We start from the raw sequence: 138771 nt of genomic DNA, 5'->3' as shown, positions 1-138771 counted from the left end.
TGTGAAGCTTTCAGCAAGCTCCATGTGTTGGTGGTTGGGAGCTGAGCCGGGTTCTCTCTCCACAGACACTTGTGACAGTGCAAGGAAGTCCCTGCTGCAACATTCAAGCTGCTTTACAAAGTCATTGTCCCTACCTGTTTATGCAAACGTGGTTCCTGCTCCAGGGATGGGCTTCCAAGGACTTCAGTTCTGAGCCGCTTTGATCTGGAGGAGGGATCTGTAGGGAAGTTAGTATTCCCTAAAACAGGTTGGTTTGATGTAGAGGCTTCTGTAGGACAGAACAGTAGACTTTGGACAAGGGATGGAGGGACAGGGCACAGGGAATGGCTTCCCACTGCCAGAGGGCAGGGGTGGATGGGATATTGGGCAGGAATTGTTCCCTGGGAGAGTGGGAAGGCCCTGGCACAGGGTGCCCAGAGCAGCTGTGGCTGCCCCTGGATCCCTGGGAGTGTCCAAGGCCAGGCTGGACAGGGCTTGGAGCAGCCTGGGACAGTGGAAGGTGTCCCTGCCACGGCAGGGGGTGGAATGGGATGGTCTCTAAGGCCCCTTCTGACCCAATCATTCCATGATTTAAGTAAGGAATGGATGAAACCAGAATAAATAAGTCTTTGTAGGCTCAAACAGATGGATGCAGTCTATTGCAAGTCTCTCTGTACTTATTTTCTTAGGAGGATTCAGATCTGAGCCCCCATGGTCTGTGATTGTCACAGTTCAGAGCAGACATTTACCCCTGTTTACTTCCAAGTTATTTTAACTAAACCATGAAACATCAGTAGTGGAGAGAAAGAAATGTGTTTGTTGCCAATATTTAATATATCAAACTGGTGATTTTAGTAGCTTTTTGAATCAAGAATTAAAGAAAAGCCTGCATTGCAGCTATTAGAAAAAAAAAAAAAAAAAAGAGTAAGCAGGTGTTGGCTTAGTTTCTAAGCGCCCACATTGCTCCTGTTGGTTTATCTGATTGCAAACCAAGTGCACTGTAGCATGATGAATATGTAGCAGTGGATGTATGGGAAAGATGCTGGAAAGGTTGCACCCTGATGTTCTTAATCAGTAATTAGAAACTAAAAATAGTATTTTAAGGAAAGATAATAAACCTGTAGCCTTTAATCCTCACGTGCCAATGTGTAAGCTGATATCATTATTACATGAGAGGTAAGGAGAACATAAGTGAGTAAGCAAGAGCACGTTGCTGTTACAGTCACAGTATAAATTCCACCCAGCCTGAGCTGTCCAGGTGATGTTTGGCTCTGTCTGTTCTATGCAAAGTCTACAGCCATAAAGCAGGTTAATTTGCAAGCAGTGAACGCATACTTTAGTTGTTTATTTCCATTCCTTAACTGCCCTTACTTCCTGAAGCAGTCTGGAATGAGTGGGGTTCCCAGTCTCTCTGCACTTGTCAGCTCAGGGAACCAGTGTGGATTTGGAGAAAAAAGGACAGAAATGGGGGAAATGCTTTCCCATGACTGTGGTTCTGATGCAGCAATGGGCTGAATCAACAGCTCTTGTGCTGTGCAGACACACATCTGCTGTGCTGATGACAGAGAAAGCATCCCCACTTAAGCAGAGCCTTTCATCTCAGCATTTAAATAGTCTGCAAATTCTAAGTTATTGTTGCACAGGTACCATCCCAGCTAATCCTGCTTATGCTGGTGGAATCAGGCTGCCAGCCTTGCACTTCCAACAGGGAAACCTCAAACATCAGGGGGTGAATCACACCAGCAGAGCTGTGATTTCACTGACCAGCCCTCCTCTCATTCACAGTGTCCTATCCCTGGGACAACTGCAGTGATTCTTTACCTGGAAAAGCAGTGCAAAGTATTTTAAAAAGGGTAAACTCATAGTGCAATTCAGTCTCCAGACAAAGGGACTGAGGCACAGTGACCTGCTGGTCACCACTGCTCTGCCCAGGGGCCCTTAATGTCATGCACAAGTGAGATCTGTTGTAAGCTAAAGATGGTGGCATAAAAATTTTAAAGAATGTCTATTTGCCAAGCATTTTTGAATTAAAAAAAGGCTTTATTCCAGCAATTTATAACTAATTTGTCTCGCAGAAATGGCTGAAAGCAAGAGCCAGATAAAATTACTGGAAGTTGCCAGGAAACGTACTGTCATGGCTTAGTGTGAGTGCAGCACAGAGATGATTAAAAAAGGCACCAAATGGTGAATCCCACTGGAAAAAGAACCAGAAATCTGCAATGGCTCTTTGGGTTCTGTGATACTGAGAGCAGTGGCAGTGGTAGATGGTATCCTCATCCCAAGCTCTGTCCAGCTCTGCAGCAATTCCTCCTTCCAGAGAGGAGGAGGAGGGACACGGGCACGGCCGGGGCAGCAGCTCCAATCTCAGCCTGGGCTGCCAGCACTGGGGACAGTGAGACAGAATCCCAGAATGGTTTGGGTTGGAAGGGGCCCTTGGGGACCATCTCATCCCACCATGGCAGGGACACCTTCCACTGTCCCAGGCTGCTCCAAGCCCCATCCCAGCCTGGCCTTGGGCATTGCCAGGGATCCAGGGGCAGCCACAGCTGCTCTGGGCACCCTGTGCCAGGGCCTGCCCATCGTCCCAGTAAAAACCTTTTCCCTCATCTCTTACCTAACCCTACTCTCCTTCCATCTGAACCCACAGTGAGGTGAGGCTGCTAAACTCCTTCTTTTTACTCGCTGAAAGACACCGGGGCCATGGCAGCTCCACGGGCAGCGCCAGCAGCGCTCACCTGGACGGGCGGGCGGGTGGACAGAAGGACGGACGGACAGACGGATGGGTGGATGGATGGGTGGATGGATGGATGGATGGATATATGGATAGATAGATAAATAGATTAGATAGATAGATTAAATGGATGGATGGTGGCTGGCTGGCTAGATAGATAGATGGATAGATAGATAGATAGATAGATAGATAGATAGATAGATAGATAGATAGATAGATAGATGGATAGATAGATGGATAGACAGATGGATGGATGACGATGGGTGGCTGGCTGCCGCCGCCGCCGCCGCTCCTCCCCCGGCCCGTCCCGTCCCGTGCCCGCGCTCCAGCGCCGCCTCTTGCGGCCGCCCCGCCGGGCTCGCAGCTGACGGGGGCAGCCCCTTGTTTACTGGCCGGGGCGCCGCCGCCAGCCCGGCCTGCGCTGGAAGGGGCCGCCGGGCCGGGGCCGACACCGCGGGCAGGGAGGGGCCCGGCGCTATAAAGGGGCTCCGCGGGGGCTCCGCCGGCGATGCTCGGCCGGGCCCGGCCCCCGCGCCCGCCCCGCGGGCTCTGATTCGCGCCGGGCGGCGGCGGCCGCGGCAGCGGCGCGGGATGGGACCGAGAGCGGCGGCGGCGGCGGCGGCGCTGGCCGTGGCCGTGGTGCTGGGAGCCTGGTGCGGCCGCGGCCGCGGCGAGAGTGAGTCGGGGCCCGGCCGGGAGGGTCGGGGCGGCGGCGGCGGCGCGGGCCGGGCCCGCCGTGCCCTTTGTACCTGCGCGGGGCCCGCGGGCCCGGAGCGCGGCCGGGTCACCTTCACCCCCGGCCCGGGGCCCGCGGGGACGGCCCGGCGCGGCCGAGATTGGAGCGGGCACGGCGGGAGAGCAGCGGCCGGCCCGGGCCGCGGGGCCCCGCCGGGGAGGGAGGAGGGAGGGAGGGGAGGGCCCCGGGCCGGGGTCAGCGGGGCCGCGCCGGGCAGGGGAAGGGTCGGGCCCCCTCGGCCGCCGCTGCCGGGCCCTGCCCTGGGGGCTCCCCAGGCCCTTCCCACGGCCCTGCCCCGGTTCCTCACGGGGTCCCTCGCCCGCTCCCCTCCCCGGGCCCTGTCAGCGTCTGTCTGTTCCCCCGTCCCCTCCCCGGCCCCTTCCCCGGGTCCCCTCCCTCCATCCACTCCCGGTGCCTTTCCCGGGTCCCCTCCCTCGATCCATTCCCGTGTCCCTTTCCCGGTTCCATTCCCGTGTCCCTTTCCCAGGTCCCTCTCCCGGTCCCTCCCCAGCCCGGTGCCCCCGCCGCTCCTCGGCGGCCTCAGAACGGGCTCCGGTTTCAGGAGGGTTTAGTGTGGCCAGACGCGGAGGTTTTGTCTTTAACCACTTTTAGGTAGTGTGCCAAATCCACAGGTATTACGATGGGAGAGCTCCGGGGGGAGGCTCTGTGTGTACACAGGGGCTTGTAAAATACAAGACAGGGATATAAAAGATGTTGTGTTGGAGGTCACAAGCTTGTTAAACCCACGGCTGGCTCGAGGTTGAGCCTTACGAGCTGTTTTGATGGGTTACGTTAAATAAACTTGCTCAGGAAATCCTTTTAATGAGAGGTTCTTTAATTTTGGGTGATTCTGACAATTTTTTTTTTTTGACAAAAGGAAAATATTTGTTTAAAGACAGCTAACTGGATCCGTGGGTCGTGTCTCTCGTAGACAATCTGCCTGTTGGCCTTTTCCCATCAGAAAAGGCAAGAGCAAGAGAATCAGTTTAAGTACAGACAACACAGTGATGGACATTATTGGGATATGTATGGGATTCAGGGAATAAAGCAGGATGTTCCTGTAAGACAGCCTCTCTTCCCAGCAATAGGACAAGTCACATATTTCAAATATAACCCAGTTTCTTCCCTCTTACATATTTTCACGTTTGAAACCTTCCAAGAGGCCGGTGACACAGTGTTACCTTGGGAGGGTCAGTCCCAGCTGCTGTGGGCAAACCTGCCCGCCTCCAGCAGAGATGGAAAAGGCAGTTGACATATAGCACTAATAATAAATAAATACGTGTGCAACTGGAGTCCAGCAGTTCCTAATTTGAAAACACTATTATTATTACTGCCACAGCACAGCCTGTGATTTGGTTATTTATTTAAATCATGTTTGCTTTTTGGGGTTCAAGCGTGTTTATGTTCTAAACTCCCTAATCTTTGCTGTGTTACAGCGTGGTAGGAAAATGTGTCTTGAGTTCCTGGATGGAGGAACAGGGGCACAGGACAGCAAAGCAAAGCCTGGGCTGGAACATTTCCGTGTCATTTTTACGCTGCAAATACTTTATGAAGCATTCTACAGACATTTGGGACCACTGGGGCCCTGATTTGAGAGGTTTTCAGCTGCTGTGGTGTTTGATTGTGTTTTCTGGGTGCTTGGCTCTGTTTTCTGGGAATGGTGAAGTCACAAACAACGCGGGGCCGGCACCGGCCTGGCTGGGGGGGAAATGCACCGACAGAGTTGCATAAGCAAACAAGTTGTTCCCTGAGCAACGGCTCTGATGGAGGCAGCTTTCTTGGAGATGTGTGCCCTGTGTTCCCACAGACAGCCCCCGGGATAGCTCTGCTCTCTGCTGACAACATCCCCCCTATCCCTGGTTTTCCTTGTGCCCCCTGGATTTCTCTCCCCTTCAGTGCCTTTGGGGAAGAGCTGGGGACAAGCAACAGGTAGATGGAGATGGCTCAGGAGACAAAAGGGGTGGATGGTGAAGTTCACATTTACATCCAGTTTTTCCTCCTCAATCCATCCCATTTTCCTAAATATTTTAGGAATACTTCATGTGAGAGCACTCTTCCTCTCTGACATGTGGCTAAAGGTGGTTGCTCAATTCAGGAATTACTGACAGGAGTAGAAGAAAGAGTTAAGGAAAGAAGGCTTCACCTGTGCATTAAATGAAGATCCCTATATCTTGTTTTGGGAAGAAAGACAGGCTTGTGTATTTTTTTTTTTTTTGGTCACTGTGTAAACATAATGCAACTTCTTGAAATAAATCTCGCACATGACTCATGCCTGTCAGTTCATTAGCTCTGGTATTTGGGGTGGGATTTACCTCACCTAGTTTTAGGCATCTGCTAATGGAGCAGCTTCCTTTGGGCTCCTTTTCTGGTTAATAGAAAACTGATCAATGCAGTCGTGGGAGTTTAGAGTGCTCTTCCTCCCCTTCTAAACTCTCCCCCTAAATCTGGGAGCTGCTCATGGTGCTCCAGTACCTGCTGCTGGGGTGGGAGTTGGGAATGCAGTTGGGAGATCTCTACCAAAGTCATCCTGTGGGACAAATTTCACTGTGTATTGCTGTAGTAACACACTTAGAAAATAGGTTGCTCCTTAGTTAGTATCATATCTGGCTGATACAGATATTTTTGTGCTCGTAAACTCATTAAGAAACTGTTCCCTTGTTCAACCTCGAGCCTGTGTTAATTTTTTATGCTGAGAGACTTGGTCTAGAATGAAATTTTGCTCCTGGGAGAATAAAGTAGGAGAAGTGAGTGCAAAAGGGCAGGGCTGTACCAAACCCAGGCCCCAGCGTGTCCTTCCCTTTTTTTGGGGACAGGCAGCACAATGACTATCTCTGAACAGTGCAACACCCCAGAGCTTTCTGGAGGTCAATTTTGGGGTGACTGCCTTGTGGAATATAAATGATGTTGATATGGGCAAGGTGTAGAACCTGTTCCTGCTGCCTTTGGAGCAGGGAGGATCCTCAGGTGTGTTGGCAGCAGCAGGGACCTGGACATTACCCTGAGTGGTCCTGGGGTGCTGCCACCCCAGAGCTGGTCATCTCTGCAGGGAAACGGGGCAGGATGAGTTGTGTCTGCTGGTTGGAGTTTGAGTCAAATGAGGGGAGCATAAGGACAGCCCAAACCAGGCTTTGAGGGATTTGCTCTTGAGCAGTGAGAGGTAAGAGGCACCTGAGGTGTTCCCTGTGGGTTTATTTGGGCTCATTTTGGAGTCCATCTCCAGCTCGCTCAGCTCGAGGTGTCTGAGGTGCAGAACTGGAGCTTAAAAATCCATATTTCACAAGGAGATGGTTTTTATGTTTAGTAAACAATAGCTGCTAGAAGCTGTTGCACAGTCCTTCCCTCTAACCTGTTATCAGGATGTTTTCCTCAGCAGTTATCCCAAAAGACACCCAAAAATCCTTTTCCCAGTTTCCTAAAGCCCCTTCCAAAAATCAGCTTTACGTAGAATTGCAGTGCTTTTGACCAACCCAAGCAAGTGTAATTTCTCTGTAATACTTTGTTTATTCAATAGGCAGCAAACACTACAAAAAAAAAAAAAAAAAGCAGAATTAACTAATAGTTACCTCAAATGGTTTGCAGTCCTTCTGTGCCAGATTACGCTGGGCTTGATTGTTGAAGGCCAGAGGTCTGAAGCAGTGAATCATTAAGGTTTGGTGTCCACAGGATTTACTATAAACAAGGTTTAAGTTCCAGCTATTCCCCTGGTTAGACTCTGTCTTGAAAACTTAACCTCTGGCATCAGATCTGGTTTCTTCATTCAGGTCCTGAAGGTTGTTACCAAACCAGTTTGTCCAAGAGCCTTTGGCATCTTGGGATTTGTTTGTTTGTTGGTTTTTTAAGAAGCCTGGCTTCAGCTTGGTTTTCTGGGGGGGCTGATGGAACATGTCTAGGATGATTTAGTAGTTTTTTGAGTGAGTGGCTTGGTAGCAGGGATGGAGGAGTGCTTCCTCTGGCAGCTCAGAGCTGTGCTGCTGTTTCTGCTGAAATTTAGGAATTTATGTGTAGTGGAGGTTTTGCCAGTGGTTTGCACAGGAGCAGCTTTGGGCCTACTACTGGAGAATCAATTTGTGATTTTTTTTATTTCCCTGAAAGCTGATTTATGTGTTTTTTGAAACCAGGTTGTCTGTGTTATAATTGATGGCTCAACTTTGCTCTCCTTCTTCTGGGATCAAACCTGCCTTGCCTTCCTACTGAATGGTTGATTAATTCTCCTGTCCCTGCAGAAGAAATACTATCGAGAGAAGCTGTGGAAAAACACTTATTACTTTGCTTAAAACTGCTTCTTGTTGTCTTGGTAACAATAAATTTATGGGGTGACTTAAGCTGCTACTGCATGAACAGGAGATATAAACTGCTGAAAATTCAAAGGCATGAAAAGATGGAGAAACCTCCAAGTAAAAAGCATATTTTGTTTCAGATGTTCTTTAATTCCTTATTATTCTCTTTGATCTTTGAGGTGTTAAAAAGAAGGAGCTTAGATACCAATTATCACTTAAAAACGTAATTGAAGTAGAACCTGAAAAATAATTAAGTGTGATTTTTCTCTAAACGTGGGGAAAAGCAGCTGATGAACCATGGCTGTTGCACTTCCAGCTCTGGTAGATTTATATTTTTAACTCTTCAAAAGCTTCACTCATCTCTTTTTAGATTCACCTTTAGCTAACCTCTGTTCCTTAACACATCTTTTCAAAATATTTGGAGTTGTTAGCCTTTGGTCACCTTCTCTGCAGCCTCCAGTGGGGAATCTGTGTCAGGATGGGGAGAGCTGTGAGTGACGGGAGGTTTGTACCCCGTGGGGGTGTTTAGATGGTTGGAAGGTCTTTGAGCAGCTTTTGGGCTCTTTGGACCAGGAGCAGCATGGCTCATGGTACTGGTGATCTCCAGAAGCTTGAAAGGTCCAGGAGCAGAGTCATTTAACTGGTTTTGAGTGTTTAAGGAAAGGGGTGAGAGCTGTGAAATCCAAGGCTGTGGTGACCAGGAGTGACCAGGACAAAGGGAATGGCTTCCACTGCCACAGGGCAGGGCTGGATGGGATATTGGGAAGGAATTGTTGGCTGTGAGGGTGGGCAGGTCCTGGCACAGGGTGCCCAGAGCAGCTGTGGCTGCCCCTGGATCCCTGGGAGTGTCTAAGGCCGGGTTGGATGGAGCTTGGAGCACCCTGGGACAGTGGAAGGTGTCCTTGCCACAGCAGGGGTGGAATGGGATGAGCTTTGAGGTCCTTTCCAACCCAAACCATTCTGGGATTCAGATCATCCTCTGTGAATCCCTGCTGGCTGTGGATCTTCCTCTGCCAGACCAGGACCATGATTTTCCTCAGTGCTGATGCAGCTGCTGCCCACCCAGGGTAGCTCCTCCAGACCAAGCTCCTTAGCTCTGTTCCTGCAGAAAAGGAAGATTTCCCCAGGCTGGAAATGCAGGCACAGCACTCAGAGGGCTTTGTCCTGACCATACCTAACTGAGATCCTTCCAGCCCTGCTCAAGGTGCCCTGTGCAGGGAGCAGGGCTTGTGTCCAGCCCCTGGTGACTCACCTCATTCTACCCAAAATGATGAAAGACAGAGGCAATTGTGCTCAGGGTATTCATGCATCTCGTGGCCTTCAGCCACAGCAATAGCCTGGAGCTCTGACTCTCAGAAGTAATTCCTGGTCTGTATTTTTTGACCTTTCCTTTTCCTTAAGGTCAGCTGTCCATTCCAACAGGCAGGAGGTTATCCTGGAGTGCAGCAGCTGGTGGTGGGAACCCCCCCCAGCATTGCCTGTGTACCCCACAATAAAGAGAACCAAGAATAAATACGAACCAAGATGTTGCATTTTGAATTTATCTGGTAATTTTAGCTGCAGTGGTGACTTGTAGGTTGAACTCAGTCTTTCATTTTCTTACGTGTCCTTGTGTTACTTCTCCTTTCACTGCCCTGACCTGCCACACACTTGCTTCTTTGGAAATTCCAATGTTATTTATTGCAAATTAATATCCAGAGCATTTAAGCTGAATCCGCTGCTCTCCCAGGTCTTTTAGCCCAGGTTGGGATGTGCAGCAGTACAGTTTGGGGCAGTTTGCTGCTGGCTGGTCATCAGGTTCCTTTTCCCACTTTTTCCAAGTACATCCTTAATCCTTGAGGCACCGTGTGCATTGGCTTTTTTCTTCCAGAAAGCAATTTATGAAATTACTTGGATATAGTGCCAAAAAATCCCATTGGGCAATAGCATTGCTTCAAATCCATATTAGTATTGCCAATTTTTTTTTTTTTCAGTCAGTGGAGCAAAATTTTGAATAATCATTAAGATATTTGCATAGAATTTGGTTTTAACCCCTCCAGCAGTGGTCTGTGTTGAACCATGAGGAGTCAGACAATCCTAACTCTGAAGTGTTTGTGTCCACACCAGTTTTGTTAGGCTGGGTGATCCCTTGGAGCTGTGATGTGGTGGTTTTATAGTTGGTGAACTTTACATATAGTGACAAAAAGAGGAAAGTGTCTTTAGTTCTTAACTGGGGAGAGAAGACACTGGCCCAGCTGTAGACAAAGAGAGAAATCCTTTGAGTGGATGCAGTCTTCAAAAAGGAAAAATTCAGGAAGAATACACCTAGATTTGAACATTAAGGCCTGACTGATGTTTCTGTGAAGTTGGTTTCAAAAGGGTTGTCACAGGGAGTTTTGTTGTCCTTGTAGAGGCGTGGGGCTGCAAATTTCCTTCTTGATTTCTTACCTGTGCTTAGAGTTGAAAAAATATTTCCCTATTCAAACTTTTTTTTTGTTTTGATGTATTCCTATTATTCATTTTTCCTCCTAATTTATGCTTCATGTATTTGTTCACTTTGCCAGTGCTTTGGTTACTGGTGCTGTCAAATAAACTGCCCAGATAGTCAAGACAGGGAGATTTGCACCCTTGAGAAAATAATAACAAAAAAAAGCCCCAACATCTCATCTGAAAAGAATGCACAGGGCAAAAATTACTAATGTAGTAAATTACTCCTGTCAGCAGAGTCTGGGCAGGAGCGTGGGCTGTGCTCCTGTGCATTTCCAGGTTTTTCTGCTCCTTTCCCAAGAACCACCATCTCTGGCCATTATTCTTTTCCTATCTTCCCCTCCCTGCAACCATTCTAAATGACTCCCTCTAATCCGCTGGCATTAATTGCACAATCTGAGATGAGGTAGGTGTGTTGCTGGCAGCTCCCTAAAGAAAACAGCTCAGACATCTCTTCCCTTTGTGAGCGCCAAGTGATGTCCCAGGACTGGTGTTACCACTGCAGTCGTGATAGAGGCAACAGGCAGGGACTCAAGATGGCAGAAAAAAATGATGAAATACTCTTGTTTTGTAACCAGGAATGTTCCCCACAGTGTATTTCTTAACACTTGAAGCCTGCCTTGCCGAGGGGGCCACGTGTCCCCAGCAGAGCTCGGTGTGGTTGGACAAAACTGAGCGTTTAGAAAACGACAACAATTAACCTTCTGTTAAATAAAGAAATTGTCCTTTGCTTCCCAGTTTGCAGGAGCATGGACATCCGCAACAACCTGACCCGGCTGCACATGCTGGAGAACTGCACCGTGATCGAGGGCCACTTGCAGATCCTGCTGATGTTCAAAACCAAGCCTGAAGATTTCCGTGAGCTCAGCTTCCCCAAGCTGACCATGATCACAGACTACCTGCTGCTGTTCCGTGTGTATGGCCTGGAGAGCTTGAAGGGCCTCTTCCCCAACCTCACTGTGATCCGAGGGACTCACCTGTTCTTCAACTACGCCCTGGTGATCTTTGAGATGGTTCACCTGAAGGAGATCGGCCTCTACAACCTGATGAACATCACCCGGGGCGCCGTGCGCATCGAGAAGAACAACGAGCTCTGCTACCTGTCCACCATCGACTGGTCCAGGATTTTGGATTCTGTAGAAGACAATTACATCGTGGCCAACAAGGATGACAAAGAAGAGTGTGGAGATGTGTGCCCAGGCACCGTGAAAGGGAAGAGCAACTGTCCCCCCACGGTGATAAATGGGATTTTCATCGAGCGGTGCTGGACGCACGATCGCTGCCAGAGAGGTGAGTGTGCAGTGAGGGGTCTCAGCTGGGGCTTTGCTGTCAAATTTTGACCTGTGAGGCAGTGGCTGCTTCTGGATCCCTGGAACATCCAAGGCCAGGGTGGACAGGGCTTGGAGCAGCCTGGGACAGTGGAAGGTGTCCCTGCCATGGCAGGGGTGGCACTGGATGGGCTTTGAGGTCCCGTCCCACCAAACCACTCTGAGATTCCTGGAGGGCTGATAAATGCCTTCTGATTGCTACCTGTAAGCACAGATTCCTAAAAGCAGGGCTGAAAATTGACATTAGAAGATGAAGAAAAAACCTTTGGGATGGGTTTGAGCAGTTCCTTCACCTGTGTTTATAGGGCATCCAGAATTCTGTGTTTGGTTCTTCTGCAGAGTCAGGAACTGCCCAGAACTCACCATTTTAATGGACTCTGAGTGTCTGGTGTAACAGTTGGTACTCTGAGTGTCTTTATTGGGGTTTGGGTAGGGAATGAAAGTCCAGACTGACTGAGAGGCTGCAGCAGGTGGAAGCACAACTGTGGGGAAAAGTCTCCATGGAATAAACCCCATTCTGGAAAGGTGCAATTCCATCTTTACCAAAACCTTCCTGCCATAAAAAGGTGTAAGATCCGTGGATGAGTGAGCAGCATTTGCACAGAGAAGAAACTGGGAACAAAGTCAGACCTGAAGGGGAAGGGAGAAGAGAGGACCTGGATGGGGTAGAGGGTGAAATAACAGGGCTTTGAGCCTGGGGCTTTGCTTCAGGGGAGAAGCTTGTTCCAAAAACTCACTGCTGTTGCCACCCCAGTCCTCAAATGTATTAGAGTTGCTTTTAATTTCATACAGATTTGTTTTTTTCCAAACTTGGAACTGGCCTTAAGCTTAGCTTTAATTATATATTGCCTTTGATTTATGTTAAATCTGACTTGACGGGGAGCAGAGTGAATTGAGGTGAGAGTGACACATTTAGGGTTGTCTGCCTTTCTGGAGGTCGTGCATCCAAACGAGCCAGTGTGTCCTGAGACGAAATTAGGAAACTTGTGGGCTGGAGAGAAATTCTTGCCAAGCTTTAAAGGGCAGCTCTGAGTGCTAAGTGCCAAATTTGAGGAGGAATTCCTACCAATATGCACAAACTAATGCAATTAATGTGGTTTCCCCTCTGCTACTCCTCACCCCAAAATCGTCCAGCTTCCTTTTAAAGAAAGTGGTTATTTTTTGTGGCCAGAATAACAGGGTATGAGCAAGAAGATGCAAGTGTGTACGTGTGTTCCTTTTTTTAAATGAAAAATAAGATTGTAAAGCATTTTATTTATAAACTGTCAGGTATGCACAGTTACATCAGCACTGAAACCTGGTTTCTTATGCATTTCATGTGCTGTGTTTTCTGCTGTTTCATTATGTTAAAGGTCTAAATGGCACGTTTTCAGTGCCTAGACCATAATGCCCCAAAATTCCTGTGAATTTTCTGGGGCTGTGTTGCAGCAGACTGGAATGGATAGTTTTTCTCTCCTTTTAAAAACTGCCTAGTTCCATTAAACCTGGAGAAATGTAATATTTTTATGATAATATTTGACTGTTGGGAGCTCAGAAATCTGAGCTCCTGAACCTCTGCTGCGAGAGTTTGTTGGTGGACACCTGTCCAGTACCTGCCTCAGCTCAGTCACCACGTCTGTTTGACCCAGAAATTGAGGTTTAAATCAGAAAATTTCTACAGGCTGTTCACAGATGCTCTGCTTTTGTGTGTCCCTTGCAGAAGGAGCAGTAGAGAAGCCGTGCTCCTGCATTTTTGGGCAGTGACTGGAATGCACTTCCCAAACCACTTAACAAGCCGAGCTTATCTTTGTTTTTGAATGTTGGGATTTGGACTTTAGTTTTTTAGGAGCCGCTGTTTTGCACAAGCCAGGCTCTGTGTGATCCCGTGCCTTGTGACACCTGCCCCTGTGCTGCTGCACTTGTTTTGACAGCCTGAGAGGTTTTTTAGACCTTTTTTTGGGTGTTTGTGAGCAGCCTTTAGACTCTGAGCACACGCCGTGGTGGAGATTAAGTGACATTTATTTAGTGAACCTGCCGGTGCAATCGCTGCCTCCTCTGTTCTCCTGCCAGCCCTAATGTATCCTTAGCATGTGTAATTGTTTTGTCAGGATTATTAAAAGCTTGTGTGAATTGTATTTTGGCTTTCCTTAGCCTGAAGAGCCTCGCAGCGGCTCCCAGTACCCAGGGTATTAATGTCATGAAATCTTTCCTTCTGCGTTTCTGCAGCTTATCTGGGAATCTTCAGCAACTGATGCAGTGCTGAAGTCTCCTGGCTCTCTGGATTTAAGTGTATTCTCTTTTATTTTTTTCTCTTTATCTTCTAAGCAAAATGAAATGTAGCAATTTCGGTATCATTTTCACAGGGAAGTTTGGTTTTGTGTGGAGTTTTTAAACCCAGGTTGTTTGTACCCCTGGTTTGTTTAATGAAACTTGGTGTAGAATCTCCTGGTACTGGTGTGTTTTTTTAAAAATTTTTTTGCATCTCTGGATGGGAAGTTTTTGCTGTCTAAACTGGGACTGGGAAAAACCCTTAAAGGATATGTAAATATTGATTGTTTTGATTTTACAGAGTGGGTGTCAATTGACAGAGACAAGCCCCAAGATGACTGGCTTTTCCAGCCTGCTAAGCTTGGAGTCTCACTGGAAAATATCAGGAGATGGGCAAGAAATTTGGGAGAGCACCTGTGGGAAGGCTGGGAGATGTCACAGAAAATGAGCTCCCTGACAGGAGGGGACAGCCAGATCTCTTATCCCACAAAGGACAGGATGAGAGGAAATGAGAGTTGCCCCAGGGGAGGTTTAGATGGGAGATTGGGGAAAACTTCTCCATGGGAAAGGTTGTGAAGTGTTGGAAGCGTTGGAGTCACCATCCCTGGAGGTGCTCAGAGGCAGAGAGGATGTGGCACTTGGGGACAGGGGTTAGGGATGGACACAGTGGTGGTGCTGATGGTTGGGCTTGATCTTAAAGGACTTTCCAGCCTTAAGGACTCTGTGATTCTCTGGGAGATCTTGTGTGTGTGGGAAGCGGCAAAGTTGGGGCTGGAGTGGAGTCCTGGTGTCCCCCATCCCTTCCACACCATTCCCTGCCCTTCCTCTGCCAGCTCTCTGTGGTTGATCCACATTATCCCTCCTTTATTTAATTATTCCTTTATTTAATCACGACAAATATCCCAGTTGACTCCAAAACTAACTTTTCAGTTATAACATGGAATTATCTCCAAGGCACATATCCAAGCCTCTGAATCATCCCTGTAGCTACAATTCCAGCCTGGAATTTTATTTTCTTTTTTTTTTCAGTTGGTGATAACGTGTTCAGGACAACAAAGTAAAGTATCTTCTTACAGACATTGGAGCAAAGGTTGGGGATGAAACCAGTGGGGAGGAACTGAAATCACTTGTAGGCAGCTGCACCCTTGGAAAAACCAGCATTGAGGACTCTGTGTCTGGGTGCAGGGATGTGTAGGTGGATGCACCATGGATTCAGATCTGTCGGGATGTGCTTCCTCAGAGTTTTCTTTTTTTTCCCCTAAATCACTCATGTTGGTGTGAAAACCAAGTCGGTTCAGTTAAGGCCAACTCATGTTATATTTTGGGTAGGCAGGGAGGGAAATGTGTAGTCTGTTTGGAATTTGAGTCTAGCCTGATGCTGTTTATGGCAGCCAAGTGCTGTTCCTGTTCTGGGGGTTTTGTACCTCTTCACTGACATTTTTAACAGGTTTTTTTTTATTCTCACATACACAGTTCTTTTATTGCCATCAAAACGTACTTTTTGGTCCTGCACTGCAGAGAAGCGTCTTTGCTGAAGAATGCAGACAACAAAAATGCTGGAAATGCCACGTCCTAGACCTTGGTCTGGATCTGCCAAACATGATTTTCATATTTCACATTTTTTCCACGTCTTTTTTTTTTTTTTTTTTTTTTTTTTTTCTTCTATACGTCTGTCACTCCTCTTGCGGAAGGAACAATTCCCTCTGAAATAGGATTTCCTGCCAATTCCCCCTGCAGTCAGGCTGCTCTGTCCATGCACAACTTGGAGCAGCCTGATGGGTTTGACAGTCTAATTACCAAGGCGGGTTCAGCCTTTTATTGCCCGGGTCGGGTCGTGTGCAGCTGGAGTAAAGGCAATAGGAAGGAAAAGTGGAATGGCCAAATAAAAGTCACCAGCAAAATGATCTGCAATATCAGGCAGTCCCTGGGTGAACACTGAAGGGCCACATTCCTGGAATGTAAGGATGGATATCTGACATAGTTTTGATAGGAAAAGGGGGAATGGTTTTAAACTAAAAGAGGAAATATTTAGGCCAGATGTTAGGGAGAAATTCTCTACTCAGAGGGTGGGCAGGCCCTGGCACAGGGTGCCCAGAGCAGCTGTGGCTGCCCCTGGATCACTGGAATTTCCAAGGTCAGGTTGGACAGGGCTTGGAGCAGCCTGGGACAGTGGGAGGTGTCCCTGCCATGGCAGGGGTGGAACTGGATGGGTTTTGATGTCCTTTCCACCCAAACCATCCTGAGATGAATTCTATAATTCTCTGAACTATAGGCTTCATTCCTTAGAAGATAAGATAGAATTCAAGTTCCCTTGTTCATCCTGAATGAAACCTTTGTAGGAATCTGTTGTCCCCTTGATCTTGGGGCTTCTTGCTACCAGGAAATTTGAGTTATTATGAGTGTGGGCCATTTCAGGTCTGTCAGTAGGCTCCTTTTTATCATCTATTACCTAGTTTTTTATGATAAAAACAAAAGTTGTTTCTCCATTAGTGCAATTTAGAATTTGTGGCAAAATATTGACTTTGTGGAAAGTAGATGAAACAATTTGTGTCCATTGAAGAGGATGTAAAGCAGCAGATGGAAAAGATGAGAGTCTGGAATAATTGACATGCAAATAGCTGCTAAAGAAAGATTCTGTGTGGAAATATTAATGTGTTTCCCAGTTTTGATGGGATTTTTGGGGTTATCCTGTGCAGAGCCAGGAGCTGGACTTGATGATCCTTGTGGATCCCTTCCAAATCAGGACATTGTGTGATTTATTTATTTTTCTCTCATGTTGGGAAACAGGTCTAGAGACAAAGGGATACAACAGGATCTCTCTTTAATTTCCCTGTGATTTATCTGGGGATAATTCTGGGACAGATAAGGGACAGGTAAGGAGCTGAGGAGTTGCTTTGTTCCCGAGTACAAGCAGCACAACAAAGCCCTGAGAAAAACACTGCTCAGCCTGAAATGTCTTTCAACTGCTGTGAACCAGCAGCGAGCTCTCAGAGACCAGTGCCAGCAGAAATTCTGCAACTCTGAACATCTTCAAGGCAGGTTTGAATAACAAAGTTCAGAGGTGTGTGTGGGAAACGCTTTGTGATGTTTACTTAGGTAGAAATATTACTTAGCAACAGCTTCCTGTAATTTTTATGTGCTGGGAATTTCTGTAACCATGAGCTTGGTTTTATTACCTTCGTATGGGAAAGGGGTCTCGAAGCGCTGAGCAGACTCAGCCAACCTCAAGGGCAAAGATATTTTTAAAGCTTCAAACACAAAGGAAATTTTTCCAGTTGCTACTACATGAAGTGGAAGTGCTCTTTTTATTCAGAGATCTGATAAGGGCTGCCTTTTTTTTCTTTTTGCCTTGCTCTGACAAATGCCAGATGGAAGCTGACACCGGATAATCTCACTGGGGTGTCTGTGCTGACCCTGCCAAGCTACAGCTTTATTGAGGGCCCATAGCTGGGGCAGTGGTGACACTTTGCCAACGCTGAGACATCCTCAACTAATTCACTTGAGCTTATTAAGAGTAGTTAAGAGATTTATGGTGATACAGGCCAGAATTGGGGGAGAAGGGGTGGAAGCAATCCCTCCATACCAATGACTGTTTAAGGATACGCTCCTTTGGAAACTCCAGACAAAACTGGGGAAGAAGCATCTGGAGCAGCTTTTCTCCACTGAGCTGGGGTGATGCAAGGCTGTAGGATTTCAGTACAAAGGGTCTCAACTTGCTGAGAAATCCCCACATGTGCAGCTGAGCTGATGTTTCATCGGGTTCTTCATTGCTGCACCTTTGCTTCAATTTGGGGTTGGGAAGTGAAGATTTTCTGCTCCTGCCCCAATTCCCAACCAGCACTTCAGAAGAACTGTCTGACCCACGTCATCTTTAGAAATGTAAATACACGGTAAATACAGAGAATTCCTCCCCATAGTTGAGAGATCTGAATTCCTGTACAAAAATCTTGTCAAGGCAAAGGTTTTTGACTAGTTAAAAAGAGAACGAGGTATTTTGCTGCTGATACGGTAAAAACTCGGAAAGTTTTCTCCTTGTTTGGTTCAAGCTGCTATTTTAATTCTTTCACCCTTAGCCTTTCCCCAAAACACCTGTAATTTGGGTCAGTGTCTGGGCCCTTGGGGAGGCTGAGAGGAGTTCAGTGCCTTACGTGCAGTGGTTCAGCACTGAGGATACTCAAGGTGTTCTTAAATCCCTGATCCTCAGTGCTGACATTGGGGGACTCCAAAGGTGCTCCAGGCAGAACTTTCCCCCTCAAGAACAGCTCCAAGTTACCTTTTCTTGCCTAAACAAGGGAACTGCACTACCCCTTGATAGATAAAAACCAGGAGACCTGGCAGACACGTTCTTTGGAAAATGCTGCTGTCTGGCTGTGCAAGGGGGAAGTCAGAGTATGTAAAAAAGAAATTAATAGTGAGTGACAGAGTTAACGTGTGTTGGTAGTGCATGAATGAGAGAGCAGGAAATGGTTCACCTGGCGTGATGTGTTTGCTCAGGGAGGAGGAGATGTGTTTCATTCAGAGCAAATCCTGCTGGATGTTCAGGGTGTTTCAGTGCTCTAAGCAAGGATGGGGAATTAGCCAGCTTGTGTATGCTGTATGTTTTCTTCCCTTTACACCACCTTCATGAAGGCAAATTCTGCATTTTAAATATTTTAATTAATTGTAAAAATATTCTAAACTGAGTGCAGCTCTGATGCCCCTTCCTGGATTTAGGCAAAATGAGCAGAATAAATGTAAGCTGTGTGATGGGACAACAGTCTCTGATTTTACAGGGAAGGGACTGGAAATCTTTGTTGTCAAGGCTGTGAAGGGATTGTGAACTGTTGGGTCTGTACAAAGAAGTGCATTCAGAGTGTGTGAGCAGAGCAGTGAAATATGTCACTTGGCAAAGCTCTCTGAAACATCTTTCCCTATCAGGAATTGGATTTGACAGGGATTGCCTCTGTAAATAATTGCTATGCTTAAAAAAAATCCCAACAAAACACAAAACCCCCAAAACAAAACGCAAAAAAGGTCAAAAAGCCTCCAGGTGTGACCAGCACAAAGATTTTTTTTTAACTGAAAGGTTGAGGATTTCAGGACCTTATGATTAATTACAGAGCTGGGGAATAACCAGCGTGTCCTGGAGGAAGCAACACTCACCCTCCTCTCAGCTTGTAACAATAGCTGGGTACAAGTTCAATGATTAGGCTTCCCAATTATATCCTATAATTGTCTGCAAATTCCCATTGAGGGATGTGAATGAACTTGCTGGGATGTTTATGCTGCTTAATAAAGGCTGTTGGTTAGGTGGGAAAGAAAAAAAAAAACATTGGGTCAGGGGAAGTTGTGGGGGTCCTGGCTGGGATTGCCTGCTTGGGATGAGCCTGTAGTTATTCCAGTTCCTGCTCTGACCCCAGTTTTTGTCTGGCATTGCATAAGTGTGCAGGGAGATATGGATCACAGCCATTGCCTTGTGTTTATCTCAGTTTTCTAGACGAGGGTACTGGGGGGCACGGGCTGACGTCGCTGCAGGTTGTCGGCCTGGCTTTTCCTTTGGCTTGTGACATGTAAAACAAACAGAGAATTAACTTTGGCTCCAGTGCAGTGCTTAAATGCTGGCTGAGTGCTTTAATGGGCTCGTGTGAAGAGTCTGGAGTCCTTGTGAATCTGGATTTAAACTGACAGAACAGGGCAGGACGCTCACACCTGTTCTTCTTATCCAGTAAGTTTTATAATGGGAATTGGATGCTCTGCACTAAGAAGGAGCTTCTGTACCCTCAGTAGGAATTCCTTAATTTGAGATTGTGTTTATTTCCCTGCCTGCTGGGCACATTGAGGGGTGAAGGCTCTGAGGAAGATGATGTTTTGGAGGAAATCACACCAAAGGGTTGGAAAGAAAGTCCAGTTAGAACGGCATTCAGCAGAATGTTGGGATTAATTCTCTTCAGCGTGTTTCTAAAGAACTCAGGATGTGCGTGGCTTTGGTGCACTGGAGAAAGAGAAATGTGATTTTAATCTTGTGTATCAGGTCAGAGGTACCCTTTTCCAAGAATGCCAGGAACTACCGCTCCACTGGAATTATAACTTGGGCAGTTTCAGCTTTTGCAGAGCTCAGTCCCACACTGCAGTTGCTGATGCAGTGGCAGGTGCTGGATGTGTGAACTGTCAGGCATTGTGACCCTTCTCAGGAATTATGCCTCGTTCATAGGCGTAAGAGGGTGGCAGGTATTTAGCAGGATTGGTCTGATGAAGAGTGTATAATTTTTGAGGTCTTTTTAGTCTGTTTTCAGTGCAGTTTGGAGGCTCCTGGAGCTGCACACATTGAACTCTGGTCACTTAGGACTCCCACAGGGTCAGTGCTGGTGTGTGGCCACACTGGCATTTCAGGGCCCTGGTGTGATGAGCTGAGCCTGAGCTCAGCTTACAGCACAAAACTGATGGTTTTTAAGTCAGAGTTAAGGGAACTTAGGGAGCAGGTTTGTCAGAGATCAGAGAAAACACCTGTGAGCTGAGCAGCGATGTCTGCGGTTCTGCCTTTCTGTTCCCTTGTGCTTCTCTCGGCTCACTTTGGTCTGAACCCTGGGCACAATTCTTCATTCTAGTGGTTTTTGAAATGTGAATTGTCTGGGGCAGGGAGGGAGGAGGTTGGTCCCAGTGCATTCATCAAAACAAAGCCTGTTGGACTGTAGGGTGTGAGGAAGGGAGGGTTCATGGGGCAGGTTTCGAGTTGTGTAGCCATAATTTCCAGCCCAATTTTTGATGTTTTTCTCTGGTTTTGTAGCTGTGGGAGTTGAATTATGCTGTGAGCACACAGCATTATTGAACTGCAAGGCGCTAACCCCATGAGCAGGAGTCCCAGGGCAGGAGCTTGGGCTCTCCACAGTATTCCAGAGGTGCAGGAGCCGAGAGGAAGGAGTTGGGTGCTGGGATGTGATGTTTCATATGGCACTTTGATGACACAAAATGGGGCTGTTTGCTGCCTGATTTTCCCTCATGCATGTGAAGAGCCCAAGTCTGACACTGGCTGTTCCAGGGATGGATTATTTGGGGTCTGTGGCAGAGCTGCTGAACTTGGCAATGTCGCTTCCAATAATGTGAGTGAGACGCCATCAGCTGCTGAGTTGTTTGCTCTGAAATATCTGCAGTAACTGGGAGTTCACTCAGCAACCTGCAGCAAAAAAGTGAAGTTCCAGCTGTATTGCACTGACCTGGGCACTGGGAAATCCCTCACACAGAGGCTCCAGACAAACCCAGTTGTATCAGCAGCATTTTATGGTTGATAAAGTACATAAAGGGTGTTTACACTTGAAGGTGGGCTTGATTAGAAAATCTCAGGAATTGTGCAGGAAGCCTTATCCCTCTGTGTTGGTTTCCCAGGGGTGAGGCATGTACAGTTCCACGGACATCACAGGATAACAAAGCATTTTTCTGTTTCCATTTTCAACTTCATTAAGCACATCCATGTTGCGTTATGGCACTGCAAGGATTTTAATACTTCATGAGCAATGAAAGGGTTCATTAAAATTTGAGTATCAGACAAATGTTCTTCTTGTCTTTTCTGCAAAGACAACCCAATTATATTCTCTGGGTAGTGCAAACATAGAGCAGTGATTTAATGAAATGAGCAGAACTGGTCTTTTCTGAATGTTGTCTTTCTGAAGTCAGGCTGATCACACTGATGTGTTTACACAGCTTCAGTTTGGGATGGAGGAGTCCAAGAGCTCCCTCTAAGTCCCCCTCAAAAGCTCCCAAAAGCCAGAGAGGAAATAGAGCTCTTCAGTGTGATGTCTGAGAGTCTGAAAGTCTCACCCAGTGGAGCCTTAACAGGGCTTAGAGGAATCAGGCTTTTGTTTTAAAACAGTACTTGAAGAGAAGCCTTTAAATCTCAATAAACTATTTCTCTGTTCATTCAATTCTGTGGATTTTAGGTTCTGGGAATCTGAGCACTGTTTCTGGCAAGGGGAGCATAGCACACAGGACAGTCTTACCTGGAGACTTAAGGATAAAGCAATTTATATAGAAAATAATGCTTTATCTGAAACAACTCCTCACCTCATCAGCATCTCTACAATTATTAAATTAGCAGCAGAAATACCATGTGTAGATTTTCCTTAGGCTTCTCTTCCACGCTCCAATACCCTTATCTCCAGAGCTGCTTAAATAATTTGTGCAGTGTTTGGCTGCTCTCTCAGCGCTTGGATATCGAGTTTCTAGTCCACAAAACCAGTCCATTGGAACTGGGTATCTTCATCAGGCGCCCGTTTTTTGTTCTGGGAAGTATGAAATGTTCTGCTTTGAGGCTGTACAGCGTGTGAGTTTGGTGGGTGTGATAAGAAAAACGTCGCCGTGTTTTTCGTGGCTCCGGCGGCGGAAGGAGGAGCAGCCCTGTGATGCTTCTTGCTCATCGGGACACGGGGAAGAGCCTGTTGTTTTTCCACATGCTCTAATCTGTGATAACAAAAAGAGCTTCAGATTGTGTTTTTCAAACACGCTGTGGGTCTCTCAGTGCTCAGATTAGCCCGTGACTCTCTCTGCTGTGGGAACACGTCCGTCCACCCAGAGGCTGATTTGAAGTGGCTCTGGTTCAAATCCGCGCCTTGTTTTGGTGCTGGGGGAGGCTGAGCAGGACTCGGCCATCAGCTGGAACCAAGTGTTGTGTTTTGCTTTGCTCTGGGTGTTCTGCACAGGGTCAAGTGCTGGATGTGGACTGGGGTATTGCCAGGCTTTTCCTGGCACTGACAGGTTTTGGGCCCCACTCTGTGACTCCCATAAACTTTAGCTGGTGAATACAGGAGGTACTTCTAGGCAAAATTTAACTTTAGGATGGATTTAGATAAAAACCATCAGAAATGCCTTAGGTAGAGTGTTTGAGGTGGCATGAACTGAGTGGCATCTCCAAAACTCCATGGGTTCCCTTCCACTGGCAGATTGATTCCAGTACCAGCAGCTCTGAGCTGAGACTAGAAACCTGCAGAGTTTCAAGAAGAAAAAGACTCTTAGTTCCTGAAGAAACTGATGTGGTTTCAGGTTACTTGTAGAGGAGAGTCCCGTCTCTTTTTCTTGCTAGGTAGTGCTGATTTGTGTCATTTTTTTTCCCCCAGAGGGCTCTCTCCATTGTAAGGTGGTTTCCACCCATTTCCCCAGTCACTACCCCATGAGGGATCTGCAGGTGTGTGGCTGTGGCATCAATTAGAGAGCTCTGAATAATCCTAATTGCTCTGCAGTGGACAATGCTGATGGCAGCTGGTGATTAGACCATATCTGAGGGCTGTGCTGATAAAGTGAAGGTTTTTAGCACCGTGACACACGCCTGCAGGGGTGGGGGATGTCAGCAGATCCTGTTCCTCCCCTTGGATAATGGGATTTTTGCTACTCCTGCACTTCCCCGTGACCTCAGTGACAGTCAGTTTTATTTTAAGAGCTTATCATGGTGTGAAATAAAGCAGAATTTTCACAATTCTGACCATTGACAGTTGGAGCCTTCAACTATTGTGGAAGGAGGATTGAGAATCCAAGATCTCCCCTGTGTAACTTTGGATGATTCAGTTCCCCTGTTGTTGGCCTTGTTGAGATGGCACAACTAGTTTGGCATTAAATGCCTTCAGATTACAACTTTCTCTTGCATAATTTACAAGGAGAGCTGGATTAATGGCCTCCAAGGGTGGCTTGTGCAATGTAGTTAATGGTTTTTGTCGTCGTCTCCAGTCGTTTGGTTTTCCTCAGGGTTGTATTTGTGTGACTTTTGGTCATTTTTATCATTTCTCATTTGGCATCTGGGTTAGAGCAGCAGAGGGATGTGGCACAATAACAAAAAACTCCAGGGATCAGTGTGTTTGTAAGGAGAAGCTGTTAAACCAGTGGGTATCTGGGAAGAGCCAAGCTGGATAATTTGTGCAGTGCCACATATTCATATACAGTGAATTACTTGAAAATGGGCATTGCTGGTATGCCAAGGATGACGAGGGCGAGTAGTAAATAAAAATACATTGCACATTGCTTGGCTCTGCAGGCAAACAGTATCTATTTCAGTCCTGCTAAGGAAATTCTTCTGCCTAGAAATAAACTGTGGCAAGTGTGCCTAGAGCTTTGGGCAAACAGGGGAAGGGGCAGGAGCCGAGGAGGCCACAGAGACTCCAGGAGTTGATAGAAAATTATAAGGGTGCACAGAATTGATGGATTTGATACTGCTTAACAAGGTACTGCATCTGTTTCTCCTTTCCACAATTCATACATATATATATTGCTTTGGGAAAAATTACTGTGGGCTCCAGGGAAAACTGAAGTGCCACCTGCAGAGTGTGTGAAGGCACAGCAAGGTGTGGAGCTCCTTGTGGGAAATCAGTGGAGGATGGATGTGTCAGTGCTGCTGCTCCTGGTGAGCCTGGATTTGGGCAGCTTGCTAAGTGACTGTGCACTAAGCAGTTTGTGCACCCTGGTAATTTCAGAAAAAAAGAAAAAAAAATCTGTTTGGTAGAGCCAGTTAGCTCTGCTTCCTGGGAAAATCCACCTTTCTTTGCACAACTGGCCTTCAGGTAATGCTTTGCCTTTCTCTCTCTCCTCATCTGCTCTGGAAGGTAAGGCAGAATCTGGAGCAAGAAAGGGAGATCTGGAGTGAGTCCCCTTCCTTTTCCCTCTCTGTTTGTTTTCAGTCTGGTCACCCACAAACACAAATTCGGTTTCAGTATCGATGTTTACAATTCATGACTGCCGTGAAATCTGCCCAGATTAAAATCTTAACCTCTGCCTGCCATTTCTGTGTAGATCATTAGTTATCAGCATAATCTCCTTGTGGTTAATCTTATACTTCCGCCCATTCCATTGCCTTTCTCAGTCATGGACAGCTCCATCCTTGCTGTAAACTGTGCCTCTGTTTTGGTGTAGATTTGTTGTTTTCTGTGTCTGGATTGCGTTTATATAACGTATCTAAAATTCCATCTTTCCTCATCCCCACGTGTCAGCATAGCTTTCGTTCTTTCATGCCTTGTTTACTACAACATCCTTCCCCGTGGCCTTGAGGAAAGGAATCTTGTCCCTCCCTTATCTCTGCAGAAAGCAGAGCTTGGACGTTTTGCCTCGTGCCTTGATCGTATCATCGCTCCTCGTTTTCAGGACGGGCTCTGGAGGTAAAAGTAATAACCTGTGTTCAGAAAAATCAGATGGACCTTGGTCTTAAATCATCACCATGTCATTGTGTATATCTCCATTTGTTTCTCACATACCAGCTCTTAGAATTGTAGAATTGTGGAATATCCTGAGCTGGAAGGGACCCACAAGGATCATCACTTATTTTTAGGACATGTCTGGACCACTTTCTTGTGATTTGGGGTTGCAGTGAGTGAGCAAGTTTGGCAGGAGCAGGTTAAAGTGAACAGGGATGTTTACAAGATGCTGTACATTGGAGAGTAATAAATAGTTAAATATTAACATGAAGCTTTCATGAGGCTCCCAGGTGGTATCAACCGTTGGATGATAACACCAAATCCTTAGGTTGTAATAAAGATTGAAATTTAACAAACCATAACAACAGGAAAACAACTATACTGTTGTGAGGAAAATTACCCTCAAAGCTTTACAGGGAAATGCCCCAAATTAATGTTAAAGATTCTGGTTTTGGTCTAAATTACAAGTTGTCTCTTCTGCTGTACAGAATGAAGTACAATATTTTGCCTGAAGATGTGGTGTCAGTTTTGGGGCTGGCATATTAAAAAAACCCAGCTGCCAAGCAGAGGTGGGTGGTTATTTCTGATCCCTTACACTAAGCTCCCATGTAATTTCGAACACAAAGTACAAGGAGCAGACTTGACCTGCTTGCCAGAGAATGGCACAACAGCACTGTTGTAGACACTGGGTAAAGTATTTACAGCTTCTGGTCGCTATCCTGGTGTGCACTTTGTGACACTTGTCCCACCTTTAACAGTTGCTGCTGTGTTTTCAAATCAAACTCTATTTTGGTAGTTTGGGCTCAATGGCCAACAGCTTTGCTTGATTTCTGCAAGTTGTTTGTACCTGCATGGGGAATCAGCTCAATTGAAAGGTGCCAGGAGAATGAAAACAGACCTGGTCTTGAGTTTTAATTTCTTTATTAATTCATTTTTTTCAGCGTGAGGTGCTTTGCTCAGTAAGTCCAGTTCACGAGGGATTTGCAGCCATGGTATGAACACCAGTGCTTAAAATGCACAAAAGGAAAATGTTTCTTTGGTCTTTGTTCTGTCTGGGCAATATTAGGGATACTCGAGTGGTAAACATCCAGTTCTCTGTGTGTAAATAGTTGGGGTGACAGAGGAGAGCAGGAGTGAAAACCTTCAAGGGAGACAAACAGGTCCAAAAATCCACAAAATGAGAGCCTGGCCTGAGGGTTCAGTGGAAGAAGATGAGAGCCTTCCATAGCTGAGGTTTGTAGCCCGAGAAGTCTTGTCCCCAAAAATAAGAGATGATATTGATGATACTGTCAAACTCCATCCGTGGGATCTGAATTTGCACAGGACTTTGCACACCTGGGCCCTGCCTTGTGGCTCAGCCTGGAGCTGGAGAACCTCATTTGCAAAGGTTGTCACTTCCTAAAAAGATTAAGAACAAGTCACCAAAGGCATCGTGGATCCATTGAGGTTGATGACTCCTCCAGGCTTCATCATACTGAGATGATTGACATTTATTTTATATATTATATAAGCAAAACGTGTGCGTGTACGTAAGTGTGAGCTCCTCTTACCACGTTTCCCATATTGCTTGTCGTAATTCACACAGGAGTAAATATGTATTTCCAGAGAAATGCCCCACCAGCAGGTGTAGTGCAGAAGATAATGAATTACTCCTCAGTTCAAACAGCAGAAGGTTGGCACAGAGGAGGCTGTTTCTGGAGAGATCTCCTGTTATCGGCCCCTTTCCTCGGTAAACAGCCGAGCTCAAACCTTTCCTGTATCTCCATTCAACAACTTCTTCCACAGGCCTCCACTATCACGGCAGGACAAGGTGGCACAGAGCTCCAAATTCTTTTATCTTGTCTAAACTCACATTGGCTGGTCCTCACAGGTCCAGCATCCCCGTGGGCTTCATCTGTTCCTGGCGGGAAGCGGCCAAACCCCGGCCGCGGTTTGGAATATCTGAGACATTCCGTGTAGCTCCAGTTGAGCACGTAATTTGTGGAAGGCTTAGGAGGAGAAACAGTTTTGTTTTTTTTTTTTTTCTTGTCCTTACTGATGGATGAGATAAGAGGTGTAATGTTGTCCTGAGAAATGTCAATGGGAAGAGTTTCCTTGACGTTGTAGTAAGTGTGTTGTTTTTGGAAGTCACTGTCCATGGGAAGGGAGGCACCTGCAGTTAATTTTATCTGTTCCTGTGTAAATACAGACCTCCTAACGTTCCCAGCTCACAGTTCAGAGGGGTCATGGCATTATGTACTGCAATATCTTATTTTATAAATAACACTTCATTTTAGTGCTGATTGTAAAATCTGGGATTTATTTGGCACTTGCTCCTTCCCGAGCTGGTGCTGTGAACCACAGCCCTTTGTTGTGGGTTACTGCACTTGAGTCGATGCTTTTGGAAGGGTTGTTCCTTGGTTGTCTGGGGGGAAAAGGGAGGGATGAGTGTTGTTAGAGCAGCTGAGCTCTGGGAATAAGTGACATTAAATTTCTTGAGCATCTCGTGATTATTTCCTGAATTTTGCTTGACCACGTCGGGCGTTGCCGGCAGGACTTTGGTATCACCATGTCAACTTCTTATTTTTTGTTCTCTTCTAGTTACTGCATTTATTTTGTAGTTTCAGGAAGGGCTGGAGGAGCTGCTGTTGTTTGTCACCAAGGCGATCAAAAGTCCTTGTGCTTTTTACAGTCCACTGGAGCTCTCTGGCCCTGTCCCTCCCAGGCACGTTTCTGCTGCTGGTGGGGTTTGGGGTTTAGGTTTCTGCCTCTTTGGCCTCTGTGACATGAAGAAATAATTGAAGGAATAAGCCACAGTGCAGTGGGGTTTGCAGTACATTGGCTTTCTTGCAGCAATCCTCTGTCCACCCACTCTGCTGTGGGTTTTAGATTTAGTTTTTACTTAGTCTTCACCAGACACGGTTTTGGTTAATTTAATAGCTGTTTTCAGCCTTATGATACATTAATGCACTGGGATTAGGTGTTGTCTTGATGTCTTCAGATCAAATAAATGCTCACAAGAAAGCAGATGATCAAGAGTGAAAAAATTAAAAATTAGTTCAGGGATAAAAATTAATTTATAGGACAAAAGGCACTTAACAGCTGATTGAATTAAAGGGCCTTCTTGACTGGAAGAGAATGAGTGAAAGAGCAAAAACGATCAAATAAAAAATACTATGTATGTACAACAGGATTTCATACATGATTTTATAAGGAGTAAGACCCATATGGATTTCCATAGCAGCGATGCTACTCAGCACTTGCAGCAGGAAACAAGCCCAGACTCTGTAGTACTAAATTAAGATCCCATGCTTGCAACACACTGAGGAGTTACTGCTGGGGGTGATTAGTCCTCGGGTTTCCTTTTTTTTTTTTTTCTCCTTTCCTTGTTGGTTTTGTTTTTGTTTAGAACCACAAGAACCCACTGCTGCGGAGGTCACTGCCGGGACTGTACCGTTAGGAAATGAAATTACAGTTCCCTCTGCAGCCGTAACTCAAGCAGGACTCTGTGTGTGCAGGGGATAAATTTATATGTCACATCTCGCAGCCATTTACAGTAAGAGGGGAGGGGAAAAAAGAAAGCCACGGGGACGTGCAGAGCGCTGGGATCCTGTTTCTGTGGGGCTCTGCCTTTGTGTGCCTGTCGTCTAACATGACACCAGGCCAGCCCTGGCATGGCCAAAACGAGCCATTCCCAACCCTGGCACGGCCAAAACGAGCCATTCCCAGCCCTGGCACAGCCAAAACGAGCCATTCCCAACCCTGGCACAGCCAAAACGAGCCATTCCCCAGCCCTGGCACGGCCAAAACGAGCCATTCCCATCCATGGCACAGCCAAAACAAGCCATTCCCAGCCATGGCACGGCCAAAATGGGCCATTCCCAGCCATGGCACAGCCAAAACAAGCCATTCCCAGCCATGGCACGGCCAAAACGAGCCATTCCCAGCCCTGGCAGTGCCGACTTGGTGCTGGCTTCCCTCCTGCCTTCCCCTCCTGCGCTGAAAAAACACTGCAAAACCCCCTGCAACCCTTGAGCTGCACTAAATGGCATTAAATTGCATTAGGCTGCCGGGGTTTTGGGGTGGCGGTGGGAGGCCAGGGCCGGCTGGGGAGCTGGCAGGGTTCGGGCTGTTTGCCTTGTGCAGATAGCGGGCGGTTGGGTTGGATGCCTCCCCTGCGCAGGCAGCAAATGCATTGGCTGAGGTTGAGGGCGGTTCTCCTGCCGCAGTTGTTTTGTGTCCTGGACTCCGTTGGATCTGGAGCCTCCTAATTGCCTTGTGTGTAATGAAAATAGAGTTTGTGTGAGCCAGGGGAGAGGAGCTGATGGCGCGAGGAGAGTTTGCTGCTGGACACTGCTGGCCACTGGACACCTTTGGTGGCCCAGGCTGCCTCCACTGACCCCCATCCACACACACAGGGCTTCTTATTGAACACTATAAAGATCACCTTTATTGACAACAAAACGCATGAAGTGTCTGGACAGCACATGTGCAGCATCCTGATGTTCATGTATGTGGTTTAGAATTTGTCCTTAATGAACCGTGTTGCTCTTACCCAGCCCAAACCTGTGTGAACACCCAGTTCAGCTCACCCAGGATGTTGCTATTTAAACCCAGCCACTGGCAGAGAATCCCAAAGGACCAGCAAAACTTATCCTGAGTGTTGTTCTCCCCCTCTTTTTCGAGCAATTCACCGTTTTATTAACAGAAAACAAGAAAAAAAGACTTAACCTCGAAGTTTTTATTGCTTAAGCTTAATTGACTTGCCTGTTAAATACCGATCTCTTGGTTACCTGTGCTGGCTCGGGAATGTGTTTACAGTCTCAGTGTGTTTTGTTCCACCTGGAGCATGGGGAAGTGCAGAAACACGGCAGCGATCTGGAGGTAGGAATTCCTTTGCGCTGACTCTGCGGCCGCCTGTCCCCCCCAGCTGGGCCTCAGCAGCACCGAGAAATGTCCGTTTGAATCTCTAATCAGAAAGGTTTGGAAAAGGCTTTGTTTCCTCAGTCTTGGGAGCCACACTAGCAGCGAGTTAAATATTTATTCACCCCTGGAACAGCAGGTTGGAGGCTCTCGTGTCACTGTTTCTCCCCGGGTTTGTTACTGTCAGGCTCTCTGTCAGCTTTGGGACAGGGATTTTAAGCACCTTGTTCCTGCAGATGTGCTGGGGAGGTGTTGTGGCTGTGCTGGGCAGATTTGTCCTGGTGCTGAACCCAAGGCCCTGCAGCAGCTTTGGCAGTGCAGTGTGGTGGCTTCTGCCCCTACCCAGAACAGCTGTTCCTTTGTCCCCTTGCTTGGGTTTGTGCAGTTCCCTTTGGACTTTCTGTGAAGAATGGGGAGAGTTGATTTTTTTCCTGTGCTGACTGTCCAAAGTCTCCCACAGCCTGAACCAGAGGCTGGGGGTTGTGGATGTCTTGTCTGAACCTCCCCTGAACTTCCCACATGCCAAGGATCACCTTTGGGTCATAGAATATCCTGATTTGAGAGGGACCCACAAAGATCATCGAGTACAAACACCCCAACAATCCCACCCTGAGCATCCCTGGGAGCGTTGTGCAAACACTCCTGGAGCTCTGGCAGCCTTAGGGCTGGGACCATTCCCTAGGGAGACAATTTTTTTTGTGCAAAAAGGCAAATCTCTGTGAGCCATGGCAATTATTGGGGTCTGCAGACCTCGGTGGAGAAGGGTAACAAGGTGCACAAACCTATTCATTGTTGACCTGCAGTGAAAGCACAACGTGGCAGTGAAAAAAAACCAAACAAAACTTGTATTTCTGGCCCATCTGAGTCACATAACCTGGAGTAACAGTTGTAAAAGCAGTAGTGAACGTACTCTGGAGAGGTTTTACACGACTTGAGGTGCTCTCTAGCATGCAGACTTTGATAATGTCATGACATCTGTTCAGGATCTTGGGTAATGAGGATTTGCACAAAATGGTGATTGACAATTTCTGGTCTTGAGTGCTTAATGGAAAAAGAGCTGTTGCCTTGGGTGCTTTGCTTTCTTTGAGCTGTCTTTGAGACATCAAAAGCTCGTGGAACAGGAAAAGGAGAAACGTTAAGAACGGTTTAAAAATAGTTTAATTGTATCTCCTGAAAACCTTTAGAGTGGAGACTTTAGGCGGTTTCTGCCCTGTGAATACTTGCAGCTGAATTCAAAATGTGTAAATAAGCACAGGGCTTTGAAGATTAGTTTCCATAACAAATTAAATAAAAATATTGTGTGACAGAATGTTAAGTAGGTGCCATGTGTCACCGGGTGCTTTGCATGAGGGCCGGCTTTTCCCAATTACCTGGCTGCTCCTTGGGAAACAAATGCTGTCTTTTGGATACTTTAAACTTTGTAATTCTCCAGCATGAAAGAGACGGGAAAACTCCCTTGTGGAGGTGAGGAACAGTGGGGATTGTGCTGGCAGCACTCGCCCTGCAGCTCCCACAGGCCATTCCTGCATTTGCTTCAGGGTTTTGTTTCCCAGCTGGGAGCTGACCCCACTGCAGGGAGGGACCAGCCAGTGCAGGATTCCTTGCAGGACATCACTGTCCCAGGGGAGGTGTGGGAGAAACAGCCCAGGCTTTCCCCCTGCTCATACACCTTGGTATTCCAGGCTGGAATTAGTAAATTTGATAGGTTTTTTGGACTGAATTCTGGAACTTTCTGTTGCCAATATTTCTGCAGCCAGGACACTTGTTGCTAGACTGTGCTCATCTATGGCCTGGTGAGGAATGTATAAGCATTTAAAACATCCATTAAAACAACCTGGCTTCTAAAACAAGCTTCCCGTTTTATATTTAATCTAATGCAAGGTGTTACCTGCAGGTTGCTGCTATTTGGCTGTTGCATTTCAATCAAGCACTATTTGTGACAGGTTCACAAAATAAGATCTGTCGCTAGAAAAGGGCAAAAAGTTGGTCAGCCTGAAAGCAAATTAATATGAAACATATTCCTGTACTTTTTACAATGCAGTAAAGGACTAACACAGAAGCAGTAAAATATTTGAGATTAAATTGTCCTTGTGGAAGAATTTCAGCTTTATCCATTTCATATTTCTTCAAGGGATTTATCAGGCTGGAGCAGACCAGAGGTTGCTCATCTTTACTACCTCATCTACTGCTGCTTATTCCAAGAATGGCATTAACAGCTTTAGCACACTTAATTCTGCAGCCTCCTACATGGGGTGGAGGGGGATTTTCTTCCCTGCACAGCTGGGGATTGGATCATCCAAACATGTTGTGCTGTGGATCCCACATGCTGCTCCTTTGGCAGGATAAAACCAGACCTCCTTCCACTGCTGGTCTGCTCAGGTGCCTTAACCAGAAATTAGAGATAACATTTCACCTTTGACATCACTGTCAGGATGTCCCCAGATAAAGCCCCTCCTGCCTGGACACTGAGTGTTGGACAGAAAGCTGGGGAAATGTTGAGGCAGATGGTGTTAATTCAGGATTTGTTGCTGTCTCCTTTTACCAAGGGGCCTCAGGCAAGACATCAGGAGCTGCTCAGATGTTCCCTCAGACAGAACACTCTGGTTTGGTGAGAACAGGGGGGTATCTTGATCTGCATCTTGGCAATTCACAGCTGGATCTCAAAGGCTGTGAGGGTAAATCCAGGTCCCTGTCCACCATCTAAAGCCCTTCTTCCTGCTTCTGAAGCCCTGCTTGGCATTGGTGTTGGCTCTTGGAGTGCTGATTTCAGCTCTGTTCTCTCTCCTGGACATGAAGTTCTGTGGTGTGTTCTGGATTACAGAGTTGGATTTAATGGTTTCAGCCTTGTTTGAACCTCTCAGACCGAGAGTGGAGATGCTGAGGGGCAGGACTGACCTTCCCCCTGGAGCTCCCCTGGGTTTGTTCATCCTGCCCTCCTGCTCCTCCCCGAGTTACTCACGGTGTTTGCTCTGCTTGGTTTTGAGTTCAAAGCCCAAACCGCTCGTTAAAGGTGTTGTGGGGTGCTAAGTAATGAGTAATTAAAAAGAAAACCATAAAAACCTCAAGCAATAACACTTGTGGGTGCCCTTCTTTGTGGACTTGTTGGGAGAGCCACTGAAGAGCTCGTGTTGGTGCCAGGGCTTCCTCCAGGAAACCAGGGGCAGGGTGATAGACAGATGGGAAGCAAATCCTGATAAAGCTGAAGAGCTGGGTAAAAGTGCTGTTGGACATTTGTTATTTGCAGTATCGCTGGAGGAAACTTCACTTTATTAAACTGAGAAACAGGAATCCTCTGGCTGAAACTGGCTGTGGCAGGCTGGGAAGCTCTTGCTGTGGAGTCTCATCACTCCTGAGCTTCAGAAATAACACCAAAGTAACCAAGGCTCTCCTGGAGCCTCTTTGTGCTGGACCAAGGGAACAGGAAAACTCAGTTTTCTTCTTTTGGAGATGAGCATTGATGAGTTGTGAGGATGAATGGTAAGACTCCTCAAAAATATTCTTAAAATGTGGAATTTACACTGAAAGGTGGAGGTGAGGCAGGATTTGCACTGAATGGTGGAGATGAGGTAGAATTTACCCTGAATGGTGGAGATGAGGCAGAATTTACAGTGAATGGTGGAGAATTTACACTGAAAGCTGGAGATGAGGCAGATGCCCACTCTCCACGGTTGCCCTTTCTCAAAGGAACCCCCAAGGCAGGCAGGCCCAGGTGTCCCAGCCCCAGAGCTCTCGGGGTGACCCCAGGCCGGGCTCTCCTGTGCTGACTCTCACTGTCTGTGGTGTTTTCCCTCGCAGTCTGTCCCCCTGCCTGCAAGTCCCAGGGCTGCACAGCGGACGGGCAGTGCTGCCACAGCGAGTGCCTGGGGGACTGCACGGAGCCCAACGACCCCAACAAGTGCGTGGCCTGCCGCAACTTCTACCTGGACGGGAGGTGTGTGGACACCTGTCCCCCCGGGCATTACCGCTTCGAGGGCTGGCGCTGCGTCACCTTCGCCTTCTGCCAGGAGCTGCACAACAAGTGCAAGAACGCCCGGGAGTCGGGCTGCCATGTCATCCACAACAACGAGTGCGTGCACGAGTGCCCCTCGGGGTACATCATGAACTCCAGCAAGTGAGTACCTGGGCAAAATTGAGGGATGGGCTGGGCTTTCCTTGCCCTTGGACACGGGGTTTTGTGGGAATTCATGAGAGTGAGACAGACTTAATTAGCATATCTAGTCTAGTGACTAGGATGCCCTAGTGAGGACAAACAGAACTTTGAGTTTATGAGAAGTTGGGATTAGAAACTTGCTTAAGGAAGAAGATTCAATCAACCCCCTATGATGAAGATGTTGAAAAATGCATGAGTTGTTTGTATGATCTTTTAACCTAATTATTGTAGTAGAAATTATTAACCTTACTGAAATGGTATATAAGTTTTTGGAAAACCTGAGTAAAATCGAATTCTGATCATGGTCAGTCCTCCCATCTCTCCATCAATCGCCGATAGGGTTTGAGTGCTGTGTCCAGAGCAGGAGGAGTTTCTGTCTGTGGTAATCACCTGGTCTGCTTTAATATGATTTACAAACTAATACCTTGCTCTAATTCAAGCTGTTAAAAGCTCTCTCCCTGCCATGGGCTGGTGGTTTATTCTTCCCCCTGGCTTCTCTTGTTTTCTCTCAAGTTTGGGAAAAGTGGGAAAGGGGAGATGGAGAGAGGACAAGGAAGAGCAAGCTGGAAGGGTCTCTCTGTAACTGTGTGGGACGTGGGCACTGGAGAGGGTTTATCAGCCCTGCTTCCCTCCCCTCTGGAGCAGCCTCAGGCCAGGGAGCCGGGCTGGAAAAGCACAACAAGGAGAGGTCATGGCTAATGAAGAGAGCACAGCGTCCTCGGAGTGCTCGTTCTCAGAATATCTGTCCCTCATCCCTGTAATTACTTTCATTGAGCAGGTTCAAGCTGTGCCAGACATAAACGCACAATGTAACAAACAAGTGTAGCACGAATCAAAGCAGGGAACAGCCATTCTGCCTATTCCCAGGGGGTTTTGACAAAGGAATTAAATAATTTATGTTGCTGAGCTGTTTATCACTGAAAACTTGGTTGTTTGTCCCTCAATACCACTCTATATTGTGGTGAGTCAGATTTCCTATGAATATTGGTCACTTTGTGCTCTCATGTGTTTGCTCCTGCCATAATAATTTCAGGGAATTCACTCTTAACAAGACTTTTTATGCCATTTCCTGTTTTGCTTTTCCAAAGAACGAACAAGCAGCCCCCAAAGTAGCTGTGCTGCTTGTGCAACAGCCCCGTGGCCTCTCCTGTGCTGTTCCAGGCTGCTGCCAGTGAGACCTCACAGCTCTGCTCCCTGCTTTTCCTAGAGCATTTCTTTCTCTGAAATACTTGGGAACACATTCTTGTGGTGGTGTGACCAGGGCAAGCCATCAGCTCGTGCTATTTAAGCAGTATTTCCCCAGAGCACAAAGCACATTCTTGCCTTTTTTAAAGCAACATTGTGTGCAGTCCTCAATCAGAGGATTCCCAGATGAAAGGCCAGCTCTCCACTCATCAATTACATGTTTGGTTAATGATCTTGAGATGGAGGATTGTTAGCTTGAAACCCCTGAGATGGAGAGCACTGGGGAGCGTGGGGCCAGTTTCCTCTTCACAATAATTCAGGTCACTTCTTTCTGTTATGTAGGAAGGGATGGAAAGATTCACCTTTGAAGTGTGGAAGTGACAATTTGAGACCATTTAAATTTATCAGCAGTTATTTTGAAGGCCAGGCTGGATGGGTCTTGGAGAAACCTGGTCCAGTGGAAGGTGTGGAAAGGGGTTGGAATGGGATGAGCTTTAAGATTCCTTCAAACCCAAACCACTCCATGATTCTGTGACTCTCCTTGGAGTTCCTAAGTGCTGCTCACTGCAAGTGAACCCCGTGGCATATCATCACTTCAGATCCATCACTCTGCTTCTGGGCCCTGCTGGGGCCATCCTGCCTCACCCCTGCCCCCTGCTCTGCTGTTTTGCAGCCTGCACTGCACGCCCTGTGCAGGGCCCTGCCCCAAGGTGTGTGACTTTGGCAAGGAGAAGACGATTGATTCGGTGACGTCGGCGCAGGAGCTGCGGGGCTGCACGGTGATCAACGGCAGCCTGGTCATCAACATCCGTGGGGGAAGTAAGTGGGCACGGCTGGGGAGTGGACACTGCCCTGAGCTGGGGCTCCTCCCTTGCCTGGGACCATCTCAGGTCTTAGAGGGACACAGAGAAATCAGCACGAAGCGAAGGCTTTTGTTGGATGTTTTTGGTTAATTGATTTTTGCAACTTCTCGTGAATTAACATAAAGCAGTTGTTCGTTATGTTTGTGCTCCAGTGTGGATGGTTCTCTCTGTGACACCAGAAAACTCTTCCCAATGTTTTTCTCTCCGTAGATAACATAGCAGCTGAGCTGGAAGCGAACCTTGGCTTGATAGAAGAAATCTCAGGTTACCTCAAAATTCGCCGCTCTTACGCCTTGGTTTCTCTTTCTTTTTTTCGGAAACTCCATCTGATCAGAGGAGAGACACTCGAAGCTGGGTGAGTTCTCTCAAAACATGCTTTATTTGAATGCTTTGAAGTACAAGGAGTGCCAGTGCTATCAGGGTGATTTGTATTGGGAAACAATTCCCAAGTTATTTTTAAATGTTCCTCTGCCCGTGGCTTGAGCCCTACCAGGGCAGACAATTTACATTCATTTTTCTTTGGTGTCTGGATTAGTGCAAAAAGAGTTTTTCATGTATCCCCTCCCAACCCATGTTTTCCTTCTGCTTTCAGGAATTATTCTTTTTATGCCTTGGACAACCAGAATCTTCGCCAGCTCTGGGACTGGAGCAAACACAACCTCACTATTCCACGGGGCAAAGTCTTCTTCCATTACAATCCCAAGCTGTGCTTGTCAGAAATCCACAAGATGGAAGAGATCACCGGGACTAAGGGGCGTCAGGACAGGAATGACATAGCCCTGAAGACCAACGGAGATCAGGCCTCGTGTAAGAGTCTCAGAACACAGCCTTGCCTCCCTTTCCTCTCCCTCTGCCTTGCTTTCCTCACACTCCTCTTTCTCCCAGGATGTTTTTCCATGCCCGTCCTCATCCCTTTGGTGAAGCAGCAGAGGGTGGCCCTTGCCTGTGCACCCAGTGACAGTGTCACTGTGCCACCAGTGAAAGTCCCCATGGGATCTCCCTCTGGCAGCCTTGGTCCCACAAACCCCTGGGAGGTTCTTGGGGCTGGGAGTGTATTTATTGTGACTTTTGGAAGAGTTTAGCACAACATAACCTCGGCCCAGGCTGGGACTTTGTGTTACTGCTGAATACCTGATTAATAGTCATAATCTGCTTTTCCCATGTCATGAGGCGACAGGGAATAAACACGGGAGGAACGGGATTTCCACCCATCCCTGCGGCCTCGTGAGGTCATTGCCATGACAACAGGCAGAGAAAATTTTCCAACAATTTTTGCAATGCCTCTACGAGACTTTTTACCCAACAGATTTCTTCAGGAGCAGTGATCAGACAGCACCTGTGTCAGCAAACAGCACAGGGTTGGCTTTACGCTCTGGCTGAAGCTGTGCTGCTGAAGATGGGGTTCTGCAGACACTTATTTTGGCAGGAATACTGCAATAAATGCAGTCTTTCTGCACCCCCAGTCCTGCTGTTTGTTCCCTTTCTGTGCCACCAACAATCCCCTTTCCCTGTTTGTACCAGGACCGTGTGGTGAACCAGATTGTGGAAGTAATCAGGGGTAGGAAAAGCCCAGCTTTGTTCTGAGCTGGTGGCATCTCTGCTCTGATTCATTGCCCACAGAGATTCACCTGCACACAGCAATAGGAGCATGTGCAGGTGCTCATGGGCCCCTTGCAAGGACAGATGACATGGGGACAGAGGCAGTGACCCATCCATACAGTGTTCCAGCAGTTGTGTTGTGATCCTGAGAGATGCTCAGGCAGGTATTGCCACCAAAAAGCCCAGCATTGACTGAACTGGGATATCAGATCCTGGCTCACAACCTGGAGGGCAGCTTGGGTCATCCTGTGGCTTCACTGTCCCTCTGCTTTTGGGCACAGCACTGCCAGAAGAGCTCAAGGTCCTTTCCCACCCAAAACATTCCAGGATTTTGTGATCTCCAGCCCTGTGTCTCCAGCCCCTTGTTGCCCCTTGTTGCCCCTCGTTGATGTAGTTGTTTGTGAACAGACCTAAAAAGTGAAGATCTTTCAGCTGTCTCAGTTTCCTGGTCTGGTTTCCCACATATCGGCACAGGCAGCCAAGCAAGCCCAGTGGGAGAAGGGAATGCAATGGCTGTGACCTGAGAACTGGCAGGACCAGTGAAAAACACACACGGAGCCTCTGGGGCACCACAGCTCCAGCCTGGGCAGAGGGAAGGAGCACAAGGATTCAGCTGTCTGTAAAGTTCATCTCCTCCCGTGGGACACTGAAAAAGCTCTTCCCACATTGGGGATGAACCTGGACTTGGGCAGATCCAGCTCTGCCTGTGGCTGTGAGCAGCTCCTGGGCTGGTGTTTGGTGTGAAGGCAGCTGGAGGAGACAGTTGCATTTCTTTTTGCCCAGCTTTACCCTGCTTAGCTGGTGTCTGTGCCACCCCCACCTCAAACCACAGCTTGCCAGGTTGTTTGGCTTTTTGTTTGCTTTTATATTTCGAGCCCAGCTTTCACACTGGCAGCATCCTGTTTACTAAAAAAAATAGAAAGGGAGAAAAAAAAAAAGCCCCTGTTTGTTCTGGATGTGGTGCCAGTGAAATGAATGTTCTTCCTCCTGTTGCAGCTACTGCAGGAATAGCAAATTCAGTCAGAGGCACTTGGGCTGGGGGCACAAAACACATTGTGCCATGTCCCTTGAGCCCCATCCTCCTGCAGACACCCTGCTGTTTGCAGAGGGACCTCACTGCTCCTGGGAAAGGCTGGAAATTCTTCTTCTTCATTTTTGTGGCCTCTTGCCTCCCGTGGAAACCATACTGCTGGGTTCAGCAGTGCAGATCATCATGAATTGTGATATTTAGGTTTCCCACTTTTTAGAATTTAGTTCAGCTCTTCTGCAGAGTCATTTCCATGAAATCATAGAAAAATTTAACCTTAGCAGGGCATTGATACCAGCCACTGATTTGAGGTAGGAATGGCTGCCAAGTAAGATAAGGTTTTACTGGGCAACTCTTCTCAGTGCCAACATCCTCACATTTATCTTAAACTTCTAAGATAATTAAAAACAAAGTGCTTCAATTTTCAGCATTAATAAAACTAACACCATTTCTCATTACAGGTGAAAACGAACTGCTGAAATTTTCTTCCATTAGGACTTCTCATGACAAGATCCTGCTGAAGTGGGAGCCCTACTGGCCCCCTGATTTCCGTGACCTCCTGGGGTTTATGCTGTTCTACAAGGAGGCGTAAGTGACCCCCTCAGGTCACAGACCAGTGGCCTTGCTGGGCTGCCCCTGGCATTGGGAGGTGGATGTTAAACCTGCTGGATGGTTTTGCTGTAGGCAAAGCTGTTCAGTCTCTGATTTTGTGGCTCTAAAGTTTCCAGTGATACCCTTCTGCAGAAGTGTTCATTAAGATCCCTGACTTGTGCACAGTCCCAATTCCTCATTTAAGAACAGTTCAAACTTTAGTTATTCCTGCTGTTCTAGACACACATACTTGAACCATGGAGTTCCTTATCTCCCCACTATCTTTGGGGGATGCTGAGGGTTTTATCCCCTTTGAGGTGGGAAAGATTCTTTTAGAATCAAGGTAACCAAGCTGATTTTCATAAAGCTGACAATACTCAGTTTGGATTTAGTTGTTGGGGTCAACAGATCCTGCTCTGTGATTGCTGTTGGAGGCCCAGGTAACAAAGCTCCCAATGCCTCCCTTTCAGAATACATACAATGAGATAATTTTACTTTCTCTGAAGGGTAAAGGGTGATAACTTTCAGTGTGTGTTTAGAAATGTTTTTGAGAGCCTGATTGAGGATTCTGTTAATTGGAGCCTTCTCTTTCCTCAAGTCCCTTCCAAAACGTGACGGAGTTCGATGGGCAGGACGCCTGTGGCTCCAACAGCTGGACAGTTGTGGATGTTGACCCCCCACCACGCTCAAACGAGCCCAAAGCCCAGGCCCAGCCAGGGTGGCTGCTGAGGGGGCTGAAGCCCTGGACACAATATGCAGTGTTTGTGAAAACCTTGGTCACCTTCTCCGATGAGCGGCGGACGTACGGCGCCAAGAGCGAGATCATCTACGTGCAGACCAACGCCACAGGTCAGTGCAGCTCATCCCTGGGGAAAAACCAGGCCTGAACAACTCTCCCTGGGGTTGTGCTAGTCCCATGTCCAGGAAACTTCCCACTGCCCTGGGAAGGAAGGGCAGGAAAGAATTCCTAAACCAGGGCTGTGATTCCAGATGGTGCTGATGGGCACCTCTTCTATGCAGTTTGTGTGGCTTTGTGTAAAAATCCTTAAGGCTGGAAGAGACCTCTAGGGCTGGAAGAGATCATCCAGCCCAGCCTGGAGGAGCCTGCTGGGTGCCTGAGGTGCCAGGGAATGCTTGATTCCCATAGAAATGGAAATTTGCCTGTGCTGGTCCCTGCTTTGGCAGGGCAGTGCAGTGACCTCTGTCTCTTCCCCACCCACACAGTTCCGTCGGTCCCGTTAGATCCCATTTCCGTCTCCAACTCCTCATCCCAAATCATCCTCAAGTGGAAGCCGCCCTCGGAGCCCAACGGGAACATCACACACTACCTGGTGTACTGGCAGCAGCAGGCAGAGGACAGTGAGCTCTATGAACTCGATTACTGCCTGAAAGGTGAGTGGCTGCTTCTCCCTCCAGGGCTTTCCTTCAGTCTCTCCCAGAACTGCCTGGGGTTTTTCCCTGGGTTTTTTTCCTCTGGGGGCTCAGTTCTGCTGGATTCAGGACTGTTCTTCTAGAACCAGCTCTGTCCCTCCCTGTTTTGTTACATTAGGTGCTACTGCCAAGGCATGTGCAAAAGGTCTAAAAATGTTTTTTACAAAGTAATCCCATGTTTTTTTCCTTTGGGGATTTCCCTTCTGTCCTTGCTCCTTTTAAGCTGAATTATAAGTTTAATAGCAGCAATGGAGATATTAAAGTTAAAAATTTTGGTACTGCTGGAGCCAAGTTGATTTTTGAAGGCAGCTGGTGCCTGGTTCAGAATTCTTTGAGAACATGGAATTTCACTGAGGACTTCCAAAATCTCACCACTAGCATTTTTGAATTAAAGGCCTGTCAGAAAAGAGGGAACTGCTCATCCCTGGATGTGAAATATGGGATGCCCAAATGTGACATGAATCCTGTACACTGTGTTTGGGATCTTTTTGTAGATTGTAGATCAAACATCTTCTGCTAAGACAGGCACAAGTGCCACTAAAACTGTTTTGTCCCCAGGATTAAAGCTGCCCTCAAGGACGTGGTCTCCTCCTTTTGAATCTGAAGACCCTCAGAAGTACAATCAGAGTGAAGCTGAGGATGTCAGTGGGGAATGCTGTTCCTGTCCTAAAACAGACTCCCAGATCCAGAAGGAGCTGGAGGAATCTGCTTTCCGCAAGACCTTCGAGAATTATCTCCACAATGAGGTTTTTGTGCCCAGGTGAGAACATCAAACAGGACTGTCCAGGGGTCAGGGGGAGGGAAGTGTAATTGGGGATTAAATAAAAATACCATGTTGGACTCAGCCACATTGCCAGGCTTCCATAAGCCTGTCTAGTCCAGCTGGATATGGGTGTGGGAATGGGGAGAGCTGAGCACCTACCACGGATGTTCCTGCAGATTGGGAAGATCCTGCTTTCATTTCCTGTCCCTGAATTCTCCTCAGCTCAAGAATAAAGTGAGAATCCTTAACAAACAGCCTGCAGCTTGTCTGGCATCAAATGATGCCAAAAATAGTGATTTTCTTTTCCTGACTTGAAATTTTGTGGTTAAGTTTTTCATTGAGTTGAAAAGAAAGGAAAAGGGCAGTTTACCAGGCCACAGCCTCGTCCTTCAGCGTGGTATTTGTGGTCTCCCTTCACTTAGTGTGGGAAATACCTCCAATACCATGAGGAATGTGAGTGCTGTGAGTGGTGAATGTCCTGTTTTGAGTGGCACACTTGGTGTCACATTAAGTGGTGTTGAATGTCTTCACACTTCATCTGCAGCTCAGGGAGGAAGTGTTGGGGAGCAGGGTAGAACCTGTGGTGATTTACCCTCTTCCCTGTCACGCGTTTTGTGCTCTAAATTTATTCTCTGCTTGCTGCCCTCAGCCAACAAAACCTGCATTTGCAGCTGCCTGGGTCACTGCACTGAGCATTTTCCCTGTTAAAGCATCCCTGGTGTTCCCTGCCCTGGTGCCTGCAGTCTTCACCTGGCAGCTTGGGCAGAGCTCCTCCTTTTGCTGTTCCCTGGCTGTTGGTGCCCATCAGGATGAGCTCCAGTGTGCCAGAGGATACCAGGACATGACATACTCCAAAGCAGAGGGGAACCAAGCCATGTGCAAAAGTCAAACTCCTCCTGATGTAGGCAGACAATTCTGACAGTCTGATCTCTTTTGCCTTTTTTTTTTTGCTTTCTTCCCGCCCCCCAATAATTTTATTGTGCAGCCAGCCCAGGATGTTTCTCAGGCCAGTTTCTAGGATATGTATTTTAGGAGGAAACCAGTCACCAGAATGTTCCACCTTGTCAGCCTCCTGAGGAAGAAATGCCCACATCCCATGGCCAACTAATCCTCTAAAACAAGGCAGTGGTGAAGAGCCCTCCCTGCTGCCACGTGCCTTGCTTGCCTTCCCTGGCAGGCTCCAGGCTGTCGCCACATAAATCAGAATTCTTTTTGCTGTGAATACTGTGCCATCACCTGCTCACAGAGCCTGGCAGAGAGCAGGGAGTGTGGTTTACTTCAGGTGCTTTTTTCGTGGCTCCTGAGAGTTCAGTGACCTCTCCTGAGGTGCTGTGTGGCCTCTCCTGGAGAGAAGGAACTTGTCAGTCACAGGAGGAATCTCAGGGATGAGGCCAGCAGGGAACATGAGATGCCAGGGGAGCAGAATCACAGCACTTTCTCCCTGATGTCTCCTTGTTTTCCATGTGCCGTTTCTCCCCTCCTGCCCTGTTCCCAGTGATCTGATCCCTGGGCAGGATCCAGCTTTAGTCCTGGGCTGATCTCACCCCTCTGGAAATCACAGTTCCTTCCCCCTGGGCACGTTGATTACCCACTCCAGGAGCCACTGTCACAACTCCTGGGGCTCAGTTTTCTCTGGCAGTGACAAAAAACCCAAACTAGAAGTTCAGGAATGTTCCTCTGCGCAGGCAGAGCTGGCAGTGTCTCACACCTTGGAGCTGGACAAAGTGGCCATCAGCAGCTGATGCTTTGTTTCTTCTTTCCTGTGTTCTTTGCTCTCACTTTGGAGAAGTTTCTGCACAGATTGGAGCTCAGGGCTGGTTACACCCTGGCACAGGGATGTGTGAGTCTCCATCCCTGGGGATGGTCCAGCATGGTCCTGAGCCCCCCTGCTCCAGCTGCCCCTGCTTTGGGCCAGGGGCTCAGATCAGACAGTCCCAGAGGTGCCTTCCAGCCTCACCCCTCCATGATTCTGCGGGAAGCAGGAAAAGATTACAGAAAAAGTCCTGAGAGGCAGAGGGGAGCTCTGGCTGATGTTCAGGGTGTCATTCCAGGTGTTCCCTCCATCACCACTGCAGCAAGAGCAGGAGCAGCCCCAGTTCTCTGTCTCTGTCCTCTGTCACACACATCTGTGCCATTCCCAGTATTCCTGGGGAGCAAGATCTGAGGAGTGACTCACTTTAAAAGGAATTTTTCCCTGCTTTTCCCAATTCAGTTAATTGTACAGACCAATCTAAAATGCTTTTTCCAGGCCAGCTGACCTGGTGTAGTTTCAGGGGTGTAGAAAAGCTTGGCTTAAGGTACCAAAGGCATTTTTGGAATCCCCCAGCACAGGCCATACTGTGTGTGCTGAGGTGTCACTTCCAGCCCCCTCACACCCCTGGTCACCTGTGGGGACAGGAGGAACCTGGACCTGAGGTTTTCACAGGGAACTCCCTGGAGCTGCTGAGATGGCCTCAATGCAAATTACACTGGAACAACTCTGAGAAGAGTCAGATGTTTGAAAATACAGAGAATTTGGCAAGAAAATTGCTGTAAATCCAGGATAATAAATATGGGAAGATTGGGGATTTAAAGCTTCAAAAGCTTTTATTAACTTTCTGTGACTTGAGAAGGAATTCTTGCATTTTACTCAGTGTTGCATCAGTGGTCAAATTACTGTTTTACTTGTGAAAAACAAAATTCCCTTGAACACGAGGATCAGCTGAATTCACACTTGATAAACAGAGGGTGTAGCTTTGCTTTTATGCAAGCCAGGTCCTGTTTGACCATAAGGAATCCTTCCTAAGGAGGGAGGTGGCATGACCCAGAGCTGGGTCCCTGAACTCTGCCCCATCCTGAGGGGACACACACCACACAGGCAGAGGCAACAGCAGCTCCAAAAGGAGTTAATTAGTAAGAAAGAGAAATCTTAAAACTGGAATGTGTTTGCTGAAGCTGCTGTTTGCCATCCTGCTTTGTCATCAGGTGCAGGAATATTCTGCAGGAAGGAATTTTTGGCTGTGAGGGTGGGGAGGCCCTGGCACAGGGTGCCCAGAGCAGCTGTGGCTGCCCCTGGATCCCTGGAAATGTCCAAGGCCAGGCTGGACAGGGCTTGGAGCAGCCTGGGACAGTGGAAGGTGTCCCTGCCATGGCAGGGCTGGCACTGGATGGGCTTTAAGGTCCCTTCCAATACAAACCATTCTGTGATGATGACAACTCTGTGAATATTTGTGTTGTGTTGTGTGCAGCCCAGTGTTTAGTTTGAGGACATCTCAAACTCTGCTTTCTGGCTGGTGGCTTTTACTAGAGGAGGAGAAACAGCACCAGGGAAGGCAGAGGGAAGCAGGGAAGGTGGCAGAGACCTGTCAGAGCAGTCCCTGCTGGGGCTGGGGCTGGCCATTGCCTGGTAGTCAGAGGTGGCAGTGGAAAGTTCAGTTCAGCAGCAAAGATTTGCTTCAACAGCTTGTTACATTTTTAGAGCCTGGAGATGCCTCAAGTGTGAGTTCAGATCAGGTCACGCTTTGTACCCTTTAATAGCTGCACACACATGCACACACACACAAAAAGATCATCACCCCCTTAAAATACATGGTCTGGATTTCAACTGGCATTAATTCCTTTTGTGTAACTGAATACAGTTACTGATTCACCACCTTGGTTAGTTCCCAACCTGGAATTCCCTGTGGCAAATGTGTGGCAGCACAGAAGAGTGTTGGATTGAGCACTTTTAGTTTGATACTGATCCTTTCTTCTACTTTTTTTTTTTTTTTTTTTGCCAAGAAAATGAAAATTTTGAATGCTTCTTAATTCTGTAGAATTTATTCTGTTTATTTGCTGACAAAACCTGATATTAAAGCTGGCTGGTGGTATTCAGGTGCAGACAGGGAAGGTGACATGGTCACACTGCAGGTGCTGGTTTTACAAGTGAAACAATCAGATTTTCAGACTGAAATGCAATAACTTGAGCAGCATTTGGTTAACAAAACCACCCAATGAATATATAATCAGAATCATGAGTTCTAAATGCATGCCTTGAAAAGGACTTAATAGATTTGATCTCTTGGGAAAAGGTTAAAATGCTTTTTGCATCCATCAAGGCTCAGCCTTAGGGGTGAGAGCAGCAAATGTATTCCAGAGAGCTGGGAGAGTGGCCTTTTGCTTTATAAATGCAAGTTAGTGACACTTGGGATATGTGGCACATCTGAGGTCCCCGAGTCGGGGCCGTGGCGTGACCTCGTGTGCTCGGAGCTGCAGCGGGTGGGAGCTGAACTCCAAAGCATTGCAACCCTGCCCCAGGCATCCGTGAGGCAACCTGGTAAACTTAGACCCAGCTGAGAGATCCAAGGGAACTTGAATTCTCAAGCAAATACTTGAAGCTTGGATTGGTTTATTTTTATTTTATCTCCCTGCGTGCAGTTGTGTGGGGAGAAGAGTCTGGGGGATACAGAATTCTGTAAAGACGCACGTCTTGGTTAAAAAAAAATAAATCCTGAATTTCTTTGTTGCATTGCAAATACCAGGGTTCAGCTGGAGCTTTCAGTGGCACTCTGAGTTCTTCCATTTAAACTCTTCCTTTTCAGCTGGATGTGTTGACATTGATTGTAACAACTGACGTGGTGACCCGTGTTGTTTAACAGGCCATCGAGAAAACGAAGAGACCTCGGCTCCATGGCAAACGCCACCGTGGTGTTACCCACCATCCCATCCTCTCCCAACAATTCAGCTGAGGGTGCAGAGGAGCAGAAACCTTTTGAGAAGGTGCTGTCCAAGGAGTCACTGGTGATCTCGGGGCTGCGACACTTCACCGGGTACCGCATCGAGCTGCACGCCTGCAACCACGATGCCCAGGAGTCCCGCTGCAGTGTGGCAGCTTATGTCAGTGCCAGGACCATGCCAGAAGGTGATTCTCTCCCTGAGCCCTGCTGGGGCTTGGTGCCTGGTCCCAAAATGCTGCTTTTCCCATGGGAGGCAGCTGCAATATGTAAGACTGGAGCTGTCCTTATGTCCTGGTGGGAAAGGAGGATGGATGAGGTATTGGCAGGTGTGAATTTTGCTCAAAGACATGAAACTAAACCTGATCTTGAACTTGGTTCTAGCTAAGGCTGATGACATCGTTGGCCCAGTTTCCCATGAGCTGGTGGAGAAGAACACTGTGCATCTCAAGTGGCAGGAGCCAAAGGAGCCCAACGGCCTCATCGTGCTCTACGAGGTGAACTACGGGCGGCTTGGGGAGACTGAGGTGAGAGGTTCTGCCTTCACAGCACTTTTGGAGAGGTGGCTCTACCTGGGAGCCCAGGGCTCTTTAGGATTTGACAGTCCTTGTGCATACAGTACCCTGTCTAGTTGGGTTTCTTGGTGCAGAACTAAGGGAATACAAACCTTCACTGGTGAATTTGTTTCCTCTGGAAGCCTGGGATGGCATCAGGAAATAATCCGTCTCTGTGGTGCCCGTTTGCTCAGCAAGTTTAGCCGATTTGCCAACTTGCTGCATGGAGCTTTTGTAGAAATGTTATTTCACAGAGGACAGAAACCCCACATTGCTGTGTCTCAGACAAAAGTTGCACCAGGGAGGCTCAGATTAGATACCAGAAAAAAATTTTTCCCTGCAGGAGTGCTCAGGCAGTGGAATAAATTGACCAAGGAGATGGTGGAGTCACCATCTCTGGAAGTGTTCAAGAGGTGTCTGAATGTAGCACTTGGCGACACATTTTAAGGCTAATGATGGTGGTGCTGGGTTGTTGTTGGGACTTGATGACCTTGAAGGTCTCTTTGAACCTTGATGTTTCTGTGATTCTGTGAAATTTAAGTTGCTTAGAGGAGTTAGGACGGCGTTGAGCAGCCCATGAGCTCTTGGGGACAGGGCTGGTGTCAGTGCCACGGGGACAGAGCTGGTGTCATTGCCACGGGGACAGGGCTGGTGTCAGTGCCAGGGGGACAGTGGCACTCACCAGTGCAGGCCCAGTGTCAGTGCTAAGAACCAGGGCAGCACATGGCACTTGCTCTCTTTAACCTGATCTGCTGCCCTGCAAAACACAAATCCAGCATAAAACACTAACCTGGAGCAGACTGAGAGCCCTTGGGTGTGTGTTTGCCAGCCAGGGAGGTGCTGCAGGAGCCCCGGGGAGCCCTCAGGAGCTCTGGGTGCTGCAGGAGTCCTGGGGAGCTGCAGGAGCCCCCAGGAGCTGTCAGGGAGCTCTGAGTTCTGCAGGAACTCTAGGAAACTCTCAGGGAGCTCTGGGTGTTGCTGGAGTTCCCAGGAAACTCTCAGGGAGCTCTGGGTGCTGCAGGATCCCCAGGTGCTCTCAGGGAGCCCTGAGTGCTGCAGGAGCTCCAGGAAACTCTCAGGGAGCTCTGGCTGCTGCAGGAGTCCTGGGGGGCTGTCAGGGAGCTCTGAGTGCTGCAGGAGCCCCCAGGAGCTGTCAGGGAGCTCTGGGTGCTTCAGGAGCTCCAGGAAAATCTCAGGGAGCCCTGGGTGCTGCAGGATGGCCCTGGCACAGCCCCTGTCCCCACAGGAGGCCCATTTCTGCGTGTCCCGCAAGCATTTTGCCACCGAGAACGGCTGCAAGCTCCGGGGGCTCCAGCCCGGCAACTACAGCGTGAGGATCCGCGCCACCTCCCTGGCCGGGAACGGCTCCTGGACAGAGCCCACCTACTTCTACGTGGCTGATTATTGTGAGTTCATCTTCTTTTTGATGTTTAATCCCTGTCAGAAAGTAGATTTGTTTCTGGAGGATGGGGTGTAGCAAGCAGTGCACAGAGAGCCACATGGAGTCATTAAATGTTTACCAAATACATCAGTTGTCAAGAACCTGAAATTACTTGGAAACACATGGCTTTTGTTTATTAGTCCTCATTCTGAGCAGCCCCACATTTTGATCTGAAATAGCCTCTAGTTTTGTATTTGTTCAAATTTATTGGAGAGGGAGATTTTATTAAGGAAAAAATTTGTATTTTCGACTTGTATAATACCTCCAACTCTCTCTTTCTCTTCTAGTGAATGCTCAGCCGAATATTGCTGTTATCATTGTTCCAATTATTTTTGCCATAATAATTGCTGGAATTATTGGAGCTGCTTATGTGCTTGTGAAAAAGAGGTGAGTGCAGTTTCCTCTTGTTTGCAACAGAAACACCAAAACTTACATCCAAAAGTTTTGCTGCTTGGTTGGGAGTCAGTTTTTGTTTAGTTTCTAATTTCCATAGTGATTGCAGCATTAATTTAAGTGCAGGAAATAGGAAATATGGGGATAGTTTATTTATTTGCTGCATGGTTTGAGGATTAATCAAACTGCCCTCACTTTGAGGGTGTCAAAGTGCTGAGGAATTTGTGTCTCTTCCAGACAAACCGAAGGACCAACAGGACCCCTGTACGCATCCTCCAACCCTGAGTACATCAGTGCCAGTGATGGTGAGAGCAACCAGGGCTTATTTCTCGTGTAATGGTGCAGTCAGTGCTGCAGGATGGGGCTGGAGTTGTCTCTGTGGAGTTTTGTAGTCCTTTAGAATTCAGCCCCTGTAATGTGGCAGCACTAACCGAGGCTGCTGCGGGAGCGTCTTTCGGAAGATGCTCAGCTCACAACTGTTCCCTGTGCCCAACAGTTTATGTCCCTGACGAATGGGAGGTGCCACGGGACAAGATCACCCTGCTGAGGGAGCTGGGCCAGGGCTCCTTTGGGATGGTGTACGAGGGCATTGCCAAGGACATCGTGAAGGGAGAGCCCGAGACGCGCGTGGCCGTGAAGACGGTGAACGAGTCCGCCAGCCTGCGCGAGCGCATCGAGTTCCTCAACGAGGCCTCTGTGATGAAAGGCTTCAGCTGCCATCATGTGGTAAGTGCTGGGTGCCTCAGCACACAGCTCAGCTCTGTTGTGCCTTCAGAGCCCGACCCTGAGCTCACCAAAGCGGCAGAGGCAGCCGATCCATCAGAGCCGGGATCTGTCCCTGCTGGATTCCACAGAACCTGTTCTGCCCGAGGCGTTTCACTGCTGCTCTTCCTAAACCTCTCAGCCTGACAAGGCCTTGTGCGGTGTGGGAGATGGATTTGTAGAGAATTCTCTGAGCCTGACAGAAGAGTCATATAGTCTTGTGCATCTGTATGCAAACTTAGACATAAAGTGTGCTGACTTAGGCCATGGAATAGAACAAATATTGTTGAGAGAGAAATTGAACTAGAAACAAGTTTAAGATGATGACGTTGCAAATAGACTGAATATTTTTGAGAAATAGAACTATGAAAGATGTATTGTAGCAGGACCCATGTAGGGTATTTTAATAGATGATTGGCTTAGAAGCAATCATCTGTACTCAGCTCTGTTTCAGGGGGCATTGGCTTTGCCTGCTCTGTTTGGACATAGCCTTGAGGGAATTTCTCACTCATTTTCCAGGTTCGCCTCCTCGGAGTGGTCTCCAAGGGACAGCCCACTCTGGTGGTCATGGAGCTGATGGCACACGGGGATCTGAAAAGTTACCTCCGCTCCTTGAGACCTGAAGCTGAGGTAAAGACAGGAGAGAAGAGGAACACAGTGACTTGATTTGGGGTTTAATACTTCTTTATTTAATGGCTTTAAGCTGAAAGAGGGTAGACTTGATTTGATACTGGGGAGACAGTCCTGGCTGTGAGGGTGGGGAGGGCCTGGCATAGATTGCCCAGAGAAGCTGGAAGCACCCAAAGCCAGGTTGGAAGGTGCCACTGCTCGTGGCAGGGAACTGGATGACCTTTAAGGTCACATCTCCCCCAAACCATGGCATGACTGTGATTTTTCCTTGCAGAATAACCCGGGCCGGCCACCCCCGACGCTGAGGGAGATGATCCAGATGGCTGCGGAGATCGCTGATGGCATGGCCTACCTGAACGCCAAGAAGTTCGTGCACAGGGACCTGGCAGCCCGAAACTGCATGGTGGCAGAGGACTTCACTGTGAAAATTGGGGGTAGGTGCTGCTGGTCCCTTCCAGCCCAGCCCATTCTGTGATCAGGAGGTGCTTCTGTGCGTCGTGTTTGTTGTAAAAGCAAATTGAGAAAACCAGTGTGTCAAACACCCTGTTTGATTCTCAATGTCTGTCTGTGGGAAATTACAGCAATCCTCTGTTTCTTCGCTGTGACAGAATTGTGTGGACTTCAGGAAGAACAATATCTCCTGTAACCAGAGCAGCTTTTCTCACCTTCTCTATTCCCAAACCTCTGTCCTAACAGTTCATTACCTTTTTTAACCCAAACCCTTTTAGAAATACGTAAATACAACATTTAAAAATAACCTGGAACCCCATAGTGTGGTGATTTTTCAGAGCTCTCTGGAGTTAAAGCCAGGGCAGTGGGGTTTCAGGCAAAGGGAGCTCTGTTTTACTTACAGAGGGTGAATAAAATCATGTTTAGAATAGAAGCTGTCACCAAAAAATTTAACTCTGGAGTCTCTGTTGTGACTCTGTAGAAAAAATGCAGGAAAAGGGGAATGTTTTGAACATTAATCACAAGGTGACAGATGACTGCAGGCTGGGCTTTGGCAGCGGGGGGAAGGCAACATCCATCTGGAGATGTTGCAGAGGGAAAGCAGGATGGAGGGAGAGGCATTTAACATATCCCAATTGCTTCTCTCAGACTTTGGGATGACCAGGGACATCTACGAGACGGATTATTACCGCAAGGGAGGCAAAGGGCTGCTGCCCGTGCGCTGGATGGCCCCGGAGTCGCTCAAGGATGGGGTGTTCACCACCTACTCCGACGTGTGGTAAGTTGTCCTCTGCAGTCCCAGATGGATTCCAGCTCAGGAGATCCTTATTCTAGCACACATAGTTTAAACTGACTTGCTCAGAGCACAGACAAAACAAAGCCGTTGTTTGGAAACACTTCCATGAAAATCTAGTCATGTTCTTTTGAAGTGTGTGTTTTCCAAAATAACTTTGTCACTGCAAGGGCTCCAGGATGTTTTGTTCTCACCAGGAGCCTTCTCTCTCCCTTAGGTCATTTGGTGTTGTCCTTTGGGAAATAAGCAGCTTGGCTGAGCAGCCGTACCAGGGACTCTCCAATGAACAGGTGCTAAAGTTTGTCATGGATGGAGGATACCTGGATCAGCCAGACAACTGTCCCGAGAGGCTGTAAGTGGACAAGCATGGACAACCAGCCCAGCTGCACTCTTTGCCTGAAGTGTGGCCAGCAAAAATGGCCTGACCTGGGGCACCTCTTAATCCCTCCTCAACTAGGGAGCAGCAAAACAGACTTTAGTGAGGCACCTCCCACAGAAATTCCACCAAAGCATCCTTAGTGATCCAGGGAAGGGGCTGCCCAGGGAGGTTTGGAGTCCCCATCTCTGGAGGTATCCAAGGAATGACTGGATGTGGCACTCAGTGCTCTGGGCTGGGTGACAAGGTGGGGGTGGGTCAAAGGTTGGTCTCGATGATCTTGGGAGGTCTTTTCCAACCTCCTGAGTGTGGAGCCACACTGGAGCAGTTGTGAGGGAAAGCAGCTCTGGCTGGAAAAGGGAGCACAGATGGTAACTCTCTGGTTCTGGTAGCCTCTTCCCCCAGCTGCTTCTGGCCAAAACAGTACTTCCAGAGTCATAAAATAAACATGTTTTGTGAGTATCCCTATGAAAAAAGCCTGCTGTGCTGGACATTTGTCTGATGGCCAGTTACAAACTCCAGTCTGAAACTCTATTTGTATTTGTGAGTTCTTTCTCCATGGTGTCTGATAACATGTGACCCCTTGCTGCAGCCTTTCTTTTGGGTGGGATGTTTACAGGACCTCTGTCCTCTGCCCAGCCTCCCATTTTCCTTGAAGTTTTGGGAGCTTTGTTATCTTTCAGGCTGAGTTAAAATTAAAAGGGAATTAATTAAAAAAGGATGACCTGGCTGTAAGTGCGTGTGCACATACACACCCACACAGAGTCTGTGAACCACAGCCCTGTTTCCTTCAGCAGCCAAGTCAAGAACAATTGAAGGAATCGGAAGGAATTTTTCATCTAGACAGAAATAGAGAAAAAGGAGAGTCAGGATCTACAGGCAGATGTGTAGGCTGGAAAGGGAACAAGCAACCTGGGGGTCAGAGGCGTGGTGTGTGTGGTGGGGGGTCTGCCATGGGTGTCTGCATGTGGGATTGTTTCTGCTGCCCCTGACTCTGCTCTGTGCTCCTGCAGGCACAGCCTGATGCAGATGTGCTGGCAGTACAACCCCAAGATGCGCCCCACCTTCATTGAGATCATCGAGATGCTGAAGGAGGACTTGCACCCCAGCTTCCACGAGGTCTCCTTCTTCTACAGCGAGGAGAACAAACCTCTGGAGACGGAGGAGTACGAGATGGACTTTGAGAACATGGAGAGCATTCCCCTCGACCCCTCCTCGTACTCACAGAGGGACAAAACGCTGGGGAGGGACAATGGACCCTCCATGGCCCTCAAGGGCAACTATGAGGAGCACATCCCTTACACTCACATGAACGGTGGCAAGAAAAACGGGCGGATTCTCTCCATGCCCAGGTCAAGTCCTTCCTAACACTTCCTGTTTGGCCCAAGGGTTGTGTCTGCTTTTTTTCCCCCTCCACAAATCTCAGGACTCTTATTGCTGCCACAGTGTATGACACACATCTACAAACTCTTCAGATTTTTAATCATCTTACGATTAATTTTTTTTGTTGGTTTTTTTTTTTTTTTTTGCCAAGTTGACTGATTGTCAGTGGACTTATCTGTGAACATAAATGGAAGAGGTTTCCATGGCTGCTGTCCCTTCTGTAACCATGGTTTCACAACAGGAAGCGACCGTGTGAGTTCAACTGAAGGAGAAGCGTCTGCGTTTGCCAGCAGAAGACGTGAAGTTCTCTGGTGCCTGAGCTCCAGCCCAGCAGTGTGGAACAGGAGCATTTCCAGTAGAATTCCAGGCTTTCAGGCAGGCTCTCCACTACAGCTGAAGGATTCAGCACATCAGTCGGACGCGCCAGATCCTCAGATTGACCAATAGCTGCTGCTTTCATTCTTTGTTTTCAAGGGGTGAAACCCCCGGGGTGCGTGCGTGGGTGTGTGTGTGCGTGTGTGCAGTATCAACATGTGGGGTGTACCCTCTAGCAAAAGAGACACTTCTGGTTTTGTACACAACTTACAGCGCTTTCAGGCACATGGTGGGATTCTCGGGGTGTCCTGCACAGGGCCAGGAGTTGGGTTCGATGATCCTGGTGGATCCCTTCCAACTCAGCATACTCTGATTCTCTGTTCTCACAGGAGCTTCTCCTCTTCTTGGAAGTGTGTACTTATCTTTTTTCCCCATTTCCCTGGAGGGACTGAATCGTAAACAGATTATTTTTTATACTGAGGACTCTTGGGAGCAGGTTTTCTCTCATTAAAAAATGAGGAAAATGTGCTGGGAGCTAAATGAGCAGAACTCTGAGATTTGTGGGTACTTTCAAGACCAAACGAAGTAGGAGTCCCCTGACCTGAGACACGGAGTTTTCTGTCCTTACAGCATTGAGTATATATATTGTTTGTTGTAACATATTTAAAGATGTCTTTAGTTTAAATTTTAACTTCATATAAATTATTGACTGTTTATGATCCTTTTGGGGCGAGGAGAGTTTTGGGGGATTGTTTGGTCTTAAAGTGGTCCAAAGATTTCAGAATGAACTAATTTTAGCCTTGCAGGAGCGATGAAGCACATTTTCAGTTCATACTTGACAAGGCTTTGTAATAGTTTCATGATTTATACAACACAGTCAGCTGGCTCCAGTCGAAGCCCCATCTTTGGGTGTTGGGAGCTGAAGGACACAGAATATCCTGGCCTCGAGTCCTGCTCCTCCTCTGCCCCGTGCCCCTCGCTTTGCCTCCCGTGCCGCAGATGCAGCCGGAGAGAGAAGATGAGCATGAACTGGGGCTGAGGAAGGGACACTGAAGGGGGGAGCACAAAGCTCTGGGCTCTGCACACCGGAGGTGACCGAGGTTTGCTGCCTCTCTGCTGCTCCCAGGCCTCCAGCCTTGTGTTCCCTGAGATTCCCGCTGCAGAACTCCTGAGATGCTGCAGAACTTCTGGGACGCAGCTTGTTGGGATGTCAGCGCTCGCCGTCAGGACTGTGCTTTGTTGTGCTGCTGTTTGCAAAGACAGAGCTGATGGGCACCTGATGTTGGAGAACAAGGGTGAAACTCAACCAGAGCAGGTGAAACCAGCACGGAACTGGCGGGAGCAGCGCGGGAGCAGGGAAGGAAGATGCTGGATGTCATGCAGGAGGTGCTTGAACAGCAGAGAGAGCTGCTCAGTCCTTCACTTCTCCTCCTGGAGAAGTCCAAGATCTGTTTTGTGCTCTCTGCCAGGAGAAAGTGAGGTGTCCTGGCTCGGGAGAGCAGGAGCAGGGGCTGGGCTGTGCCTCCAGCCCTGGGCCCGGCCTCCAGAGCGAGGCAGAGGGGCTGCGGTCCCGAGGGAAGAGCTCTCCAAGCCCTCGCCCAGGGGTGCAGCTGGTTCTGGGAACCTCTGCCCTCAGCTGCTTCTGGCCAAAACAGCACTTCCAGAGTCATGAAAGGGGGCACGACAGGCTCTGGGCAGCACTGGGAGCTGTTGGGCCCTTTGCTGCTGGAGGCTGATCGGTTTGGCCCAGGTGGAGGGTACGGGTTGCTCCACAAATTTGGGTGGAAAACACAGTCCAGACATGGGTGAGAACCTTTGGATTTCAAAAGGCCTCGTTTACATTTCTTCTGCTTTACAAAGTCGTAACTGTTTAGCAGCTCTATACTACACTGCAGGAAAGAAGACATATTCTCACACTTTTCTAAGGAAGAGAAGTTTTTCTTATTAGAATTTTTTTATTTATTTTAATATATAAAACACTGTAAAAAAAAAAAGCAACAATTTGTTTTCTTAAACACACAGAACATGTAAATTTGTATCCGCAAAATCTTGGCAAGTGGATGTGGTGGGATTATTTTTGTCCTGTTCTGGTGCAGTCTACCTCAGTGTTTCTTAAGGATATTTTTTAATACTACGCACCTCTAAACCTGTTTAAATATTCCGGTCTGGACCTATTGTGGATCAGGGAAAATCAGTATCAGCTGATTCCAATACCAGGGACCATTCATGAAGGGAATGGGAAGGAGAATGGCTTGTCACTGTTGGTCCCTAATCTGAACAGTAGTGGCCAATGAACCTATTTACAAATTTGGATCTGATCTCATCCCTTAGTTCTGTTGTGATTTAAAAAAAAAAAAAAAAAAAAAAAAGAAAAAAAAAAGAAAAAGAAAAAAGAAAAGAAAAAAAAAAAAAAAAAAAAGACCCATTTAAATGTTTGGACTTTAGTGAACTCATGACCTAAAAGGAGCAAGCTGCTTCCTCCTGGATCAGCATGTGCCAGCATGGAGCCACTGCTCTTCTCACTGCGCACAGGCGACCCAAGGTCCTGCCAGTGACCTCCTGAAACAAACCTTTCCCAGCACAACCCTTGCTTTGATAAGATTTCCAATGGCAGTGATCATAACTGTGGGAATAGAAGATCTTTTACCTGAAGGAACATTGGAACCTTGTATTGGGTCTGGCTTTTCCACGCAGTTGATACTGGTTGGCCCTGTGAGTACACATGGTTTGAACACTCAGATGGCCGAGCCAGGGAGTGTGTGCTGCTCCAAGGACAGGCACTTCCCTCCTGTGGCTCAGTGTCACCTTCACCCTGCACCGAACGGAGCAGTTGTTTGTACCCAGCACTGTGTGAAGGTTACTCATCCTTCCTACCTTGTGCCCAGAGGGAGGGAAGGCGTGTGGTACCAGTGTGGAGGGTATCATGTTTCTCCTCTGTAAAACAAATAACACTAGTGGTTGCTGCTTGTGGCTGTTACAGATCACACTCAGCTGTAGAATTAGGAAGAATAAATGAACATCACCCACAAAGCCCAGCTCTCACTGCTGGAAAATCCTTCCTTGGCTCACAGCTGACACTTTGGTCTCTGCTGCTGGAAGATCCTCGCCCCGAGGATACCCGAATGCCTCACTTGGATCTCGCTGATTCCTGCTCAGAGAATTCCTGCAAGTGGAGACTCAAGTGCTATTGAAACCTCTGGGGTGTTGCCAGGGACCCCAGCACGGGCAGGGCTGCTGAGCCTTCCTTGGGGGAGCTGCTGCTTTTTGCTCCGACCACATCCATATGGGGCAGAATTCCCCAGCTGCAGTGGAAGAACAACACTCTGCTGCTGCTGCTGCTTAGGAGGAACCAAACACTAGTACAGGAGAGCAGGTGGGATGTCTGGAGGAGGGCAGCCAGCAGTGGGAAGCTCTTTCTTTCCTTGCATTAGTATTTGTTGGAGGGTTGGCTCCTGCCCTTTGTGGGCAGAGAATGCCCCGCTCACAGCACGGGGCAGCAGGACAGACCCCTCAGCCTGTCCAGGAGCAGCTGGAGCCTCCTGGGCACAGTCTGGCACCACCATGTAGCCAGAAATTCACTCTGGTGAATCAGAAGGAGCAAGAAGCTGAGCTCTGCTGAGCTTTCACTGAGAAAATGTCTGAAGTGCGAGGCTGGAGAGGTTTCTCAGAAAGGTTTCCACATTAAACTCAATTGCCACTTCCTGAACGGCTCTTGCCAATCTGGAACTTCTCTCACGGGCCAGGGCAGCACTGCAAAGCTTGGCTGCTGGGTTAGGAACGTGTCTGTCTTGGCTGCTTGTAAATACTCTATTGTGTTGTAAAATAGAAGAGCTCAGACATAAACTCTGTGCCAGCACTGGGTTGGGAAAGGTGATGGGAACTAGACCACGCTGCAGCGATGATGGTAAAGCAGCTGTGTGGGTATGAAGAGGCTGCTTTTAGGTTGCTAAAGGGTACTCTTAATTTATGGGTAGTTTATCTCTTTCCTCCTAAATTTGCATTATAGCGATGGGACACTTTGCTTAATATTAGTCTGTTGGCTATAGTGTTGGTATCTCTTTGGGAAAAAAATAAATCTCAAAAGTCGTTTCTTGTGTTACTGAGCTGACTGTGCTGAAGGCAAATAGGAATTTACAGGAGTGAGAAGGGTGCTGAGCCTCTGCTTTAGAGGAGGGAGGGAGGGAGGCAGTCGAGTTCCCTCTCAAAGCCACTGTGACACGAAGACGGACCCTGAGGTGTCCCGGGCCCTTCTTGCTACCAAGACTGGAATCTTGTTTTACAAGCCAGAACATAAAATATCTTTGTGCCATAAAACCTTACTGTCAAGGCCGTGCCAGGTGCTCCCGTGATCCGTGTGGGATCGGCTCAGAGCCTGGAGGGAGCTCAGAACTGCAGATGGACCCTGTGATCCTCTGGGAGCCGGGGACTCGCAGGAACCCCAGCCCTGCCCAAAGAGCCGCCACCCCTCGGAGTGTCTTGTGGTCCAGGGAAAGGAACTGCTGAATGGGTTGGAATCAAGAAATAGCTACTTTGTGAAATTCAACATAAGATTAGTTTGGTATTTGTATGAACTTAATGGAATTTGGCCTTTTTATTACCTTCTGCTTGGCTCTGTGTTCCCTTTGCTTGGATTCTGTCCGTGAGTGTCGGTGTAAAGCCTTGACGTGTTCAGCCTCGTTAGGAGCATCACAAGAGTGAAGCCAATCATCTAGCTGACTTTTGGAGGAACCTGACTGTTGAAAAGCAGCTCTAAAGTTACCGTTTTTAGCAAATCTGCTGTCATTAAATGTGTATTTCTTTTTAAAATTAATTTTCTTGTCCTTCCTGGAAGGAAGCACTTATTCTTGCAGTTTGGGCAAATTCACTGCAGCACAATGCAAGCTGTAAGGGGACAGGTAGAGAAATGACTTTTTAAATATTGTATAATAAAGTTAGTATTAACTCCTATGGTGTTGTTATTTTTTTGCTAATAGATTTGCAATCAGCTAGAAATTCTGTTCCTGGTAGTGGTTTTGTTCCCACTCCAGTGTTCCAACTGGTGGTGTTAAAGTTTCCTTTCTCAGCCCAGAAAGATCCCTTGGGAACAGGGTCTTGTGGCTGGGAGGACCTGGAATAGTCCTGGCAGCTAAAGAGGAGCCATCAGTGGAGGTTAAATGTGGGCTCTTGCTTAGCTGAGTCCCAGCCCCTGGTCAGTCCCAGCAGCACCAGTAAATCCTGAGCTGAGGGCTCTACCTGAGAGCTCTGAGCTGGACCTGACACCAAAGCTCTCTAAATCCAGACTCCCAGCAGCATTCCAACGCTTCCACCATCTCCACTTCCAGGTCTTTTCCCATGAAAACTGATAGAGAATTTTTGAAAGGCCACTTATCTGAAGAGGTAGAGTGTTATTTAAGCAGAAAAAGCATTACCTTTTGCTTTAGTTAGGGGAATGATTTTATTCTTGGAGTATCAAAACTGGTTTGCATTTGAGGACCCTCATGGATGGGGGACCTGGACATCAACTTCATCCAACACAGCCCAAAGCAAACACTCTCTGCTTCACTTAAATAAATTATAGATAGTTTCAGTTACATGTTAGGTGATGTTCTGTGAAGTCTTGAGGTTTTTATTTTTTTCATTCTTGCTGCTCCCACCTTTCCCTCTGCATATCTAAGGTTCCAGAATACAAGTAGTAGTGCAGATACCTCTTGTTTGAAATAAAGGATCAAATGTGCCGTGATTTTTTTTAAAAAAGAAAGAAAAAAGAGAAAAACCTTTCCCCTTGATTTATTTTTTCAGTGGTTCATATCTAAGAGCCAAGCAGTGACATGTACAAAAAATCTTTGAATAGTAAAAAAAATCCTTGCTGTGTGTCAGAATATTGAACAATTAACTGTTTATATTAAAATTCTGAATAAATTATCCAAGAATAACTGTTCATTTTGTGTCTGCTGTCTGTGCAGCACTGAAGGCTGCTTTGCTGTGGAGAAAGCACTAAATTCATACCTTGGAATAAGTTGCAAAATAACTGGTGTTAAGGAAGAAACCAAAACCCACAGCTCAACCAACTGCAGGCTTGTAGTGTAAAGCCAGTGGAACTCCTCTACCTGATGCTCTGGTGATCCCTGTCCTCACCTCGGAGCTCAGGGGTGATGCCTCTGATGCCATCGGGTGAACTTCAGTGCCAGGATTCCTTCTGGAGCATGGAGAGCTGTGGCTCTGTGATGTAATTCTGTTATATCCAGGTGTTCCCTCCTGGGAGGGGACAGACTCCTCACTGCCGGTTTTTTAAAGCATCAAAGGCAGAGATCAGCCCCACCCTTGTCCTGTGGTGGAGCTGCTGTAACCGGGTGTGCACCAGGAGCCTCCTGTCCTGCCCCAGCCCCTCTGGGGGTGTTTCTAACTTAAACTTGGTTTTGTTTCACCAAAGATTTTGCTCCTGATCAGCTGCACCAGCGAGGTGAGGGCTGTCCCCTCCTGTCAGGGAGTTGTGCAGAGCCCGAGGATCCCCCTGAGGCTCCTTTTCTCCCGGCTGAGCCCCCCCAGGTCCCTCACAGCACTGACTCTCCAGCCCTTTCCCCTTCTCTGGACACCCTCTCACCCCTCAATGTCTTTCTGCAGTGAGAGACCCAGAACTGGACACAGCACTCAAGGCCCCACCAATGCCACTTTTTTCTGTCTATCCAGAATTCTCTCACTGTGAGAACGATCATTAACATACTGGTATATTAAGATGATTTAGAGTCACTTCTTCTGGCACAGGCTTGTTCTCCGGGGATCCTAAAATGCAAAAAATAAGTAAAGCCACAAAACTTGAACTTGCTGTCCTGGGAGGTTTGCTTCCCACTGGGTGCTCTGGGATGCTGTGGGGACAGTCCTTGAGCCATTATCCCTCATCACTCCCTGCACAGCTCAGCCTCAGCACCCCCCAGGCCGTGTCACACACGAGGCAGGAGGAAAAGAGCTCGTCCTTGTCTGAGCCAAGGACAACTCACCATCCCATCCGCCAGAGCAGCTGCCTGGTGTTTAGGAGCTGCCCTGATCTCTGATGCTAATCGAGCTCTTGTGGACTTCAGAGAAATTAAACCTTAATTCCTCTTCGCTCTTGTGGTTTCCTGGAGCACAGGGTAATTGCTATTCTGAGTGTTGCCAAAGCTGCGGTCTCTGAGTAATTGGAGTGTGAGTGGTTCTTGTTCTGATTAGGGTTTGGCTGGGGCTGGTGAGTGCTCGGGGCTCTGGGATGGGGCCCGTGTGTGCCTCAGCCCACGGGGCTTGTGGCGAAGGAGGGAATGAAGGGCTGTGCCAACTACCCGAGCCTGGACCGTGCCAGCCGCTCCGTCTGCTGGCCAAGGGCAGGGCACGGGCAATAAAGTGTTTGTCTCTCTCCTGTACAGGTGACCATGGTCAGTACAGGCATTTTTCTGTGCCGTGCTGTCACTTCATCCTGTGTAAGATAGCTGGGCCTTGGGGTCCCTGTTGCTGCACAAGGTCAAACCATGACAGCAAAGAGAGGGACTCGGTGAGTGGGGCCGTGTGTAGGAGGCCACCGAGCCGTGATGTAGGGAGCCCACGGGCCGGGCGTGCGGGGCTCCCCGGGCACACACAGCGGCTTTTCCCCGAAGAGAACAGGAAGCAGTTGCGGCAATAGCTGCTCCTCGCAGCCATCGTGGGTTCAGGGCTCCCAGGGCCCTGCACGGGCCGCCCCGGGCCCGCAGCCCTCCTGGGGGCTTTGCCGGGCCCTTGCAGAGCCCCGAGCCCCGGGAGGGTGGGAGCGGGCCGAGCCGGGGCACCGCGGTGGGAACGGCAGCAGGGGAGAGCCGGGTTTGTTTGTGCCGTCGGAAAGGGGAAGCGGTGAGAGGGCCGAGCCAGCGGCCCCCGTGAGCAAACCGCCCTCACGGCCGCCGCTTCCCCGCTGAGCTCCGCTGCTCGCTCTGCCCCGGCGGCTGGAGAAGAGCCCGGGGCTGTCAGAGCTGAGAGTGCACCGGGAACCCGCCACAGAGATGCCTCCAGCCCTCAGGGTAAGTCACTCTCTGCACAAGCTCCATCCCACAGCAGCGGGGTTGTCACTCACCTTCCTCAAGGCCTTGTGAGGAAGCGGCTTGTCTTGAAGCCAAAAGTCCCAGTGCTGGGTTGGTGCAGCCTCCCTCCTGCACGAGCTTCAGTGCAAAACATGGGCTGGGGAGGCTCAGCCCACACACGGTTTTGCTCTGCTGGGAGTGAAGAGGAGATGAGGTCAGGATTTAACCCCCAGGTGTCATCATGGTGGGCTCTGGGGCAGTGCTGGGCACCCTTTGGGTGCTGCTTTTGGCTCCTGCACCACAGCTGAATGTTTGTAAAGACACCCTGGCACTGCCCACAGCTGGGTTTGGGCTGTGCACAGGAGGGGTCCAGGCCCAGGGCCTCCAAATTCAACTCTGGACCACTCACTCCAGGGCTGGTCCCCAGTGTCATCTGGGAGATGGAAGCAGAGGGGATGTTGACAGGGTTGTACTGGGTGAGTGACATTTTGGGGTCTGTGGCCAGGCAAGAAAAATGCTTTTTGACACCTGCTTTTGTGTATCGCCAGCCCAGCCTGGGCTTCCAGCTGTGGAGGTACCTGTGGTCATTCCCAGACTGGCTGGGCTCTGCTCAACAAGGCCACAGGCATCAGCTGACAGCAAGGAGGAGTTTTGGTCTGGCCCCAGAGCCCAGCAGCTGCACTGGGGTAAAACCTGGCTTCCTCACCCTAATTGAGGGGTTGGGAGTGAAGTTTGGAGCCTGTCTGGGCTGTGGAGCTGGTGCCAGCTGGGAGCAGTGGGCTTGGAGGGCAGGGAGTTGGGTCTCTTGGGGCAGTTTGAGATTGCTCCCACTTGCTGCCCTGTGAGGGAGAGCTGAGGATGGCTTGGAGAAATGTCTTTGCCAGGGGACTGGGACTTGCTGTGAGCTGCAGGATGATGCTGATGTGGATGGACAGGGTCTCTTGCAGTCCCTTGCAGAGGCTCTGCCACAGCACTTGAAAATGAGAAAAAAGTGTAAATAGTGAACCTTCTTAAACGTAAAGACATCAAGCCTTGAAAGTATCAACTCTGACCCTTCACTGAAGGTGAGAAGAAATGCCTGAAAGGTGATGGTCTGTCATGCTCACGGCCATGAATGCAGCAGGGAGGCTTTGGCAGAGGGCAGGGGGGCTGTGGTGTGTTAACAGCTTGTCTGTTTCTGTCTGCAAGCTTCCAGCAGCCCTCAGGGGCTGTCTGTGCTCCGAGGCCACTAATCCCTGGGCCCAGCTGTAGGAAGTCACTGACTGCCACACAGGTGGGAACGCCAGGGACCAGGCATTTCTCTCTGGCTACAGCTTCCATCAGCTGATACTTCTGACAAAACACTTGGCTTCTCCACTCCCCCCTTGGCAGCCCCTGGGCTGCAGCCTGCAGCGCTGCCTTAGACCGCGCTGAGCTCTGCCGTGCTCCGTGCCGGCGTCTCCTGCTCCTGGCTGTACCTTGCACGGGGCTCCCAAATGTCAGACTCGCTGCTCAACCACTCCTGGCCATCGTTTTCCAAGCGCTGGAAGAAGAGATGGTCCTTTAAACGAGGTAATGGCCTGTGGGGACAGGGCTGAGCATGGGACGGGAGCTGGGCTGTGGCAGGGACAGCTTGTCCTGGACTGAGCAGGTACCAAAGAACCCTGGGGGCCCGGGCAGAGTTTGTTTTGAGGTGCCCCCCACTCTTCCCTGCAGGGGACACTGCCTTAAGTGGTGGTTAGCACTTTTCCTTCCATTTAATCTTCTTTTCAAGGCACATAATTGCCTTCAGGAGCTGAGTAATGGGTTAAATATCAGGCTTTTGGTTTTGTAATAAGTTTGTTTCGTGGCTGGCAGTGAGCTGGAGGTCCCGGTGCTTGCAGACAGCTGTCTCTGCACGCTGCCTGGCCAGAGTTTGGTGTTTGAGCAGATGTGGGGGAAAAGATTCCTTCAGTCTTTCAGTGAGGGCTGACGGGCAGAGCCCCCATGCCCGGAGCCCTGGCGGTTTGGGTGGCCCTGGCTGGGCTTAACTGTGTCCAGCAGCAGGGGTGGGAAATGGCAGCCACCAGTGTGAACTGGCCTCATTTCTGCATGCGGTGCCGTGACTTGGAAAGAGGGAAGTGAGAGCCCCAGGAAGCAGGACATTTGCAGTCCTGGAGGAGTCAGACATTTGTGTCCTTGTGAGAAAATACTGCCTTCAGGCTGATGCTTTTGGGTACCTTTACCTGCAGCATCAGAGCTTCTGCTCCTCTTTCTGTTTCATTATTCCCCACGCACTCCCAGTTCTCTTCTGGTGTGCAGGAGACCAAGATCCAAACTGAACAGTTGAGGGAAGGTAAATTCAGAGCAGGAGGGGGTGGTCCTGCAGGCTCTGATGTGTGGTGAGCCCCAGACAGCTCCCCCAAGCCCCAGCTGGACAGCCTGCTCCAGCCTCCCAGTGCCATGCCTGCTGGGGGGGTTATGGGCTGGCTGGGAGGGCTCAGCTGGGCTGATTTCTCTAACAAATGAATCAGTCTCACGGTGCTTCCAAGCACTGACTGATTTGGAGAGGGCCTGGGTACAGCCAGCTCCCTTCAGCAGGTGCTTGCAGAGTGGTTTGTCCTGTTGGGGCTTGTTCTTGGGCACAAAATGCTCAGGTCTCACTCGGGCCCTTTCCCACACTGATGTTCTGTAGTGTGGCATTTGCTGGTCCACATGGGCCCTTCCCTCAGTGCCCCCCAGAGCCACTGCAGGAACCTGCACAGTGACTTGGAGGGAATCAGAGGGGCTGCAAACCCCCCTCAGCCCTGCTGAGACCCTTCATCTGAGAGACAGCAGAGAACAGTCCTGGCTCCCTGCTCCTCTGCTCTCTGTGCCCAAGAGCCCAGCCCCAGGGCAGTGATAAGGCAGGGCTCTGTAGAGTGTGTTACAGTGTGGGACAGCTTATCTTCCCCTGCTCCTGCCCAGAGCCAATCCCCACTGCTGCCAGTGCTGGGCATGAGGGGCCCACACCAGGACTGCACTTCAGCCAATCTTGGCACAGGGAGTTCAGCACTTGCTTTCCAGAGGTTTTTCCCTATAGCTCTGGACACCCTCAACAGGATATGTGAAGGCAGCTGGTGCAGGGCCAGGAGGGCAGGGGTGGGGCAGGGGAAGATGGAATAATTTTTATTTCTTGTCCGTGATGCTCTCCATGGTTTCCCAACAATCTCTATTCCCTGACTGCTGGGAAATGCCCAGATATTCTCGTCTTTCCTTCCTTCTCCAATTGTTTCATGGAGCAGAACTGCCTTTGTCCTGCCACATTTGGTGTGGTCTTTCCCCATTGAGAATGCAGACAGTGTTTGATGTTGGAGGATGTGACTGGTGTGGCCAGAGCTCACATCCATGTTTTCCTCTGACGTGTCTCCTCCCAGCACCAGCCTGGCTCCAGGGTCACTTGGGGACATGCAGCACCCTGCACCAAGCCAAGAGACAGGCAGGTGTGGATGGGACACTGCTGGCAGGGCTTCTTCCAGTGCTGGCTGCTCTGGTGCTGTCACCTGCTGTGACACTTGTGAGTGCAGCTCCAGTGACCAGCCTGTCTGAGGGAAGTCAGCACAGCCAGTTACAGGAGGGAGGGTTTGACTGGAGGTCTGAACTGGAATGATGAAAATCTCTGTTGGGATCCCAGTGGCCTTGGGTACAATTAGAACAGCATGAAGTCTTCTTCCTTGAGCCAGAGCTGCTCAGCCAGCTGATCCTGTTGCTCCCACAGCATCAAATCCCCTGAGACGATCGCAGAGTGTCACATGCCATGGATGCCTGTCACTGCTTCCTTCCTCCCCACGAAGCAGCCCAGAGTTGTCATGTTTCACCCATGGGAAGCTCTGGCATAGTGCAGGAACCATCCCAGCCCAGCAAGCGATGCTTCCTCTCCAACTCTGCCCTGGGAATTCCTCTCAAGAGGCTGCTCCCCACAGCAATAACCTTTTATGGTTTCCAGCCAGAGACGAATTAAGCAACTGCAATACCTAATCTGCTTAATGTTCTCCTAAAGCAAACAGCATTTGTTCTTGAAAGTGTCATTTTGTTATCCCATCTCCAGCCTCAGCTGAGGAAAGGTGACTGCTGCTGTCTGCCAGAGCCTGGGGGGCCAAGATTCCCTGTCCCCTTGCCACCATGCCAGAGCGTGGGTCCTTCCAGACAGGTTCAAGGGCAGAGTAGGGGAGGCTCAGGGTGCTCCAGAGTTTGCCACACTTGCTGACACATTGGTGATCATATTGATATGGGGATGTTCACAGCCCCCCAGACCTGTCTCCTCCCTGTGTCTGCTCCATGCTGGAACTTGCTTGCCCATCATCCCACAACCTGAGGCTTGAAGGCATTTTCCCCCATGAGCTCCTCCATCACTCCCTTGCCCAAGAGCCTGCTCCATGCACGGTGCCAGCCCATGCTCTGAGGTGGGGGCCCAGCAGTGCTGTGGCTGGTGCTCACACATTGCCTAAAATGGTGTCCCCAGGGCTGTGCCCGTGCACGCCGTGTGCCGCCGCCCCGACCCCGCTCTGATTTATTGCCTGTTGAACCCACTGTCTGAAGCCTCCAAGGAGGATTTAAGTCCTTTGGTGGGTCTGGACCGGGTCTGTTGACTGCAGCCTATGCCTTGACCAAATCCTGAGCCCTGCATGGCACAGGCAGAGCACAGGGAATATTTTCCAGGCCTCCAAGGAGCTGACTCTGTTCCAGGGATCCACTTTAGGGCTGCATGGAGCTTGGTGCCGGCCCAGAGTAGCCTTGGCAGGATGGCTGGACACTGCTTGGGAGGAAAAAACTCCTTGTTTTAGTTAAACCTTCAGTCCAGGGCTCTGGCCTCTGTCAGGCCACAGCCCTTGTCAGCTCCTGCTGCCTCCCAAGGCTTTGCTGCTTTCCCCGTGGGTAGTTTGCTGCTGAAGGAATGGTGAGAGCAGGGAATCTTCTTTTTCTTCCTTCCTTGGACTTGTGTGAGGCCATCTGTCCTGGCCTCCCTGGGATGCTCCTCACCTCCTGTTTGCTCCCCATGGGTCCATTCTACCTTAGCCATCATCCCAGCCTGTTTGGGGGCTTCAGTGGTTCTCACTGCCCGCTGAGAGCTTTGGCTCCTGATTCCTGCAAGTTCATGCCAAAATCTGTGCTGGTTCAAGGCTGTATTCACTTCAAAATGCTGGTTTTTGATTGCAAGCTGAATCCAGGTGCACTGAGGAAAGCAAATGGTGATGTTTAATAGCTCACTAAATCTCTGCCAGTTGCAGATGCAGGGACATCCTGGGCAAGAATTGGTCTATTCATTAAAAATGTCATGTGAGGTAAATTTTACAGCCTTGCTAGAAAGCCTGTTTCAAATTTTCCCTGGACTTGCAGCTAGAAACCCCTCAATTAAAATAGAGCCTTCAGAAGTATTTTCTTTCCATATTATTTATAGTCCTCCTCTTGAAACCATCACAGACATTTGAACACACTAAATGCTCCTTAAAACAGAAAATCTGGCATCTGCAGTGTGCAGCAGGATCCAAGGAACAAACCTCCAAACTCTCCCTCACGTTTGCTGCCTTTTTTTAATTGGCACCATGCAATTCCTGGCTGAACTGTGTAGCTTTATAATCCACAGCAGGATGCAAGCTTTCCAAGAGTGTGTTTTTTAACGTCTTCCTTACATTAATGTCTTTATGCTTGATTTTCCTGGAATGTGATGGGTTTCTAGCACTTTCCTGCTGTTTTTTTTCCCATTGGATAGATATGGTTGCTTACAGTCTCTTGCTGTTGTTCTCTGCATCTTCAGAGATCCACCAGTGCTTCAGCCAGCAGCCTGGCTTTTTTCCCTTTGCCTCAGCCCCTTGCCTCAGCTGTGTGTGTGTCCAAGGAATAAAAAGCCTCCATGAGTCATGAGATGGTTCAGGGATTGTGGCTAAGGTTTACAGTGTGTCTCGCTCCACAGGAATGTGCTTCAGTCAGCTGGACCATCTATTGTACCAGGAAACACATCCAGACCTTGGTTTGTTTCTCCATGAGTTATCAGATGATACATGCCCACTCAGGTTCATACACCTGCCTGGGGAAAATCCAGAGGAGTGATCCAGAAGAATTATGTGCTCCCAGTATTGCTTTGCATATTAAATTGGCCTCCCAGTATCTTTTATTACCCACCCACCCAGGTGTCCTTTATTCCTTATGGATGAAAATAAAACCACCATCAGTATTTTTATTCCTAGACTTCTGATTGAAAGGTCCATAATGTGAATAACAATCATCAAAAATGTGCTTAATTTTTTTACTGTGGAAAAAGCCTCTGCAGCATAGGACATCCTGTGAGGAGGGTCTGGCTGTGAGAGTGCACGCCTGGTCTGTCCCCTTGCACATGCTGCAGGGATGAGGTTTCTGTTGAGGGATGAGGTTCCTGATGGTAGGAAATCCCTGCACGAGGTTCCTACAGGATCAAGGCTGCTGTGATCTGGAGATTGCCTGGCACTGACTGTCTGTGAAGGAGAAGAGGGCACTTGGAGCATTTTAGTGCTGCCTGATGTCACCTGTGGGTGTGAAGCTGGTTTTCCATCCCTCACAGATGTCTGGTTACCTGCTGAGACCTTCTCTGTCTTGCAGGGTCCGACTGCAAGCCGTGCTTACGAGAATTCACTGACCACCGCAGCCCTGCCTTGGAGTATCCCACCCCCAAAAGCTTCCTCCCATCCCTGATCGCTGAGGATGATTCCTTCTGCACCAGCATGGCTGAAGACAAGGCAAGTGTTCTCTATCCTCCTGCTACTACCATGCAAGGCAGAGGCCGGGGCAGCAAACTGGCTGGTCAGCTCCATGTCTAGAGGGGTTTGTGGTGGAGTAGGAATGGGGGAAAGTGGTACTGATCCAGATTGTCAAGTAATACAAGGTTATGTTGCTGTTAGGGACAGCAGGGGAGGGTGACTATTACAAAGTCACTTGCAAGTCTGGCCCTGCTCTGCACCCCAATTTCTGCATGAGAGACATCCCCTTTGCAGGGTTGGTGTGAGGCTCACAGACAGGATTTGTGTTGCCTTTGCAGGAGGACTCATCTTCCACAGAGCTGGATGTGCCAGCAGCAGACTTGCACAGCAGCACAGAGGATCTCCTCTCCGACTCTGCTCTCCACGGCACGGAGTATTACAAAGATCTGGGACTCCTGAGCCTGCCATCTGCCAAAACAGCACCAGAGACGGCAGCACAGCCAGAACAAGGATCCCAGACTGTGTCTGCCCTTCACTCACAGGAAGAGAGACCAAGGGCCCTGAGCAAACTGTCTGTGGATGTTGCTTTTTCCAATCCTGTTTCCTGCTCGGTACATTACGGCAAGGCTGACTGCTATTTTCTGAACAAAGGCCACCCGTGCTCCTGTGCAGCCATGGCAGATGATGGTACCAGCACTTCTGAGCATCCTGCAGAGACAGACAATGAGCTGGACCTGCAGGAGGCCCAGGATTCCTTCCCCACGCTGGTGAGATCTATGTCCACCTCTCGGAGGCACAGCTGGGAGAGCCCTCTGTCACCCGTGGACTGCAGGCGCAGGTACGGCAGGACTGTGAGCAATATTTGATGTGCACATTGCAATGGAGGTGTAAGGCTGAACATCACACTGCCTGCAGCTCCAGATGCTGCTGGGTGGTCTCCCTCGCGTTGTCAGCATCTGCCAGAACAGCTGGACACCCACTGCTCATGTTGGGTGGGATGTGGAAGAGGAAGTGCTAGTGCAGCAAGAGGCTTTAATGTCTTCTTGGAAGTAGGAAGACCCTCTTTTCCTGGTGTTGGGGCTGGGAAGAGGATCTCTCTTTTCTGTCTGGAGGGAATCTTGAACAGCATCAGTTGCCCCAATGACCTCCATCCTCTGGTTCAAAGGGATTTTTTCCCATCAAAGAGGGATTAAGAGAGCTCTGTCAAATCCTTTTTCTTCTTGTCCATGAGTTGGCTTGGTGGGGCCTGTGCCTGCAAGCACTGTGCTGTCCTCCAGCCCTCTGCCCTCCACATGGCTGCAGAGGAGGTTGTGTTTGTAGCATGGTGCTGAGCTCTGGCTGGGAGCAGGGTCAGGCCTGGCATTCCTGCCATCCTCTGCTCCTGCCACATGAATGCCTTGAGCTCCAGGTTCCTCCAGGAATGCTTTCCCTGCTGACAAATGTATTGATCTCCCAGCTGACTGGGATTTAGGTGCAAGCCAGCAAGGACTATTTTTATCTCTCCTCCTTATACGGTACCCTAAAATTATCTCAGCCTGAAATCTTGGCAGTCCTTTTTCAAGTTCAGACTTTGGTTCTCAGACCTATTGTTGTCCCATGTGCCATGGATCATTCACAGTTTATGATGTAACAGGCACATGAGTAACAGTGGCACGGAGTGGCTGTTGGTGTCAGGGACACGTTCTGTCCCCTCGCTGGGTGATGAAGCACGTGTGAGCAGGAGGCCAGGGAAGGGGAATACACCCCACTGTTCCCTAAGCAAACACTTCCTGAAGCCTGCCTGCGGCAGCAGAAATGAAGTGACAGTGATCTGCAGACAGAACCCATGCAGAGACTAAGATTTTCCACTGAGCTTTATCCATCATTTTGCTTCTGTGTTGTGGTTGCTGCAACAGCACTTGGTGTGCAAGACACTGTGAGGCACTGGAGGAGCTGGTCCACCCCTCATTTCATAGAAAATATTTTTTTTCTTTCCTCAAAGCTGGGCCCTGGTGGGAGCAGAATTTATGGCATGATGCCACAGTGGTAATGGGATAAACAACATCATCTGCCACTTCTAAACACCCAGAGGGACTTTCCTGGATGGCAGCTGACGGGGCAGCAGCTCTGGGGCAGGCAGGACAGGCTGCTGCCAGAGTGGCTGCACAGTCTCAGGGGTTGCTAAGAGATCAGTGTGAGCAATCCAGCACTAAACATCCCGGGTGACCAGCGAGCTGGGGACTCAGTGGTGGCAGCCAGAGAAGCTGTTTTTAACAGGCTCAAGAGTTGGAGTCCAGGCTGACACTTCCTGTCATTTCCTTTCCCACGTGCCTGCTGTGGGGAGTCTCCTTGTCCCAGTTGCATGAGCTTGTTAGGACCACCCAGCCAGGGACATTGCAGGGGCTGTGCCATGCCAGGCACAGTGTGCCAGGTCTGCTCAGGTCTGCACTGAGCCTTCTTCCTCTCCCCCGATTAGGTTCAGCCTGGATGTCACAGAGCTGGGCAGTGACCCAGAGCAGGATGATGTGGAGAAGAGGAGCCAGCCCCATGTGTCCCTTCAGCTGCCCAAAGGGGAACAGGGGGCCTGGAGCAGCAGCCGGGGTGGAACAGTGATCAAAGTGGAGATAGAGCCACTGCACCCACACCTCGTGGCCAGCCCCAGCTTGCGGGAGGTGGTGAGTATGGAGAGCTGGGCATGGGCAAGCTGGGGGTGCAGACAGCAGCATACACAGGTGTCAGCTGCAGGCTGGACTCCTTCAATGCCAGTGTGGAACCAGGAGATCTGCAGGAATCTCAGCAAGGATGGGCTTTTCCAGATAAACTGCCCCATCTTGTGGGATAAAGGCCCTGGGAGCTGCCTGTAGTACAGGCCTCTTTTCCCACATATTTAGCCAGAATTTCCCTTCCCTTGTGCCTGTTGCCTCTTGTCCTGTCACTGCAGCTCTAAGAAGAGTCTGGCCTTATCTTCTCTCTAATATTCTGTCAGGTAGTTGAAGACAGCAGTGTCATACACCCCTCCACACACACACCTTACATACTGCTTTGCTTTGGGGAATACCTTTAGACTCAATTAATATTAAAAGGACAATTGCTTCGTGGTGCTACATGTCCAGTAAAAGTGAGAAGTGCCTAGGAAGGTTTCAGGCACAAGTGTGTCTTGCTCCAGGCTTCCTGGAGTCAGCAAACAGCTGGGCCTAATGGTGTCCTGCATCATAACCCTGACAAAACAAGGAAAAGGTGAAGAATCAGCTGTAATGGAGGCCCCCATGGTGCACAAAGCACTAAAGATTTCTGTGATTTTTTACTTCTCCAGAAATGTGCCAGCAACGGGAAGAGACTGAGGTCCAAGTCTGTGCCATCAGCCTGTGAGACCATTGCCTCCCCCCAGATACCTCACAGTTTCAACACTTCTCTTCCAGCTGTGGAAGGTTGGTATAGACCTTATGCCATTAAATGGGTTCAAGGTGCAATTAAGAAGATGAAAAATTGGAGCTGTAGCCTCTGGAAGTGTGGACAGCTCTGCTTTCCCTTCCACATGGTCCCAGGAGCTCCTGAAATACAAAGCCAAGCTGGTTCTGAGTCTGGCCCTGGCTAGCAGTGCAGTCTCAGCTCAGACATGCCCATGCCCAGTGACACATTGCCACACAACCTCACTGTGGCCAATGCAGTGGTCACTCCCTACTCAAGTCGCACCTGTGAGGATTGCTCTTGAGAAAAATGTAGTGATTTCAGAGCCTGGGAAGTGGAGGGGAGGCTGGTTGCTATGGGGAAGGGCTCTGGGGTGGTACCAGCTCCTTCCCCACTGCAAGCAGGACCCTCAACAGCAAATATAATATAGACTGAGGAGGTGAGGGGTAACACAGAAAAATGATGTAGCCTTCACTTCCCTCACAGAAATGTAGAGCAGAATCTCCTTCCCTAACTGCTCCTGGCATTTCTTCCTCACCAATCAATACAGAGTGGGAGCCCAGCACAATTAACAGGGTCCAGTTGCATAGATTGCAAGGTGGTGCTCTGCAAAGGCAAACCAGGATCCCTGCTGAGAGTGTTTTGTGTTCCAGGTGTTGAACCCCCTGCTCTGGAGATGCTGGAGAAGGACCACGTGTCCCCAGACCACGTGTAGGTATTGTCAGCCCTGGTTGGTATGAGATGAGGGAGATTTTTGAGTGTATCTGAGCTACTGGGGATGCAACAGCAAAGGAGATCCCACTCCATGCTGGGGCACAGCTGAGTAGTTGGTCATAAAGCAGCACCTGAGGCTTTGTGGGGTGCAGAATGTGGAAGGATATTTTCTAATCCCTTGCTTTTCTCTTGCCCCATCCTTGGTAGGTTAATTGTCCAGAAGGTACTTCAGGAGCTGAAGCATTACCATGGGTAAGTGTGCCTGGGACAGGGATGTGTGGGGAGGTCACAGGTCTGCCTATGACACACCTGGCAAAGGACACTTGGTCCCTTGAGGGACAAATCCCCAGGGTACCAGAATCACTGATTTATTCTAGGGTAGAATTGCAAAGAGAAGGGGAGTTTCATGTGCCTCCTTGATAACTCTAAAAATGTTCCTGCCCCATCTAGAAAAGGAGAGTTTCAGCTAAGCCAGAAGTTGTGCTCTTGTGTTCTTTGCTGTGTCTGATGCCTTTTCCCTGCCCAGGGTGAAGCAGAGAGCTTGTGTGCAAGAAGGCAGCGAGTCTTCTCAGCAGAACCTCACTTGGTTTGAGTTCCTGTCTAATGAGTAAGTGAGACAGTGGGTGAGACACACTTTGTGTTCTGAGAGCAGACTGATTTTGAGTCCACTCCATCTAAGCTCTACTGCCCTGCTAATCCGGTGTGCAGGACACTGGTATCAGCAGGGGTTCAGCCAGGAGTGTGGTGCTGAACAAAACCTGCACAAACAAAATAGTTTGAAAGCTCGGCTCCTTATTTGAAATGGTCTCATTAATAAATGACATGGCCGATGCCAAACCAGATCCTCAGGAGATGGAAAGCTCACACTTGGGAGTCCTAAAGCAATGCTTCAATGAACTTTCATCGGTGATCTCCCTAAGCTGGGCTTGGTCAGTGGATTTCCCCTTTTTTAAGATACTTTGTTCTCCTTTCAGAAATGAGGACAGTGGGAAGAGCGATAAAGCAGAGAAAGGTACAAAGGTGATGCGACGTCTGAGTTCTCTGCGGAGTCGAGTCACTGGATCCTGGAAGGATAAGGTGAGAGAGAGATGTTGAATGTGTGGAAGGAATCATTAAATTCTTCAAGTAGAAAAGGGGATCTGAATGTAGGGAACAGTTAGTTGCATTGCTTTGGATGGCTGAGGCCTCTATGTTGATCAGCAGATACACTGTGACCCCTAAAGTAGTAGTGCAAGTGATCCCTGAATTCCAGCCTTCCTTGCTCCAGGGCACGTTCTGGATGCTCTTATGCTACCTTGGCACTGTTGTGCACAGCAAGAAGAGTGCCTTGGCTGGGTGACTGCCTGGATCACTCTTTGTGGCAGGAGGAGCCTACAGAGGGACAGCCAAGTGTGTCCTGCCCTTCTTCACAAATGGACTTAGACTAGAGGGACTGGCCCAAGCCTTGGGAAGGCATTTGGGAAAAGCACTGCCATCCTACTGTACCTGCCCACCAGCTCTTTGCTTGTTTGTACCAGTGGGGAAAGGAATGTGTGAACAAGTCTGTGACTGGGCTGTGTTCTTCTCTCCTTCCAGGGTAAGAACAAAGAGCAGCTCAAGGAGAGAGAGAAGGAGAAAGAGACAAAGGAGACAAAAGAGAGGTGTAAAGATATCAGTGGGCACCAGCTTGTGCCAGGGGTTTTCTCCAGTTGCACCAGCTGCTCACTGTGTGCCAAACCTCTTGGGAATAAAAGTGGTCTGCAGTGCCTGAGTGAGTATGGCTGTCACTGCCTGGCTCTGCCCCAGCCTGCACTCCCTGCCTGCCCTTCAGCCCAGGCTATTCTCCTGCCTAAACCAGCCCCCTGGATTGCTTCACTTCTCTGCCTGGCTTGGCTCTACCCCACCACTCTGCTTAGCCTGGCTTGGTTGTTTCTCAAATAGTCTAAAAGATCTCTGAATCCTGCCTGGCAATTATTCATCCTTATTTTCTTTGGCCACTTGACCATTTCCTGCCCCTTTCCCCCAAGGAGGGTTCTAGGTCAACTTCTCTTTTACTATTTTTTTTTTGTCATGATGTTCTGCTTTGCCTGAACAAATATCCTAACTGCCTGAGTATAACCGGATCATTTAGGCTGTTTTTCATAGCCACAGGGATGTCTCAGCTCAGCATCTGCCCTGTGCATGGGCACAGGGATTTCTAGAGCATCCAAAACTTTATTAACTAACACAAAGTCTAATGTTGCCTCCCAGGACGTGCATGGGTGAGACTGTTGCTTTTCAGCTCTAAGTAGTGCCAGCAGGCATGGGCCTCTGTGCATCCACTGCATCTACTGTGGCATGGCTTTGGCTGACAAACCCTGTTCCTCCTCTTTGGGGCAGGTACTCAGGGCACTGAAGAATGTTTTCATTCCCAAGGGATTGTCTGTGGGCAGAGAAAATTTTCTGGAAATGAAAGGATTGCTCTCTTTCTCCACCCTGTACCCTCAAGCAATGCTCAGTCTCTCAGAGGCTCTTAAGGTCAGTAAAACCTTTCTGAGGCATAAAGGGACTGACTGCCCTCAGACATGTGTGGTGAGAAATATATTTTCCCTTCAGGGCAGCTGGAGGGATATTGAAAAGGGACACAAAGCTGACTATTAGTGAGGATTTTTCAGGCATCACAGCAAAAAGTAGGAAGCAGAGAGCTGAATAAGAGCTTTGCAGATATTTAAAGAGAACCTAAATATTATGGGATGAGGCAGGGTTATGCCTTGTCATTCCTGTGTGAGGAATCTCCCAGCCAGAGGCTCTGTTTGCAGTCCTGCACACTGCTTTACAAAAACACCTTAACCTGCAAGGACACAGACAGTCCTTGATACCCATGAGCATGAAGCCATGCTCTGTATGGTCTTGGGAAGTCTGAGGGCATTCAGTGTGAGTGATTCTCCTCTGAACAACCCTATGGAGATCTGTGATCTGGAGTTGGAGCTAGCTGTTGAAATCAGTGTGGCTCAGCATGGCTTGTCCATCATAAACACCCTGGGACTGGACATGAGGTATGGTAACTTCACCTTGTTTCCCAGCCCTTCCATAAGGACTCTGTGTTCTGTGAACATTCAGGAGAAAAACTCCAAGGTGGCTGAGGCATTGGTTTGTGTTTGGGACTCTGTGAAATCTCCTTTGGCTCTTGGCTGCCCAGGCTACCACAAGCGGCAGAGCAGCACAGCTTGTTTTGTGATGTTCCCTTTGCATTGGCTTGAACTGAGGCTGAACAATCGGGCAGGGTTCTGAGGTGTCCGTTAAAATTAATGGCCTGTCTGTGGTGAGAGCTGGGCTGGGACTTGTAGTGTGACAGCTGATGGCCTGAGAGTGTCTATATTTGGATGATGTTGGGCTGAAACCTTTGCGAGCTGTTGCTGAGCTGGTAGTTGATATCAGCAGCTCCCGTTACTGCAGTGTGTGGTCTGACTAGTCCCTGATAGAGCTCCGGAGCAGCAAGCCCCGGGGCCACCGGGAAGCCGGGGCAGCAGGCCTGCTTTTCAGAAGTTGTGAGCAGCTCTGTCAGGCTCAGCCTGAGCCGTGGCTGCTGCCAGGATGAGAGGGTATTTGGCTGCGCCTCTCGTTTTCTCCTCGTGAGCTCACATTTGACCATCCCCGTGCCTTGGCTCCCGGCCAGCCCTCGGCCCATCGCTGGTCAGGTGCTGCTGGTGCTGTTGTTGTCTCCGTGGTATTTTTAACTGCAGCACCACCACGTGGTCCAAGGCAAAACGGGCTCGTGGAAAACACAGGAAAAGATGGTGATTAAAGAAAGGGATATGCTGAAGGGGGAAGGGAGGCTGGAAGAATGACTGCAAGCCTGAGGTCTTTTCACTGTCCAGTAGATTCAAAAGGTCTGGCGATTTCCATGGCTGTGATGAGCTGGAGAAGTGAGAGCTCTTCTTATTAGAGGTACTAACAGCAGGAGGAATTCTGCATTTAAGTCAGAACAAAAAACCCTTGTTCTGTTAAAAACGTGTGTGAGCTGTGAAGAAAGTGGGCGGCTCGGATAGCCTGGTACATGGTAACTCGTTTCTCTCCCCCACTGATTCCTCCCGTCTATCCTCACCCCACACGACGCAAAGTTTCCCAGGGGAGAAGAAGGCTGTGCTGTGTGTCCAGAGTAGAGATTTGGGAGAGTCTCTGTAGCTCACAGATGTGCAGTTAGGAGCCTAGTAGGGATGAAAAACAAAGAGGAGTGATTGCAGTCACAGGGATCTTGACGACAGTGGCCACCCAAACTCTGCCATTATGTAAACTATGAGCTGTGAGTCTCTAGGTTGATTGTTCACCTGGAAATGAGAAAGCTCCTCTTGAGCCTTTGCTATCACAGATGGAGAAGGTTCTGTGCCTAAATTAATCCTCTCTTATAAACATGCTTCCAGAGTTTATGCAACAGGAATTAGATGAGTCCCAGGGAAGCCCTGACAAGAGGAGAGCTCTCCAAGTAGGCTGTGCCATGGAGGCAAGCCAGGGATATGCTGTGGAATACAGATGGAAGGAGGATTGCTTCCCTTGAGCTTGAGCACTGGGGTAGAGGTGGGTCTCCTACATCTTTAGTTGACAGTCAGTCTCTATTACTTCATGGGAAAGACCATGGCCCCCACAGGGGTGTCAGATTGACCATCCTTTTCCAAGGAAACCTATAGCTGCAAGCAAAGATTGGCAGGATTCAGACAAATTCCTCTTCTTTAAGAGAAGGTGCTCAGTTTAATGAATCTTCCTGAACGGTGCAGGCTGTGCTGGACTGTCCACCTGTCCTAGGCTGACCCTTGCTGGCCGCTTCAGTGCACTGGCTGATCTCTAACTGGTTGCTGTAACAACTGGTCTCCAGGATTTATTTTTAAGGCGCATTGTGAAAGAGGTTTGGAAAACCATTTCCTTTCTCAAAACCAGAAAGAGAGCGGACATGGATTTTTGCAGTTTGTCAGGCAAACATCCTCCACCCATGGCCAAGAAGAGGCCACAATAGCTTTTGGTTGAGATCTGAAATTTGGTGTGAAATTCACCTTGACCTCAGTACTAGTGCCTGCAGGGTTTTGCTTTTGGATTCCCAGTGCAGTACCAATAAGCTAATAGGTGAAGTATAGTTTTGGCTTATGATAAGGAGGAATTACTTGATTTTCTATCCTGAAATTTGTGTTCACAGCCCACACGGAGTCCTGAGAAATCTAAAAAGCAGCAGGCAACCTGGAACTTTGCATTTCCGTAGAGAGGCACATCTGCCAAAAATCTTCTGTTTTGCGGGGGGGAAAGGAGGTTTGGCTGCTGTAACATGATGACAGTGATAAATGGACTGGGAGTCCCACTTGGAATAAACTGACAGGAGTCCAAATAAACAGAGGCAAAACCAAAGCGGCTGCGTTGGGATGTGGTTAAGGTGGTTCTGAGCCAATGGAGCAGGATCTGAAGCAAATGTGAAAGTGGCTGCAGTGCTGGTTGCAGAGGAAACACTGACTGAGCTGAGTGTCCTGACACAGAGCTGGCTCAGCCAGCTCGAGAGGGCTTAGAAAAGGAAACCAAAATACATCCTATTCTCAGTGCTTCTCCTTTTCTGCTTTTCAGTTTCTTTTTTGTGTCCGGGCAGTACTACCTTGATCTGGAATATCTCCAAATGCTGCTCTTTCCATCCCCTGATAAAACCTCAAAATCTTGTACCCTCGAGCTGACAAATGCATAAGGACAGTGATCAACCCAAGATACATTCAGCAAGAAATCTTTTGCCATTACAGAGTTACACAGACTTAGACAGCTGGTACTCTTCTCTTCTTTGCAATCCAAACCTTAGCTCTAAGCTACAGAGTCTTGGAGCTGGCTGCTGTGCCAGGTTTTGCACTGATTTTGTGGCGATGCCCTTAGGCTGCACAAGCACAGCACGTTCTCTCCATGACAGCTGCAGTTGGGCAATCTGCAGTGCTTTACTTCTATATTACAAAATAAAGCAAAGCACGAAGTTTGAAGTGCCTAAGGATTAATCAGTCACCAAGTGACAGCCAGCTGTTTACCCCCAAACCGCTTTATGTAATGATCATTTCTCTGTAGTGCTGACAGGCCCCAATAAACAACTGGGACCTCAATGTACTCAGTCCTGTAGAGAAGCAGCACAAAAGGGAACATTTTGAAAAATCTTGCAGCTATGGGACAAAGATAAAAAATAAAATTGAATAAAGAGGTGGCAGTGTGGAACCCAGAGATCACATTGGCCTCGTGGCAGATTTCATCACATCTCCAGCCCAAACAGTGGCAGGTTCTTTCAAAGCAGCACGGGAAAGCTGCAGGATGGATTTTGAGAGGGAAGTTTGTAATCATGTATGTTGTGCTTTCAAGCTCAGCAGGCAAGTAGGATGTGTGTGTTTTAAAATATGACAAACTTTCCATCAGTATTGTAAATCCTCAGAGTGGAACTGGGAGGGGAGGTTGGGTGGTGAGCTCTTCCCAGTTTTCCTGCCTGCTCTGAGTACTCCAGCAGCCTTGTGCTAGTAGTACATCAAACCTTATTGGTGTCAGGGAAAAGGTGTTTTTTCCAGCAAGCAGTTTGGTTCTATGAGTCAGTGCATGGATCTCCTGCTAGGGAAGATAATTCCCCTTTGCTCTCATCATTTGTCTGCGCAGGGGTCACTGACAAAGGCCTGGGCAGGCCGTCGCTGTTGAAGGGAAGATAGGAAAGCCAGCACCTGCCAACCCTCCGGGCACTGCAGCCTTGTCCTGGCAGGGTGTTCATAAACACTCCAGCACATTGGGATGGCAAATCCCACCAGGCTTTTTATAACAAATTCTGTATTTCAGGTCCCAGGCGATGTGTGCACACACATGAAGCGCCATGCTGAAGATGTCACTGGGGTGCCACATCCCATTTGTTAGGGGCCTCTTTAGTCTGGAAGGAACCGTGTGCCCTCCCTGAGGGGAAAACACAGGTCAGGGGGGGACAACACCATGTGTCTTTCCTCAGAGAAGTCATGGGTTCTGGGCAGCCGTGCGCCCTCCCTGAGGGGAAAGTGCAGGCTGAGGATGCTCATGGTGTCCTTGAAAGGGACATGGAGGTTGGGGGCCCCTGTGCCCTTCCTGAGAGAAAGTGCAGGGTGTAGGTGGCCATGTCCTCCCTGCAGGAGGAAGGAGCGGGCAATGGATTGTCATGTGCCCTGGCACTGGCCACCCATATCCTGCTCTTACCCCTCAGGGAGGAGGGCATGAGCACCCTTAGCTCGCAAGGTTCTCTCAAGGAGGGCACACAGACGTGCTTAGCCCGTGTTTTCCCCTCAGGGACGCCATGAGCACCCGCAGCCCGTGCCCAGTGCCCAGGGAGAGCACACGGGCACCCTCAGCCTGCTCCTTCCCTCGGGAAGAGCTCACACAGCCCCGACCCTCGCGTTCCCCTCAGGGACGGCACATGGCGACCCCTGGCCTGCGTTTATCCTTCAGCATGGGTACGGCTACCCACCACAGCCTCTGCTTTCCTTGAGGGAAAAGTGCAGGGTTAATGGTATCCGTGTGCCCTCCCTGAGGGGAAAACGCGGGTTAAGGGTATCTGTGTACGCTTCCTGAGGGGAAAACGCGGGATAAGGGTATCTGTGTGCCCTCCCTGAGAGGAAAACACGGATTAAGGGTATCCGTGTGCCCTCCTTGAGAGGAAAGCGCGGGTTTAGGGTATCCGTGTGCCCTTCCTGAGAGGAACGTGCGGGATGCGAGTGCTCGAGCGCTCCCCCTGAGGGAAAAGCGCGGGCTGATGGTGTCCTATGCCCTTCCTGAGGGGAAGGCACAGCCCCAGGCTGTCCCTGCGCTGTCCCGAGGGGCCGGGACCCTGCCCGGCCGTGCCGCGGCGCGCAGGCGCACCCTCGTCCCCATTTTTCCTTCCGGGACACGGGGGCGTTTCCTGTTGCTGTGGCGGCGGCTCCAGGGACCAAGAGGGAACCGGCGGCTCCCCGGGGAGTCCGGTAAGACACCGGGCTGTCAGCGCGCCCGCCGGCCCCTGGCCCCGCTCCCCCCGGCCCTAGTGAGCCCCCGGGCACCAGCATCCCCGCCCCGGGGCCGCGGCGCGGGGACCGCCCGGCCTCGGTCTCTGTGGGGTCAGCGGGGGCTCCGAGGGCTCCAGGGGGTCCCGGCGTTTGGCCGAGACAGCGGGTTGATCTTCGCTTTGCCCCAGTCCCACATGTTTACAGCCGTCCCGACCTTTGCAGTTCAGGGCTTCAGCTGCGGGACGGCACGCAGCTCGAAAGATGCAGTGTTTACAATAGGAAGCTCTTTCAGGGGTTGCGGAAGGAGTGAAAAATGTTGCTCTGCGCGGTGGGGAGGCGAGCGGCTCTAGCCTGTGTGGAGCCGGCTGTCTTTATGCCACAGCCTGAGTCCGAGCATCCTTGTGATCATTAAATCCCGCACCTCGTTCTCTCGGTTATTACACACGTTGTAGGTGCTGGTGCTGCAGCAGCGAGAAAAGTCTGGGATGTGCGTGAAGGGCTCTTTAATGCGTTAGGGAAAAGGTGGCGAAAACTTCCCTTTGTCCCCAATCGCCAAGACTGACCCATTTTAAATATTCCACGGCTCTGGCTCCTTGGGGAGAAGAGCGGGAGATGGTATCAGCTTAGCCTGTGTGTGCTGAAAGGAAACGCTAGGAGTGGTGATGGATTTTGGAGGAGGAGCAGGGAAACAGGCAGTGATTCGAACAAACAGCTTTCTGAATGTTTCTGGTACTACATTTGGTTTTGCTGCTCGAATAAATAAGCATGATTTTTTGAATATTATTTGAAGATTTGGTGTGTCACCAAGAGAAAAAAGGGCTGCTACTTAGTTCCTTTTCACTCTCCTCTTAAGAGAGTTTTACGGGAAGCTTTTTTATTTGGCCCTTTTTGTTTAAATTTATAAAAGTAATAGTTTCTCTTTGGCATGGTAAAATAAAAGAAACCCGTGAAACATTGCTCTCAGACAGGAGCCATCAGACATCGTGTGTTGTAGTTCCACCTACTGTTTACCTGTGAAATATTTTAAATACCTTTTATGATTGTCATAGTTGCTGCTTCAGTTCTGTATCATAGACTGGGGGAAGGGTTCAGCATGAGAGAATTGACTTAGGAGTCGTGTTTCTTTTATGATAACATGCAGATTTTACTTGGAATTGTTTAAAAACCAGAACTGTCAGTCATTTATGTCTTTCTGTGCCTAAAAAAACCACTGTGGCCACCAGACTTTGCACTATTGGGAATCACACAGCCCCTCTCTCTGCTTCATCCAATGGATATTTTGACAATAAAACCAGATACAGTGAGCAAGTAATTATAGGTTGTTTTGGAGAGAAAGAGGAATGCTCTAACAGGGAGGCTGAAACTTGATAATTTAGTGCTGTTGCTCTCTGGCGTGGACTGTCTCTGTTTCAGAATGTGAAGTATCTCATCTCCCTGCACCCTTTCAGTTTTTGGTTTCTGCCTCTGCGTAATTAGACAAGTGAGAAAACAAGTAAACACCGACCACTGGAGCCACTAGGACAAAGTTAAATCTGCTCCGAGTTCCACAAGATACCTGACCTGGATTTACCCAGTACAGAAACTTCCTCGTGTTCCACTGAAACTCCTCCTCTTTCCTGAGAAGTTTTATCATGGTCACTCTGCTTTTTCTGGAATGCTGTAGCGGTTTGAAACGTTTCTTGGCCGTTGTGTCGCGCCTCTCTGTGTATAAATACAGAGTTTATGTTCAGTGTTAATCATTTATATGAGGGTTGTTTCCTTTGTCAGTTCAAGAGGGAGGAGTTCCCTGCGTGGTGTAAGGGTGAAGAAGGAGGGAAGAGATTCCCTTTGATCCCCGAAGCATTGGACAGTTGAAAACAGGAAAAAATATTTAAATTACTAATTTCACAAGGAAGTTATTTTGTCTTTGGCTCTCTTCAGCTGGTTGGATTTCAGAGGTGGTGAATATGTCCTTGAACTCCTTGTATCATTAGAACCACTGTTAAAACCTGTCCCCATTTGAACTTAGCCGCTTTAAAGTGTTGGGGTTTTTTTTTAATCTGTCATTTTAAAAATAAACAAAAAAATCTTTGAGATAAAGTCAATAGTTGAATTTTAAATTATTCACAGCATTTTTGTCTGTGAGCTATTGTTTGCAAATGGCCTTTTAAGAGTTTATTGGACAGCACTGTTCCAGACCAAAGGTCAGGGTCATAATGCTCATAATGTCTGGTGAGTCATAGATTTGTCCTGGAATCCAATTCTGGAAGACATTTATGGGAGATTGGCAGTGTCTGATCCCCTGGAAGGTATTCCAGCTGAGGGAAAAATGTCTTTGCCTGCCCCTTTCCAGCCAGGTTTGTTGCCCTGTCATGCTGTGAACAGGGTGATGCTTTTGGGTGTTGTAATGTGCTGTCCAATAAAATGCTCCTAGGTTATAAATTACTTTCTGTGAGCCACTGGGAAAGCATCTCATTAATAAGGGAAGGTTTTTTATTATACCAGATAGTAAATTCATTACTCTCAGTCGTGAACAGGATCTTTTCTGATGTTTGTGAGCCTTTTAGTCTTAAATATTTCTTTACTGGTTGAAACTTGCTCATTAGGTCATAGTCACTCATTAGGTCATCTTTGGCACAGGGTCCTGCAAAATGCTTCGAGTGGGTGACAGTCCACTGTAGTAGTAAGCAGATCTGGAGTATAGTGATGCTCCCAAAATTCTCAGCCTTATTTCCAAACCTGTGGATTAAAGCCCAGGAACAGCCCTGGTGGGTTTGCTCAGTTCCTATGCCGTGTGGTTCAGCTGCTCTGGTACCCTCAGGTGTAGTGGTGATGCTCCTGTCCCCATCCAGTCGAGATGGCCCAGATCCTGGGGCTGTCTCAGTGTGTTGGCACTTTGGCTGGTGGTGTCAGCACTGGCCAGAGCTGCAGCCCTTCTGCAGAGTCTGTATCAAGATTATATCCTTTGGAGGGTCTGTTTTTCCCTGCCAAATTAATCTTCTTGCTGTTCAGTGAGGGAGGGAGGAGAAGACAGAGAAGAGCTTGGCTGCAGAGTTTTTATCTCTGCCTTTTTCAGGGATAGCTTCTGTGCTCCACTTTGGGAAGAGCTGGCTGATAGAACTGGGGGTTTTTTTTGGGGTTTTTTTTGTTGTTTTTTTTTTTTTTTTTAACCTTCTCAAATTCTTGATCTGAATAGGACCAAATGCTACTGATGGCAAATGCAAAAAAAATTTTTTTTTTGTCAGTTTGAGTTTACTGATGCTGCTTTAGTCTGGATGACTGGAAAAGATAGAAATCTGGTATTTCTATACACCTGATAGAGATCTGTCATTTCTTTACACCTGTAAACAACCCTTCATGTGTATCTCTGCTCTTAAATATCAACCTCCATATGTGCAGGCTCCTGTCCCTTCTTTGCTGTCCCTCATGTCCCTCAGTCTTCTCTTTGCTGTTTTTTTCACCCCTGCAGTTCTCTGGTACCATTTTCAGAGAGGCTTAATAAGAATGCAGAGTAATAAGAATAAATACAGAAATCTTACACGCATAAAAAGGAAACCACAGTCACTTGTATTCAAAAGCTTCTTCTTGTTCTGAATTAAAGTGACCTTCCTTCAGCACTGCAGAAGTGTTCAATAGAGGAAGCTGGAGCATGTTTTATAAAATGAAGTATGCTTATAAAACAGTCTTCTGGCAGGTTTGAGATTTCTCTTATCTGGGCAAAATAGTGCTACTTTGAAATCATTAAGTAAATGCATTTCAAACAGTCTCATGGAGAATCAGGTCCTTAGATTCAGCTGCAGTTTCCTGCAGCTTTTCTGTAGCATTTTCCTGTTTTCTAGTATGTTCTCCAGTGTTGTGTAAAGAACCTTTCAGCAGTGGAGGGAAGTCATACACAGCACTATTAGAGATGTCAGCTGATGAAGTGAAGAATGCCTACTGAGAGTGCCACAAGCTGTTATCTTTAACTGAGCAAGGGCATGATTTTAAAATTGAAATGTTTTTAAGTGAGATCCCTTTTACAGTTACCTTAACAAGGAACTCAGGCTTTTCAGGTGGAATTGGTCCTACTAATCATTGAGAGGAAAAGAATTACTGAGTGTAATCACGAAAAATGGGTAAATGTCAGGGAATATGAATATCTAGTTGAAATTTGATGTTTCTAGATGACTATATTACAGAATTCTTGATGAGATACGTGGATTTTAGGATTGTGTGGGAGAGCAGTGGCTGTAGGACCATGGGGCATCCATGGGGCTGCCTGTTCTGCCCTGAAGGGAACCCATCTGTGAGCAGGACTTGAAGCCAGCCCAGCCTGACGTCATGGACAATTTTCTCTATTTCCTTTTGTGTGGTGATTTTTGTCCTACAGTTTGTTTCTTTGTCTCAGGAGAAAAGGGATTTCCATTGTCAACTACTTGTTTGTTGTTGAGGCATATCTTTTAACAAGCTCTTGTGGTAGCTGGAGGCCTTATCGTTGCTGAAATAATGAATATATTTCTTATTCTCTACAAAGTTTTATAAGTGATAATTTTGATACGTTTTTCCCGTGCATTTGCAGAGGCACATACATTTGAAATTAGATGTGGTGCCTTTTGGTTTGTGGTGTGGGGTGTGGTAGTGGTAGGAATATCCCAAATAAGAGAAGTTGTGGGAGGTGGTAGTTTTTGTGGAGGTTTTTTTGTGTATGTGTGGCAGGCACTTGGGAGCAGAACTCTGCACTTCATTTCCCACACTTGGGGAAGTTGTATAACATGTGAGCATCTTGCAGGTCTGTGCACTCAGTCTTTCTCTCAGTCTTGTTTTTATATCTTTATTAATTTGTTTGTGTTTAAAGCCAAGTAAGTATTTTGGTCCTGTTCTCTGGCTTCTGCTGAAATTATGGAAAACACAAGTGAGCATCTCTCTAGGTTAGCCAGGAGCCCTAAAGCAGATCCCCAGTCCTGGCGCCAGGCGGGGGTGGTGCTGAGGAGACCTTAAATAGTTTTTCCTCTGTGCTTTAAACATAAACTGGCTTTTCTCTAGCAGATACGGTGTTCATCTTTCCAGTTTTGCTCTATTTCTTTTTTAACAGGCATGTCTGGCAAAAGGCAAATCCTGGTGTCCTTTACTGAGTTGTTGGTGTCTTTGCTTTGCTTTTGATGAAGGATCTTGTTTTATAGATGGGCAGAAATGCTGCAGAAAATACTTGGCACTATCAGTTCCCCTCCTGTTTTCTCAATTAGTTATCAGGAGGAAAAAACCCGAGATTGGATTTTACTGTACTATTAATAGTTCTATGGCTTTTGGGTGAAAGGGCTGCTTTGGTTCCTGTATCAGGGAACAATTCCTTTGTGCAGCTGGAAGGGTGGTAATGCTGTGGTGCTGGTAATGCTCCGATGATTCTGGAGAGTGTTTTGATCTTTAATTTACTGTTGTTACTGCAACTCCCAGCAATAGTCCGTGGAGAAAGGCAGCTATTCCTGTGGAGCCAAAAAATTGCTGCCCCTTGATTGGTATCAATTTTGGATGGAGAGACATGGAAATGGCCTTTGCAAAGATGAGGAAAGCTGTGCTCCAGGGAGTGGAGGTTGGGCAGAAAACTGCTCGTGCATTCCAGAGTGGCTCTTGGCTCTTGCATGTGTGAATTGTGCTCAGTGGTGCAGTCTTACTGAAAAAACTCGAGGGTTTGGTATAAAATCGAGATCAGAACATGTACAACAGGGATGCTTGCCACAACACCTGAGCTTACTCTGCTCCTCTTCCAAAATGAAGATCCTTTGTGTGCCATTATTCCTTTCCCTAGACAGGAAAGAAGAATAATTAAGACTTTCTATGTGTGTGTGCATTTCAGATTGTGCAGTGAATGTCCACAAGAACTGCAAGAGTTTGCTGACTGAATGCAGCAGCATCAGACCCAAGGTGGGCTTTAACATTTGTTCTTCTTTTATAATAACAAGCCTTGACATAATACATTTAATTTATGCAAGTGATTTGATTTACATCAGTACAGAATCTTGCCCTACATCTTCGAGGCATTGAGTAGTTATTAACTTGTTATTATAGTAATTAATGATAATATATGGAGGGAAAATAAAGTGAAATGTTTTATAGCCATACTGTGAATTACTTAGCCTGCTCCCCAGAACTGTGACTAACCCTAAGAGTGCCCAAACCTGTCACTTTTTTGGGGAATATAATTGAATTATGTGATATCTTTGAATGTTGTGCCATCTGGAAACTGATGGAAGAGCATGAGGGGTGAAGGGGAATTTGGTTATAAGAGTTGCATAATATTTCTAAGCTGGAAAATGCAGAGTAAGTGATTCCCTTTGGGAATTTTGATGAACCTCGTCTTGCTATGGTATTTATTTTTTTTCTCTGTCACCGTAGTGCCTGTGATTGCATGTAAGGTCACAGGTTGTTTCACATAGATGTCTATCTGTTGGGGGTTTTTGTTCTGGTATTGGTTTTGAAAATCATTTCCTTCTCCTTAGAACTAATAATACTTGAGGGAGTTTTGGTTTGTTTTAACCTGCAAGTGCTGATGATTTCAGAGACTGATAGCAGATTAGGGAGTTCTGTGAGGGGGAAAACGGAGAGCAGAGCAGCTCAGGCCTGAGCAAGTAGAGGTTACAGGAAGTGTGTTCAGCCACTGGTGATACAGAATGTAACTCTTCTGGGGGCAGAAATGTTCTTGTGGGGGTTTTGATAGATAATTTTGAACATCTCAGAGCATTGTGAATTTCCCTTTTAAACCAAAAAATTCATTTGCTCTGATGCTTTCATTTCCACTCTTCACCACCCAGAACTTCATGGTTGAATCAGCCCTGACAAACCACTCCTGGGGAGAGCAGAGAGGGAGTGATGGCACAAAATGGGGTGAAGAATTCAGTCAGAAATGGGAACCCCAATGGGAAGCTTCCCAAAAAACATTTGTTACAGCCTGTATTATTTATTTCTTTACTTTGCATCTTTGATAACTTGTATCTCAATGGTTTTTAATATCCTAGTGTTGCAAGAAGGAGGAAGTTTAACAAAGATTACCAAAGATGCAATTTGAAATGGACAGTCTGAATTTTGGTTGAAAGTGGCTGGATTAGTTTAGTCAGTATTGGTAGGAACTAAACAACAGCAAAGTCTAAGTGAAGACTGTCAACATGAAGGGGTTGCTTTCATCTCATAAATTAATTATCATAGCTTTAATTCAGCTGTAGTTTAATTTAGATTCAGTTTTGGTTCTATTTCAGCCTGATTTATACTTTGTGGAATTTAATACAAAATGTTAGTGTCTATATGTCATTCGTCTGGCACATAAAAAAATCAAAGCTGTTATTGTGTTAAATCTTTTATATTCTCAGTGAACATCTTCACTTACAGTTAATGCTATAGGATAGGGAAAATCTGATTCATTTTGGACTGAAAGTTTGGTCTGGATGTGTAAGAATATTGTATTTTTTCCTATAGCAGAAAGATTTGCAGCACAGACCTTCTGGATCTCCACAAAGTTCGCCCCAGTGCATTTCCCCAGGTTTGTACTAAAGAATGATTTCTGTGCTCAAGGCTTATCTGTTCGATTGCATTTTTTTTCTTTAATATGTTTTAAAGGCTATACACGGTGTGTTATTGAAGTATAGAGAAGGTCTCTTTTAATAAGATGGTTTCATTTTTTTTTCTATTGGGAATGGCTTAGAGGCTCCTAGCAATCTCCTGTGTGTTTTTATCTTTTTATCTTTTTATTTTTCTTTATACCTTCTTGCTGTGTAACCTCAAAATATCATGGTGAAAAGGGATCAATAAGCTCGTTTTTCATTGATTGTCTATTCTCTGGCCTCTGAAAAGACTAGAACTGTGAACTTTGTTTTACATCAGATTTTCATAATTGTCTATTTAAAACTTGCCTGCAGCTAGTGGTTGCTAGAAATCTCTAAGACAAGCTAGCACTAATGGTCTGAACATAAATCTTTGTTGAAACACAAAGTGAGGAAAAAGGATCTGGGAGGGGAAAAAAAACGGTAAGAAAGAACATTTATATTGCAGCATAGACTTTGAAATATCTTTTTGCTCCTGGAAACGACCATCCCAGTCACAGGTGTATTAAATGGCATTTTAATTTTACAAGCTGTTACAAGGTCTGCATTAACAGAGCAGGTGAGTGTCAAACACAGCTGGCTTGGATGTCTGAGCATCACTCTGGGTGTTTGAGCTGTTGTCAGGTACCATTTGCGTTGCAAGGTGTCCTCTTCATGCAATGATTCTTCCCAAGAGGCAGCTCAGGGGATAATTGTTATAAGGAGATAAGTAGCTGTTTGCATTACCCAGAATGGGTCTGTGCATTTAGGAGAAAGTGCAGAGACTAAAATAGGAAGCAAGGGCTAATGAAAATGGGAGAAGTTGTCTGTAGGGCTGGTCTGTGTGAGGGGAGCAGCGATCGATGTGGGGCACAGCAGTGTGCAGACAGTGCTAATTGAACTCAGAAAATGGCTGGTGGGCCATGCAGGCTCTGCTAGGCACACAGGACTCGTTTTCCTTATTCAAAAGCAGAAGCTGGAAATTAAAGGAACAGCTAATAGCCTGGGCATTGTGTGTTGTTAGCCACAGCATAACCCTGCAGATTGCAGTGCCCAGCAAAAAACACCCAAAGATACTGTCTCAATGTAAAAGAAAAATTCATTTTAAGAGAGGCATAAACTGTGTTGTGTGTCCCCATCCCTCTCCCCTTGGTTTTCCTCTGAAGATTTTTAGGTCTGGCCTGTCCTTGTGTAACAGAACTTCATGTTCCTGGCTTGTGGAGCACAGAAAGAGAACTTGATGGCCAGTAATTTCAATACTTCCTCAAATGGAAACAGAGAATTGGTTATTAAACCTTTGTTTAAGAAGTCTGACTGGGCAAATCTTTTGGATACTTTATTTGTCTCCTTGGGGGCTTGGAGGGGATGGAAGGGACTCAGTTTACCCAGTTTGTTGTAGACTGACAGTGTACTGTGTGTGTAGCTCGGAGTTTCAAACCCAAATAGGTTTTGGGAAAGGTATTTCCAGCAGGAAAAGATGTGGTGATATAATTTCTATTAAATGTCATTGATGAAACCTCCCCTGCAGCCCCAAAAGAATTCTTCTGTCAATGATGATGGAATGAGAAACAAGCAGGTATAGAGCACGGGATATGAAAAAATGTGGAAAAACCTGTTTCATGACAAGAACCGCAAATACTTTGATTTAATTGTGCTTCGCTGAACGAGGTAGAAGTGGGAGAGAGAATTATTAGTGAAGGTACACTAAGGAGGGCAGGCTGAAAAAGGGGAACTTTTAGGGCTGGGCAGACACCATTGTTTTTACTAGAAAAGTGATCCATAAGCCTTATCTGGGGACCAGAGAGCCCCTTGAACTGCTACAGCAGCACCCCCTGGTCCTGGAGGAGCCTCCTGGCCATGGGACTGGGACAGGAGTTGGGTCTGTCCCTGCAGTGACAGAGCCCTGGGTTCAGGGATCTGTGAGATCCCACTCCCATGTCCTTAAAAGCTCTTTGAAAAAGGGCAGCTACAGACCTTGTCAGGGATCAATTCTAAAGATTATCTGGCTGAGTCTTCATCTTTGACTTCCCTAGAGTTCCTTTTTTAAAAGGATGTATTTTGTCTCCTGTTCCTTATCATTTATTACAGACATTAGTACTAAATAATTGTATCCATTTTTTATAAGTCTATTACAGGCTTCCACGTATTGTGTAATAGTGATTAAAATTTCAAATATCTTTCCAGTTCACAGTCTGTCTAGATTTAAAAAGCATTAAAAAGCTGCAGTATTAAAATTAAATTTAGCTCTGGTATCTATTATGTGCAGTGTGTGTGCATGCAGATATAAATCGCTGTGAGCAATAAACATTGCAAAGAACCTGTGAGGTTTTTTTCTATGATCTCTGATTTTTCTTGTTTGCCATGAAATGTTCTATGCCCTTATACGGTGGGGTGTGAATAATTGTGTGTAGGTTCTGGTGTTTTACTAAAGGAGAAGATACTTTGCAATTTCCACACTAAATGGGCACAGTAGGGACCAATTTCCTGCACTTCAGACCTGCTGATTTAGCCAATACACTAAGTTAAGTGGCAGCTTTACATTTCTAGAAGGATCACAGGTAGTATAAAAACAGAGCATCTCTGGGGCCACTTTACTGTGGCAGATCTGAGGGCAGCCAGTGGTGAGCATGGGGAATACAAATTCAAAAAGCAGCGGCAGAAGCAATGCCATTCCAGCTCACCCCGAGCTGTCTTTTTGTGGTTCCTTTTCAAGAAAATGGAATGAGAATGTTTTTTTGGACAATGAGCTCCTGACATCCAAGATCCTGTCAGTTCTCCGTCCGCATTCCGAGCGAGGGCTGAGAGCAGGCGAGCTGCAGTGCACGCCTCATTTTCTGAGTACCAATTCCATTTTTGCCTCTTTAGCCACTTCTCTGAAGGAGCAGCCCCGAAGTCTTCTCCTGGGACCGGATGGCACCCCAGCACTGTCCCGGAACCTCGGGATGACTATCGCCCAAAGAGGACATTCCCAGCCTTCACTGAACTCTGCTGGAGCTGTGAATAAATTTGGGTGAGTAAAATTCTTCTCTTCTGATCCACTGCCTTCAGCTGCCCCCCACCCTCCCCAGTGTGAAAAGAAAAATGAGAACTCACATCGTGTTTTCAACCTCAAAAGAGTTTTATCGAGCTTTTCACTCTGAAAGATTTTTCCCTGAACAATGGTGGGTTTTTTTCTTTTTGTCTTTAGTCCCTCTGTCCTGTGTCACAAAAGATATTGTATAAAACAGTGCAGTATTTGAGTGTTTCTGTCTAGATTATGGTTTTAATGGATGTATTTGTCTTGAGAACTGCTGTGAAATTCAGTGATGTTGTCTGAGTTCAGCTGTTCTAGGTTGGGCTGGCGCTGACTGGTGTAGGAGGCAGCAGTGTTTTAAATTGCTAAATACCTTCATTAAAATAGTAGGCAAACTCAAGGCTATCTGCTGTTTTAAGTAGCTATTTACTTTTGATGTGCCCCAGTTATCCTCCCTTCCCAGTGAAAGTGCCCTTTGTCACCAGGTGATGTCCTTGTAAACTGTCATACCAGAAGTTACAAGCTTTGCTTATGCTGCTCTAATTAAACTGCAGAATTTCAGCGTTGGAGTTGCTGAATTGATTTAACTGTTTAAAGAGAGCAGTGATATCTTATTTACTTATTGTAAAATAATTGCACTATAGTTTAGGAAAGATGCTTGTTAAAGAAGTTGGATTTTTTTTTTTTTTAATTTTAATTGTTCTGGTCTAATTTCTTTGGCCATTTAGGCTAATTTCAGGAGACATGGATGAAGGGGATTCAGGCTTTATAAAATTTAAGCAGACTTCAGATGACGTTGTCTCGCTTGCACCTTCAACAGCAGACTCCATTTTTCTGGAAGGTATGGAATTTCTGTGCTTTTCAGGATTGTTATGCAACTTCTCCCATGGGTTTGAAAGCAGCATCGAGGTGTTTTTGCTCTGGTTATTGTCACTGATGGTAAAGAGGGATATGGTGAGAAACAGTTTAATAAAAATTGAAATTGAATGTGCTTTTGGTCTAGATGCGTATTCTGTGTCCCTCCGGAGTGAAATAGAAACAGATGCTCATGAGTTTGAGGCAGAGTCTTGGAGTGTTGCAGTGGAACAGCCTTATGTGAAAAGGCAAAGGAAAGACGTTGTAAAAAGGCAAGATGTAATTTATGGTAAGAGTATTTGTTATTCTTAAAACTTTTTCTATTTCATAGTGACACCATTGTGAAACAAAGCAGAAGTCATTTTTGTTGGTTCCCATTTTGATTTGTGCTTGAAAACTGAAACTGAGTGACAGTTTTTTGAGTCTGTTACCTGCATTAATGTGTATAATTCCTTGTGTGAATGCCTTTCAGCATCCCATGGGTTTCAGCAGGGCTCTGTAAGCAGCAAAGACCAGCTCTACAATTAGGGAACAGCTCAACTGCCACTGGGAGATGTCCTTAAATAAGTAGGGTCAGTCACTGCTGGGTTAGGACATTAGCAAGGCAAATTTAAGAGCTTCACATGAGTGATGCAAAGACTGTAGTGAAGAGGATGATCGTGGCTTTCAGAGCCTGCTCTTATGTCTCACTGCTCACTGCACAGCATATAAATAACGTCTGATTTTATTTCTGTATTTCCCCTTGCCCAGAACTAATGCAAACTGAGATGCACCATGTTAGGACACTGAAAATAATGCTGAAGGTATACTCCAGAGCCATGAGAGAGGAGCTGCAGTTCTCAAATGCAGTCATCAACAAGCTCTTTCCCTGTGTGGATGAGCTGCTGGAGATGCACGGGCAATTCCTGCTCCAGCTGAAGGAGAGACGAAAGGAATCCTTGGAAGAAGGCAGTGACCGAAATTATGTAATCCAGAACATTGGAGACCTCTTGGTAAAACAGGTGTGAATCAAATCCTACCAATAATGTTGACACTGTAAAGCTTCTAAAAAGCTACCTGTGAGGGTAAAGTTATGTGTTGCAAAGATTGATTTCATCCTGGGTTTATGGTTCTCTTCCCAGTTAATGTGGGAACATATCTAGTCACAAATAATGTGAAATGATTAATAAATGTTCTCTGGGCACGCACATATACACGCTGTGGGATATATGACTTGTCTGGTTCTATTTTTCATCTATTCCAAGAGTAAAGTAGCATATTCCTAGTGTCCATCCCAAACTTGGCTCTCCTTCAGATAAAGCCAGACTTCTTCATTCTGATCTTTTAAAAATTCAGTCAGGATCCTTTGAACTCATGGCAGCTTTTGCACCATTCTGGCATGGAGTGGATGCAACAATGTTACCCATTTTTTTGCTGCCCTTCAACTTCTACAGTTCACAGACTTTTTAAGTGCAGAGGTACAGAAATCCTTTTTAAAAATTCTCATAATTACAACCATCATTTAATATTTGGTTATCTTGTGGTATTCCAAGCCCTCACATGTCATGCTGCATAAATCTCTCATTTCTGGTACAGAAGGAATTGAAATACAGGGAAAATGTCTCAGAAACCATGTTAAACCTGGGGTTTATAGTGGAGGTAGGTTTCCTCTGAATGATTCATGTCTTTCATTCTTCTGTTTCCAATTAGTTTTCAGGTGAAAATGGGGAGAGAATGAAAGAAAAATATGCAGTGTTCTGTTGTGGACACAATGAAGCTGTTAGCCATTACAAAGACCTGCTCCAAAGCAATAAGAAGTTCCAAAACTTAATAAAGGTAAAGAGTAACCAGAAGTCTCCTATTCTGACTATGCAAAATATACATCACTGATTTGGGCTTTGTTTTATACTTGAAGATCCCTCAAATGTGAATGTGCAGGGTTAGAGGCACATTGTTGTTATTTGGTAGGTTGTGGGCTTGTTTTTTAGATCATTTGAGCTGTTTGGAGACAAAACCACAATTAGCAAGTGTTACATTTGAGGCAGGCTCTTGAGAGCACATAGGACTGGGGAATAGAGTATTTGTTCTATTCAGGGCTCTGTCCTGCTGTGTTGCCATCAGGGTAAATTGGTTTGTTAATAAATTAAATCAATGATAAATGCTGTTGATGAGCTGCTGTAGAAAAAGCGGGGACTCTTAGTCAGATTTTGCTCACGCCATCATCTTCCCAAACCCAGGAGATTGGCTGCTGGGTGGTTTTTAACATGCAGTTAATAGGAAGGGCTGAAGAGACATGGCCCAAGTGGAAGCTGTAACCTGAATCTCAGATGGCTTTGCAGAGGCCTAAATATTCTCATTTTCCAGTCACCAGTAAGTGATACTGTGTGAACTTTCCAGCACAGCTCTGTACTTATAGCTCATCTTAGCCAGGCACCTTTAAAGTGAGAGCCCTTAACTTCCAAGGAACTAAATAAGTGACCAGAGTTTGAAAACATGTAGCTTCAGTCCCTGTAGAGAAAGATCTTGGTACTGTGTTCTCCTGCTGCCAGGTGTGTGCTTTACCTGCAGTCAGATTAACTAGTGCTTTACAGTCCTCCCTTTTTAAACAGGAATGTGTTTCTGTAGGTCAGGCTAGTGGGGAGCATACAGTGGTAAAATAAACACTTAATTTCTTCATTATTGATCTGATCTGACTGGTAGGTGGTTGGGTGTGGTTTTAAAACCACTGAACTTTCCTATGTATTTAAGGTCTGACCTTGTTATAAAGGGTGATCAGTTAGCAACAGGCAGTCAGACAGTTCAGGTTTGGAAGTTCCCCTGATTGACTCCACATTTAGTTAACAGTAGTGGAAAACAATACCTAAGATATTTTCCAGTAATAAAGGCAATTTTTTGAATGCTGTCAGAAGTTTTGCCTTAGTAGAAGAGTGCAGCTAATTTCATGGTGCTGTCTCTAATGTGCAGAAGTGTTTTGGGGCAGAAAGCATGTGAATGGAGAGGGAGTTAGAACAGCACCTTGCACAGTGGATGTGACGAGTTTGTCTTGTTTTCTAGAAAATTGGGAACAGTTCCATTGTGAGGAGGTTGGGGGTCCAGGAGTGCATCCTCCTGGTCACCCAGCGCATCACCAAGTACCCGGTCCTGGTGGAACGGATCATTCAGAACACAGAAGGTGGGATGGTTCCTGCAAGCCTCACAGTTGTCAGCTGGTTTATTTTCTGCCATGTTTTGCATGTTCTTACCTCAGACAGGCTGTTACCTGCTTTCTCACTTCTCTGTTGGCTGATGATGCCAGATCAGTCTCACCTTAGAGGGTCAAGAGAATCACAGACTGGTTTGGGTTGGAAGGGGCTTTAAAATTTATCTCATTCCACCCCCTGCCATGGGCAGGGACACCCCCCACTATCCCAGGTTGCTCCAACTCCGTCCAGCCTGGCCTTGGACACTGCCAGGGATCCAGGGGCAGCCACAGCTGCCCTGGGCATCCTGTGCCAGGGCCTCCCCACTCCCACAGTGGGGAATTTCTTCCCAATATGCCATCTAACTCTGCCCTTCTTCAGCCTAAAGCCATTCCCCCTTGTCCTGTCACTCCAGGCCCTTGTTAAATAGTCTCTCTCCATCTTACCTGTAGGCTCCCTTCAGGCCACACTCAGTTCACTCTGAAATTTCTCTTCTCCAGGCTGAACAATCCCAATTCTCCCAGACTCTCCTCTGAGGAGAAGAGCAGCATTTAAAGTCTGCAACCACAAACCCATGGTAGTTAAACCTGTTGGTTCATTAGCTTTTCAGAGCTTTAGGTTATTATATTTTATTTTTAAACTTAAGCTCTTAGAAGATACTGTTAGATGTCCAGTAAGGAGCCCTTATGCTAAAATACATTTGGATGGCTTATGTCTTGTATTCTGGAATTGAAAATGTGGCTGACTGCTTCTCTTTTCCCTTAGCTGGAACCAGAGATTACGAAGAGCTGAGCCAGGCCCTTGGTTTAATTAAGGACACCATCACCCGTGTCGATGCCATGGTAAACGAGTGCGAGAAGGGGCAGCGGCTCAAGGAGATCATGCACAAAATGGAAGTGAAATCCTCTGGGAAGTGCAAGAATGGGCTCCTGTTCCGGAAGGATGACATGGGCCAGAGGCGGCTGCTCCTGGATGGGATGCTCTACTGGAAAGCTGCATCAGGGCGCCTCAAAGGTACAGCACCAGCAAGGGCAAAAACACAACTGGGAAACAAGATTTATGTTGGTTTGTTTTTTTTTTTTAGTAACTGTTTATTACTGATCGATTGGGTATAAAATAAGATGACAATAACCTGCTTGTTTAATAGGATATTGGAGGAAATAGCACTTGTTCTATTCTTGGCTTGTCCAATAAGCATCTCTGTAATGGTGCATGATAAGTTCCTTATGCTGTTTGCTTATTATCTGGCTGATCTGCTTCCCAATTCAAGAGGGAAGTCTTCAGGTGGATGACAAAGCTTTGAGTCATCCTGACTTAGTCTCCTGTGGAAAGGCATTATCTTGTGCGAGCTCTGCTTCACACTTTGCAAAACCTGTGTCATGTCAGCTGCATGGTACTTAATTCTACATTTGCCAGAAAATCAAAGCAGTGGCCATCAGGGAATATTTGAGCAGCTTCATTGCTCAAGTGTTCAAGGAGAAGCTTCAGTGGCACAGAAAGTGCAGCCAGGAGTAGGTGGGACCCTGAATGGCTGCAGTTCCAGAAGAATCTGCTGTTGAGAGAGACGTTCCCTCTCAGATGCTGGAGTCCATGTGTAGGATGTGTGTGGGGGTGTTCTCAAGCTTTAAATGAGCCCTGTTTAAATCAACTGGTTCTGCATGGTGCAGCCTGGCTGGGGACAGCCCAAATGGAAGGCAGTAACAGACCCAATATTGCAAATGATGACATACTGTTCCCTGGCCTGCAGGAAATATAAGTTAAGTGATTTTTGAGTCTGGACTGGTATTTCTGCTTTAAAATATAACTTTCTTTCCTTTTTTTTTTTTCTCTTTTGTTACTGTAGATATTCTGGCAGTCTTGCTCACTGATGTACTGTTGCTCTTACAAGAAAAGGACCAAAAATATATATTTGCATCTGTGGTAGGTATTATTCTCTTTATTTAATACATGCACTTAAAGGATTTATGAAAGTGACAGTAACTATAGAAGAAGCACAAGTAGGGATGTTAGATACTTGTTATGGGAGGTCCAGAAAGAAAATTAAGTGAATAAATCAGCCACGTATTATGGAATTACTTTTTCTGAAGCAGTTTTGGTACTTGTTGAATCCTTTCCCCCCTCTCCCAGTGCAAAAAGTATTTCCTTGCATTGGCCAGTTGTAGCTGTCACATCTCCCATGGTTCTCACTGCTTCTCTTCTTTTGCTGTGACTTTCTCTTTCACTGAACTTTGTCAGGCTAAGATTTTGTACAAGTCATGGACACTGCACATGCTAGAACTGTGCTTTGAAAAACACTTGCAAATAGATCCTGCTTCTATTTGGTGTGCAGGGTAAGAATCTGCCATCTCAGTCAGGGACATGGTAACTGTGGTCATAGTGCCCTGAGATTTACTAGGGGCAGAGAACTTTCCTGAAATACATGGAATAAGCACTAAATGCAGATGTTATTACTGCAGCACTCCAGAACATTCAGTGAATCCATTTGCTTTTCTAGGGCATTTCCACAGGTGTCCTCAAATAAATTAATTTGTACATTTTGTCCTGATCTAGTTCACTGATGGCTGTTGTAGAACCTGTTACAGAGAAACTCTTCTATGTAATTGTTTACTTGGATGTATTTTTTTTCAAGACATTAACATTAGACCTGAATTCTAATGGTAAAAGCTATTTTGGTGACCTCAGGGCTATACAAACAACTGCTTTTCAAATTACCCTTCTCCTAATGGACAGAACATGATGCTGTGTGGTGGATTTTTTTCCCCTCTGGAAACGTGCTCTACACTTAGTCTGACCAATTTTTTTTCATCTTTGTATGTATACAGTTCATTTGAAATTTAATATCACTTCTCCATAAATAAATCAAGTGAGGGAGCAAATGGATCTGCTCAGTGATTCTGTTTTTCCAGTGACCTCTGTTTGTGGCTGGAATTGCAGTACAGCTGCTCAGAGAAGCTGGCAGAAGCTGGTGTTCCTGGTGTTTACTTCACAGTTCAGTTCTCTTATCATGGCTCTAGATTATTCTGTGAAGGTTCAGCAGTCACAAAGAGCTGCTTTATCCTGGGAAGGAACTTTCTAGGCTACATTTGTTGGAGCTGTGCTGTAGGAAGCCTAGACAGGTTTTTAGTAACTAATATCCCTCCTGTAAATGTGTTTTCACTGCAAAGGCTGACAGCTAATCCAGTTAATCCTCATTATACAATACACTACCTGTCACCTGGTATCATTTTTATCAGGGCCTGACACCCTCTAACACCTCTGTTTTATTTCTTTTGTAGCCAACATAAAACCTCTAACACTTCCTCTTGTTCTCTTCTTTCAGTGCACAGTGTGTCATTAAGGTTTCTGTTTTCTTTTTCAAATTTTGGATTTGCCTCCTTTTGAGCAAAAAATTTTGAGCCTGTTCTTGACTTTTGGGAGTCAGTGAGAATCTTTAAATTAGCACAGGCTTTGATGTTCAATCACGTATCAAGACCTCTTGTTTTTGACATGTTCATTCTTCATTCCTTGTTTTGATTCATGGTAGGAAAATGACAACATAAAAAATATCATGTGAAAAGGTCAGAGTTATCTCATGATGTTACAGCTCCTGGTGGCTCTGGATAAACAGGAAGAGGGGGCAGCTAGGAAACACAATTCCTAAAGAACACATATAATGTACTGCAATAAATGTTATTTTATTTTACAGGACTCTAAGCCACCAGTTATCTCACTGCAAAAATTGATTGTGAGAGAGGTAGCTAATGAGGAAAAGGCAATGTTCTTAATTAGTGCTTCCTTAAAAGGACCAGAAATGTATGAAATTCACACCAGCTCCAAGGAGGAAAGGAATTCCTGGATGGCACACATCCGCAGGGCTGTGGAGAGGTAAGGGAGGAGGGAAAGCAGGAGGGGCCAATGTCCTACTTGTCTTCTCTTCACAGCACTTACAGGTGTAAATTTATCTTTAAAATCCATTTGACTCTCCCTAAACTTTCTTTGTAAGACTTCAGTGTGCAATTCTGTTTGTGTTCATTAGGAAGAAGCCACTGATAAAGATGAAATAAAAACTAGTCAAAGACTTTAGCCTGCTTTTATTAAAAAAAAAGAAAAGGCTCACTGATGTCAGATGCAAAAGGTTTTTGGAAAAGGGAGGAAGATTGACACCCAGGATAAACCACAACTGAGGCAAAAGCTTCAGGTTGAATCCTGAGATGGTTTTAAATTATCTCACATGCAAATCAAACATAAATCTGTCTTTCCCTTTGGACAGCTGTCCTGATGAGGAAGGAGGAACACTTAATGAACCTGAAACAGAGAGGAAGCTGGCTGAAGCAAGAGCTGCGAAGTTAAAAGATTTTCAAGGTAATGACTTAGTTATATATTCCACAAGCTGCTTCTCAGCATTATTTGTGATTTATGACTGTCTAATTCTTTATCAAGATATGATCAAGCTTCTCCTTCATAAGCCTTTCAAGGTGGTGTAAGGTTCTGTAGAAATAGTGGCTAAAGAAGTCTAATAAGCTTTGTCCTCTCCATCACTTTCCTCCTTAACTGTTAATTATATCTCTGCATTTAATGCTCTGGCCATAAAATGAATGATAATCTCCCAAATTGAACACGGTTCTGTGACAACAACAAGGAAGACAGGACTGAATTTGTTTCTTCCTTCAGAGCGTTTGAACATGAAAGATGACCTGATTCTGCAAAGTCTCACTGAGAAGCAGCAGATTTATCTGGAAATGTCTGAGTTGAATGGCTTTGAAGACCATTCCCAAGGATCCCGAGCCAGGCTGCTTCTTCGGGGGGATATCTCAGAGAATCTGCAAGGAGAGGCAATTCTGAAGTCTGCAGTGACTGAAGGTGAATGGAATGTGGGAATGTGTGGGCATTCACTCAGGTGCTGGGGTGGGGATAAACACCCAGGATCTAAGTACAGGCCCTGAAAATCATCCTCTAATAACATAATGCTTTTATGTAACACGCTTCAGACTTCCTCGTTCTCAGAACCAATCTGCAAGAAAGGCGAAATGGGTTTAGGGAGAAGACCTGCACAGCTTGGATTGTTTTATTTTTAAGGATCAACCAATGGAATCTTAGGATGAGTCTGTTCAGAAAGGGTAACAGAGTGCTCTAATAATACACAGTCCTGAAATGTAATATTATGGGAGGGTTATCTATTAAAAACAGCCTGTCTAAAGATAGTATGTTTAGAAAGAAAATAAGCCCAAACATAGTTTCTATTAAAAAAATAAAAAAAACAAGAAACAAACACTCAAGGCTTGATAATCTTAACTTGCAGTTAAGGAAGAGCTCATCTTCATGTGAAGAGCCTGTCATGCAGAGCTACTCACAAAGGAAAATTCATCTGTACTGTAGGACATCTCAGACTGCAGAACTTTTAGTGGACTTGATGATTGAAATGGGTTTTTTTTAGACTCATTAGCATGATAATTTGTACTGCTGCATAGACATGGCTGTTTACATGACATGTTCTCCTCTTCTTCAGCTGAGAATCTCCAGGACTTTATCTTCACTCACTTTGGCAGTGCATCCTGTCAGCCTGAGGATGGCTCAGGACTCCCCCGGAGAGCAGAGACCTTTGGAGGATATGACAGTAGTCCCTCAGTTTCAAGTAAAAGTAAGAAAGGGAGCATTTAGCATTTTTCTGATCTTTTTCCTGTGATTATTGTACAGAGAATAAGAACAAGGAATTGAGGCTCTCATATAAGGAAGCTTCACCAGGCTCTGAAAAGGAAGATCAGAGCAATTTCCGGCATGTTGGATCTTTTGCTCCTAATACCAACACTAGAGAGCAGAGTAGGGCTCCCAGTGATATGCTGACAGCATTACTTTAGCCCATTCTTTATAATTACCACAATTCCACACAGAACTTTAATTTTGTTTAAAAAAAAAAAAAAAGAGCTTGACCTGAAAACCTAGAAAATTTGAATTCAGCTATCTGCTTTTGTTAGGTCGTGAACCCTTTTTTCTACTTTGTATCTGTACAGTCACTAGAGGTTTGCTGAATTCTTAGATAATATAAAGTGTCCTTTTGACACAGATGGTTTATCAATTAATTAATGAAATAAGAGGAAAGACTAGATACTATTTGTCTTCATTTTTGCTTCATGCATTAATTGAAAAAGCGAATGGCTCTTATTTCACTGGTTGTTAATCTCTAGAACACTTTCTGATATCTGGAAAGCTCCATACATCTGTCATGTACTTTTTACAGGAGGGAGTCCATCTCCCCTTATGTCCTTCCACACTCACAGTGGTGCTGCTGTGACTACAGTATTCCTTCATTCCATGTCATGAACTTGCAGTTCTGGGAGCTGATTATTTTCATGCAGACGTTGTGGTTGCTTCACTTAAAATAGTGTAATGTAATTTGAACTTACCTTCCCTATTTATCTTAACCCGGACTTCTCAAGTTTTTAAACTTCTTTGAGCAGCCCTATGTGTGACTGTTGTCTGATCTTCCACTTGGGATCAGCATGGAGAAGCCTTGCAGTTACATTTTGGTTCAAAGTCACCATGTCTTTCTGCTTGCTCTGGCACTCACTGAGTTATCCCAGGCCCTGTGCTGGTGTGAGCTCCTCATACTCCTCTCCATTTCAGGCAGGAAGAACAGTGGTGGTGAGCAGAGGCAGTGGGACTGGAGAGGCCCTGCACTGAGCTCAGATGCGCAACTCCATGACCTGTCTTCTAATGCAGAAGAAGGATCTCAAACTGTATGTTGAGCTTATGAGGGATTTAAATGCTTTTCCTTGTGTTCCTCATTGTGATAGTGGTGCAGAACAAATCTCACAAAGTTAAAAGTTGTCATAGCTGGCAGGACTGGGCTTGGAACAGCTTTGTCTATAAAATTACTTGACTCTATTTAGGATGTTTTGTGGGGCAACTTGGTAGCTCAGCACTTGAGAGGCAAGAAAATTCAACTTTCCATTTGCTCGTTTGATGCTGTACCATTAACACAGGCTTTAATCACAACACTGCTGTTTCAACTTGGCTTATGAATTCAGTATTTGTGTTGTATGTCCTTCAGTGCATGGGAACAGTCCCAGCTTTTTCTGGCAGCATTGCCAGTGCCCAGCAAGTGTCCCTAGCACAAATGTTGGTTTTGTCTCCCTTACAGAGTGATGGGACAAGGCTGGATGACAGCAGTGGTTTTCAGCCCACCGTAGAGTCTCAGGTATGTTATTTCTGCTGTTAAGAAATCCAATGGCAAATAGCCATAGTATAATAATAGCATGTAAAATCAAACCAAACCACCTCCAAAACTCAGTGTTTGTAATGTCTGTGGAACTCAGCACATTAACAGCTCACTGGCCAAACTTGCCTCTGAATCCCTGTGAGATCTGTACCTGTGCAGTGATTCAGTGCTGGGGCACAGGAGGAAGTGATGGTTGAATAGTTCAGGTGAAGAGAAGATGATGAGGACTTCTCCATGGAATCCCAGGGAGATTTGCTGGGCACTGATTCACATCTGCACAAGGATAATAAACTGAAATTCCTTGTGCTTGCATACTGGCTTTTGCTATGCTAGAGTACTCTGGTGGCCATGCTTCCATTGTGTGTGTTTTTGTACAGATACCATGGATTATTTTCACTGCTTAAAAATAAAAAACCAAAAAGTCTGAAGCCTCAAAACAGAGTGCTACTCAAGTGCCTAATGTTTTTTTTCCTCCTCTTCAGCTTGTCCAGAGGATACAGACGCTGTTACAGTTGCTCTTCAGTCTTCAGGTAAACCATTTTTTACCTTCCAAGAGATTTGTTAGACACTAAATGTAATAAAATTTATGCAGGTGTGGAGAGGAGCTACTTTGAAAATATCCCCTAAAGCTGGAATGAAGTGTAGAACCTGAGACTCGAGGAAATTGTGTCTGGTATTTTGGAGGAAGTGTTAGAGCTGTTGTCTTAAGTAATTATTTCCTTTTTCCTGCTCACTTAATTCTTTTCCTGCTTTGAGCTTTATCTGCTCTCTGTGCTCATTGTTCATATATGTGTGTATGAATTAGTTGTTTTTACTGTTACCTTGTAATCAGCACTATTTTGACTGTTTTGATTCAGGGTAACAATTCTAGGTGCAAGAAATGTCCAATTTGACACACATAAGCATAGTTTATTTGCTTGGCCATCTTTAATGTTGTGTCAGTCACCATGGGCTGTATGAACTGGAATTAAGATATAGAAGAAAAAGACTCTGTGACCTCACCTGGTAGATGCTGTTGTCTCCTGCTTAGCTGTGCATGTTTGTTGAACCTGGGTGCCTCATGCTGCACTTTTATCCCCTGCAGGCTGTGATCTCTCAGCAGGACAGTTACATTGAGGTGCAGCGAGCCACCATGGCAGACCGGGACAAGCAGTACCGGCTGCAGTCCACCCGAGGGAATCTGCTGCTGGAGCAGGAGAAGCAGCGGAACTTTGAAAAGCAGAGGGAAGAACTGATGAACGTCCAGAAGCTCCAGAACCAGCTGAAGCAGGAGCAGCAGCGCCTGGAGCGGGAGAGGAGCCGGCAGCAGAGGGAATTTGAGCTCACGGAAGCACGGCTGCAGGAGCGCGCCGAGGAGATGCGGCAGGTGCAGGAGAGGCTGAGCCAGGACAGGGAAGAGCTGGAGAGGCAGAAGGAGGCCTATCAGCACGACCTGGAGAGGCTGCGGGAAGCCCAGAGAGCTGTGGAGAAGGAGAAGGAGCGCCTGGATCAGCTAAAGAAGCTGAAGAAGCAGAACACGGTGTCGGGCACCTTCTCCCCAGAAATGGGCCAGGTGAGGGATTGATTTTCTCAGTTTTGTTCCTAATAACCCACTGGCTTCTGGATGAAGGTTGCACTTGCTGCAGCACCAACCTGTCTTTGCCTTTCACTGGGGTCCTTGAACCATCACCTGAAGTAGCTGGTGATGGACACTCTCAGAGAGATCAGAGCTTGATCAGAGTTTCCCAGTGTCTCTGAATTTCCACTCAGATGTCTGGCAATGAGAATATTTTTTAAAAACATAGAAATGGAGAATATGTTATTTTCAATTGTGCTGAAAATACTCTTGACTGAGTAGTTTTCAAATTCAGGAACTGTCCTGTTGCAGGCAAGTGATTGCAGAAGCTGTGCAACATCAACCGCATTTTGTACAATTGATTTCTAAAGACATTTCTTGTGTTTTAAATAGAAATTTGAAGGTCTGATTAAATTGGTTCACTGAAACTTTCTCAAATTGCTTCTTTCTCTCTGCTCTGTCATCACCCCATGCAGTCTGCTCCTTCCTAGGTGCACTGTTAAGCAGTTTGGAGCTGCTGAGGTTCTTTTCAGTGTCCAAAGACTTACACTCTTGCTCTTCCTTCTATTCCCCAGGAACCTTTAGGCTTTGTCTACCCTGTTCTGCTTTGCACTAGGAAGTGCTTTGTGGCCTCTCCTCCTTGTGCTGGGTGAAAATTTGACCGAGAATGCCTTTTTCCTCTTGCAGAGCCAGATGATCAGTCATTCCATCAGCTTCAATGGAGAAGGGGTGGAAGCATCTGCAGCTGGCTCCAAATCCTCAGTGAGGGTGAGTTCGGTGGCCGGGCTGGAGTACCTGGAGCGACCGGAGCTGACCCGCAGGGACAGCACCACCCTGGAGACCCGGCCCTCCCTGAAGAATGAAGTGCCAATACATCTCCTGAGTGCAACCAACCAGATCCAGAAACCAGCTGCAGTCCAGCAACAGATCCCCACCAAGCTGGCCACCTTCACAAAAGGAAGCAAGGAGAAAGGTGGCAAGAGCAAAGCATCTCATCGGACAGACAGTTCAGGTATGTGTGATTTTAAATCTGTTTAAATGCATTTCTGATCTCCACCAGGATCACAGTGAGACAGAACCCTGCAGTTAAACCTCTGTATGAAACCCAGAAATTAATATGCTACAAATTACGGGTGTGTTTGCTGCAATTAAAATCTCTTAACCTCCTAAAATCCTGTTAGGAGTTCCATGTCTATACTATTTGAATTGGAAGTGTAACCCAAAGGGATAATGTTGAAAATGGAGTTGTGTATTCCAGCAAAGAGAATGGTGGTGGGAGGTTTTAAACCTGGATGTAAAAAAAAAAAAAAAAAAAAAAAAAAAAACACCAAAACAAAAAAAAAACCCAAAAAAAAAATTTAAAAAAGCTCTTGTGCATGAGTAAAATGTTTTTAAATGTTTTGAGGCTGGCTTAGCCTTTTCTTGCTCTCTGTCCAGAGTTGTAGTGACATCGAATGCAGTGCTTTTCTTAGCACCAGTCAGTCATTAAGTACAGATCTCCAGGCCAAAATTAAGATGTTGTGTGTGTAGTAGAGTTGAAAGGGGCTAATTTTGTCACAAATAGAAGCAAGTAAAAATGCAGTCACCCTGTCCTGGTGTAATTTCTGCTATTAACTGCTGGGTACTGGAGTAGTGATCTTTGCCAATGACAGACACACTAAAACCCATTTTATCTCCACCACTTAAAGTAGCCCCACTTCCAGCTTAGGGGAATGGCCTGTAATTTTAAGTTACAAAATTATCTTTTTAGCATTGTGCTGGATTCAGACTTGGCAAGCTTGTCCATCACTCTGCACTGCTGTGGAGAACTCGAGGCCAAACCTGACAGAGAGCAGGGGGAGTGGCTTTGGCACATTGTAGAAACATCTGTCTCTGTCCTGCATAACATTTAGTGCCTTTGCAAACTTTCTTATGGTTTTGCACGTAAATTAAGCCTGTATCCTCTTACCCTGCATACCAAATGGTGGTAATATAAAGTTCTAATGCCACATCTCCCCAGTTTATTTTTAATAGCTCTTACATAATGGTCTCTGCAGTGGAAATGGACTTAATGGTGTTTTTCTGTAATTTATATGAAAGGTATAAACCACAAATATATTGGTCTCTGTTCTCTTGTGAGCATTAGTGGGCTTCATGCTTGTTATGCCCATGTGTCGATCTTAGAATAAAATGGAACAAAACTTTCTGTACCAGAGGCAAAAGGCTGTGTATTGAATTTGGGTTTTGTGACACGTCAGGAATGTGTACTGAAAGAAAGAAGTTCTTTAGATCCAGAATAGCCATTTCATGAACTGCTTTCATTGTTGGAACTAAGAAACTGAGAGGCTGGAAGACCAGAATCAGTGGACTGTGCTGCCGAGCAGCTGTGAGACAGATGGAGAGCAGAGACAAAAGTTCATCACAGCTCTGCGTGTTAGAAGTAGCACAAATGGCCATTTGCTATTTGAATTCTACAAAGATTTTTTTTTCTCTCTGCTGTGCTTGATAATACTGTGTTTTAAATCTGAGATTATCAGGGTTTGCCAGTACTGAACTAGGAGTTTCAAGAAAGAGGAAAATATTCATAGTTTAAACAGCTGAAGAGATAATATAAGTAGGACCAGCTCTTTGTGGTTTTGCAGCTTTCTTGGGTGTGTAAAGGTGTCATTATAGTGGTCTCAGCGTGAAGTACTGTGAAGTGCTGCTTGCCCCAAATACTAATTTATCAAATATTTTCTTTAGCCTCTGTTGATCAGAAGCAGCTGCTTCCCCCCAGGCTTGCTGGACGAGAGGAGGCTGTCCTGAGGGGCAGGCGGTCAGCAAGTCCATCCCTCCCGAGCAGCCAGACCCCTGCATTCCAGCCAGGTATGCCTTGGCCAACCTGCCTGTCCATGGAAGTGCCTCAGGCTCTTTCTGCAGTGTCACAAATACATCTTCTTCCATTTTATTCCCTCTAGAACTGTATGGCCCTACAGATGCTCAGCCAGAAGCACTTTCATCTGCCTCAGCGACCCTCTTCAAGCCCAATAACGTTCAGGTTCAGCCAGCGGTGCCCTCTCAGCCCAGCCTGTTGAATGTGCAAGATGATACCAGCAAAGAGGATGTCATTTTCTTCTAACTGGAGAAGAAAAGTGATTCATTTGAAGATGAATCACCTGACACACTGTTCCAAGAACTCAGGCCCCAGTGTGCACCGTGATGGAGACCCGACATGGATGTCTTCTGATCCCTGCCCAGTTACTACAAGCAAGGACCAGCCCAGGATTACTGTCCTGCTTTGTTGGCTCCTCTGCCAGCAGCTCAGAATGAGGGCACAGTAGTAACAATTCGCTTTTAAATTCTCCAGTGTGTTGACACATGGCATGGCTATATCAATTCAGAGCATGTTAAAATTCTGACATTTATTGTAATGTGCTCTTTTTGGAGAATGTAACTGTTCATGGGCACCATCTTGTAAATTGTTATTGGTGATGTTGAACCACCCAGATTTTTATGTAAAACGTTTTAGTAGTAGGGCCCAAAATGGCTGCAAATTTTTAAATCTGTTTTCCCAGGTCCAGGTCAGTACTGGGTTGCGTATTGGTAACCAGGTGACAGCAAGCCAGTCCCCTCCCAGCCAGGTGTGCCAGGCACTGGGAACCCAGTGGCACAAGCCCCGTGGCCAGGTACAGTGGAAAAGAAGGTAAGGTCAGCTTCTGACAGTGTTTTCAAGGGGCAAGAGCCCCACCTGTTTGTGAAGGAGAAGGGTGGGACGTGTGAGAATTCACAATGATGCTGAAGAGTTGGACTTCATGAATGCACATTTCATTGGCCACCAGCGTGACTGGGATCCTGTCTCCCTGTTGGGGACTGCAGTACAGGTTCCCAGGCGAACTCATGATTGGTTCTGATTGAACTGAGAGGCTTGGATTTTGTTCTTTGCTGAGGACATGTCTAAGAAGCATTCAAATGCAGTAATTTATTGTCTTGTTTAATCCTGTTTTCTGCATCCTTTGTTTGTCTGTTCATTTGTTGGGACTTTACTCCCAGTACCAGAAGATATCAAAGCTGCTGTTACTGCAGAGACTTCTCTGCAGCATCATGTTAGGAATGAAGGGAATAAGAACTGTTTGGTTTTAGAATTAAAAATAATTATGCTAAAACAAATGTTCTTAGCTAAACCTGTGTTTAGCTGCTTTAAGCTAAACCAGCTTTGATACCTCTTGTGAAATGGGTCAGTTCTTGATCATGGAATGGTGGCGACATTAAGTGTTCTGCTGAAAAGGCATTATTTCCCTTTGTAGTAATTTGCACAGTCATTTTGTGTTGTGTTTTTCACTCCATGTCTCAGATTCTTTTCCCACCCTCACCCAAGGATGTGTGTTCTGGTGTGTGTTGAATGTGACTAGTCAGATAATGATGCACAGGAGAGATTGTTTAGGGGTATTGTTACAGAATTAAAGGAATCAGGATCTCGAAGCTTAATATCTTGGATTAATACCTTTCAGGACATATTTGATAATAGGTTTTTTAATATATCTTTAACTGATTTAAAGTGATTTTAGCAGCAGTGGATGGAAGGCCTGGTCAGTTCTCCATCCAGTCCTATGGCAATGGATCCAGAGGTGTTTGCAGGCTCCTCAAATCACTGAGTCGTCCCTGTGATTAGGTCCTGTGTGATGTTAGTGATGTCTTTAAGGCTATAACTCCTCTTTGCTTAAGAACTTTAATATTATTTCAGTAGTTACAGTGCAAGAAACTTCATCAGTTTTTGGCAGGAAACAACAGCAGTTTATGTTTTCAAGTGGTGATAATTTGGGTTACTGCCTTCAGGCAAGAAATTGAAAAACCCAAATTTACTGGTCAGGGGAAAGATAAGCTACAAAATACTGAGTATGTCTTAGGGACAAGCACACCTGCTGGAACAGTTCTTGGATTTAAGTGTCTTTTTCTTAGCTGAGTGGTGCTGGTACAAACCTGAGGCAGTGGCATTGAGTTCAGTGAGAGGAAACTCCAAACTGGCTCATTGCCAGATTGGGGATGCTCCCCCAGCCCCCAACAAGTGAAATTACGCACACTTGGCTTTAATACCAAAGGACTGCTTGGTAAATCAGCAGGAATGCAGAACCTGGAGTGATTGTCAGCAGGAAACAGAGTGGAACTGTTCCACTGTTGATTTGGTGGTGTTGGGATAGCATATCTTTGGTGATTAGAACAGAGCTCCACTCCATATTCAGTCTTAGCTTTCCAAAAAGTTAGTTCGGAATGGAGGGGAATTCTTAAAATCAGTGTAACTCTTGATCCGTGCAGCAGTGTGGGATCCAGCAGCTCTGCAGGACTGGCACTGATTTTTCCACTGGGTGATGTGCAGACTCCAGTCACCTCTGGTCCCCTGTAATTTCCCCTGGAAGCACACAGGGAAGCAGCAGGAATGCACAGGATGTTCTGTCCTTCATGCTGTGGTTTGGGCCACTCCTAGTGAAAACCCAATGCCTCCATTGCCTTAAATTACCAGGTTTTTAGGAGTTTTAGCCCAAAGCTAATTTGCATCAGTGGAGTAAATCACCTCAGCCAAAAAGAGATGTCAGTTTTGGTGCTTGGAAGCAATTTTTGGAAACATTTATTTAGGTTTATTTTGTGCCTGTCCTAAAGTATGGGAGAGAGTGTTGGAAGGGCTGGAGCAGCTCATTGGCTGCTTTCTTCTTCTGTGCAATGAAGAATTTGAATATAGAACAGTGACATATGGAAAACGAAGTCTGCAGTGAGGTCCCATTTATTTTAATGTTTTAACTTAAACATAACTTCTTTAATACTTCTTGTCAGCAGTGCTTGAAATAAGTTTTGGCTGTTAACCAATGGAGCCAGGCCTGTGACAGGTCAGGCTGTTGGATCAAACTCCAAAAGCTTCTTGGAATATGGGACTTCAATCTGTAACTGAGAAATGACCTTAGAAGTCATTCTCTGTCCTCAGTGCACGTGTCTGGCTGCAGCTGCCTTTATGAAACCTGTTTGCACCCTGAGCAGAGATGGTGTCTTCTGTCACTTGGGTCATCCTGGAGGTTTTGGAATTAGTAGGTGCTGTGATACCTCATTGCTACCAGAGTGTGGGCAGGGGATCCATAGAAGGCTGAGGGAAGCAAGTGAATTATTTTCTTTTAATGAATATGACTTTCTTTAAGTGAATCATGGGTCTCTTCACTCGTGCAAAACTGAATCTGTGAAATTGTTAACAGATCACTCCAGTTGAGTGAACTGGTTTTGGACTCTTCACTCAAATCTTGTTCCTAGAAAAATAACTCTTCTAGGTAAATTAGTACTGCTGTGTCCTGGGCTAAGTAACCTGCTATTGATTCTGAGTCACATCCTTCCTATTGGACTTCTTGATCGCTTCAGATAAAACTTTCCTTTTAAGTGATTTCTGAGGATTAGACAGTTCAAAATTCTGTGCCTCCCAGGTGCCTTTTGGCTTCTTTCTGAGCTGGGGTGTGGAGGAAATGCCAGCACGAGCTTTGAACTGCCACCATGTTTGCTTGGTGTCACAGCCTTAAAATTATCAGCATGTTTGTCCTTCAATATTGTGATGTTGCAATGTAGAGGCTGTTTCTATGGTTCTGATTTCAATTTGAACTCTGGTGTTAAAGGAGGCTTCCTCTTTCTCTTCCCATCTGGAATGTGGAGGTTCCATGTTCCAGGCCGAGGATGCCTCCATGGCCACTAGTGCTGAGCACAGCTGCCCTGTGTGTGTTGTGGATGCTTCCCTAGTTTTTAACTGTGCTGTCTGTGGATTGTAGCTGTGGCATGTCCCACGAATTGAGATCGCTGATCATCCCCCAGCGTGAGGCAGAAGAATTGGTGTTCCTAGAGACGCTTGCTCATCCAGGTACTCGCCTTCCTGCACAGCTAGGAGTCATTCTAAATAATTTGCAGGCAGTTTTGTCTTTCTGAGTAGTGGTCAGATGATTCTGCATACATGGAACTTGGTGTTTGTCATTTGCATTTACAACGAGAGTCGAAACTTAAACTAGGAAAGGGTTAACAATACTTATTTCATTTTACTTCTAACTCTGCGGAATGGGAGCCGAGGCTCCCCGGTGCTGCTCAGTGGAGTCCCTATGTGTTGTGCCCCCCATGCAAGGGAGTTTGGAGATTTTGTTGTCTTCCCCAGCAGTTCTCACATTTACCAGGAAACAGATCTGCATGCCAGGTTACACAAGTGCTGTAGGCAAAGCAAAGCCTTTCCCCTGCTCTCTCTTCGAGACCAGACCCAACATCTTCGTAACCACTGGCGACTTCATCATCCACCATCAGCAGGTTCCTCTTCAAACAGCCTGTGTGCGAGCTCTGGTTCATAACATTTGTGCCATGTTTATAAATCAGTTTTTTATATTTTTGTACTGAAAGAAATTGGAGCACTTTAGAAAAGTTGATTTCAAATTCCATTTCTGTCTGTAGCCGGAAGGAGATCTCTCATGGGTGTAGATCCTGTTGGCATAACTGCGTGCATCTCACTCAGAGCTGTGAACTCTCTTGACACTCCTTAGTCTTAGGTCTGGTTTCTAGGCCCACCTTGCACTGTAAAGATTTAATAAATAATCATGGTCCATGGTTAAATTGACCATTTTGTTGGGGAAGAGTTTGGTTTTGTTCTTTTTGTTAGGGTGTAAACATTGTAAATATTTCCTTTACTGTTGATACTGCAGTAGGAACATCTTTGTAGTCTTTATTTTATTTGTAAAGTTGATGGTTAAATGTTAATATTCTGTTGAATTGTGCACTCTTGATTAATTGTAAACATGATCTTAGCACACCAAATGATGATTTTTACAATGATTGCAATGTTTCTCCACTGAAGGATTTCAGAGCTGCAATAGGACTGAAACCAACTTCTAGCAATAAAAAAAAAGAACATTTAAAAACTGTCTGCCTTTTATCTATATAATTATTTATTGTTTTCTATTTGAAAGAAGATCAAAGCAGCTACCACTTCTCACATGCTTCTCATTTTCTACCCTGGACAGAAATAATGTGCCACAGGAACAAAACTGATACTTTTCTGAAGGAGAGGATGGAGTATAGGAGGTGTTCAGTGCAGAATACAAAAAGCTGCAGCCCTTGGCAGTGAGGTGAACACCTGAGGGAAAGATCAGCTGCTTCCAAACATCTGAACTCTGCTGGTGAGAGAGAGAGAGCTTGGTTAAGTTGCTTACATTAGCGTGGAGGTGCTTTGCATGGTGCCAGCCTGAGACATGCCTGGCTCTGTCCCAGGCAGTATCGGTTCCCACTTGGAACGAGGATAACAAAAATAGAAACTTTCTCCCTAGTGCTCGTGCCAGTTTGGCAGCCCTTGCTGCCAGCACCATCCCATAGCCTCTGGCTGGGGCTGCTCTTCCCAGCACTGCAGCAGGCTGAGTTTCCTGGTGAAATCCCCACTGGTGGCAAGCGAATCCAAGAGCTGTAACCTCCAATCATTTCTAGAGAGAAGAGATGCAAAACCAGGGAGACAGTGGGAGGACTGGGCCTTGGATTGGTGCTCTCAAGGAGGAGGGAGAGGTTTATCATCAGAATCCTGCACTGCAGCCAGGGGTGAGGAAAACCCTGAGCCATGGAAAACCCTGCAGTGCCAGCACTGTGCTCAGCCTGTTACTGCCTTTGGGGATTATCAAAGCAGCTTGGGGGGGACCCTGGGCCTCTGTGTTCAGGAGTCAATAAAACAAGCCAGCATTTGTCAGGCTCTGAAGTGCATGTGACATCTGGGTTGTGACACAAACTGGAACTCCACTGGAAAAACAAATTTTTTTCTACTTTTCCATATACATAAATAATCAAAGACTTCTGGGCGGACCAGTGTTTAAAATTTGGTCTTTATGGGAGCTAACAGACTGTCATGTGGGAGAATGATGTCTCCAAGTGAGCGTCTGTAGAAGCTTTTGCTTGTGCTCTTTTTAGGAAAATATTTCTCCCATGTGTGGAGCTCCCGGGAGCCAAGCCACGGTGCCTGCTGGAGATCAGTCACAGACCTCCTGTCTGTGTCACCACAGCAAGGCTACTCACTCCATGTCCATTTCTAAACATTTTTTGGCAGCAAGAAGTGGAATCAAAGTGATTTTGTGGGGGACAGCAGGGACGGAGAGTCTAGGAGAAAAGCTGAGAGGAGCTGCACTGTGCTCATATGCAGCTGTTTTCATGTCAGACCTGCAGGAATTGTTTTCAAGAAGACAAGAAGAGCCTGGATCAGGGAGATTCAGGGTTAACATGGCCAGGAGCAATCCCTGCAGCACAGATTCCCACTGGGAACTGCCCAGCTGCAGCAGCCCAGAGCTCAGCAGAGGCAAGTTTAAATCCTGGGCAGAATTTGCATCTGTTAGAAGTTCGGTGCTGCTGCAGCCATCCGTGTTCAAAGGTGTGTAGGTGTTGCTGTGTTCAGTTTTTGCCACAATAGCAGGGCAGACATTCCTCGGGGATTGCAAACACCTTGCCTGGCAGTGGCAGCTGTCACATCTCTGTGAGACACGGAGGGTGTGACTTGAGGGAGGGTGTGACTTCAGGACACGGCTGGCGGTGCCTTCAGAGCTGCTAACTTGCTCACGCCGATATTCCAGCTGCTCCGCCCTGCCTTGTCTCTCTCTCCAATCTGTAGCTAATTAACCCGAAACCCAAACCACATTCTTTCTGTGGATGAATCACGCCGAGGCCATCGGCAATGACCAGCTTTATGCTAAACCTCCTTCTTTCATGTGGGTGAGACAAGGCTGATGGTTCCCATACGTGCATCTGAGATTCATCTGGGAGGCAGATGCTCGAGGACAAACATGCACAAAGGATATTGGCTCCAGAGTGTGCTCCAGCAGTGGGAATGTGCTGCTTGCTGCCTTTCCCTTCCTCAGCCCTGTGACTCAAATCCGATTCAATTTCTCATCCCAGCGATGGGGCCAGCCCAAGGCTCAGCAGATGAGGGATGTGGGGCCTGTCCTACACTGTTTGCTGCTGCTGTGCCTGTGGGATCTGGCAGAGGATAAAAGCCAAACCCTCCTGGAGCTGGCAGTGCTGGAGCATGCAACACAGAGTCCCCAGCTCTGGGACTGTCACAGGCACTGGAGGCTCAGACAGGGCAGCATCCCTTTGTTCTGGGGCTCCTTAACTTTGCACAAAGGCCTGGAGTGACAGGACACAGAATGGCTTCCCATGGCCAGAGGGCAGGGCCAGATGGGATATTGGGCAGGAATTGTTCCCAGGGAGGGCAGTGAGGCCCTGGCACAGGGTGCCCAGAGTACCTGTGGCTGCCCCTGGATCCCTGCAAGTGTACAAGACCAGGCTGGACAGGGCTTGGAGCAGCCTGGGACAGTGGAAGGTGTCCCTGCCCATGGCAAGGGTGGCACTGGATGGGCTTTGAGGTCCCCTCCAACCCAAACCATTCCATGATTCCCTGTGCACAGGACCATGAAAACTCCTTGCTGACAGCACAGTGTGGACGTGCCTCTCCCATGTCAGAGCAGCAGCTGATGTCATTTCTCTGTGTGGAGCAGTGTCTTGCTGGACCTGAAGCCATCCCAGATGACTACACATGAAATGCAGATCTGCCAGGGAATTTCAGGTGTGCAATGCCCCTTTTCCCTTCTGGAACATTGGGAGTCATGAACAAAACCACACTATGTGTAATTAAAACTTAGTTTTTCCTGGGCTGCCATGAATTATCATTGTAACAGTTTCTTGCTAGATGTGAGGTGGGTGTGCTGCAGAACATTTTCATTATCCCTATCGCATCTTAACCAGCAAGGGGAATTTCTCAGCCACTGCTGAGAAAGGGAGGGAGGGAGAAAGGCCACAATGCTGTCTTGCTGCTCTGGCAGCAGGAGCTGCTGAGCAGGAGGCACCTACAAACACAAGCAGCTATTCCCTTAAAATCCACCCTGTCTGTCCTGTGGCCAGAAGGGAGGTGGATCACTCTGATCCCAAATTCCTCTGGTTGTGGTGGCTTCTAGGCTTTATGTGAGAAGAGGAACAACCCATGGGACAGTGATACCACACTTTGATTGTTTTGCCTTTGAGCCTAGTGATGTGAGTTGCCTCTTCCAGATGTGGCTTTGGGCTGGGGTCTAACTCCTGCAGCTGGAGGTGCAGACACAAACTGGAGGCCTGGGCTAGGAGAGGTCTAGGTTTGAGCTATGCTGAGATTCTAAACTAATTCTATTAATTCACAAGGATTCCTACCCCAGCAACCAAATTCAGCTCTAAACCAAATTCACCTACAGCTCAGTTGGCCTGAACCTTCAGGCCCTGGCACTGAAGCAGCAAGTGGATCCATGCCTGGAAATGTCAAACTGGGAAAACAGGTCTGTTGGGACAACTCCGGCACGCACCAGTGGAGCTCCCTCGTTTTCCCCAGGGTACTCGGGAGCTGGGAGCCGGTTCCTGCCAGGAGGAGGTGCAGCTGGAGGGACAGCACGGGGCTCTCTGCCAGGTGAAGGAGGATGAACCGATGCAGTGCAGCCCGAGCTGGCTTTGTTGCTGGCTCTGTTGCCGGCAGCAGGGAGCCACCGCAGGGCAGCCCAGCCCAGGTGTGCTCGGAGCGCCGGCTTTCCCTCAGAGGGGGTTGGATTGAAAGGAGGGAGCAATGCCCAGCCCCTGAAAAGGCTGCAGCAGCAGAGCTGTGGCTCATTCCCCAGCTGAGAACACCCGAGCCTGGCTCAGATAACACCCAGGCAGACGGATCTGTGCTGCTGGAAGCTGCTCCAACCCCAAAGCAGGAGGCGGATGTGGCGGGGAGCCAGCGTTTATTGCTTGGCAGCATAAACAAAACAGCTGCTGCTGCTCAAACGGCCATGAATGAAATCTCTGCTCCTCTGACTCGCTGAGCACAGTCGGACTCTGTCCAGCTCCCAGGAGTAGCTGGAGATGTAACAAAGGTGAGGCAGCTCCTGGCTGGATAACAGGGTTGGAGACACTTCCAGGCGGCTGCTGGTTCCAGCAGAGCCCTGTGCTGTGACTTTCCCCTCTTGCAAGGCACAGCCAGCCTGGGAGTTGCTGGATGGTTGGATCCCATGATCTTGACAGCCTTTTCTCATCAAAATGAGTCTGTCTCCCTGCTGCTGTCTGTGTGCTCCAGGCGGGCTATGGGCTCCTCTCCCTGCAGCCTGAGCTCCTGTTGGGCTCAGCCAGCAATGGAGAGGAGGCACAACAAGGGTGCATGAAAAAAGGCTCAGCCTGGGGGCTGAAAATGGCAAAAGCATCAGAAAAGGGGGTGGAAATGAAGCTGGTGCATCTGCTTCAGCCCCCAGCAGCAGGGCAGGTCCCTCCCTTCCCATCCTGCCAGCTCTTGCCTGTGCAAGCAGCTCGGAAGAACTGTGACATTGATTTATTTAATTCTGAAATAATGGATCACACCCAAACCATGCTTCTGTGGTGAGACAGTTGGTTGTACCTTTGGTGCCTGTTTCCTCTGACCATGCTGGTTCCTGTCTCACCTCCTCCCCTTAACAGAGCTTTTCTTTCCCAGGCACTGCCTCCCCTCACCTGCAGCAGGGCCTGGAGCCCTTTGGGACAGAAGGGGCAGTACCTTCTCCCATTCTTTTGGATAGTGAGGAAACCCCACTCTGTGGAGGGTGACCAGGAAAGGGCAGAGAATACCTTAACCTTTGAAGTTTTGAAGAGATTTGTGTCTCCTGCAAAGACAGAAGGCAGTGTGAGATCTGAGCTTTCCTCGGTCCCAAGTTACAAAGATACAGGAAGATCTGAGCCCTTAATTTGGACTGCAGCGGGGAATGCTCCTCACTGTTCTACTAGATATGGCCTCAAGTGTGGGCTGGGAAAACCCACACCTTAAGCACACAGAACAGGCAAGGGACACAGTGGATTTTGTTCAGATTTATTGATGCAGCTCCAGGCTGAGTAATAAACACACAAAACCGCTGTATAAAAAAGAAATAAATGTACAGAACCAGCCCACGGGCAAAGTACTGTTACATGTTCTGACATTCCAGGTTACTGCTGGGTGCTGAGAGTCCCAGCAGTGCAGTCCTGCAGCTGGTCAGGACAGTCCTTTCTCCTTTCTAGTATCACTGAAACCAAAATAATCCCTCTGGTTCCTGCTCTGAGATCACACAAGTTAGGAGAAAACTTGGAAACCTTTTGCTGTCTCAAGGGACAGCACAAGCTGTCAGCCCAAGGAGGTCCCTCCGTGCCTGTCCCCTCCCTGGCCTGACCAAGGGGATGGATTTGCAGAAGCAATTCAAAGCCAAACCGAGTTGCCTTGAGCCCTGCTGGTGCTGATGGGCTCCCCTCTGGCACCCAGCTCACAGACTTGCCAGGTGGGAGGAGGTGCTCCTGCTGCCTGCATGTTCCACCTGGATCCTCAGTCAGGCGAGGCACTTGGCAAAATCAGGTGAGAAGCCTGTGGTGCAGAGAAGAGTATTGTGAGACCAGGGCACAGCAACCCCAACCCCACTCCTCAGGCCTCAAATCCCAGAGAAATCCCAGCAATGCCTGCTGATTTCCCTCTACAGACAGGAATTTTCTAAAGGTATCACTGGATGTTTTATTACAGTATGTAATTTTATTTAGACAGCACGACTCTTGCAAGGCGAAAAGGAAAACCCTGCAGGGTCTGTGATTCACTGGCGTCGTTTCTGCCAAAAGCCTTTAGAAAGGTTTAATTCCAGTTGCAAATGTTGAAAGTCAATCTCTGTGTAGCAGAAAAGCAATGGCATGAAAGGGACACCAGGGAATAATTAGAAGCAGAGAAACCCTGTGTTTATACATAGACAAGGCTTGTCTTATAAATGCAATTACCCACCATTCTGGGACTAAATCCCAGCTATAATCTTGTTCTGGCACCAGCTCACAGCCCTGGCGTCCCACAAGACATTTGGGTGCCACTGGCAGATTAAGCGTGGCACCAGGAGGAGGAGGCTGTGCTAAAAGCAGCAGCCGGACCCGGTGGCACCACAGGGTCTGTCCCAGCTCCTGCAGACAGCCTGCCTGCCAAAACATCGACTCCTCCAGCCTCCTGACCCAGGGACGACACCCAATCCTCGCACACAGCATTCCCCAAAATCTTTGCACAGGCCAAGATGCCAGGTTAAGAGTCTTTTTATTTATACTGATCTTCTCCCTGCAGTGTTTCAGCACCTAGAGGGACCTTCTCTCTCCTGCAGGGGTTTTAGATCCCACACTACCAGCCTGGAAGTTCAGACAAGGCTGTTCTCTAGGACAGCTCCAGTCCGGAGCCGTGTGCACCTGCCCCTCAAGTTTTAACCTGACACAGAGGAGCTCTGGTTAACCCACAACTATTTACCTTGCAGGTCCCTGGCCACGCTCAGGCAGACAGGTACTTCCAGGTGCTGACGAAGGCGGTGGGGATGAGGGAGTACGGCACCGTGGTGACGCTGCTCCAGGTGTCGGATGAGGGGTCGTAGCAGTCCAGGGTTTTGCAGCGCTGAGCCCCACAGTAGCCCCCCACCACGTAGAGCCTGTTCCCCGAGGTGACAGCGCGGCAGCTGATGCACTTGGCGGTGACATCCCCAAACTTGGACCACTGGAAGGTGTCGCTGTGGAAGCGGTAAGCGGAGCTGGCCGAGAACTCCGTGTCCCCGCCGATGACGATGACGTGGCTGCCCACCACGGCGGCGGCCGTGTAGCGCCAGGGCTGGGGGCAGCTGGCGGGCACCGTCCAGCGGTTCTGGCAGGGGTCGAAGCACTGCACCTTGGGCAGCTTGTTCTGGTTGGCGCTGGTGCCCCCGAAAACAAACAGCTTCATCTTGGCTCCCACCACGGCAGCGTTGCTCACGCCCTCCCGGAGAGGAGCCACCAGCGACCACTTGTCCAGCTGAGGGTCGTAGTGCTCCACTTGCTTCAGGGACACGGAGGGGGAGGCCGGGAAGGCGCCGCTCATGGCCGTGTGTCCCCCCACCACGTACAGGCAGTGCTCCAGCTCGGCAGAGCCGTGGCCAAACCGTGCCACCAGCATGGGAGCAGCTTTGGCCCACTCGTCGTGGAGAGTGTCGTACACCCAGACGTCCCTGGAAGCGCCGTTCTCGGAGCCCTTGCCCCCGGTGATGTAGACCTTGCAGCCGATGGCGCAGGCGCTGCACTCCTTGCGGGGGCTGGGGATGTCGGCACGGGGGATGATCTCGCTGGTTTTATGGTCCAGCGTGTAAATCTTGTCGCACATGAAGGTCTGGCCCCCCAGCAGCAGCAGGGCCTGGCTGACCTTGCGGGGCCGGGCGCAGCACCCCGTCACCAGGCCGTCGTTCTGCAGGATCTTCATTTTGCATCGCACGGCGTCGGCCACGATCTCCTCCCCCAGCTTGTGGCTGGTCACCAGCTTCTCACAGGCCACCTGCTTCCGCAGGTAGGACTCGGGCAGCAGGGCCAGGCGGACAGAGCGGAGCAGCTCGGGCAGAACTTCGTGGCGTCGGGGCAAATCATAGCGGATCCAGCCTATAACGGCTTCATAGACCAGCGTCTCATCCTCTACCTCCAGCTCCTCGCTCTCCACCAGCTCCAGCAGCTTCCCTTTGGGCAGCCGCAGGAAATCCTCAGTCTTGCAGAGCGAGGTGAAGTTGGCCAAGGCCATCCTCCAGGACAGCTCCAGCAGCCGCTCGCAGCAGTGGGCATCGGACAGCAGCAGCATGTTCAGGCAGTTCCCAGGGTAGAGATTCTTCTCCAGAAAGTCAGCCGAAGCATCCCGGATGTCCTGGAACTGCAGCATGTCCCCGGCCTCCAGCAGGGACTCGGCGTTCTCCTCGTTGATCAGCACCCGGGCTGAGTAAGCGTAGTCCAGCAGCAGCTCCAGCACCTCGGGGTGCACCGAGTCGTGGAAGTTGACCTCGCCATCTCTGCTCTCTTTCAAGCCCCCGCTGAACATGGCGTTGAAGTAGCGGCTGCAGGCGGCCAGGACGGCGCGGTGGCAGGGGAAGCTCCGGTTCCCCGCCCGCAGCACCACGTCGGTGAAGAGGTTCTGCTGGCGGAGCAGGTTCAGTTGGGTGAGGAGGCTGTCGGCGTGGCCCGGTTTGTGGAAGAGGTGGATGTTCATGGAGCCGGAGCTCGAGCGGGATTTCCGGTTCTCGTGGCTGCTGACGGACATCGTGCCGGGGCCGCTCTGCGGGGAAAACCGGCGAGTCAGCGCGGCCCGGGCCCGGCACGGCCGGCCCTGCGGCGGGAGCGGAGCGGAGCCCGCGGCGGGAGCGCGGTACCGGCCAGGAACGGGAGCCGGTGGGGCCGCCCTGCAGCCACAGGGCACCGACCGAAACGGGGCACCGGGACCGCCCGGACCGAACGCAGCGCACGAGTCCCCTGGGCCTCACTTAGCACCGGGAAGGGGGCGATGTGCACTGCGGGTGATGCCCAGCCCAGCCCAGCGCGCCCCGCGGTCCCGCACCCAGCTCGGGGGTCCCGCACCCAGCTCAGGGGTCCCGGACTCGCGGTGTCCCACCGGCTCCGCTGTCCCGCGCCGGACTCAGTCACTCTGCACCCGGCCCGCGGTCCCACACCTGGTCCAGCTGTCCCGCATGGTCCCCCTATCTCACAGCCGGTTCCGCACCCGGGTCCGTACCTGCTCCCGCACGGTCTCCGCTATCCCGTACCCGATGCCGTACCCGGTCCCGTGCCCAGTCCTGTTCCCAGTCCCGTACCCGGTCCCGTACCCGGTGCCGTACCCGGTGCCGTACCCGGTGCCGTACCCAGTCCCGTACCCGGTGCCGTACCCCGTTCCGTACCCCGTTCCGTACCCGGTGCCGTACCCGGTGCCGTACCCGGTGCCGTACCCGGTGCCGTACCCGGTCCCGTACCCGGTGCCGTGCCCGGTGCCGTGCCCGCTCCGCTCCGGTCCCGCTCGGGCTCTGCCGCCGCCGCCGCCGCCGCGTGGCCGCCCCACGCCGGCCCCGCCCCCGCCCGCCCCGCAGCCAATCAGCGGCCGCGGCGCCCGGCGCTCTCTCTTTGTGAATGGGAGGCGGGCCCGGCCGTGCGCATGCGCCGCGCGCTGCCCCCGCCCTGCCCTCGGGCGGCGTGGCCGTGTCCCCTCCCCACGTGTGCGGGTGTCCCCCGGTGACCCCCCGGGAGCCCCGCTGTCCCCCGCTGTCCCCCGGTCCGAGGATCGCGGCCAGCCGCGCCAAGGGGCCGGGACGGCGGATCTGAGGCTCCCGAGCCTGGCGGAGCTTTGCGGACGGAGCCACCCCGCCATAAAGGGCCATAAACGGGGCAGCGGCGCCGGGATCAGCAGCGCCCGCCCGCGGCCTTTGGATCCCGGCCTGCTGACAAAGGGAACAAACCGGCCCTGCTCAGCAAATGTTTCCCTGCATGGAGCCCACCTCGGAGCTCTGGAGCCCGGCCAACAGCAGCACCAGGGCACGGTGCTTTCCTCCCCGAGGGAAGGAACTATCGCCCTCTCAGGAGCAAGAGACGAGTTGGGCTGATGGTCATATCAGAAAAGAGAAGAAAACCACCAAGTTTTGGGAGGATTGGGTCTGCCTGCACAAGGTCTTGTGCTAAAAATGAGTGAGTGCTGCCCTGGAGAGGCAGCAGCAGCCAGCACAGGTGTTCTAACACTGTGTGTCAGCAGGGATCAAAACCTCCTCAAGAAAAACATAGAATTTCTAGAAACTCTGAATTACCCAATTTTTATTTATCTCTGCACGTTCCAGCTTTACCAGCTGCAAATTAAGGTCACTTGTTGAGGAATTGATGAAGCAAATGCACTTAGAGCAGTTTTCAGTGTCCTTTCTCTACGTTAAAATTAATGCCTAGTTAAGAGGTTTATTTATTTGGCATCAGAGGTTGTGTGGGGTTTCTTGTTTTGTTTTTCTTTAAATTGGCATATCTACACCTTGTCCTGTGCTGAGCAGTGCAGTGAGTCCTGGAGGAATGATTCAATGGGGTTAAGAACACAAAATAAATCTGATTTATTATTAAAAACACTTAAGTGCAGCAGGAGCCACCACAGTGGGTGACAGGTCCAGGCAACAGCCAGAGCTGTCCCTAAGCAGCAGGACTTGGGTGCTTCCCCTGTTCAGGCACAGGACTGAGAAAAGGAGAGAAAAAACAAGTCTCCTCCAGGTAAGCCCTGAATTGCACCAAAACCTCAGTCCGGCAGCAAATCCCCAGCACAGGCAGCGAGGCATCCTCAGGGCTGCTCTGCAGGCTGAAGGTCCAGATAAACACCAAGGACAGGGCAAAGGATAAAGAGTATCCAGGCCTCGCTCTGCTCTTTGAACACAGGCAGGACACAGTTCCCCGTGTCCAGGCTGAAAACAACAGCACAAGCCAAGGTCAAACCTCCTGGAAATGCAGCATGTGCCGTGCTGGGGGCAGGGACACACAGACTAAGCAGAACTGTTTTCAAAGGATGCATTTCCATGGCAGTCAGGCAGGGGCTGGGAATTATTTCAGCGGGAGGAAGGCTGGTGACACACGTGGAGCTGCAGCTCGCACAGCACTAATGCTTTGGAGCTCTCCAGAACCAAGGATAAAGAACTTCTCCCTGTTATCAGGAGGAATGATCACTCAAGGCCACCTCTGAAGCATTTGTGTCCTTTATTATTGGCAACGCCCAGAACTGTAATTGCAAACCCCATCCCGGTATTGGTTTGATTGCACCTTTGAAAGGTGATTAATAAATTTCTTTTTTAATTTTTTTTTTTTTTTAAAAAGGTCGTTGGCAGCTGCCGGAGCCTGGTGGAAGAGCTCCACCCGGTGGCATTCCACAAAGGCACAGCTGGAGCCTCAGCTCTCTGGGAAGTTCCAGCATTCCTCCTCAAACGGGCAAGGCAGACCGGGAAGGTTCACGGTGCTCCCAGTGGCAATTTCCTGCCCCTCCTGCCTCTGAGGAAACACAACTGTCCCAAACAAGAGCCCTGCTCGCTCCTGTCTGAGCTCTGGGCATCAGCTCTGAGTCCAAACCCCAAAATACCTGGGGAGCTCCCAGGACAGGGGTCCCACCCCTGGCTCAGATGCAGCACCAAGCCCAGAGCTCACAGGACTCATCCCTTACCATGCTCTGGGACAGAACCGTGGCCATTCTGCTCTTTTAAGTGGCAGAAAACACTGGGAGGTTGCATTTATCTTTTGGGACAGATGGAAGCAACTCTTTCCCCCTCAGTTTTACCCATTGTAGAAGATTCTTGATTTTCAGAGGATTCATTATTTCTGAATTATTTCTCTGATGAAGAGTGATAAAAATCGTCAGCTGCAAACAATCCCCTCTGCAACAGGCATCTGGATTCCAATCCCAATTATGGGATGTCTGGAATGACAATCATCGACCCAGGAAAGTTAAAATACACCCTGCCTCACTAAAGGCACTTTTACCATGTGAAAACTGGGCTTGTGAAGCTCAGTTATGGCTTAAGCAGCTTCAGCTTCAGAACTTGCTCCTCTTGATGCCTGGTAGATTCCAATCAGGGAGGAGATGGTCCCCAGGAGTCCTACTAACCATGGAGGGAACTTTCCTGCCCAGAGGAATCCTGGAGGCAGCCAGTGGATTGCATTGGAGAGATCTGCTGTGTCCATGAGGATGCTCAGAACTTCAGCTTTCATCTGAGCTCTCAGCTTCTGCTGGCTCTGAGGTGAAGTGCTGCTGGAAGAAAAGGTGATATTAGTGACAGCCCAGAATGTCCTGATAACTGTGATGGCTACACATGAGAACTGACAGATGTGGGTGAGTTACAGGAAGGATGGAGAGAGACTTTGGAAAAGGGCATGCAGGGACAGGACACAGGGAATGGCTTCCCACTGAAAATGTGAAATTTAGATGGAATATTGGGAAGGAATTGTTGGCTGTGAGGGTGGGAAGGCCCTGGCACAGGGTGCCCAGAGCAGCTGGGGCTGCCCCTGGATCCCTGGCAGTGTCCAAGGCCAGGCTGGACAGGGCTTGGAGCAGCCTGGGACAGTGGGGGGGTGTCCCTGCCATGGCAAGGGGTGGGGCTGGATGGGCTTTAAGGTCCTCCCAACCCAAACCATTCTGGGATTACATGATCAGCTCTACAACCACACGGGCAAACCATACCACTTGTGCTGGCTCAGTTTTCTTCTTAACTGGAACAAGATTCTCAGCGATCTGAAAAGCACAGAGTTATTCCTCCTACAGCACCAAACAGGAGGGGGATTCTTCCTCTTCCACTAACTGCTTCAGTGAGGAAGAGCGTCTCTTCACTAATCACCCCCGGGATGATCCCCATCCCCGCCGTACCGCAGGATGCCGAGGAGCAGGGCACAGCCCCACAGCGCCGTGCTCCGCGCCCACCACCGCCGGGAGCCGGCGCGGACGATGCCGACATCCGCCGCCCACGCCAGGTGCTCGCAGGGGTAGTAGAGCTGGTTGGCCACGTTGCAGAGCACCGAGAGGCCCCGCACCAGCGCGTCCTCGCCCTGCGGGGAGCGGCACATGGGGCGCGGCCGCGGCGGGGCCGGGGGAGCCGCGGGGAGCCCCCGGGGCCGCGCTCACCTCGGGGCCCAGCCCGTAGCCGCAGCTGTGCCGGAGCATGGCCAGGTCGTCGAAGAGGCGCAGGACGGTGCGGCAGGAGCTGAGCTGGGCGGAGGCGGCCAAGAGCCCCCCGGGCAGCGCCCCGGGCCCGGGCAGCGCTGCCCCCGCCAGCTGGCAGCCGTAGGACAGCGCCCGCACCTGCGGGGCACGGCCCGTCAGCGCCCGGGGCCGCGGGGCACGGCCCAGGGCAGGGATGCTGCAGCCAGGGCTGCTGGTCTCTTTTCCTTGCTTTCTCCTCTCTTTAATCTTCTCATTTCCCCCCTCCTTTCCTCTTTCTTTCTCTTCTCCTTTCTTTAATTCACCTCTCCCCATTCAACTTCTCTTCCCTTTACCCGAGCCCCACTGCCCTGTGCTCCGGGACTCCCACACCCATTTCCATCCCGGGCGCGTCATTTACCGGCAAAACTTGGACTGTTTGTGGACCCTCTGCCTGTTGTCGCTCCCTCCACCAAACTGCACTTACGAATCTCTCAGGTGCCTCCGTCCCCTTAAGAATGGGTCGCTACAGCAGAGCTGGGTCCCGTCGTTCACCGGCCGGTACCGGAGGGCTCAGATCCCCTCCTGTCACTCCCTTCCCGGTACCGGAGGGCTCACACCCCTCACTCACCGCCCGGTCGCGGCCCCGGTGCGTCTCCAGCGCAGCCACGAGCCCCCAGAGCGCGCCCGCCGCCATGGCAACACTTCCGGGTGTGACGTCACGGACGGGCGAGGGGCACGCCGGGAATGAGGCGGAGCCGTCACCATGGCAACCATGGCGGCCTGGCTGACCCCGGGCCAGCCGGGCCCTGCCCGGGGATGGTGCCGGACGGGGATGGTGCCGGACGGGGATGGTGCAGATGGTGCTGGGCCGGGGATGGTGCCTGCTCGAGATGGGTCCCGCTGGCCGTGCCCCTCACGGCCTCCGCTCCCCTCCAGCGAATCCTCCGCCAGCCCTTTTCTCTCCCCGGTTTCCCCGTTCTGGGGGCTCTAGGCCGGCCCCGCCGCTGCAGTGGTGCTGGGCCGGGCCGGGGGGGAGTCAAAGAAATCAGGGAAACCCAGATTTAAGAGGCCCTTTCGGTCCCCGCTGTGCCCCGACAGTGCTGCGTTCACACGCACACAGATCTCCACATCCCCATCACCTGGGACACAGGGAGATCTTCCCCCGTCCCACCTTTAGAGGCCCCCCAGCCCCCGGCTGAGTGATGGGAGGGGAACATTCTGTGTGGAGACAGAAATGGGCTCTCTCCATCCTCCCACACCCTCCACACTCAGCACGTGGATCCCACCGCCTCCCCCGGCTCCGGTGGGTCCAGGGGCTGGGCAGAGTCCCACTCACACTGCTGTTAATTAAAGCTGTAAGAGCTACTTGGGTATTTTGCTTTCTATTTTTATAGCTGAATCCCAGAATATCCTGAGTGGGAAGAGACCCACATGGATCATCAGTGCAGCCCCTGTCCCTGCACAGACACCCCAACAATCCCACCCTGAGCATCCCTGAGAGCGTTGTCCAAACGCTCCTGCAGCTCTGGCAGCCTTGGGGCTGGGACCATTCCCTGGGGAGCCTGGGCAGTGCCCCAGCAGCCTCGGGGGGAAGAACCTTTTGAGTAAATCATCCTTTGAGTAAATCATCCTTTGAGTAAATCAATCTGATTTCATGGCACAGGTTCATAGCACTAAGCAGAACCACTGCCAGCCAAGCTTTTGCTGCGCAGCTTCTCCAGTCTGGGAGCTGGGCTTGAGATCCTTGTGGGTCTCGTCCCACTTGGGATGTTCAGTGATTGTTCTAGACTTGCTGTACCCCCAGATGCTGCAGTTATCCCACCTGATGCCCCACATCCTTGTTCCACAGCTTCGTGACTCACCTCACTGCAATCTGGTGTCAATCCCTTTGCCACTTCATGACGTAAAATGAATAAAATAAATTATTTCTGGGACATGAACCAATGTCTTGATCTTTCTCCATTGCTAGTTTTGTTTTTAAAAGTTGTTTTACATTTATTTTTGGGAGGCAGAAAGGGATTTTGATCAAAAGCTGTGCTTATGCAACCTCAGGAAGGGATGTGGTTAGAGCTAGTCATGGAAGGTATTCAGAAATTCCTTCTCTGACGTTGCCTCCTATTTCTCCAGCAGTTAAGAGAGAAGTCCCTTCACGCCCCGGATCTGTGATTAAGCCATTTGATTTACTAAATGTGGAACAGATCACAGCTGAATTGGTCTTTTCCTTGGCCCTCAACTTCTGGAGCAGCTCCATAACTACCATATGGAGTGATATTCCCATAACTACCATGTGAATTTCTTCATTTGCCTCCTCAGCCTGAGAGTTGTTTTCTGTTTGGGCGAAGGTTTTGAGCAACGTGCTGACGGCAGAGTCGGCCTTTTCCTGTCTTCAGGGAAAATGCACACAGGTATCTGTGACTGCAGAGCTTTCCTGCTGCCGCCTCCTAATTTACTGCCTCGAATTTAATTTTTATTTTGATTCCATCTGTCAGCAGATGAAAGTTCTGTCAGAACCATGCCAGCCATGCTGGTGCCACACAGGCAGCAGAGGGACTCCCCAAAGATGTGCTACAGCAGGTCTCACCTGAATAGGCTTGGATTAACCACAGGAGAAGTGGGTTTATACCCAGCAAAGCTCCAGCCTCCTCTTAACTCACCTTGGACGGTGCTCCTGAGCTCCTTGAGATGGACCAGTGAGCACCAAACCCAGTCTGCTCCAGCCTCAGGTGGGAGCAGAGTCATAGATGAGAAATATTTTGAAGGGAGAGGAAGGACAGGCAACCAAATCCCTAAGCCAGGAAACGTTGGAGGGAGGCAGAAGGTGACTGAAGTCCCCCACAGAGGGATAGAGGAGGAAAATTGTCACAGCTAGAGCTGTCCAGCCAGGGTAAACATCTCTGCACCACCAGCAGAGCCAGCTGAGCATCTGCCAGGTACCAGAGACAGAGGGTGCTGCCCCTGCCTGGCTGGGGTGACCCTTTAGGTGACAATACAGTGCTCAGATCTCAGGCCTGCCAGCTTCAGTGGTGCCACCTGCCCCTCTCTCAGCCCCATCCCAGTGAGCTGAAAGCTGTCTGGTCTCCTCAGATGAAATGCTCCTCCCGGGGGCTGCCCAGGAGGGCACAGAACCTCTGCAGGGCTGAGCAGAGAGGCCAGTTCACACCCAAGCCCTGAAGCCCACTGAAATCCAAAAGGCAAACTCCCAAGAGAGCTGTGTCCCCAGGGGGACCCTGGCAGGGCCCTGTCCCCAGGGGAAGGTGATGTCCTCCCTTCTCCAGTCCCTGCTGACGCACTCTGAGCTGCCTACACGGCGTGGGATCTCAGAGCCGTCCTTGTGCTCTGCTCTTGGCCCGTCTGCCTGTTGTCACAGGGAACATCTATTTCTCAGATTGAATGAGGACACAAGGAGGTGTTGTGACAGCAAGAATAAACACTAGGAGATTAGCCCAAAGGCGTGGGTGACACATCCCTCAGGATTGCAGGACCCACGGAGTGCCTCTGGGCAGGCCCCGGGGTGGAACAAGCAGGAAGGGAAGGGGGAAGAACAGAGGAGAAGCAGGAGATCAAACAGAGCTGAGAGGCACCATCAGGGCTGTGTGGGGGATGGAATATTTCCTTATTATCTGTTTGGATTTTGGTGTCAAGGCCTGCAACCAAAGGTCAGTGAACAGTAGGACAGCGAGGCAGCTCTGCCCAGCTTGTGATGAGTGGGCTGTTTTCCCAGAGGTGAGCCCTGTGTTTTTGTTGAGTTGGTCACTCACATGGGCTTCCTGACTGCTGAGCTTGCACTAACTCTGTTTGGGATCTAGGTGTGTTCCAGAGGGTCAGTGGGGGCTGGTCAGCCCCTTCCCTTGGGGTTGAGCGAGCAGGGGGGCACAGCTGCCACTTCACAAGCTCCTCTCAGCCTTTTCATGCACACAGGTTTGACTCCTTGGGACCCTTTGAGCACAGAGACAGTGAAGTTTCACAACTGCTTCAGTCTGTGTGTGAGCAGTGCCTGGGCCCACGAGCCTTGTACTTTCCTTTATCGATTTGACTCTTTATTTTTCAGGAATGGGGCAGTCTCTGCTCCACATGTGCCTCAAAGAAGCCATGCACTCACATCTTCCAAATGCACTCACATCAGTCCCTCATGCCAGCATGTGGTTAAATGCCTCCAGCACCTCAGTTGCATCATTTGGTGGAGTAACAGCGACTTACATTTGCCCCATTACTTCGATGTGACCCTGAGGTGGCATTGCCACTTGTGCTGCTGCAGGAACAGCCATGGGAATAAGTGCTGGAATCATCCTTGGAGGCACCACCTGGTTGGGAGAGCTGTTGCCGGGGGTCTCAGTGATTATTAATTTTCTTTTTCATGTGGATTTTAGTGCAACTTCAGACACGGGAATGTGAAATGTGCCAGTGGTGTGCGTGCCATCCCTCCCTGCCTGCACTGCCACCAGCACGTCCCGGCATCACGTCGCCAGTGTCTGTGACTCCGAGATAAGATGAAATCACGTTTTTTTCTCTCGGTCGGTTTAAAAACACGTCCCCTCGTCACCGTCCCGGGCACATCGTCAGCCTCACGCACACGAGGTCAACACTAAAGCATCACTGAAAAACAGGGGCTCAGCCCAACCCCCAGCAAGGCCTGCAGGGTGGGGCCAGCTAGGAACCAGGATAAATTCGGGGATTTTTGGTGTCGCTTTTTCTTTTCCTCCTTTCCCCGGAAAGCTGCAGGCAGGCAGAGGCCTCGTGCAGCCATGCAGCCGCCAGGGCTGGTGCGGAGGCTGGCGGTGAGGCTGGAGCACGGGCTGGCACATGGCTGCGGGGAGCTGCTGCACGGCTGGGTGCAGCTGGAGCTGCGCGGGGCGCTGCGGGTGCGGGCGCTGGAGGTGTGTGCCCGGGGCATGGCCGCCGTGCACTGGCTGGAGAGCAGCAGCATCGGCCTCAACGTGGTCTACAGGGACTACACGGCCTACCAGACTTTCCTGTACCGCCGCCGCCAGCTCATCCCCGGTAAGACCAGGGAGGGTGTCTGCGCTAGGGTGGGGGGCTGGGACCTCCTTGGGTGGTTCTCTGCCAGGCCATATGGTATTAGAACCCCTTGGGTCGGTCTCTGTGCCAAGGCGTGGAGTTTGAACACCCTTTGGTAGGTCTGTGTGCCAGGGCGGGGGGCTGGGACCCCCTTGGAGTGGGTCTGTGTGCCAGGGTGTTGGAACCCCTTTGGGTGGTTCTCTGCCAGGCCATATGGTTTTAAACCCCCTTGGGTGGGTCTATGTGCCAAGGCGTGGGTTTGGGACTCCCTTTGGTGGGTCTGTGTGCCAGGGGGCTGGGACCCCCTTGGGTAGTTCTGTGCCAGGCCATGTGGTTTTAGATCCCCTTGGGTTGGTCTCTGTGCTAAGGTGTGGGGTTGGAACACCCTTGGGTTGGTGTCTGTGCCAGGCTGTGGGTTTGAGACCCCCTTGGAGTGAGCCTGTGTGCCAGGAGCTTGGGACCCTCTTGGGTGGGTCTCTGCCAGGCTGTGTGGTTTTGGACCCTCTTGGGTGGGTTTCTGTGCTGGGGCGTGGGACTGAACACCCTTGAATGAGTCTCTGTGCCAGGGTGTAGGGTTGGGACCCCCTTGGGTGAGTCTCTGTGCCAGGGAGTGGGGCTGGGACCCCCTCAGGCTGCAGGTGTCCCCCCAGAGGAACCTCTGTCCTTGTGGGTGTTGCTGACCCACCCAGGGCTGTTTGCCCCTCTTCTCACCTCGGCTGAGGGTTTCTCTCTCTGCTGCTGGTTTCCAGGAGGCTGCTGGCAAAGCCAGGGCTGGGGAGCACCAGAGATTTGTGGCTTTTGTTGTGTTTGCACAGGGAAGAGCAAACACGAGTGTCTGTTCACAAGTGTGGAAAGAGCACTTAGTGCTTCAGCCAGTGTTTGTTTTTGGGTCCCTGATGCTGGGGCCATGTGCCCAGCTGGCACGTTGCTTGGATCTACTGTGAGAGGATGAGCCACTTGCATGCCACAAGCTATTCTTTGTGTGCTTGGGATGAAATGATCCAGAACGAGGGATATGGGATGTCTCAACTGTCCATCGACTCATTAACTCTGGCTTTTCTTAGGAACATGCATGTTATCCTCCCCTCCAATAACAGTGTCACAGCCATTCCTCTGTTGCTTTTCCTCTCCCTTTCCCAGTTTCTCATGGCCTTGTTACTACCTGTGGCCTGCTTGCCCAGCCCTGGAGATGGCTGTAGGATTTAGACTGAGGGTATTTAATTGTGTCAGTGGCCAAATGCAACCCAGAGAGTGGTGCCAGCCCAATCTGGCAAATGTAGACATTGCAAGAATAAACTGGAGGGATGGAAAGAGGATCTGAGCTGGCTTCTTGGAGGTGTTCCTGTCTCTGGACTGCACTGGGAAGGTAATTTTCTCTATTTCTGGATGACTGTGCCCTGCCATCTGCTCCAAACACCTGCACTGCTCTGGAGTTCCTGTCTTTTGGCAGCAGCTCTTCCATGCTGTGCCTAAGGATGTCTCCTTGGCAGCTGCACCCCTACAAAGTGTCCAAATTACAATTAAGCCCTTGCCCTGGAGACCAGCAGCGAAGGTCCTGAGCACTTGGTCGTGCAGCACTTGGTCCTCATTAGCTCTGAGGTGACAGGGTGAGTTTTATCCCCCATTATCCCTGCAGGGAATGTCTGTAGGGAAGCCACAAGCTGCTGCCAGCACGTTTGGATTGTGCTGCTGGGATTGTGTGTGATAGGAGCCCCTGGAGCCATGTGAGGAAGGGCACTTGGCCAAGGGCTGCAGGAATTGCAGGATCTGCTTGGCCTCACAGGCACCCTGCACACCTGTACCTCAGAGCTGATGGCTCCTGGCCCTCCCTGACTGCACAGGGAGTGCTGAGCTGGGCCTGGGGGGCAGAGAGCCTCACCAGACTTTGGGAGCTGGGATTTTATTGTCTCTGTCTGTACACAGATTCCTTCTCTGCCTTGTGAGAGGGACACGTGTGGTCACCAGGGCGCTCTAAGGGAGTGAACAGCAGAGAGGGGCCGTCCCTGCAGCCAAAATAACTTCCTTTGGATCCTGCTGTCCCCTGTTCTGTCCCCAACAGCAGCGTGAGGGCCTTTCCTGATGTCAGCTGGTGAGAAACGTGCCACCATCCGACAGTCAGTCCCTGTGACTGCTCCTTTCTTGTAGCTTCTCCACGAGATCAGCTGTGTCTGCGTGGTGTTTAAAAAAATGCAGGTTTTGTCATGGTAACAAGGCAGTGCAGAGGAGGGAAGCCGGGCACAGATAAGCGCCCTCCCTCCTGCTCTCCCCTCAGCTGAGTTTATCTGCAGTTTCCTGGCAGGGTGGTGAGTGCTGGCACCGGGGTGCTGCGCTGAGAGACAAGAAAAAAGTGTGCAAGAAGGATGTTCAGGCAGGGCCTTTAAACGTGTGTTGTGTAATCATCTGAGAGAGGGAGCAGGAGGAGAGGAAGAGACAGGGGAGTCATGGGCAAAGGCAGCACAGGCAGAGTGCTGGACTCTTCTCTGTGAGGTGATGGGAGAGTGCCCTGGGGAACATAAATAATTGTTGTGCAGTGATCTTTTCTGTCCGAGGATCCTGCAGCACTTCCCAAAGGTGTAGTTCCTGCCCTGGCGAGAGGCAAACATCCAGAAGCCATTTTATTTTCATGGAGACATCCAGGAGAGTTATGGCATCAGGGCTCTCCTTCCTTTGCAGGGTGACCCTCAATCAGCGCCTTGATCCTTGTCCATACCCAGCAGTCCCGAATCTGGCAGGGATGGAGCTGCTTCCTCGGCCTGGGAGCCCGTGCTTGTGCCAGGCTCTGCCTTGTCCCATCTCACCCCACTCTGGGCTGCTGCCTCCCCTCTTTACCTGCCGCATTCCCTCCTCTCTGTGCTCCAGGTGGGGAGGGGTCCAGCAGCGGGTCAGGGAAGGCGCAGCCCCCCAAGGGCCGGGCAGGTGTCTGTCAGCTCCTGCTGGGAGCGGCTCCAGCCCGGCCGGACTCTAGATGGGGCTGGAGAGTTGGAGATCCTGCCCCGAGCGCTGTGCCCGGCCTGGCCGGGCTTGCCTTGGGCACAGCGCCGTTCCTGAAAGGAGAACCCTTGGCTGTGCTCCCAGAGCCCCTGCAGACCCCAGCAGAGGGGAGAGACCCTCTCTGGGTGCGGGGGTCCCACAGGGGTCTCAGAAGGGTTCCAGAGGGGTCCCAGAGGCGCTGCCCTCCCTCCCCACGTGGAGGGGACACCGGGCCATCGCGTGCGCTGCCACGGGAGGAGGGTTTGGTTTGCGGGATCCGCATCCCGTGGGCGAGGGCTGAGTCACGGCCCAGGGGTGTGTGCCGGCAGGCGGGAGGAGGAGGATGCCAAGCACAGAGAGGGGCCCAGCCAAGGCTCCAGCCCCTCTCAAGAGCCTCCCCACCTCTAATGTCACTGCAGGGACAGCGGGCGCCTTTCCCAGAGCCGGTGTCACCAGTTAACTCGTGCTGTGACGTGCCTTCCTTCCTCCTTTCCCTCTCCCTCCGCAGCCTTTGCTATGATTCATGTTTGCCTATGGCAGCAAATGGTCGGGCATATAAAACAAACCACAGCCCCCTTCCCCTGGGGAGGGAGACAGACAATTCCAGTCCGGCCTTGGAAACAGCCAGAGCAGTGCCAGGCTTGGGCCCAGCTCGTTTTATGAGTGGCTGAGATCAGCCGAGTTCAGCACAGCAGGTCCTGCCCGGCACGGCCCGGAGCAACCCAAAAATCCCCAAAACTCAGGCGGCCAAATGCTGAGTAACGTTTTTAATGCCTGTTCTGTCTTATCCCCAGCCCGTGCTGAGGGTGCAGGGCCCTGGTGCTCCGAAAACGTGACAACCATCACTAAAGTCAAAGTTTCTAAGGCTGCTTTAACCCTTTTTGGGGGATTTCTTTCTCCTTGCTCTTACAACATCTCTGGGTGCAGCTGATGGTGATGTCCACCCTGGGAATCCCCAGTTCCCACACTCACCCCAGCTCAGCACCAGCAACCACAGATTCTGCAGATGGAGCGAGTTCCTGTGCTGCTCCTGCCCATGCAGGTGGAATTTATCTCTGGGTTTTGGACACCAATCCCAGCAGGAGCCGGTGGAAAACTGGAGCTTGCCTGGTTAACAAGTGCAGGGAAGAGGATTGCTCACCCTGTTGTTTGCACAAGCTGAATCCCAGCCAGTTCTCGATTTCTTAGAACTTAGTGATGTCCCAGACATCACCGCCAGTTGGCCGGGCTGTGTCAGGAGCCCAGATCCAGTTATGGCCTGTTCTGAGCCCTGGGAACGGCTCTTGGGAAAGGAAGGATGAGGGTCAGTGTGCGTCATTGCCCTCGGCCCTGGCCTGGGGGCGCTGAAGGAGAGAGGATTCAAGTGAGGAATCCCCCCTGGGCACAGCCCATGGAGGTGGGAATGGGGATTCTGGATGGTGATGGGGTGGGATGTCAGAATTGGAGCTGCAGGGGGAGTTTGAGGGGCAAGGATGGGGATTTTGGGGGGCAAGGATGGGAAGTTTTGGGGGGCAAGGATAGAAGCTGGTGAGGGAGCTTGAAGGACAAGGATGGGAGCTGGAAAGGAGTTTTGGGGAACAAGGATGGAGGTGGAGGAGAAATTTGGGGGGCAAGGATGGAACTTAGAGGAGGGTTTGGGGTCGAGGATGGGGATTTGGGGGGGCAAAGACGGGGATTTTGGGGGCCAAAGACGGGGATTTTGGGGGCAAGTTTAGGAGCTGGAAAGGAGTTTGAGAGGCAAGGATGGGAGCTGGAAGGGGATTTTTGAGGGTCAAGAATAGGAGCTGGGAGGGAGTTTTGGGGGGGCAAAGATTGAGCTGGAGAGGAAATTTGGGGGGCAAGGATGGAGCTAGAAGGGAAATTTGTGCGGCAAGGGCAGAAGCCAGAGAAGGGCTTGAGGGTCAAGGATGGAGCTGCAGGGAGTCTCGGGGGGGGCACTGAAGGACCCGGCAGCAATAGGGGCTCACCCCGAGCTCTGGCCGTGCCCAGTCTCGGCGGGGATGTCTCGGTGCGGCCCCGCGATGAAATGACAAACCCCGGTGGGACCGGGCACGGCCCCCCAGGCTCCCACCCCCCCGGGGAGCTCCGGGAGCCGGGCCCAGGGGCCGATCCGCACATGCTCCCTGCCTTGTTTTGCCGGGCTCAGCGGGGCCGGCCCGTCCCGCCCCGCCGGGGCCGCCCCCGCCCGCCCCGGGCCTTAAAGGCGCTGCGAGCGGCCGGGGCCGGGCAGAACCGCATCGCGCCGGTCCGCGCCGAGCCGCGCCATGATCTTCGACCGCCTCAAACGCTTCTCCATCGTGCTGGAGGGCGCCGAGCGGGACGGCCCCGCCGCCTTCAGCCCCGGGCAGGCGGTGTCGGGCCGCGTGGTGCTGGAGCTGGCGGCGGCCGCTCGGCTCGGGGCGCTGCGCCTGCGGGCCCTGGGCGCTGCCCGGGTGCACTGGACCGAGTCCCGCAGCGCCGGCTCCAGCACCGCCTACACGCAGAGCTACAGCGACCAGGTGGAGTTTCTGAACCACCGCGACACGCTGATGGCACCCCCAGGTACGGCATCCCCCCCACCCCGGGCCAGGTGTGGGGGGCACCGAGCACCCCGGGGTGAAATAACGGGGGTGCGGCAGCCTGGACAGCCCGGCTGTTGGGGGCTCCAGGCAGCCCAACCGGCCGAAATCTGGGTGCCTGGGGCAGCCGCCGGTGCTGGTGGGTGTATGGCACCCCAAAAGTGCAGAAATCTGGGTGCCGGGGACAGCCGCCGGTGCTGGTGGGTGTATGGCACCCCAAAAGTGCAGAAATCTGGGTGCCTGGGGCAGCCGCCGGTGCTGGTGGGTGTATGGCACCCCAAAAGTGCAGAAATCTGGGTGCCGGGGACAGCTTGGCTGCTGGGTGTGTGACACACCAACGAGCTGAAATTTGGGTGCATGGGGTGCTTTAGGGTGTGAGCGCTCTGGGAATGAGCTGTGTAGGTCCCTGCAGACCCCTCATGTTCTGGGTGCACCCTGAAATCTTGGGGTGCACAGCTGCACTGTGCTGAGCAGGACACCTCGGTTAGGGACAAGACTCTTCCCTGAGCTGTTCATGGCAGGGAAGCAGCGTTGGAGGACTGTGGAGGTTCAGGAGCTTGTTTTGGGCAGCAGGGGTTGGCCCAAATGATCCCCTGAGGTCCCCTCCAGCCCTGGGGTGCAAACTCCTGAGGGGCTTGGGGGCTTGGCTGGACATTCACCCTCCAGCTGGGCACTGTGGGCTCTCAGTCCAAGGCTGTGGAGCAAGGTGGCTGCAGGATGAAGCAGAGCCCTCCTGGGGAAGCTGCCCAGCTCTCCGAGGAGGTGCCCCTGGGCAGTGAGTGTGTCTGCAGACACATGGAATGCAGACAGTGCCCAGCTCCTGTGTCACAGCTGCTGCAGCTCAGCCCTGGCAGAAACTCTGCTGTGCCCTTGTGCTGCCCCTTGCTGGGTGCTGCACATCTCTGGGACCCGCCTGGGGAGGAAGTTCTGCAGGAGGAGTTAATCCTCCTCAATCTGTTTTGCCCACAGACAATGGTGAGGCCACTGTCCTGCAGGCAGGAAGGCACGAGTTCCCCTTCACCTTCCAGCTCCCTGAGTAAGTTGGCATTTTTGCGGGGAGAGGACATCTTGAAAATGAGGGTTTTTTTGGTCAAAACCCTTGTAAAATTGTTTGTTGCTCGTGCCCAGGACCCTGGCCACCTCCTTTGAGGGGAAGCACGGCAGTGTGCGCTACTGGGTGAAGGCCAAGCTGCACAGACCCTGGTCAACAGTGAAGAAAGCAAAGAAGGAGTTCACAGTGATTGAACCCATCGACATAAACACCCCTGCACTGCTGGTGAGCTCCCCCTGCTCCACCCCAGGGCTCTGGCATCCAAAACTTACCCAGGAAGCCTGTGGGGAGGGTGTCTGTCCCCCCTTCAGCATTACAGTGAAACTCCTGGTTTCCAGAGGCAATATGTTTCCCCCTGTAACTTGTGCCCTCCATTATTACCTGGGCTGGGCAGAGGTCAGCTCTGCCTCTTTGTTTTTGGAAACTTTAATGCATTGCAACAGCTTCTTGCATCAGATACCTGAGAAGTTGCTGATGCTCCCCGGCAGGTTCTTGGTGCCAGGGAGGTGATTGCTTTGAGTTTCATCCTTAGTTACTAAATAACCTAAATATTTCCCCTTCTCCAGGCTCCCCAGGCAGGTGCTAAGGAGAAACTTGCTCGTGCCTGGTACTGCAACCGTGGCCAAGTATCTGTGACTGCCAAGATTGACCGAAAAGGCTACACACCAGGTGAGACCTGGTGCTGGGGACCTTGAACCTCAGTGGGCCCTGGGGTGGAGCCCAGAGGAGGGGATTTGGGTCACTGTGAAATCAGAGAACTTCAGTGTGGTGTGCACCTGACATGGGCAGTGTCCTTGGGACGTTCCTCCTGGGTGACCCCATGTGCCTGCCCTGTCAGACCCTCAGTGCAGCAATTCCTTGAGGCAGGACTGGGCTCTGCCTCCCCTCCTCCAACGTGTGTGTGTCTGTTCTGGCAGGTGAGGTCATCCCCATCTTTGCTGAGATCGACAACTGCACGAGCCGTGCTGTGGTGCCCAAGGCAGCCATAATCCAGACCCAGACCTTCATCGCCCGGGGCACCAAGAAGCAGAAGAAGTCAGTGGTGACCAGCATCACTGGGGACCCCATTCCAGCCGGGAAGAGGGAGGTGTGGCACGGGCGGGCGCTGAAGATCCCGCCCGTGGGGCCGTCCATCCTCCAGTGCCGCATCATCCAGGTGGAATATTCCCTGAAGGTGAGGCAGCTCCCTCCTGGAATTCCTGTGAGGAATTCCCTCCTGCCCCACTCAGCAGAGATACCTGCCCCTCCAGACTGGGAAAACACCACCAGCTAAGCTGCTCTCTGTCTCGGCAGGTTTGTGTGGATATTCCTGGGACGTCCAAGCTGCTCCTTGAATTACCTCTTGTCATTGGGACCATCCCACTGCATCCCTTCGGGAGCCGCACCTCCAGTGTCAGCAGCCAGTACAGTGTCAACCTGGACTGGCTCAGCACCATCCCGGAGCAGCTGGAGGGTGAGCATCTCCTTCTCCCTGGGATAAACCCCCTGCTCAGCACAGTGAGACTCCAAGTTTTCCACTGGGCCAGTTTTGCTTTTTTTTGACCTAATTTTTTGGTTGTGGTGCTGAATCTCCTGGGTTCCTTCCTCAGGGAACTGGGAGGGTTTGGGAACTAGTGGGTTTGAAGCCCTTTTACCTGTGTGTCCCCCATTATGGTGAGTGTTTGCTATTCCCTGATGGTTCTCCTTTGTCTTCAGCCCCCCCTGAGTACTCAGCAGTCGTGTCCAGCCCGGAGGCCGAGCAGAGCCTGGCTCCCCCGTGCCGAAGTGAACTCGGGGACATCCTGGAGGGCCCTTTCTTCGCCTACATCCAGGAATTCCGCTTCCGACCGCCTCCACTGTATTCAGAGGTGATGAATCCCTCTGGGCTGGGGGGCTGCTGGAGGCTGGGAAGTGCCACTGCTGAGGTTTCTGACTCTGGCCTTGGCTCTGCTCTGCAGGTGGATCCCAACCCCGCGTCAGACAACATCCGCCCGCGCTGCATGACCTGCTGAGAGCGGCGCATCGGCCGCGTGCGACAGCGTGAGCATCCCTGGGGATGGCAGCGTGCACCTCGCAGCACTCGGGTCTGGAAATGGGGATATGAGACCCCGACCCCGCTCACAGCTCTCAGCCACTCCTGTGGTGACTGTCCCATGGGCACAGAGTGGTGCCGTGGCCCCGGGCAGGGCAGGAGGACACGAGGGGCTGGCGGTGCAGAGCAGCTCCGTGTGTGGCTGGGCAGGACACACAGGGTTCAGAACTGCCCTGGGATTTTGGGCTTAGAACAGGGATTATGAGCAGAGATTGCTCTCTGCTTGCCTGCAGTGCCGTGCTCTGAACAATTCTGGTCAGCTCCTGCTGTGGAAAACAGGAGCTTGAAGGCATTTCTCAGGATTACTGGAGAATGTTTGGATGGTGCTCAGGGTTGGGCCCCGGGGCGATGTAGGTGCAGCCCTTCACCTGTGGCTCACCAGGACTGCAGGTCCCCAAGGCAATGAAAGGTCCTTTTCTGGCTGGATGAAGCAGAGGGCTCAGCCCCTGCTGATAATCTTTGCCACAAGCCTGTGGGTACCTGCGGGGGGAATGGTTTGAGCCACTTAACCAAAACTCTAAGGGCCTCCAAGGGCTGATACAAGGACTTGGGAGATGAATTCATCATCTGTGGCAGTCTTTTGGTGCTATTTATTGAGAACGGGAAAGCTGTTTTGTGAGTGTCAGCACCAAACAGCTCAATGTGCTGCTGCCTCCCCCAGGATGGGGCTGAAACCAGCCCCAAACTGTGGCACCAGCACAGGGGGTTGGAGCTGTGGCTGGTGGCCGAGGAAGAGAGGGAAGCCCAGTCTAAGGCTGGTGGCAGCCACAGCCTCTGATAGGAGACGTGGAGTTGGGATGAATCCTTCAGGGCTGGGAGTCCTTGGTGCTGCACCCACAGAGGGATCAGGGCCCTGGTGGGGTGAGGTCACAGCAGCAGCCTGTGCTCACTGGGGTGGGGAGCAGTGTGGGAAGGGTGAGCTGGATGTTGTGGTGTGGAGCCAGGGGCTGACCCCACTCACTGCAGAGGGACCTGAGCAGAGTTTGGGGGCTGAGGACCTTTGCATTCCCTCACTGAGACAATCCCTGGCTGTGCACAGCCAAAGCCAGCGTGCCTTGGGCTCTGTGCTGGGGTTGCTCAGATGAGTCTTTTCTATCTGTGAACACTTTTGTAATGACCACTCTTTGTCTCTACTCTTTTTGTACGACTTTTTTGGTGGAGAATTTTTTGTCTGAAATAAATTCTTTAAACCAAACTGATGCTAGATAGTTTTCTGTTCCTCTTTCTGTTTTCTGGAGCCATGCTGTGGCTGCTGGGCTGTGGGAGAGCTCCCTGCCCTCTCTCCACTGCCCTGCAGGCACCCAGCTCCACCCTGCACCCAGTTCTGCACTGGGATTAACTGTGTCACTTGGCCAGCACTGCTCTCCAGGAGGATTGGTCCCTTGAGCCTCCAGCTCCTCCACATTTGTGCAGTTCTGGCACTTTTTCCCTTACCTGGGATGCAGGGCTGTGAGCAAACCTGGTGTATTTTTCCACA

General features: G+C 49.0%; 5 protein-coding genes and 1 long non-coding RNA gene across 15 annotated transcripts; 3 read left to right on the top strand and 3 right to left on the bottom strand.

The window, feature by feature from the left end:
• Nucleotides 1-3301: 3301 nt before the first annotated feature.
• On the top strand, nt 3302-58151 carry INSR (insulin receptor; the record flags this gene model as incomplete). Its single annotated transcript, XM_083879929.1, has 21 exons — nt 3302-3386; nt 10928-11479; nt 33603-33918; nt 35816-35961; nt 36216-36360; nt 36598-36812; nt 39093-39219; nt 39821-40071; nt 40447-40614; nt 41212-41413; nt 46033-46295; nt 46492-46634; nt 47908-48067; nt 48390-48489; nt 48733-48800; nt 48992-49221; nt 49777-49887; nt 50162-50321; nt 50986-51115; nt 51348-51482; nt 52520-58151. 21 exons carry the CDS (start codon nt 3302-3304, stop codon nt 52872-52874), a joined length of 4062 nt encoding a protein of 1353 aa, XP_083736055.1. The 3' UTR covers nt 52875-58151.
• A 13110-nt stretch (nt 58152-71261) lies between these two features.
• On the top strand, nt 71262-111097 carry ARHGEF18 (Rho/Rac guanine nucleotide exchange factor 18). Its single transcript, XM_083879824.1, has 27 exons — nt 71262-71276; nt 71910-71967; nt 72178-72222; nt 72497-72577; nt 72945-73047; nt 73546-73720; nt 85726-85793; nt 87342-87402; nt 90308-90452; nt 91184-91296; nt 91459-91599; nt 92061-92311; nt 93000-93125; nt 94344-94461; nt 95234-95482; nt 96312-96388; nt 98154-98332; nt 98718-98809; nt 99119-99307; nt 99954-100085; nt 101069-101181; nt 101586-101642; nt 102146-102193; nt 102748-103215; nt 103906-104230; nt 105940-106062; nt 106155-111097. The coding sequence occupies exons 2-27, from the start codon at nt 71933-71935 to the stop codon at nt 106313-106315; spliced, it is 3675 nt and encodes a 1224-aa protein (XP_083735950.1). The 5' UTR covers nt 71262-71276; nt 71910-71932; the 3' UTR covers nt 106316-111097.
• A 4945-nt stretch (nt 111098-116042) lies between these two features.
• On the bottom strand, nt 116043-119994 carry LOC310920062 (ectoderm-neural cortex protein 1-like). Of its 4 annotated transcripts, none has more exons than XM_083879775.1 (3): nt 119961-119994; nt 117467-119272; nt 116043-116563 (listed from the first exon to the last, which is right to left on the bottom strand). In XM_083879775.1, exon 2 carries the CDS (start codon nt 119255-119257, stop codon nt 117488-117490), a length of 1770 nt encoding a protein of 589 aa, XP_083735901.1. In that variant the 5' UTR covers nt 119258-119272; nt 119961-119994; the 3' UTR covers nt 116043-116563; nt 117467-117487. The 4 variants fall into 4 exon arrangements, with proteins under 4 accessions (XP_083735901.1, XP_083735900.1, XP_083735902.1 ...); XM_083879774.1 differs by having other exon boundaries at nt 119726-119989; XM_083879776.1 differs by having other exon boundaries at nt 119805-119989.
• Nucleotides 119995-121684: 1690 nt separating this feature from the next.
• On the bottom strand, nt 121685-124322 carry PEX11G (peroxisomal biogenesis factor 11 gamma; the record flags this gene model as incomplete). 2 transcript variants are annotated; one of them, XM_083880159.1, is made up of 5 exons in its annotated part: nt 121685-122743; nt 123173-123223; nt 123356-123534; nt 123611-123787; nt 124257-124322. In XM_083880159.1, 5 exons carry the CDS (start codon nt 124320-124322, stop codon nt 122512-122514), a joined length of 705 nt encoding a protein of 234 aa, XP_083736285.1. In that variant the 3' UTR covers nt 121685-122511. The 2 variants fall into 2 exon arrangements, with proteins under 2 accessions (XP_083736285.1, XP_083736284.1); XM_083880158.1 differs by lacking the exon at nt 124257-124322 and adding an exon at nt 124113-124226.
• A 3842-nt stretch (nt 124323-128164) lies between these two features.
• Nucleotides 128165-138491, top strand: ARRDC2 (arrestin domain containing 2). 2 transcript variants are annotated; one of them, XM_083880157.1, is made up of 8 exons: nt 128165-128626; nt 135142-135208; nt 135301-135448; nt 135790-135892; nt 136141-136397; nt 136517-136676; nt 136919-137070; nt 137161-138491. In XM_083880157.1, the coding sequence occupies exons 1-8, from the start codon at nt 128371-128373 to the stop codon at nt 137212-137214; spliced, it is 1197 nt and encodes a 398-aa protein (XP_083736283.1). In that variant the 5' UTR covers nt 128165-128370; the 3' UTR covers nt 137215-138491. The 2 variants fall into 2 exon arrangements, with proteins under 2 accessions (XP_083736283.1, XP_083736282.1); XM_083880156.1 differs by lacking the exon at nt 128165-128626 and adding an exon at nt 133850-134155.
• Nucleotides 130658-133728, bottom strand: LOC310920286. 5 transcript variants are annotated; one of them, XR_014591962.1, is made up of 4 exons: nt 133582-133727; nt 132587-132721; nt 131474-131688; nt 130658-130812 (listed from the first exon to the last, which is right to left on the bottom strand). It is a non-coding gene; the product is annotated as an uncharacterized lncRNA (long non-coding RNA). The 5 variants fall into 5 exon arrangements; XR_014591961.1 differs by lacking the exon at nt 130658-130812 and adding an exon at nt 130959-130973 and having other exon boundaries at nt 133582-133728; XR_014591963.1 differs by lacking the exon at nt 130658-130812 and adding an exon at nt 131007-131229.
• Nucleotides 138492-138771: the final 280 nt, after the last annotated feature.

The sequence above is a fragment of the Zosterops lateralis genome, assembly GCF_965231275.1.
Source record: "Zosterops lateralis genome assembly, chromosome: 29".
Classification (NCBI taxonomy): Eukaryota; Metazoa; Chordata; class Aves; order Passeriformes; family Zosteropidae; genus Zosterops; species Zosterops lateralis.
This window is presented reverse-complemented; position numbering and strand designations above follow the sequence as displayed.

What these genes read in the sequence shown, in the direction of transcription:
- ARHGEF18 (XM_083879824.1), top strand. Translation starts at nt 71,933, where the DNA reads ATGCTGGAGAAGGACCACGTGTCCCCAGACCACGT. An exon ending in AGTTCCAAAACTTAATAAAG is followed by an intron (nt 93,126 to 94,343) that starts GTAAAGAGTAAC and finishes CTTGTTTTCTAG; the next exon opens with AAAATTGGGAACAGTTCCAT. An exon ending in AGCCCACCGTAGAGTCTCAG is followed by an intron (nt 101,643 to 102,145) that starts GTATGTTATTTC and finishes CCTCCTCTTCAG; the next exon opens with CTTGTCCAGAGGATACAGAC.
- LOC310920062 (XM_083879775.1), bottom strand. Translation starts at nt 119,257, where the DNA reads ATGTCCGTCAGCAGCCACGAGAACCGGAAATCCCGCTCGAGCTCCGGC.
- ARRDC2 (XM_083880156.1), top strand. Translation starts at nt 133,879, where the DNA reads ATGATCTTCGACCGCCTCAAACGCTTCTCCATCGTGCTGGAGGGCGCC. An exon ending in CATCCCGGAGCAGCTGGAGG is followed by an intron (nt 136,677 to 136,918) that starts GTGAGCATCTCC and finishes CTTTGTCTTCAG; the next exon opens with CCCCCCCTGAGTACTCAGCA. An exon ending in CGCCTCCACTGTATTCAGAG is followed by an intron (nt 137,071 to 137,160) that starts GTGATGAATCCC and finishes TCTGCTCTGCAG; the next exon opens with GTGGATCCCAACCCCGCGTC.